Source organism: Triticum aestivum, chromosome 6D (genome assembly GCF_018294505.1).
Source record: "Triticum aestivum cultivar Chinese Spring chromosome 6D, IWGSC CS RefSeq v2.1, whole genome shotgun sequence".
Classification (NCBI taxonomy): domain Eukaryota; kingdom Viridiplantae; phylum Streptophyta; class Magnoliopsida; order Poales; family Poaceae; genus Triticum; species Triticum aestivum.
Window position 1 is genome coordinate 97,469,908 of NC_057811.1, and position 144,179 is coordinate 97,614,086.

At 47.0% G+C, this 144,179-nt stretch overlaps 5 protein-coding genes and 2 long non-coding RNA genes across 10 annotated transcripts; 6 read left to right on the plus strand and 1 right to left on the minus strand.

Moving 5' to 3' along the window:
* Positions 1–20,163: 20,163 nt before the first annotated feature.
* LOC123143817 (uncharacterized) lies at positions 20,164–25,361 on the plus strand. Its single transcript, XM_044562816.1, has 5 exons — positions 20,164–20,726; positions 21,190–21,355; positions 21,483–21,789; positions 22,665–22,726; positions 24,549–25,361. The coding sequence occupies exons 1-5, from the start codon at positions 20,617–20,619 to the stop codon at positions 25,359–25,361; spliced, it is 1,458 nt and encodes a 485-aa protein (XP_044418751.1). The 5' UTR covers positions 20,164–20,616.
* Positions 25,362–25,445: 84 nt separating this feature from the next.
* LOC123143818 (uncharacterized) lies at positions 25,446–28,254 on the plus strand. 2 transcript variants are annotated; one of them, XR_006471070.1, is made up of 4 exons: positions 25,446–26,069; positions 26,157–26,226; positions 26,358–26,413; positions 26,491–28,254. It is a non-coding gene; the product is annotated as an uncharacterized lncRNA (long non-coding RNA). The 2 variants fall into 2 exon arrangements; XR_006471071.1 differs by having other exon boundaries at positions 26,157–26,413.
* Positions 28,255–33,755: 5,501 nt separating this feature from the next.
* On the plus strand, positions 33,756–43,001 carry LOC123142482 (flavin-containing monooxygenase FMO GS-OX-like 9). Its single transcript, XM_044561380.1, has 4 exons — positions 33,756–34,591; positions 34,691–34,909; positions 35,046–35,225; positions 42,750–43,001. Exons 1-4 carry the CDS (start codon positions 33,773–33,775, stop codon positions 42,999–43,001), a joined length of 1,470 nt encoding a protein of 489 aa, XP_044417315.1. The 5' UTR covers positions 33,756–33,772.
* A 22,143-nt stretch (positions 43,002–65,144) lies between these two features.
* On the plus strand, positions 65,145–66,093 carry LOC123141208 (putative homeobox-leucine zipper protein HOX26). The gene is made up of 2 exons (XM_044560411.1): positions 65,145–65,507; positions 65,601–66,093. The coding sequence occupies exons 1-2, from the start codon at positions 65,154–65,156 to the stop codon at positions 65,874–65,876; spliced, it is 630 nt and encodes a 209-aa protein (XP_044416346.1). The 5' UTR covers positions 65,145–65,153; the 3' UTR covers positions 65,877–66,093.
* Positions 66,094–77,756: 11,663 nt separating this feature from the next.
* Positions 77,757–79,885, plus strand: LOC123141209 (flavin-containing monooxygenase FMO GS-OX-like 9). The gene is made up of 4 exons (XM_044560412.1): positions 77,757–78,608; positions 78,702–78,920; positions 79,029–79,208; positions 79,395–79,885. Exons 1-4 carry the CDS (start codon positions 77,802–77,804, stop codon positions 79,620–79,622), a joined length of 1,434 nt encoding a protein of 477 aa, XP_044416347.1. The 5' UTR covers positions 77,757–77,801; the 3' UTR covers positions 79,623–79,885.
* An 11,461-nt stretch (positions 79,886–91,346) lies between these two features.
* LOC123141210 (putative homeobox-leucine zipper protein HOX26) lies at positions 91,347–92,456 on the plus strand. The gene is made up of 2 exons (XM_044560413.1): positions 91,347–91,844; positions 91,931–92,456. The coding sequence occupies exons 1-2, from the start codon at positions 91,452–91,454 to the stop codon at positions 92,213–92,215; spliced, it is 678 nt and encodes a 225-aa protein (XP_044416348.1). The 5' UTR covers positions 91,347–91,451; the 3' UTR covers positions 92,216–92,456.
* A 43,649-nt stretch (positions 92,457–136,105) lies between these two features.
* LOC123143819 (uncharacterized) lies at positions 136,106–140,051 on the minus strand. 3 transcript variants are annotated; one of them, XR_006471074.1, is made up of 6 exons: positions 139,787–140,051; positions 138,992–139,140; positions 138,692–138,901; positions 137,424–138,502; positions 137,097–137,179; positions 136,121–136,173 (listed from the first exon to the last, which is right to left on the minus strand). It is a non-coding gene; the product is annotated as an uncharacterized lncRNA (long non-coding RNA). The 3 variants fall into 3 exon arrangements; XR_006471072.1 differs by having other exon boundaries at positions 136,106–136,173; positions 137,097–138,502; XR_006471073.1 differs by having other exon boundaries at positions 136,106–136,173; positions 137,097–138,502; positions 138,583–138,901.
* Between the last annotated feature and the right edge of the window lie 4,128 nt (positions 140,052–144,179).

Consider the following 144,179-nt stretch of genomic DNA (forward strand, 5'->3'; position numbering starts at 1 on the left):
AGGCGTAACCGCTCCGAGAAGTGCGAGTGTAAGAGCCGGAATCGAAACTGGTGCGCAGAGTAACCACTGTGTGATACTCATACACTGAGTCTGCTAGACGCTCCTGGTACACACGGTAGACTGGTTCATCTCCATGAGGGTACAGCCAACGCCACACGTTGCGGAGAAGGTGCGGTGACGTGTACAGCATCAACTGCAACTGGCACGGATCCGGCACTGGAGCCATCTACACTCACAACCATTAACAGGTTAGCATAAAAATAATAATCAAATGACTACAATGCAACAACCAGCTATAACTGCTACCGACACTCACATTTACTCGTGTCTAGCGTCCAATTAACACGTCGTAGTCTAGTGTGTCCTACAGTCAGCGCGGCTCTGATACCAACCGCTGTGGCACCCCGGCTCAGAGCGACTGGTTTACCCTGCATTGCCAGCCCAGAGATCATGTCTTCTGGCAACACACAACATATTGGTACAGAAAACAACCGCTTTATTGATGCTAGCGGAACAGAGTTCATATTACAACAGTGGTCGAGGCCAAGCGGCACACTCGGTGCGGCGGAACAATATGTACATTATTTAGTGAACATAAAGGGGCCTCGACTCGAACAACTACGTGGCAGCGGAATAACGTCGTAGCGGAAGCTCCATATCACAGGGACACTGATGTGGACACGATCTAGACTCGAACAGCGCTCCTTTCCAACGAGACTTTCCTGAAATCTGGCATGACACGCCAGGTCAGTACATTGAATGTACTTGCAAGCTCACAACAAGCATAATCATAATGACAAACAATATCATGATATTTAACCAATGATTAATAATGCAACATTATATGTCAACATCCTGTGATCAAGCCCGAACGTCCATCAGGACAGCTTACCAACTGTGATCATCTCTGGACCACAAACACACCACCATAGTGGTATTTCTCAAGAACAACTCGTGATCCTTACGGCGATCACAACCATGACCATCATTTGGTCCCAAATACCTCGATGGCCTTTCTGCCATCCATTGACAATGCAAAGTTCATAGCTTAGTGTGCAATTTTTATTAAACGTTGACTCATGGTGGGACCTAGTACGAGGTGTCCGTGACCGTGGACTCGGCTATCGATAGATTATACACTCTGCAGAGGTAGCACACTGTACCCACACCACGGAACCCATGGCCTCGCATTCCCATTCGGGTGGACCAACGGCATTCCGACAAAACCCCTCCATTGCCACAGCACTCTCCCGGCCACTCCGACCCAAATCCCCAACGGGCTGGTCCTGGGTGGCCCCGTGTCTACCAAAGACACCCCGACCACCATCGTGGTCAAAACACTCCCACTCGGGGACTCGGTACCATAATCTCATCAACGAGCACACAAGATTATGTGTGCTTACCGGGCCAGGGAAAACACGACATAATCTTCCCTAGATGGAGGCACCGACCAGAGGCCGTGTCAATGGACCGAATCAAGGCCTTCCCACAAGGCAAATGTGGTTGCACTGGAAAGAAACTCGATTCAGCGGCACCATGACCCAGTCAACGGTATATTCAAGTTGAGTTATATTCAGGATTAACTTTTAACTAAAAATGACCGGTGTCATAGCATGCCATGAAATGCAAAACAACACATGCATCACATATTGCTAAAAATGACCGACGTCATCCATATGCACACCTAGCATAAACGTCAACAACTCATATTACTCTACTTGCTCAAAATGACTCACAACTTAACCAAAATACTTTGCAACAAGTTTTATTAATTTCCTACGCAAGAAAGTAACTCCGATAAATTTTTCATATGCTTGACCAAAAGATATCATTATCAACAACTCTTAATTTCTTTATCACTAAGTTGGGTTCAAACATTCTGTAAGACAAGTAATATGATTAAACAAGTATTTAACAGAATATTTTCTAACAAATTTTTATCAATTTAAGAATGCAAACACAAAGCTTTAAATAATTACTAACATGCATAACAAAATTATTTCTAACATCACCTCAAATAAATTTTAACTTGCTTTACCCACTTAAACTAGTTTCAACTATTCTGTAAATCAAGCATAACAACTGACCAATACTTAACAGAATACAAATAATTCAATAATTATTTAAATGCATGGGTTAATCATTTCATTTAAGTGAGAAAATCACAAATATTGAAATGGCATCATAAAAATGTTGCTGTGGCTTGCCTTAGTGCAGATGAGGCTCACAAGCCTCCTGGTGATCCTCAAGACAAGCCTCACCTTCTCAAAATAATTTTAAACACAAAAAGAGAATATCAAGAACACTTCTGAAATTCACCAGAAATTCTAAACAGCTCAGAAAAATCTCATCTTTGGTGAGTTGTTAGATTTCCTTTCAAAGAACACAATGCAAAAGAATCATCTCATTTGGACTTATGGTTAAAAAGTTAAAATTGTTTGAAGCTCTCTGGAATATAAATGAATTTGAATAAAAAGAAACAGCTGGGGGGTGACGTCGAAGGCGTAAAGCCCAGGGGCGCCACCACTCGTACCACTTCGCGCGTGTACTGAGTGGCTGACTAGCGGGCCCCGCTAGTCAGGTGGGGGAAGAGGGAGAGAGAAACAGAGAGGGCCGCGGCTTCGCCGGAGCTCTCGCCGGCGACGAGGGCTCCTTGGCCCAAACGAGAGGGAGGGATTGAGAGAGGGGACGATGGCGCACCTGCCCGTACCCGTAGAGTGGCTAGGGGTGGTCGGACGGCGTCGGAAACTAGCTCGCAAGCGGAGGCAGAACATGGAGGTCGCCGGAGTTGAGGAAGACGGCGAGCAGAGGTCACTCCAGAGGCTCCAAGTGGGCGAGATGGCGTCACCGAAGAGAGGCGGAGGCCTTGGAGGGGTCGCCCAGGCCTGGGAGGGGCTGGAGCTACCGCGGCGACCAGAGGGGATTGCCGGCGAGCTCGAGCTCGGGGATGGCGGCCCGAGGCCTGCCCGGGCGGGCTACGGCTTCCTACTCGATCGTGGGGTGTGTGTGAGTGCTGGATGGTGCTCGAGGAGGCTGGGGGTGGCTCTATTTATAGGCGAGCGGCGAGGGTGCTTCGGGCTCCGCCGGTGGACACCTGTCCACGGCGCCCGGCGATGAGCGGCGTCAGTGAGAGGGGGAGAAGGCGATGGAGGTCACGCGACCACTATGGGCAAGCGGAGACGAGCACAGGATCAAGGGGATGGCGACGAGCACAGTGCGCTCCGCACTGTTGGGCTGGCCGGACCTTGCCCGTGCTCGCTGCAGCGAGCTCCGGCATCGGCGAGTGCCAGGGAGGAGTTAAGGACGTCGAGACGATGATGGTGGCGGGGTTTGGCATGGTTGGGCAGGCAGGGGAAGCGAGCACGCTCGAACAGAGCGCTCGGCGTCACCCAGAGCGCGTGCCTGGCATCGTGGACACGCGTGGTCACCACGCGAACTCTCTCCTCAGGCCAGCCTTCGTTCAAAAATCATGTCTGGCATGTTGTTCGTGGTAGTTTTGAAGTTTACCACGGTTTGGTTTGGATCCAGGTGCAGTAGAGGAGATTTTACAAGCCAGGTAAGTTTCTGGTCAGTAACTTTGTGATGTTACTGTGGTCAAATGGCTGGGAGTTTGGGGCTGTGCTTTGGAGGCTAGTTATAAGTTACTAAGGTAAAGACGCACAAGAAAGTTCAGGTCAAATGGAGCAAGTAAAATGGTAGTTGCTGTAGAAACCCCCATTTCTGTCCAGAACAGAAAAGATTTTCTGTAGCAAAAATATTCCAAAAAGTGATGAAATATTTTTGCTCAGGGAGGTGCCCTAGGGTCCCTAGAATATTTTTGAATTATCTTAGAATTTTCTGAGCCATAAAAATTAGGGTTGCCTTGAAGCAAAGAGATCTGGCTTAGGGTTTTTGAGAATAAATGAATATTTTTCATTTAAGAAAAATATTCCAAAGGTTATTTTGTGGTGGATCAGAAGTGAAGTGATGGTTTGGGAGAGAAGTGAACACTTGGGTGAAAGCCAAGGATGCCCAAGTGTTTAAGTCCAAATGAAAAGATTCAGAAACTCCAAGTTTCAAAAACTTTCAAATGAAATTTCAAGCAAATAAGTAAGGGCAAAAACCAGGCTGTCACAATGCGATGCACCTGTATCAAAGAAAACGGATGCCGGTACTGAATTTACGAGGAGTGTACCCATCACAGTAGCAGGCTGGTCTTGAGCTTCGTTCAGATCAACGTGGTTGGCATGAGCACGACCATAAGACTTGGCATTGTTGCTGCGGAGCTGGTTGCTTCCATGGCCAGTTGCTAGAAGGGCCAGTTGATTCTGGTTCTGGTTGCATTCTCTAGCACAGTGTCCTGGTTGACCACACCTGAAGCACAAACCATTATTGGGAGTGGGAGCAGGAGCTCGGGGTGGTGGTGCTGGAAGCCTTGGCTGCCTAGTTGGAGGAGTAGGCAGACGAGGTGCAGCATAGGTCTGCCTTGGGGCAGGTGCAGTTGGCTGGTACATGCTGTTGGGAATCCATATCTTACGCTTCTGCGAGGGCGGGCCCGAAGATGAGCCCGTGTCACGGTTGCGCCTGTGAAAGCTCTGGTATTCCTGCAGACCAATTTCGACATTGATGGCCTTGTTCACCAAGGTGGTGAAATCAGCAAAGTCATGCACTAGAAGTGCGAGCTTGATGTCAGCTTGAAGGCCGTCACGGAACTTCTCCTGTCTACGGGCATCAGTTGCAATGTCCTCTTTAGCATAGCGAGACAAGTCCAGAAACTCCCGCTGATAAGCTTCAATAGTCTTGTTGCCTTGGGTGAGGTTGCGGAACTCACGCTTCTTCCGGTCCATGACTCCCTGAGGAATGAAGCGGGCACGGAAAGCAGTTTGGAAGTCTGGCCAGGTGATGATTGTTCCAGCTGGCAGAGTACGCCTGTGGCTGTCCCACCATTGAGCTGCGGGTCCCTTTAGGAAGAAGGAAGCAAAGGTGACATAGCTGGCAGGGGCTACATCGGCAGACTCCATCTCATAGGTGATGTCACGGAGCCAGTCATCAGCATCCAGAGGCTGAGTTGAGCTGCGGTACACAGTTGGGTTGAGGCGCATGAAATCCTGCAGAGTTACTGGGGTTGGTTGCTGGTCCATATTGGGGCGAGGAAACTGAGCCATCATATTTTTCATGAATTGGCGGTTCAGTTCGAACTGTTGGATCATACCAGCCATGTACTCAGGTGGTGGTGGGGCATTGCCACCACTACCACGACCACCTGGTCTAACCATCCTGCTAATATATAACATGGGTAGTTCAGCATTGAGAAATTTGCAAAGACAAGAATCATTCATGATGAAACATGCATAATGAAAGGAGCACGATAGCTACTACATAGTAGTCGGCATAACTTACAAAAGGGGTCATGCATAGAGTTCAGTACACAGAGTTCAGTACATAGACTAAAACACCATAGGCGGCACACAGGCTCGCGGCGAATGCATCTAACACCAACAAGCAAGCCTACATCAGTCCCAAGAGGTACTGTGGAGGTAGATGTAGCCTGAAAGCTAGTAGTGCCGCATCGGGAACTCCACGTCAGCAACCTGGGGTCCACGAATACTCTGGTGCAGAACCTGACGCTCAGGTGGCAGAAGAGGACTAAGTGCGGGAGAGTAGCCTCCCACATCTGGCCAGCCGACACCTTGGGGCATCACAGTCCTGGCTGGGTAGATCGCAGAACGGGGCAGCTCTCTAGATCGGACAAAGGGGTGCAACAGCCTCAGAGCACGGTAAAGGTGCTGACGGGTGGTGTACAACTCGTGGCGAAGCGCTCGGTTAGCTCGATCCAGCCCATCAGCATGCAGAACCAGGTTCTGATGGTAGAAGGGCTCTCGGGTGACATTGGAGTAGGCAGCAGTATAGTATCCCTCCGCACCAACATCAGATGCGATAACAATGTGCCTGAAAGGGGAGGTGTCCAACTCCCGATACTCTCCACGAAGACGTGTCAGAGCAGCATAAGCAGCATCGTGGACAACCATATCGATGGTCACTCCAACACCATGAGCGGTGTGCAGCACAGTAGTGGAGTCATACTCCCGAGAGTAGAGGTGGACGATGGCACGATACTGCTCCTGGTTAAAGTCCTGGTACTCCTCGTAGACGGTGTACTCAGGGTGCCAGCGATAACCCAGATAGGTCATCATCTCAGCTAGCATAGCAGGTGATCCCGAGGCACCAATGGCCGTCGTGTGGCGCACGACCTGCCTCGTGGGTTCCATCTGAAAGCAAAGATGTTTCAAAGGAGTCAAATGACAGTGTGGGAATTGTTCAAAATACTATTCTAAGAAATAACTATGGCTTATCCAACTTTGGGGTGAATGCGGTCACGGGATCCTAGTGTTAGAGTTAGTAAATTCGTTTAACCCGAGTAGAAGAGAGTTCAGAGTCCCAGAGTAAAGGTCGAGGAGTAAAAGATCCTAGTACCACCCAATGGTGACGTGGGCCCGTAAGACACACAGCCATGTTAGTAAAAGTTTTGTAATGTCTAGACTCGACTTCGGCCAAGGAGTGTGGAAAGGGGGATTCCTACAGGCAGTCGGCTCTGATACCAACTTGTGATGCCCCCGATTCAATCGTACACTAATCATGCACGCAAACGTGTACGATCAAGATCAGGGACTCACGGGAAGATATCACAACACAACTCTAAAACATAAATAAGTCATACAAGCATCATAATACAAGCCAGGGGCCTCGAGGGCTCGAATACAAGTGCTCGATCATAGACGAGTCAGCGGAAGCAACAATATCTGAGTACAGACATAAGTTAAACAAGTTTGCCTTAAGAAGGCTAGCACAAACTGGGATACGGATCGAAAGAGGCGCAGGCCTCCTGCCTGGGATCCTCCTAACTACTCCTGGTCGTTGTCAGCGGGCTGCACGTAGTAGTAGGCACCTCCAGTGTAGTAGGAGTCATCGTCGACGGTGGTGTCTGGCTCCTGGACTCCAGCATCTGGTTGCGACAACCAGGTAGAAAGGAAAGGGGAAAAAGAGGGAGAAAAGCAACCGTGAGTACTCATCCAAAGTACTCGCAAGCAAGGAGCTACACTACATATGCATGGGTATATGTGTAAAGGGCCATATCGGTGGACTGAACTGCAGAATGCCAGAATAAGAGGGGGATAGCTAATCCTGTCGAAGACTACGCTTCTGGCAGCCTCCATCTTGCAGCATGTAGAAGAGAGTAGATTGAAGTCCTCCAAGTAGCATCGCATAGCATAATCCTACCCGGCGATCCCCTCCTCGTCGCCCTGTTAGAGAGCGGTCACCGAGTTGTATCTGGCACTTGGAAGGGTGTATTTTATTAAGTATCCGGTTCTAGTTGTCATAAGGTCAAGGTACAACTCCGGGTCGTCCTTTTACCGAGGGACACGGCTATTCGAATAGATAAACTTCCCTGCAGGGGTGCACCACATAACCCAACACGCTCGATCCCATTTGGCCGGACACACTTTTCTAGTCATGCCCGGCCTCGGAAGATCAACACGTCGCAGCCCCACCTAGGCACAACAGAGAGGTCAGCACGCCGGTCTAAATCCTATGGCGCAGGGGTCTGGGCCCATCGCCCATTGCACACCTGCACGTTGCGTACGCGGCCAGAAGCAGACCTAGCCTAGTAGGCGTTCCAGTCCAATCCGGCGCGCGCCGCTCAGTCGCTAACGTCACGAAGGCTTCGGCTGATACCAAGACGTCGAGTGCCCATAACTGTTCCCGCGTAGTTGGTTAGTGCGTATAGACCAAATGGCCAGACTCAGATCAAATACCAAGAACTCGTTAAGCGTGTTATTTTGAAGTAACCGCGGACGCCGTCCAGGGCCAGGCCCACCTCTCGCCTAGGTGGTCTCAACCTGCCCTGTCGCTCCGCCACAAGATCCACTCGCGGGTACTCCTACGAGCCGACCCGACTTTAGTCACCACAGGTATCATGTATAGAGTATATAAGTATATACCCGTGATCACCGCCCAAGTGATCACGGCCCGATAGTATAGCACAGCAGACGGACAAGAATGCAGGGCCACTGATGGAAAACTAGCATCCTATACTAAGCATGTAGGATTGCAGGTAAAGGTAACAACAGTAGTAGCAAGGACAGGCTATGCATCAGGATAGGATTAACGGAAAGCAGTAACATGCTACACTACTCTAATGCAAGCAGTATAGAGAAGAATAGGCGATATCTGGTGATCAAGGGGGGGCTTGCCTGGTTGCTCTGGCAAGGAGGGGTCGTCAACAACGTAGTCGATCGGGGCACTAGCAGCGGCGTCGGTCTCGTAGTCTACCGGAGAGAAGAGGGGGAAGAAACAATGAATACAATGCAAACAAATGCATAACGATGCATGGCATGACAAAGCGTGAGGCTAGGTGTGCCCAAACGCGGTACTAGGTGATACCGGCGTAGGGGGGAAATCAACCGGGAAGGTGTTCCCGGTTCCGGACCTGTGTCAGACAGATGACCGGAGGGGGAATGTTCCATGTTCAGCATGCTAAGGGCATGTGACAGATGAACGGACCGCGTATTCGGATTCATTGGATTTTTCTGAGCAACTTTCATATAGAAAACATTTTCATCCGAGCTACGGTTTATTTTCTACGAATTTTCAAAGATTAAACATTTTCTGGAATTATTTTTATTAACAGAAATCTATTAATGCGTCAGCAATGCATCAGCATGACGTCAGCAGTCAGCTGACCCGTTTGACTAGTCAAACTGACCAATGGGTCCCACCTGTCATAGACAGTGGCCTTAACAGAGTTTAATTTCAATTAATCTAACTAATTAGATAACATGGGCCCACTGTCAGTGAGTAATCAATTTAAATTTAATTAGATTAAGTAATTTAATTAGTGTTAGGGGCGAGGCCCACCAGTCAGTGGCACTGGGCTGCCCAGTCAGCACATTGACTGGGTCAACCCAGTCAACGGGGCCCGCGGGGCCCGCTGGCAGTGACGCAGGGGTGCCCCAGGTGTGCCACGTCGGTGGTGGCCGGCGGCTGAACATCGGCGACCGAAATACGGCGGAGGCGCTCGGGACCTCGCCGGAATCCACGTACAGGGGGCCATTTGGCCCGTGCGTTGGCGCGTTCGAACGAGTGAGCAACGCCGCATCCAATGCGGGTGACCACGCGAGCTGCGATGGCCGGAGCCGCCGCCGGCGACAGGGACGGCGGAGACCCTAAGCACGGCGAACTCGCGCGCGATGAAACGGAGGCCAAAACAGGCGGCGCGCTACTCCTACGGCGACTACTCGAAGCCACGAACGCGTTGGTGAGCTCGGCGGACCGGGACGAGCCCTACCGTGATGGCTACGAGCTCGACAGCGGAGCCCGGGCGCGACAATGGCGTCGCGTCGCGCACAGCTTGCTGCAGCGCGTAAACGGAGCTAGGACGGGGAGAGGAAGGGGTGGAGCTCACCGAGCGGCTACGAAAAGCCTGCGACAGCTTAGGAGCGTAGAGGTGGCCGGAGACGACGGCGGTCACCGGCGACAGACAAGATGGGGACGAGCTCGATCCCGACCGTGCGGTGCTCCTCGAGCTCGATGGCGAGGCGTAGACGAGGTAGAGGACGACGGCGCGTCTCGTGGATGTGCTGGCGAGGCGCCGGGTGGCCGGTGGCCGCGGCTATGGCGCAGCCATGGCGACGGCGGCGCTCGGTGAGGCGCGGCAGAGGTGGATCTGGAGGGGAGTGGAAGAGGCGCAGGAACCAAGGCGAGAGTGGGGGCGAGTGGGAGGCGGGATCGAGGAGGCGGGGGCGTGGCGGCCTTATCCTCCCCGGCGTCGGTGCCGGCGAGGTGGTCGGGCGGGAGCGTGCCCCTGTTCCGACCCAGGTCGGGGGAACAGGGAAAGGAGGGGGCAGGGGGAGGCGGGCCGGGGTTGGCCAGCTGGGCCGGTCTGGCCTGTGAGCTGGGCCGCCTGGTCAAGTGAGGGGGGGTTCCTTTTCTTTTCTTTTCTTTATTTTTCTTTTCTGTTTTATTTCACTTTAAAATACTTAGGCATTTTCTAAAAATGTATTTACTTCACCATAATTACCTATGCAATATTTGGCACCCACCGAACATTTTTGTTTTGACTTTTGAAAACTTTGGGTGTTTGCCACTAATTCATTTTTTGAATTTGCAATGTTTTGAACTAACACTTGATTAGCAACAGTAACAGAGATGACATGGCATCATCAGGAGAGTTTTACTGTAGCCTAACTATCCGGACGTTACAGACATGCTGCACGTTCTTTAGTTGCACGATCTTTCCCGAAGTAATTAAACTTCAGATCTACCGTGCCAACACCATGAACAGAAGCATGTGAGCCATTCCCCATCAGGACGGAACAATATCGTGCGACCTGGTAAGAAGAAAACAAAGACACATCAGCGCACACATGAATATTGGCCCCAGTGTCAACCCACCAATCGATGGACTGACAACTGAAAGTATGGTAAATAGATTACCATACCCAGATGCCGCATCATTGTTGCTCAGAGTGACATTCACAGACTTGGAGTCATGTGCTGGCTTCTTGTACTTGTTTGGGCACTTGTTTTCCCAATGTTCCTCTGAACCACAAGTAAAGCAGTCATCTCTCTTTTTGTCTTTCTTCTTACCTTTCTTCTTAAAGGTAGTATTCTGCTGGACAGAGTTCTTTCCCTTGAACTTGTGGAAATTCTTCTGCACCACATTGGCGCTAGAAGAACCCTATGCCCCTTTCACGTGTGAGTCCTTTGCTCTCGAGTTCTGCTCAACACTGAGATGGCCGATGACATCCTCGACAGAGAATTCATGTCTCAAGTGCTTGAGAGAAGTAGCAAAGTTCCTCCAACTAGGAGGGAGTTTTGCAATAATGCAACCCGCGACAAACTTGTCAGGTAACTCACACTTCAGGAGCTCCAGCTCCTTAGCAATGCATTGTATCTCATGAGCCTGGTCCAATACAGGACGGTTATCAACCATCCTATAATCATGGAACTGCTCCATGGCATACAGCTCACTGCCAGCATCGGTTGCGCCGAATTTGACTTCGAGCGCATCCCACAAGTTTTTGGAAACCCGCATATGAATATATGCGTCAACCAACTTGTCTCCAATCACACTCAGAACTGCTCCCACAAATATTATGGTTGCCTCCCTAAATGCCTTCTCCTGTTCAGGAGCAATCGTTTCTGTGGGGGGCACACCACCAACCCAGAACACGTTCATCGCTGTGAGCCACAAGGTGGTCCTAGTCTGTCAATGCTTAAAATGTGTCCCGGTAAACTTTTCCGGTTTCAGAGTTGCGGCAAAGCCTTGAATCGAAAAGTGCCTAAAATAAGGTTTTTGGATTGTTGGAAATATTAGCACTTTTCCGATTAGACTAATCCACGAGTAAACAGTAAGCATGGCAAATACGGTATGCATCTCATACCGATACCTAAGCATACTAGTACGTACAGAACATAGAAGCGAACCATCTATGAGCAGCACATATACGGCTAGCACAAGTACGAGTAAACGAGGGATGAACAGATCATACCCTCCGGTTGGCCAGGCCAACACGGCGGCGGCAGCAGCAACCTCGGCGTCTTCTGTGGCCTTCTTGGCGGCGGCGGCGTCGGCCATGGTGTCGATGCAGGGGAAGGAGTGGAAGCAGAGACGGATGGAGCTAGGGACGGATCGGGAGCAGTCGCGTCGAGACACTCCCCAAAAACCTTATTGCCGTTCTCCCGGGCAGGATCTCGAACGACAGGGTTCCGGAGGCACCTGCTCTCCCGACCAACCATGCACGCGGTCGCCGGGATGGGGTCGCCGGAGACAGCGCAGAGTGAGGAACAGTAGATGACGGCTAGGTTACGCGAGAGGGAGTGAGTGAACCAAACTAGGTCACTCCACTGGGCAGAGCCTTCTTATATAGGCCGTCGGGTAGGAACCACCTGTTAGCGACTCGTTAATTAATCCCTGATTAATTAATTTGTTACTGAGCGGCAAAAATAAGCTCGGCGGAGGAGGACGAGCGTGCGTGTATCACTCCTCTTCCCAAGCTCCCAATGACAAGTGGTAGAGCAGCTCTTATAAAGGGGTCTCGACTCTCCTCAACTAGCAAGGTGGGATTAAACTTCCCACCACCTGCCATATCATACATGGGCCTCAAGATTAACCAGGAATCATTGTTCATATGGGCCTAAAGCCCATCTACTCCCTCGGTCCCAAATTTTTGTCTTAAATTTGTCTAAATACGGATGTATCAAGTCATGTTTTAGTATTAGATACATCCGTATCTAGACTAATTTAAGACAAGAATTTTGGGACGGGGTGAGTATGATTCAACACGGAATGCATGCGTACAGAGATCCAAGGCTGAATTACAACTATGAATTCAAACAATCGTAGGATGATATGATTAAATAACTAGCTACATGATGGAGCAGGTCCTGCTGAGTGCTTATCATATTGGTACGGAATATGTACGGAATGCATGCGTACTCGCGCCACAACACCGTAGGGGAGCAGGACGTGGTGGACGTACATCGGCACCGGCCGCTCATCCGCTCATGCCGTCATGCGTCCTCCTTCACGCCGCCACATATATTTTTCTCAGGCTCCCAATGCGGCTGCCGGTGTTGTTCACGCTCCTTCCTTTCATCCGGCTTGGATCCAGTCGAGACGGAGGCAGCTGGATTTGGAATACCCAAAATGCCCCTCACGCCTGAAAATACTACCCAATTTCTGGTGTAATATTGCTGCATCTGGACCGTTGAATCATAAAATTAGACGGCTAAAAATGATTTGATGTATTGTAAAACGTCTCAAAGAACGGGGACTTTGTTATCATACTGGTAGTCTAATTGAGCCGAGTGAACCTAATACAAAATATGGGATCATCAGTGGCATAAACATGTGGAAATAAATTGTCATGAGTGTGTGAGTATAACTAGCAGGTGGTTTCTGCTACAAAAGCATTTTCTCATGGCCCCGAGAAAATCACAACATTTTAGTTTAGCTATAGGCCGTACGTACGACAAGTCAAGTCATCAACTTATAAATAGTTGGACTTGTTCGTTTGCGTTTTGCCCCTTCTCAAGTACAGATCGAGTCCAGGGATGACATGATCGAGCCGTGTACCTTGCAGAAGAAGACGTATGGGCTTTGACATAGCAGCTGACTAGCTACGCATGGGCCACGTACCCAGCCACTGGTACTTTCCGCACGTGCGAGAGAGCACGCAGGGGTTACTAGAGAGCGCTCTTACGAGAAGGTAGTTGATTATCAACCGCAAGAGAGAGAGAGAGAGAGAGAGAGAGAGAGAGAGAGAGAGAGAGAGAGAGAGAGAGAGAGAGAGAAGGTAGTTGATTATTAAGTCGCAAACGATCGACGCCACGACCAAGCAAATGATATCGGACGATGATTGTGACACGTACGTCCTGATTACTAAAGTGACATATCAATAGATCTTGACTGCTTCAGATATGCTTTCAGTTTTCAGCAGGACGAAATGACCGTCGCTGCGTGCTACCAAGTTCCAGATTACTAACAAGGACAAACAGTCAAGTACAATAATTAATTATCCTGGCTCGGCTACTGTACAAGTACGTGATTAGTTTGAGAAACGTCTGCGCGTACGTGTGCATGCATCATGGCCAAATTTGACCATCCGGTTTACGGACGTTTCGAATGTCGATCGCTGCTGACTAGGGTGCACAGCAATCATGGATCTAGTCCGTGCATGAGCTTGCAACCAGTCCTGCGTTCATACATGCACTGCCATATTTCTCCATGCAAAATGCGCACGTGTTGGCGGCCCGTGTGTCATACGTGGCCGCCAAGTAACGCTGCTTTGGATGCACATGCGAGCCATGCCACAGTGTCCTGCATGCACGACAGGTCGCGCGCGCTGGCATGCATGCGTGCATGTGTGTTGCATTGCCCTGCATGCACCATGCATTGTGAAATTGTATGATAATATTATTTTCATCTCAAAAAGCTTATTTTAGATTTGTCTAAATACAATATATCCTTCTCGATGCCACATCCTGCTACCAGAAACGCCAGTTGCATTCTTTCATCTCAAAAATAAAAAAATGTAAAAAGTGAGAGCAAGGGGAAAGAAATGCCAACAAAGTTAAACGCAGAGTTTCACAGTTTCGCAAAACTGCCATGCATGCATGTTTGTTTAGTAAAATAGCACACTCTTCAAAAATTATGCCCCTTCATAATAACCAGCATGGTAAATAAGAATCTATAATATTTTGCTTACATATATATACTTTTACAAAATTTAATTTTCAAAAGTTACATTAGAAGTTAAAATTTCAAAGTCCATCTATTTTGATCGGAAGCTAGCAGAAACTTTGTATTGATGAACTTGGTTAGAATATGAGCCAGTTTTATAGCCTTGGTTACTAATTAGTTTTGCTCAGTCAAATCCCTCGATAAAGATTTTCCCCTCAGTAGTCAAACCAAGCATCAATCACCCGTAGTAATCTTACCTAGTAAACCTAAGCATGCAGCACTAATTGTCTTGCTTAACTCGCACACGAAACCATACGTGGGATGCGACCGTGTCCAGTGTCTCGTAGCCAGGCCACCTATAAAGCCTTCAGGAACACACACCATCTGTTTGCCATCATCATCTAGCTACCCGGCGCCGGCGGCATATCTCGATATCTCTCGATCGACGGCACGAGCGAATTCACTTGATTTTGGTTCGAAGATGTCTAGCCTTACGACCATAAGCAGCGCTAGCAAGGAGTCGCTGGAGGTGGAGGAGCTTGTCGACACAAGGCTGTCGCTCGTGATCGGCACCGGTAGCCAACCGCCGCCGGTGCAGGCCCCCCTCCTACGGCCAGAGGCAAGGGAGAGAGGGGAGAAGCGGATAGGCAGCAGTGCAAGGCAGCATGGCAAGAGGGCCAGGGCTGTGCACAGCGGCAGTGACGTCGACGATGATGACAACGGAGGGGACGCAGCCGGCCGCGCGAGGAAGAAGCTCCGGCTCACCGCGGAGCAGGCGGCGCTGTTGGAGAAAAGCTTCCGCGCCCACAACGTCCTCTCGCATGTACGTCCATGTCTTCTACTCAATCTCTCCTTGAAGTGCAAAGTAAGTTGCATGCGTCCGATTCTGACCGGATTGTTTTGTATTGCAGGTTGAGAAGCGCGATCTTGCGGGGCAGCTTGGGTTGAAGCCGAGGCAGGTGGAGGTGTGGTTCCAGAACAGGAGGGCGCGCACCAAGCTCAAGCAGACGGAGCTCGACTGCGAGCTGCTGCGCCGGTGGTGCGAGCGCCTCAGCGACGACAACGCGCGGCTCCGGAGCGAGCTCGCCGAGACACGCGCGGTCCTCCTCGTCGGTGGTTCACATGACTCGAGGCTCATGGGGTGTCCGTCCTGCAACAGGCTCGCCGGCGGCCGGAGGGCGGCCTAGTTGATTTCGACTGCGAGATTGATTACCGCCGCCATGGAACTAGTCAACTAGAAGTGCGCCGTCACGTAGCATAGCCTATAGCGTAGTGAATTATCTAGGCATGACCGAAATATAGTGTGTGTGGTGAGGTTTATGTAAACTCACACTCGCATGAACCTAACGAGCTGACAAGATTGATGCATGTATTAGCTACTGTGTACTTTGGTAGTTTCGTCATATGTGTTTACTTCCTCGCTCTGGATGGTCACGATTCCTGCATGATCTCGAGCAGCAAAATTGGCCCCAAATTAACTGCGGGAATCAGTTAGTCCACTAGTCATTGCTCATATCACATCTGACAAATGAGCGAACCTTCTTTCCATGATTCTTGCATTGGAATGGACAATCTTCGCCTTCGCGGTCAGTTCAATGGAAAGGTCGCAAGGTGCTCTTGAACTCTTGTATGGTTTTGAAAACAAAACCATCTCAGGCATGCATGGTTGAGATGGGTTCATGCTAAGCTTTTTCATGAGCCGCGAGATGAGCGTATCTCAGATGGTTAGGTTTCTTGTGATGGAAAACGATCGATCAGGGCTTAAGTCTTAGACATGGCACTGATGCTCATATTTTTCTGGATTTATTTAGTTTTTCCGGCGATGCTCGTTTCGTGGGAGGAATTGGACCGCGCAGCCTTGAGAAACCACCAAAGACGTTAGTACCGAAGACACCGAGCCATCTCCGAAGGGGCCGACTCGCCGTTGAGATTGCCGCTCGCTCCAGGCCATGCAACGCCGCTTCTGCAAAGAGGTAACGATGACAAAGAACAGAGACCATGGGGGGGCACGCGTAAATTATAGGAGATCATCGGGAGTTCGGGACCATCCCACGCCAAAGTCGAGCATGCTACATGTGAGGGACAAGACATGCCCGAAGACGCTGACCCGCTACAACCGAAAGGAACTGGGCTTCACAACGATGCCTTAAGAAGGTGATGATGCCAAGCGCCACTGCCGTTGAGTCCGAGAAGACGGACTAGGGTTTTCACCCGGAGCCATGACATCACAAGTGGACCCACAACAATGCGCTCAAGAGTGAAGCAACACACGCAAGCGTCATCGTCGCCAACACCGGAGCACATAGCTTTTCTGTGCCACCAACACAAGACCTCTATACCCAAACCAAGGAGCAGACACCACTGAAGCCACGACGACAATAGGATCATCCACCAATCCTCCCCTTGCCATCCACTTAGCTAAAAAGAGACACCACCTCTACCGCAGCTGCTTGTCGATGAGCCAAACATGCAGCCTCTCCTTCCAGGGGTCATCACCCCAACATCCAAGATCCCAAGACTCTGTCGACCATCATTATTGCAGCTCACCAACCACGGTAGCAAGAACGGGAAGGCACCTCCTTCCACTGCTGGACAACAGACACCGAGTCCCAACGGATCTGGTGACGTAGTCCCCCACACCGACGTTCCCCAACCAGTCCTGTCTAGACCAGGAGAGGGCACAACCAGCGCCTGATGACGACCCGCTGTTGAGCACGCCATGGCCATGGCCCTCTTCTGGCCTTGCCAACGCGCACACGAGCAAGGCCTTATCCGCGGCCAGCGAGTTGAGACCTCTGGCGACGGGACTGCCTGAATCAGAACCAGACCGAAGCAAACCGTTCCACACGCGCCGACATGGAAGGACCTCCGAGCTGCCACGGATTCACACACATCGCCGTCCACGACGAGAAAGCACTCCAAGGGGGAGAGCACCGCTGCCGTCGGCCGCACGGGGGGAGAAGAGAGAAAGAGGCGGTGGCACTATGTAAGGTTCGGTCGCCCCATGTCGCCTCGGACGAGAACGACACAGGGGCGAAAGCCTGTTTCAAGAGCAACACAGGGGGTATTTTGCAAATTTATCTGCTCAATTATACTCCGTTGAACAGTCACTGAGTGTCACTTTCTCCTTGATCTCGTTTACCCTTGCACCCTGACGGAAGCAACAGATTTCCTTAAATTATTTGTCCACGGTTTCACAACAGACATACTAATGATTATCTGGTTAACTCGCAGCATTTGATCACGGGTCCGACCAAGAAACCGAGTTCTGTCTCCGGGTCTCAATTAGCCCTCGATAACCATACAAGTTCCGTACGGCGAAGGATGGTCTTGGCCTAGCAGGATCCGGGCGTTTCCAATTTCAACCTTGGTTGCCCTTTTCAACAACCGCGGCGCGACCACCCGATGATTTGTCGCTAGCACGGGCGTCAAAAATCTCGATCACAGGGTTCGCATGCAGTGTACGAGTATGAGTCGAGCTTGAGAGATCTCGTCCACTTCTGGAAAGAAATGTTTGCGTTTCGGGATGCCTTGAACGAATGGGGCCTTTCCCTAGCTGGTTTCAGCAAGCGCGGCGCATCCATGAAATTTTGGGGCATCTTGAAGGCCGACTCGCGAACCGTTCGCATCCGTTTGAATCGCGCTGTCCGGACCACGGAAGCTATTTAACACGGTTCTGTATCGGTCCACGGCATGATCCAAACGTGATTTGTCACGCAAACCGGAGACAAACATAGGGGAGGTTTATGGGAGTTCGGACCGATCCCAAGCCCGCTTTTGACCGCCATGTCCCACCAAAAACCTCACCACCCTCCCGTGAGCACTTCCAGCCCGGCGCCACCTGCCTGCATGCATCATGTTGCTATAGAGCGCGCCGCTCCATATTAAAGACAGCTCAGGGCGGACACGACTTCTCACTACCTCCACCGCTGAAGCGATGCGACGGCCGAGGGCGTCGTCCGCTATACGTCCGGATAAACACGCCTCCTCGCCGCATTCAAACGCCTCCATTAAACTGCTTAGAAGCCCAGAAACCTACTCCGACCACACGTTCGCTCATGAGCAGGCCGGCATTAAACACAACGCCGGCCGAGCTCCTCCGGCCCGCCCTCTATTTAAACGAGGCCAGACGTCGGGCAAGAATCGCACCCCTCCGCCGCTCTCCAGTCTCCTCCTCCACCATTTTCTCCACTCTTCCGATGGCTTCCGAATAGCAGTTCTGCGGCATACAAGCCGGCTGGGTGGCCCGCCGAGTCAGCCGGATACGAGCAAGGCAGCTTGCTGCTCCACCTCACTCGCCTAGCCCGACGGAGCCAGTTGCCGCGGCCCCAAGCCGGCGCATGATTCAGCAACTGGTCGCTCTACACCAGTTCGAGGAGGAGTGACGAGTTGCTACACGCCGACACAACGGGGAGCACGGCGGCACGGGCATCAACGCTGCCGCCGACAATGCCGCGTCGTCCCGCGCCTCCCGTGTCTGCGACCGCACTTCCTGCGCCATGCAGGTGGAGACATGAGGCGGGTGCACGGAAGTTGACGAGTCGGTGGCCATCGCTTCCGCGTCCGCGTCCGTCGCCATCATTGAGGAGAAATAGAACATGGGATGTCGCCGCCGCTTGGGTCCCATGAAGGCCACCGTCAAGGCACCGCCAGCTTACACAGCCGGTGTCTTGCCTTCTCACAGGCTACCATCGTCCCCTTACCCAAAACCAACCATGGTCCCTATAGCGTAGGGACCCTTCCCCTCCGACTGAAGCATCAAGCGGTGGTTCCACTCAGATGAGCGGTTGGCGAGAGAGTTGCCCTTCGTGCTGAAGTATATACCTCCGGCTCACTGTTGCCGGTCATGAAGACAACGTTGGAGACCGGCCGCGCTTCAGTTCTCTTGGTTCATGGTCGGACACAGGGAACAGGCACCGACGACTATTTAGACCTAGCCGGACGAGCTCCGCTTAGTTGATGTAAATGTTATGAAATCCGTCATGTATAGATGAAATCCATCAAGTTTAAATGAAATCCGTCATGTTTATATAAAATCCGGTCGTGATTATATGAAATCCGGTCGTGTTTGATCGAATTTTGTCCGATTAGTTTGAGTTGTTGTCAAAATGTATGCGGCTAAGGTTGTATGGCGGCCTCCCGCATCCGTGTCAACGGAATGGTCCCCCTTTCCATGGATGGATGCGGGACGAATTTGCGAGTTGCCGTTGAAGATGCCCTTATGTCGAACAACAATTTTATATACGGTTCTAATACTGATCACAAATTTATTGAGAGGCCACTGGTCGAAAATGTAACCACAAGTGAAGAAACGTCAGGGCTACCTCAGTTGATAATTTTGGCAAAGTTCAGAGCCTTATGAATAACCCTTTTCCACCGTCTACGCTATGTGCCGAGTAGGTTCGATCATTCGCAAAAGAAAAATAGTAGGTTTGATCAATCACATGGGGATCTTTGGATTGGTGCCCCAATTTACCCATAGGAAAGCATAGTATAAAAAACTGGGCCGAACCGGCAGTTGGACCGAAAAAACCCAGAACCGGCGCCCTTATTGGTTTTTTAAGCTAAAAAGACCGACCTGCATTTGGACCGGAAAGAACCATGTAAAGCGGGTGGTTTTGCATGAACCGGTGTATAAAACCGGCATTGAACCAGTGTCACATATATACAAAAATAGAAAAATAACCTATGTCGAAGGGAATCGGATAACGCTAGAGTACCCGCCGTTCTGGGGCATCTGCGTCCGCCGATCCATGCGGTGCGCTCGACCTACCAGCGCATGTACTTTTTACAGCTGTGTCAAAGACTCAACCGTCCAGTCTTCTTTACATCTTATTTTTACTTATGTGTGCCTAATGGGTGGGCCTCGTTTGCCTGAGGACCCAGCATTGCAGTGCGTTTTGCTAGCGTTCTGTGTGAGAGAGGAGGGGTCGCAGCGAACGCCCGGTAAAAACCTAAATTCCACTCCCTCCCTCCTCCTTTTCCTCCTCTCTCTCTCCCTTGCTGCGCCGCCGCCACCTCTCCTCCTTTTCCTCCCCTCTCTCCCTTGCTGCGCCGCTGGCTCTCCTCCTCTCTCTCCCTTGCTGCGCCGCTGGCTCTCCTCCTCTCTCTCCCGTGCCGCCCCACTCCTCCTTCTCCCCATGCTAGCCCCTCCACCTGCCATCTGCAGCGCCATAGGCGGTCAGATCGTTGGGGTGAGCAGGCGGCCATCTCTGGTGTGTCCTATGGAGGAGCGGAGGTGGGTGAGGATGATGGTGATGGCGACCAGAGGCCCATGGCAGTGGGATGGAGGAAAGATGCAGAAGGCCGGCAATAGGCGAGCCATGAGCCAAGGGACGGCGTTCCTTCTCTGCTGAGGATTTGGGGATTGCTCAGGTTTGGAGCAGCAAACCATGAAGATATGGGGTTGCACGGGAAGCCACCATGATTCGCAGTTTGAATTGTCCCTGCAGCGGATTGGGGTGGATATGCTCGGCACCGGCGCACCACCCAGCATCCGTAGGTATAGCAGCCTTGAGCAACATCTCTTCCTAGCCTCGCCCCCGATCTACAACATTTTTTTTGTCCCATATTGAGAGGTTGTAGATGTGCACAATAGTTGTTTGTGTAAATATCTGAGGGGAAAGACTACTCAGGGAAGATTTTGATATTTATGCCTCTTCTTTTGTTTGAAGAGGTGAGCTTTTATTATGGATATTTACAATAGTGTGTTACTTCAAGTGCATCTCTGTTGTTCATGATATTTGGGCAATTTTGTTGTTGAACATATTTACAGTAATATCAGAACATTAAAGAAATCTTTACTATTTAGTTGTGTGCTATTACTTTTAGGATTGTAAGATTTGAAGTCCTCAAAATATCTGAGAAACACCAAGGTCGACTGTTTCTTCCAGTCTTAGTATGCATTTAAGTCATATCTAAACTGATGGATACTGGTATCTTTGGTGTTCTTGTTTATTGCACAGGCAACAAAAGGATGATGGGGAGACCAAGCGAAGTATTCATGATGCTCTGTGTGTTGCAAGGAATCTGATCATCAACAACTCAATTGTGTATGGTGGTGGCTCAGCAGAAATATCTTGCTCAATTGTTGTTGAAGCTGCAGCGGATCGGCATCCTGAAGTTGAGCAGGTAATTGTGGTCTTGGAACTGGTACTACAAAAGAAAGCCATATATGCTTTAGAAGTGATTGTTCTTCTTTGTACTTTCAGTACGCAATCAGGGTGTTTCCTGATGCTTTGGATGCTATTTCCACTAGCTTTACCTGAAAACAGTGGTGGCGCTGGTCGGTCGTCGCCTCTCCACCGGCTATTGTTTGGCGGCGTCAAGCAGAACGCCGAGGATGCGCCGCTCTGTCTCAGGGCTCAACGCCCACTTGGACGCAGAGGTTGGCAGGTTCTCGCTCTTCACCGGGGCTCCGACGGTCGTGCTTGGTGTGGCAGCGCTGGACAGCGGCAAGAAGGAAGAGCATGCGCGGCCCGCGATGCCAGGCCCCTGGCCCTCCTCCCTCAAGCTCAAGGCGGCGATGAGATGGTTGGAATGGTGCTGCTGCTCCGTAGGTACTAGCTTCTGCAGTGTCTCTTGCTCCCTCAATTTCCTTGCCTCCTCTTGAATTCAATGGACGCAGAACATGTTTTGACAAATTGGGCTGTGTGCACCCTATTTGTGTGACGGCAAGAAGGGAGAAGCAAGAGATATATTTTTTTTGCTTCGGTTAGTAAAGGAATAATGAAGTGGTATTTATTCGGTTATCACCCGTTCAATATTTTGAATTGTGCTTATGCTTATTGCAGCCAGGTGATTAGGGTGAATTGATTGCTCTTGGCTCCCAAATACTTCTATCAATGGCTCATGTTCAAAATACAAATAGGATATGTCACTGCATCTTATTCCCAAAGAAGTGTTGTGCTCTCCTTTGTTGTGAGCTCGTCACCTGTTGCGCTCGCGTCTATGCCGTTCTTGCGCCGGTGCTTACCATCTCTTTAAGGTGTATTATGAATGAGTTGCAGTAATACTCTTATGATTATAATGCATGAAAATCTGTGTCAACATAAGTGTACTGGTGACTTGACTTCGGACTGTAATTTAGTCTCTGTTATTGTTACTTGTGCCCAAGTAGCCACATTTCTGCTGACCGAGCATTCTGTCTGTAGTACCGAAAAATGCCCAGAACATTATGACTGGGTAAACATTATTTATTTGTATGTGAAAATTTGGGTAAAGCTTGTGGCTCCTGAATGGAAAGGAAGTATGGGTCAAGAAAACCTAGGCTGGTTGAGAAAATACACGAGTAGACGGTCATGGATTACATGGCCTAATTTGCTAAATGAACAATGGTCGAAGAAACGGTTGACATGCGCATCCTTTTTTTTTTGTAAACTGCAGGCCTTGATGGATGTGTCAGTTCAGTTTTCTTCATTTTAGTTTTTTGTTTCTGCAGGGAATCAGGTTTTATGCTCGGTGGGGATGTTGTTTGTCTACTTTTATCTTATGCAAAATAAGGTTGGGATTATATTATGGGGCAATTTGTTTTTGTAGGTTCAGCAATCAGTTTTTGGGATAATCAGTTTTTTTGTGGCATAACTAATTGTGAACTGTACCAGTGTAGATTTAGTTTTTCCTGAGTTTTGTGTAGCCTGTCATCTTTGCTTTTCTGTGTTTTCTCCATTTTATTTTCAGTTTTTCTGCCAGATAGGCAATGAGTCAGTAGATCATGTTTTCACCTTGTTTTATTCAGGCATATTTTAGTTTTAAATATTCCCCAGTGATATTCATTCGTTCAGATCAAACTTTTTAGACTCTTAACGCAAATGTACAGGGGTATAGTTGGGGGAGGGGTTACAGACAAATCTCCAGACTGAAACTTCTTTTGTCCAGCGTAATGAGGCTTTTTTAGCGCTCCTTGGTCCGTAATGCTTCAACTTTTTTCTGTCTACTTGCAGTTTCCAATCGCTGCATCTTTTCACCTCCTACTTCATGATGTGTGTGGTGTATTACTCAGCATGCGGATATACTCAGGGGCAGGCAGGGATGCGTTCAGTGTGTACTGTTATGGCCGGTTTAGCTAGGCCCACCGGGCAATCTTAGTCCACAAGTTATCTTAGGTTAATTCTTATGCAAGTTATCTTAGGTTAATTCTTATGCAAGTTATCTAGGTTATAAATATAGGCTGTAAGACTCTTTTTGGAATTAAGCAATAAGAATATTATTATCCCTATTGCCCGGCTCCCAGAGGAGCCGGAACCCTAGCCGCCGCCGCCATCTCCCTCCGACGCGACGGCGCCCAGCCGCCGGCGCGCCCGGTCAACGCCCCGTCCCACTCCATCCTTCCCCTACAACCTCCGGAACAGGTCCGGTAGGACCCCTGGTTCTACCAATTTGGTATCAGGTACCCGGGTTTCGACCATGTCTTCACCGCCACCACCACCGCTGCTGCCCCTTACCACCACCACCGCCGCCGCGTCATCTGCGATCGCCACGGGGCAGCTGGCCCTTCCGTCGGCGCTGCTGGATCTCATCTCCGGCGCGCCCACCGGCCTGCTGCCACCCCCCGTCACCACTACGCCGCCAGCTCCATCGACTCTCCCGGCCCAATACTCCCCGGAGGCCATGGCCGGTGTCCTGAACGACCTGGTCGTCGCGGTCCAGGGCATCCGGCTTTACCTGGCCAGCCCGTACGGGCCGTCACCGCCGCTCCCGCCGCCCGTGCCCTCCGGACCGCCGGCTCTTCCGTGGTACTCGTGCCCGCGGCCCTCGCCGGAGGATACCCGGCGCTACCGCCGCCGTCCGCTCCAGAGCCGGCCTGGCCGCAGTGGGCCGCGCCAGCGCCTGCGGTGCCACCCGCGGCTGCCCCGCCCGCCCCAGCCCCGTGGCTGGTCTGGCCCGCGCCGGTTCCATCCACGCCGGCTGCGCCGGCTCCACCGAGCGGGCCACCGGCGGCCGCGGCGCCCCTCTGGCACTTGGCGCCGGCGCCCTCAGCGGCTCCGTGGCCGCTACAGCAGACGCCGCAGGCGGGGGCCACCGGCCCTCTGCAGCCGCCGTTCTCCGCGCCGGCCTGCACCGGGCTGCCGCTGCTGCCGTTCCCGATGGGCCACCCCGGCGGGTCCACTCCGGCCGCGGGCCCTCTGTGGTATTTACAGCCGCCGTCCCCCGCGGCCACCGACGCGCCGGCCCACCCTCCGCCACCGACGCTGCAACCACCGGCGCCGCCCCTGCCCAGCTCGAGGGCACCCTCGCCTACGACGGCCTCCCCACCATTGACCGGGCGCCGTCATCATCACTGCTCCGCCCCACCGAGCCGGTCGGCCATGGCGCGCCGACCCAGACGTCGCCACGGTTCGCCAAGATCGATTTCGCCACTTATGACGGCACAGAGGACCCGCTTAAGTGGCTCAACCAGTGTGAGCAGTTTTTCCGTGGCCAGCGCACGCTCGCGTCGGAGCGCACTTGGCTGGCATCCTACCACCTGGCATCCTACCACCTCCGCGGTGCAGCCCAGACCTGGTACTACGCCCTCGAGCAGGACGAGGGCAGCATGCCTCCTTGGGAGCGCTTCCGCGAGCTCTGCCTCCTTTGCTTTGGGCCTCCGGTTCGCGGGAGCCGCCTGGCAGAGCTCGGCCGCCTTCCCTTCACCTCCACGGTGCAGGATTACGCCGACCATTTCCAGGCCCTGGCATGCCATGCGTCGGGTGTGACGGCGCAGCAGCGGGTCGACCTCTTTGTCGGTGGACTTCCGGATCACATCCGCGTGGACGTGGAGCTTCGGGGACCCCAGGATCTCCAGTCGGCCATGTACTGCGCCCGCGCGTTCGAGCGCCGCGCGGTGGCCATCCAGCAGGAATCACCGTCCCGGACCGCTGGGTCGCTTCCCGGGCCGGATTCCGTGCAAGGTCGGCCTACGCAGGCTTCTGCGGCACCCCTCGCCGCGACCGCGGCGCGCCCGTTCCGCCGGCTCACCTCAGCTGAGCTACTCGAGCGTCGCCGCCAAGGGTTGTGCTTCAACTGCGACGAGCCCTACACGCCCGGCCATGCCTGCCCTCGACTCTTCTACCTGGAGGTTGCAGACTACATTCCGGAGGACACCGTCGCCGCCGACCTGGCCGCCCCAGCTGTCGAGAAGGTGTTTGACGCTGGTTGATCGCCTCGAGGAGTTCCGCAAGCGCTTCCCCACCTTACAGCTCGAGGACGAGCTGTTTGTGCAGGCGGGGAGAAGTGTTATGGCCGGTTTAGCTAGGCCCACCGGGCAATCTTAGCCCACAAGTTATCTTAGGTTAATTCTTATGCAAGTTATCTAGGTTATAAATATAGGCTGTAAGACTCTTTTTGGAATTAAGCAATAAGAATATTATTATCCCTATTGCCCGGCTCCCAGAGGAGCCGGAACCCTAGCCGCCTCTAACCCTAGCCGCCGCCGCCATCTCCCTCCGACGCGACGGCGCCCAGCCGCCGGTGCGCCCGATCAACGCCCCGTCCCACTCCATCCTTCCCCTACAACCTCCGGAGCAGGTCTGGTAGGACCCCTGGTTCTACCATGTACTCCCTCTTATTTTCTTTCTTTGTATCGGAGTATTTCATTTGTATCAGTTTATCTTATTTTCTTTTTTTATTGGATTATTCGTTGTTCTTCTAAGGGTTGTCAATGGCATAAAATGGGTTCTGTAAACTTCATTTTTTTATAATCATTTAATTATTTATCAAGCAGTTGCCACTGTAAAATATTATCATCAGGCCATTGTTACCCTCAACATTAACTTTTTGCCTGAAGAGCTATGTGATACAGAAAAGAGCCTTTCCTTTCAGGCACTGCAAAGGAGAGTATGATACCAGGATCAACTAGCTAGGCAAGGTATGGAGGTGTATAATTCACTTGCTCTGTACTCTCAAGCATATGGGATCTAATGTTCCTGATGAAGATATTTCCCTCCTCCCACAGGCTTTTTGCTAAGGTTAAATAAGAAGAGATTGCACTTTTAAGAAGACCTCTTGTTGACTATCCAGTGAAGGTACTATGCATACTGCATACAAAATATTACATTACCTTTTTTACCCCCTTCCACGTGCTCTGTTTTCACTTTCGGTATGCATCCACAAAATCTAACTGGACTCTCTTGGTCTGATGTCTTGTATTTCGAAGCCACAATACTTAATGAGAAACATATTATGGAAAAGCGCATTGCATATATGCGAATGGTAAGTATCTTTATCTTACCAGGTTAAAATACTATCTTGGAGTACACCAGACTAATTGTATAACACATTGTTTTCAGGCATTTGATCAGCAGCAACAAGATTTGGTTGATGTTGCATCAAAATCTTTAGCCTATAGACAAGACATAATCCCAACATGTCAAGGTATTGTGTTCTCTCTATTGATTTTGACATCACTTCATAATATCGGTTTTCAGCCTGTTCTTCTCACATTAAAACATCATCGTTCAGTTATATGTACTAATTAGTCGCATGTGCTTTTGTTGGGCTTGTCAGTATCCTATTTGCCTGGAGAAATACATGTTGTGGTAAGCCGTAATTGTTAGTCTTGCTCATATGCATCCACAAAGGGTATCTGCCATTTTCCTTGTGGTACTCTTGAATCAGAGTTATTTTTTATGCCGCTCTTGTTCTCCATTCATATTGATTTAGTAGCAAGTTGTAGGTTAAATTTTGACATCGGATAAAATTCTTTGCAACTAGAGGGTCAATGTCAAATAGTCATATTTATCCAGCGGTCCTTCCTGTAGAAAGCAAGAACTTTTTTGATGCCGCTCTTGTTTTCCATTCATATTGATTTACTAGCAAGTTGTAGGTTAAATTTTGACATCGGATAAAATTCTTTGCAACCAGAGGGTCAATGTCAAAGAGTCAGATTTATCTAGCGGTCCTTCTGGTCGAAAGCAAGATTTTTTTATGCTGCTCTTGTTCTCCATTCATATTGATTTACTAGCAAGTTGTAGGTTAAATTTTGACATCGGATAAAATTCTTTGCAACCAGAGGGTCAATGTCAAAGAGTCATATTTATCCAGCGGTCCGTTCTGTCGAAAGCAAGAAAATGTTCTGAAAGGTTTGTTGACAGTTATACAAGGTTCATCGACTTATCTTTTTCTTTGTCATTACTTTGAATTTGTAGACTTGATGATATGTTGTCATGTTCTCTTATTTCACCACTGTCATGAGGGCTTATAGTTCTGCCATTTTACACATGTACGGTTTCTCCATTCGCTCAACCCAGAATATGGAATTGCTGGAATTTTTGAAATGTTGGCAAGTTCCCTTCCTTCTTCGCCTCCCTCCATTACATCCCCAAGGATTCATAACTTTCTCATTTTAGTTGTCTTTTCAAGAGTTTTGTTAAATTCTTGATGAACTGCACATACGCAGCACAAGGCTTATCAGACATGGTTTTATTTTGAGAACCTTTTAGGTAAATATGAGTATGATTTTATTATTTTCGTGGATGTAATTTTAAAAGTTCACATTTCTCTTTTTTTTATAAAATGGACTTGCCCAATATCGATATTGTCTCGAGTAAGAAATTAATCTTTTGTTTGCCTAAAATTTTGATTCATGTAAATTTTATAGTTGGTTTATTTCACAGGTTTGGTTTCTTTATCAGAGGTTGCTTGATCTGATGGTGGATGAAACTTGGTTTGGTTGGGACTGAGTCATTTTGGCTCTTCTTGGTGGCAACTAATTACGTATTTATACCGAGAATCAATAAACATGAGGCAGGCTGACCAGCTTCAAATACGTAATTAGTTGCCACATAGCGGTTGTCACTGGAGACTTGACCAGCCTGGACTTTACGTACTTCCTGTGTTATTTCTTCTTTGATTTAGGGAAAATCAATTGCATGAGATAAGTGTCAAAATTAGTACTCGCCGACACTTACTTTGGGACACTTGTAAATAGGTGTCAGTTCTAATTTATCTCAGTCTCGGTTTTCACATCTGATTCGGGGTCTTGAGCCCTCCTCATTCATTTGAACATGTGATTTATTTTTATTTCTACTATAAATTGAGCTAATTAGAAATTCTATAAATGTGTTTTTCTTGATAAATTAAAGCTTCTGATGATGTGTACTGGATTTTCATGTCTTTTCTTTCATCATAGATCAGTTAGGTATTATCCAGGCCCATGTACCCGTCCTTGATGATGGCTTCCATGAGCTAAGGTTGCAAGGGTAAACTAAGTTGGGATTTTGCAGCGGTGAGGGTCACAACTATCGGTGGAGATGAAGCTAAAGAGCTCACAAAAATTCTACAGATTCATCAAACACCGAAGGAGGTTAGTGTGTACCTGAGCAGCAACAGCGCCCGTTATGGTATTGTTGGAGCCTCCCATGCTGTGGAAAGTCACCAGCTTCAGGGAGCGACAGTGGCAACTACAAGGATTTGGCTCGTTGATACGAGCAACGGCGACCCCATTTGTCGATTCCGCAGCTCCGAGCTGCAGTGGGAGCTGCCGGGCCGCTGAGATGCAGATGGAGCTGTTGCGCCTCCGAGCTGCCGGGCCGCCGAGATGCAGATGGAGCTAGTGGGAGCCGCTCTGGCGCCAAGCTGCAGCGTGAGCCGCCCACGAAGATGGAGCCCAAGGTGCCCTCGTCCACCTCCTCCTGGTGCTTTCTCACTTCACTTCAACATGAGTAAGGGGGAGGGGAACCGGATGAAGAACTGGTCGATGGAACCAAGGATGCCAGACACGTTGTTGGCGTTCTGGGTCCTGGTGGCAGTCCGTGAAGCAACTATTGGCGTGTGTTTTTGTCCCTCGGCACACGTATCTTAAGGGCATGACTGTAATTTTCTTTATCTTTGAGGTTTGTCATGTTACTCAAATTGTAATCCTGGTGGAGCCTTTTGGTTCTGGTTTTAATGAAAGCAGGGAGCCCCCCTCCTTGGGAGGGCAGGGCTCGGAGTTTGCCAAAAAAAGGACTAGCAGTCAACCACGGAGCAGAAGATTTGAACAGAATTGCAAATTTGCCAAGGGGCAGTAGAGCCGTTTTGCATGGTGCTGTGCAAATCGGTAGTATTTTTCACTTATGCATGTGTTATCATGAAGAACTTCGTTGCCGCACAAACCGTGAAAAAGAAATGTCTTCGGATCAAAGAGAGATTGTAGGTTGTACTTCGTTACAAATCACAAATCAGTCACATATGCATGGTTTGAATATTTAGCTCGCTGTCGCTTTTTGCCTGATACAGTACATACACAGCCATCTTATGTCCAGTCCTGATACACTAGCAATTTCATACTAATGGCCTGTGAAATTAGGTCCAATAAAACCAGTCTCACTATATTAAGACACATGAATCACTGTTAAACATGCCAACTGAAATCACAGCGAGATAAATCAGCTTAATTATTCCACTACTTTCAAGATGACAGCAGTTAAACAAGAGGAGGTAGACACAGCCAGTGATTACTTATAATTGTTTGTACATCGGAAAGAATATTGCTTCTTCTTCACTAATGCGTGCTATTTGATCAGTCTCTTTTTTAATTAACACATATGCATGCAAGTTGATCAACAATCTAATAAAACAAACTTATTCCAGGGACCAATAGGTGTTCTGTTTGCTATTCATTAATGCTCTGGTTTATTTGTTGTTACATGTACACGCAATGCTTACTGCTTCTCACTGATTATACACGATAAATAGCCTTTTCTATTTTTCACTGATACACACAATCTAATTTACCATCCAATTAAATGAAATGTGTTTTCGGATTCAATAGGTCTTCTGTTTCTTTATGTTGTCCTCTGTTTGTGTTCCAAACTCTTATCATGATCACCTTATCTATTCGTCACATCCGAACCGATGTGTCGCAAGCACAACAAGCCATTCGAGTACATTCATCGCCCACGCAAAGGAAACTCAATCCAAAAGTTCAAAGGCAACAAAATCAATCTAAAGCCTGGAAAGTCCATTCTACGTGGTAAGAGCCACATTACTCTTCTCATTCCAACAACTCTTGCAACAACTGCTAAATGGTATAACTTTGTACAATTTAACATAGGTGAGCCTAGCATCCACCACCTAGATGAGTTTAGTCGCCACGTTGTGTAGGGCAACACAGTTGAGCTCTACAGACATAATGTTCGTAGACCGCGAAAGATCATCCGCAGCACCACCACACCTGATCGCTACTATATGTGCCACACGACGGAAACGTTTGCTACAGTGGGCAAAAGGATGGTAATCCTTTGCAGTTGCTCTGTCCTATTTCATACCATGGCATCGAATAAAATGATATACTAACTAGCCTTTAATGTCATTTACAATACTTTGGGGTTCACTTTTCTATGGGCTCTCTTTTTCCACACATGGATGCTGACCATGGTAAACTGCCAATCACTACTGGAGACGGGATTACCGCTGTCACAACCCGCTTTATCAAGGGTGTTGACAAAAGGGTCACCATCACTAGAGGCCGGAGCGACTTCTTCCGTCAGGCGCACATGAAGAAAGGTCAAGCATATGCTTTCGCCTTCAAATGCACTTTCAAGGGACTGCGCCTGATCGTCTACTCAATATAAACAAGTTGCAAGATCACCTTGTTATATAACTTAGCATTAGTATAGATGTCTACTAAGACTTCTGTGTTTATCATCCTTTTTGCATCTTATGTAATCCTAAGACCATCCTGTGCGTTATTTGCTGCTTAGTCTGCTGTGTGGTATGCTTTTGAAACATCCATATATACGCACTCTTACAATACTTGGCTTACACTCGGCCTTTGCGCCATTGGCGCAACGGGTCATCTAGTTCAAACAGAGGATGCTAGATATAGGTGCATGAGTTACACCTTTGACCCAATAGCCATCTTGGTCGGCCAACTTTCTTTTCAATTTTATGTACATTATTGATTTTACATCTATTTATTATTACACAAAATGTATTATTTATGGTATAAAAAACCGTACATCGAACCGGTGAACCGATGATTCGAACAGTAAAAACCTGAACCGGCGGGCCTCGCTGGTTCGATCAGCGGTTCTATTTTTTAAACTATGCGGGAAAGTGGTCAGTTGATATCGAATTTTTGGCGAGTCTTGGCAACCCCAGCCTTTCCGTTGACTTTCACGCCAACGGATGGGGAGATCCGGATGGGCAAAGAAGGGTGCGCCAATTTTTTGTGCGCCCATGCATTGGCAGTGTCTTTGTAGGCTAAATCCAAACAGGTCTGTGGTTCCTGCTTAGTAAGTACTACTTTTTTAGTTTATTAGGCCCATGTGCATCCCAAGGTTGATGATTTGATCAACATAATCTGAGTTATATATTACTTCCTCCAATCCATATGAATTGATGTGGGTTTAGTACAACATTGTGGGGGAAGTTAAAAAGTTATAGAATTAGAAACTTAAATGTCTATTTTCTAACGGCATAAATTTTGTGATATATAACTCATAGTATTAGACCGACCTAGAGATACGCGCAGGACCTATAAACCAGAAAGGAGGGAGTATGGGTGAACGTCAGGTACTCTTTTCGTTATAATTTACCATGAATAATAACTTCATCTTATGTAAAATTTTATGATTTATTGGCCAAGCTTTTTGAAAAAATCATTGACATCTACCATACAAATAATATCATTAAATATATTTTCACATCACATAGATTTGTTATTATAAATGTTTATTGTTCTAACTTGGTTAAATTTTGGAAAATTTGACTTAGAACAATACTAAGAGGTAATGAAAACAAAGGGAGTGCGACTTTTTGAGTCTTGGAATTCAAGTTTTGGGTCTCCCCATGTTCCCTTCCATTTTTTTTCTCTCCGTTGCATTATGAAAATGAGACATGAGTAGCTTTTTATGTAGAACCAATGTATCTTTATGAATTCGATAACTGAACTTTGTGTCCATACTTGAGAAATATACTTGTAAAGTTTTTGAAACAATGGAATAGTTGGTACTTATATAAAATATTTCTAAATTGATTGAGATATTAACAATTTGTGGGAAATCTCAATTTTTTTAAATTTGATTGAAGTATAACTGAAATAAGTAAAATTTGTGCTAGTATTTATGAAATCTATATTAGTGATATGAATGAAGTCATCAAAATTTGTGCGAAGTCTCTATGAAATGTTTCTGAACTGATTCAAATCCGATTGTAACATTTAAATTTGTTTGGTTATTCATGATTCTTAAACAATCTCAAATGACACATAAATAATCTAAAAACTGTTTATAAAAAGCGATTATTTGGAATGCACTAGAATAATAGAATTTGGTTGGAATATGAACAAATAATTGTAATGTTTTTTAATGGGCCCAAATATTTGACTGTCATTGTGGAGGCTACCAACACTAAGGGGACTAATTCTCGATCCGTCGGTGGTATATGTTTGTCATTCGAACAACAACACTACTGGCGGACCTAAATCTTGACTCATTAGTTGTGACTTATTTTTATTAAATCTGAATCGTTTCACATAACTGCTCTCGTGAAAGAGGCTTTCCATCCTGCTTTATATATAAATCAACAACATCTGAACAAAGTATGGGACCAATCGATACAAGATGATGAGGTAGCCCTCATACAGTACCGGTCCCAAGATAAACGGATCACTCAGTACGCATACGAGTAGTCTACTAAAAAAAGCACAGGGAAAACTAAGTGCAATGCCCCCGCTATGCTCTATGACACCTAAGCTTCACGACAACGCCCCCAGGTGGGATACACGCTGCAAAAAAAGGGCAAGATATGAAACCTTTTGTCTATAAAAAGAATAGCGAAAAACGATTTAGGTCGGTTTTGAAAGCATCAACGTTTATATGGGAAGCTAGCTCTTCTCGAAGAGTATGAACTTGAAGAATGGAAAAGTTGTCATTGAATTTTAGAGCGTGTGCAAGTCGGCTCATTAGCATTTTCGGGGAATAAAACCATGCATCTAAAAAACTTGGCTCAACTATGTTCAAAGTTAAACAACATTAATAATAGGATGTGACTAGGTCTCAATCGACTGAGATTTAACCAAGTCTCGGTCCGGTGACATAACATGCAAAAAAGAAAAAGAATTTTTTGTGCACGGTTCGAAAATCTCACGCATATAGCATTTACTGAGGTTAACCATGTCTCGGTCGACTAAGATTTAGTAAGACTATTAATAATATGGTGAGAAACATCAAAGTTGAGTAGTTGTATCAGCAATGATAGAAAAGGTGGCGATGAGCAAAATACAAATGGCTAAGCAGCCCCACTAGCGCTGCGTGCGCTATGCAGTTTGGGTTCCACGACCACCGCATGCCAGTTATTTTAGTTTTCAATGATGACCCGATGAGCACCTACCTAAATATTTTGGTCTCTGTCGGTCATACCAGGCTACCAGCTAATGATACAGTAGTATTTTCTGTTAAATAATAACTGGGGGACGTCTACTCATGCATCCACTGCACCACCCGTACTTTTTATTTCTACAGCTCAGTGGGTGGAGTGGTTGATCTGACCGAGCTAGAATGCGCATAAAATGAAGCAAACGATGCGACTGAGTTCTTGACAAATCAAACAATTCAATCACTCCCTCCACGGCGCGACGTCTCGAAAATGAAAATAGACATGGTCTGCGACGACGACATTAAGCCATTGCAACGGCAGAAGGTATGCGTGATCGGGGCCGGGATGGCCGGGTTGGCGTCAGCCCGCGAGCTGCGGCGGGAGGGCCACGACGTGACGGTGCTGGAGCAGAGCGGCGACGTGGGCGGGCAGTGGCGGTACGATCCGATGACTGACGGCGCAGACCCGCTCGGTGCCGCGGCGGCGCCGGTGAAGGTGCACGGCAGCATGTATGCGTCCCTCCGCCTGATCAGCGCCCGGGAGACCATGGGGTTCACCGACTTCCAGTTCGCGCCCAAGGACGGCCGCGACGTCCGCCGCTTCCCTGGTCACCGCGAGGTGTACCTCTACCTCAAGGACTTCTGCGACGCGTTCGGGCTCATGGAGCTCGTCAGGCTCAACACCGGCGTCGTGCGTGTCGCCTTGGCGCCAGGTCCGATTCCGACGCGGCAATGGATGGTGAGGTCCGTCGATCTCGGCAAGTCCGATGGTGCCGAGGAGGTGGAGGAGGAGTTCGATGCCGTCGTGGTGGCCAACGGCCACTACTCGCAGCCGAGATTGCCAAGCATCGTAGGCATGGAGGTGTGGAGGGGGAGGCAGGTGCACAGCCACTCGTACAGGGTGCCGGAGCCGTTCCGCGACGAGGTGGTGGTGGTGGTTGGGTGCGGCGCGAGCGGCAAGGACATCGCCATGGAGGTCCGCAGGGTCGCCAAGGAGGTGCACCTGGTCGCCAAGTCCATGGAGGAGGTAACCCAGGAGCTCGCCAAGGTGCTCTCCAAGTACAGCGCCAGCCTGCACCTACAACTTCACGTACGTACTAGTCTTTTCTTTTTCGTGCTCTAGTCATGTCGATCTCCAGTTCTCCACATGGATTCAAAACGAAATGATTGATCCGACAACGTTAATCAGGTGGAGCGGCTGTGCGAGGACGGGCGGGTGGTGTTCGGCGACGGCTCCAGTATCCTCGCCGACACCATCATCTACTGCACAGGGTTCAATTACTCTTTCCCGTTCCTGGATACGGAGGGAGCGGTCACCGTCGACGACAACTGCGTGGGCCCGCTTTTCGAGCATGTGTTCCCGCCGTCGCTGGCGCCGTCGCTCTCCTTCGTCGGTATACCCGTAAAGGTACGTGAACCTGTTGGTAGGCGAGGCGAGTTAGCGACGTTGCATTACATCTTGACGATACTCCTCGGGTCGGGATCGTCGATCATGACAGCGCTTGTTCTTTACGTCACGTACAAAAACATGCATTTGGTTGCAGGTATTTGCGCCTTGGTTCTTTGAGGCTCAGGCGAAATGGGTGGCGCAGGTGCTGTCCGGCAAGAGAACGCTGCCCCCGGAGGAGGAGATGGTGCGGTCCGTGGAGGAGTACTACCGCGCCAGGGAGGCCGCCGGCGCGCCCAAGAATTACACCCACGACGTCAGCTTGTTTGACACCACGGCACTGACTACTACACACAACCTGCACGACAATCGGACGATCGTACGGTGCTATATACTACTCCCCTGTTCCTAAATATACGTCTTTTTATAGATTTCTATAAGGACTATATATAAATGTATACTAGCAAAAGAGCCCGTGCGTTGCAACGGGACACAAATTTTAACTTATTAATTCCTTTAGAAAGGATGAACGGGTTAACTCTGCATCCTTTGAATAGTAATGCTTAATTTGTGTGATGCTTGAATTGGATGGTGAACAACAAAAACTCACCTCATCTCTCATTTTTCCTAATGTCTATCCTCTCCTAGCTTCATGAAGATGACCTCTTTGAATACTCTACATAGTACCTGTAGAAAGCAAATAATATGATTAGTTTTGAAGAACAATAGTTGGGTAAATAAAATATGATGCTATTCTTTTCATTACAGAGTGATGTGCCAGTGGAAAGTACCCATATGCATGTCTTCACTCTTAACAATCTCATGCCACGATTGCATTCGCAATCTAGGGAGAACTTTTCTCAGATAATGGGGAAAAGATCAAACTATCAGATAAGATTTATTTTTCTCTCTGATGAATTTTTTGTAATAACGAAAAAATATCATAAGATCTCTTTTCCTGGTCCGATCAATTTTTGTAATAATGAAGCAACTATCAACTATTGGATGAAATGAATTACCCAAAAATATAGGGAGAATTATTTGAGTGAAGTTATAAGAAATGAATAAAATCATCCAGTAAGTTAGTCCACGTGAAATCAATGAACATACTTCTCATGTCGTTGGCAGATTACCTTTGATAAACTATAAGCAAATAGTTATAGTTTTCTTGTCAAGAAAGGCAAACAAAATCCATCAGAAGACGTTAACTTACCATGGAATTGTATGTTTGTGTATCTTGTCGACAGAAGGTCTTAGCAACTGTCAAGTTTGGCAACTAAGCAGTGCCGAGTAATTTACTTCATAATTATGCACTCTGACAGGTAGCAATAGCAAGGTATTCCAGCGTTATTCCCTTTCGAATATAACGTTGTCGCCATCCCTTCCATCCGTCCTCTGATCTCCCTCTCCCTGGTGATCAACATTATTAGAATTCAGAATAGGACCAACAGTTTCTTACTTTATGGAACCCGAAAAACCATCGAGCGACCAGAGGCACAGCCACACACGCACACACGCGGATTCCATCGCCATCAATTTTCTTGAATGGATAGATAGATAGTACACTACATCATCCAATACTAAAAAGTATTAGTGGTCTTCCGCTCTTCCTTGTTGAAGCTTTGTCTGAAGTACATCTAGCCCCCATCAACTCAAAGGGAAACAAAAGAAGAATTCAAAATCGCGATTGCTGCTATCGATCACAGTCATGGCTCTTCACAAGCTTCTGCCGGCCTCCGTGCAGCCGCCCTGTAGAGCTACTCCACCGCGGCTGCGCACTTCGACGGCGGCGCGGCGAGGGCAAAGGCCAAGCCGGTTGGCTACCTCGGCTGCTGGGATGATCGGGCTATTGTTGGCGCTGGGGCTGCACACGGCGCGCCAGCAGCTCGCAAAACATCCGCCTCGACAAGCTCCAGTTGAGATCGTGGGCTCGTGGCCGAGGTAGCGGACCTTGACCTCGCCCTCCATGACACCGAGCGTTTTCATGGAAGCTCCATGTTCCAGATGGTCGCCCACGTCCGGGACGATCGCTCTCTCGCCGGATCTTGGTATGGTGGCGGCGATGGATCCGTGGAGGTTGGATTTTTCTGCGGGGTGGGAGATGAGAGAAGAACGTGCGTGTTGACCGACTTAGGAGTGGAGGACGTGTTCGGATCTGTCTTGTTTTGGGCCTGTGATTCGTCTTCTAATCGGTCTCTTCGTTCGATTTGTTTGTTGGGCCGAACACGTTGAAGCCCAATATGCTGTAGGTCGCTTGTGTTCGATCTGAGCGGACGGAATTTCGATGGTAAGAAGCAATAGTATCACCTCGGATGTAGAAAATAATATAGGTGAAAAAAACTGAAAACGTAAATTCATGGGAAGAAGCGTATTGTGACGGTGAACCCGACAAAGTCAATCCGTGCTTTATTATTAGGGAGAGATATATAACACATATGCCCGTGCGTTGCTACGGGGGAAAATTGATGTTTCCACTAAAACGCCCATGAACGCGGCATGACAACATCCCTGGAGGCCGGGAGGCGCATGCCGATATGTAGGAGAAATGCATATCATGCTTTAATCTCCATTAATTGCGGTGGATGCATGTCGTGACACATTGAATGAGTAGAAATGTTACATGGTGAGTTCTATTTAATCACTGCATGCAAGAATTGAATGTTTCACATAATGTAAACATATGAGGGAAAGAAATAAAAGTAGGACTTACAAACAAAAAATATAATGAGATAGGCTCAACAAACTGAAACAGGGGAGCGTAGTTCCTGGGAGTGCATTATATCTGAATCGTTGGTGGTAAGAAGCACTTACCTTACTTCACCCTCATCGTACATATTTAGAAAATTGATGAAGTGCATATACCATGAATTCTGGATTAAATACTTTAACATGCTATCACGCAGTTCACACTCACATTTAATTAAATGATATTCCAAAAAATGAAATTGCATAGATATTTGATCTATTTAAAATGAGGGAATTGACATGGTGGTTCTCTTTATAACCCATACAACATATCTTGCCAACATTATTAGAGAGCTCAAATAAATTATTTCATTATTTGGAAATTACCCTTAAAGACACTTGCAAATTAAATCCCTTTGTTTCTAAATATTTAATTCCATGCCAAATTCAGGGAGGCCACATGAAAACTTTCAACTCAATTATTATTGGCCTCCAAATAAATATGTTTTTCAAAAAATAGAAGAAAACCCCCTTCTATTTTTTAAATCAAGGCCAGCCCACCTTTCTTTTCCTCCTCCCAGCCCAGTCGGTCTTTTCGCCCAAGGCCCAGCCAACCTCCTTAACCCTAGTCGCCCCTGAGCTCGATCCCGATTTCTCTCTGCCTCCTCCCCGACCCCCTCCCTTGCGCCGTCACCCACCGCAGGAGGTGCAGCTGAGCCGTGCGTCCACGGCCTGCCCCACCGCCGGCAAGGATCTCACACCCACGGCATGCCTTGCCTGCCGCCTCTCGGTCACTGCGAGCACCCCGACCTGCTTGCTTAACCTCGTAGCCCTGCCCTCTTTCTTCCAACCCGCGCCTACCGCAGGAGCTCCTCGTGTGCCAGCCGCGCGTCCTTGCCTCGCCCGCCAGTGAGTCCCTCCATTGTGCCAGCCGCGCCTCCTTCCCTCGCTATTTGCCCCTCTATTTCCGAGGATTCCGGCCAATCAAGTATACCTGCCCACAAATCCATTTATTTGCATCCCAATCAGCATGGGCGTATGTTCCCTGATTTTCCTCTTGTTTCTCTGTCCGTGAGGAAGCTTGCTGATATCTCAGGCAACTCGCAAACATATTTAAGTTGATACAATTTAGTGCAAAAAATCGAGGTGGTGCTATTTAATTAGCCACCGAACCCTCCTTGTGACTTGTGATGTGATTGTTTGCTAGTTCAGTTGGCTGGACTCTTCGGTTTAGTGGCCCATAAAATAAATTCCGATCCACACTTATTTTAGCGGCCCATAACAGGAACATACCACCGGCTGGAGGCCGACGTACGAAACGGAAACTGCTCGATCCTGTGTCCCCATGAAGTGCGGGTTCATTAATAAAAACTACAGGGACTATTCCGCAAAACCATCGTGACACCGAACCCTCCTTGTGACTTGTGATGTGATTGTTTGCTAGTTCAGTTGGCTGGACTCGGTTTAGTGGCCCATAAAATAAATTCCGATCCACACTTATTTTAGTTGGCTGGACACTTATATTGAGAAGCATACAATGGTAATACAATTCACCAGATTAGCAATAGTCCTTAACCCATGCCACTTCCTTTGTTGATTAGCAAAGCCAACTCCAATATGTCTAGTAAAGCATTGTCCGTCTGCAATGTCCTATTTAAGAAGTTATGACATCAAACTACATATAAGAGACCACTCCAATTCTATTGTCAAAGTGCGGTGATGTTTTAGGTCCTCAATCAAATTAAATTTGAAAATTGTCAGAATAAATTAGATAAAATTAAACAATTAAATACTCATGTCTATATGATGACCCAAGCAAGGTGGCGATCAAAGTATGTCGGAATAGCTTTATTGAGTGCTTATATATCATGGCCCAGAATATAAGGATATATTACAAAATTCACATATTAGCATCCGTTAGGACTGACGACAGATTACCCAAACATCTATATCACACGTACCTTCAACAATCCATGTTTCACCACTTTAGCAGCCAACCCCATCTCCTGCCACACCGGCCGCTGCAGGTCAGAACCAAAGTAGCATCCTCCTTTGCCACCGTTCTGAGCAGCACCACCGCCAGAATCCTCTATGTTTGCCCCCTCCCTCGCTCCTCTATCCGTCTTCCACATCCGGTGCACGGGACGGAACAGGAGGCACCCCTCCTCCAAATCTAGATCGCGAGGGTCATCAGGTGAGGAGCGGCCGCGACTCTTGGGCGTATCGAGCGCTAGGGCTGGTGGGGCATGTCGCCGTCGCAAGCACGCGGAGGGTCGTGAGTCTGCCTAGGGCATCGAAGGATGGCTCTCCGCCACCGCCGCCGAAGGAAGATGCGATATGCCTCCACTACGAACCCGAGACAAGGGCGAGACGGGACGACCCGTGGGCCTCGTTTTTATTTGTCGGTGGGATGTTGAACCGTTTTTTCTATATCTAGCAAACGTATTTGTCAAATCTATACCCATGGCAACATTAGTACCATGGCAACATAATTAACGACATACCGACTCTGATCTAGATAAGCACGTACTACACAAACAGTAAACACATCTACATATAATGCTAATACTGCTAATGCGAAAATAAACAGGAGCGGGATAAACGTCTTATACCCTCCAGTAGGCTAGGCAGAAGCCACGGCGGCGGTGGCGGCAGCGGTGTCCTCGGCGGCCTTCTTGTCGGCCTCGAGTTTCTCAGCAGCGAGACGGTCAGTGTCGGACTGAGACATGGTGATGATGAAGACGATGCGGACGTAGAGGAAGCACCGCGGAGACGGCCGCGCACCGCCACCGCCGACCGATGGGAGCTCGGCAAGATTGAGGAGGAATGTTCGCTTGGCGAATGACGGTAGGGCCAAGGCGCCATGCAACGCTCCGCACGGTGCAGGAGGAAGCGGAGCGGCTGCTCCGCAAGCGCCAGGCGGCGGTCGGGCAAGGCTGCCGCGGTCCCGCGTCCTTCTACCGCTAGAAGGACGACGATGACGGCACAGACAAGGATGGCGATGCGGCCGGCCAGGGTGGCCACGCATGCGTGGTCGTCGTCTACTGTAAATTAGCATCCTAGAACTTTTTTAAAAAGTTTTTAGAAATATCGTCCATCTTAATTAAAATATGTTAGAGGAATATCGAGCAGATCATTGATGCTCTGAGCATGTAAATGAGAGGAATTTGTGAGCCTATCATTCATGTTGTAAATAGATTATATCACCAATGAATTTGTGAGCATGACATTCGAAGCTATTGACGAGGAAGGCCGCAAGAGAGATCCAGAATATTTGCACGTGCGCACAAGATCAAAGAGCAGATTTTCTTTTTTGAGAAACATATCAAAGAGCAGATATCACGCCGTTTCTGTGTCCTCAATCCCTTTATGGGCCGACTGTTGCGCTGTGTTCGCTCAGTTCCACGGGCCACCGTCGGATGCGTATGGGACGGTAGCAAATGATCTACGTCCCTCTGCAGTACTTTGTTTCTACGCCAGACGATCTGGTTCCGACATTGGAGGTCCTGGCTAGCGAGGCTAGCGTGCGACATATCAAATTTTATTAGTAATCATATCAATTGTACGGGCGTGGTTAATTCACGCGAATTCAGGTGGGTGAGATTAGTTAGTGTGGGCCCCATGATTGAATTAGGGAGGGGGTGGTTAGTTAGTGTGGGCCCACCCTTGAATTCAGCTTGGAGAGAAATTAATTAGGATGAGGAGAGATTTACGTGGCTTCGTCTCCAGATGCGTTGCGGAGCGTAGCAATGCTCATAGGCAAGGAAGTCTTTTTCCAATTGTACTTTAAGAAGCATGCTATAGATACAATGCTTTTGATAAAGGCCCACTAATAAGCAAATCTTAAAGGCATTATTTGTAAGTTGTCATAAAAAAAATCTCGCTAAAAGAGTTCTGTCAGCGATTTTTGTACGACAATTCTGACTCTAAAGGACCCCCTAATTTTCAAATCTTAAAGGCATTATTTGTAAATTGAAGCAATTTTAAAATCTCACCAAAAGGTCTGTTAGGCCATCTCTAGAGCTATTTGAGTTAATTGCATGCCATGTCTGGGTAATTGCTTTGTGTCATATCATACACCTTCCTTTCTTTCTTTCTTGTCAAACTCTCCTTCCTTCCTTATTTATGTATACTGATCATGCCCTCGTATATAATTCCTTTGCAACATATTATTATCTCCCTTCTTTTTTAAAGGAACTCTCCTTCCTTATTTATGCCCACGTAATAATACCTCTCTACAAGAGAGTGCTTCTCTCCTTCTTTTTTTGGGAGCTCACCTTCCTTATGGTCATTATCCTCTCCTTCATTTTTCTTTTTGTGAAACTCTCTTTCCATATTTTATTCCCGCTAATGACGCCACTCTTTTTCCTTATTTATGCCCGCTAGTCATGCCACACATCTTTGTCAGCCATCTTTGTTACCATTAATTGTCCAGGCTGCTTATTGATTTTGAATAGGAAACATATATAAATCGGTAGAACAGATTGCAAAGGAGCGAGGTGGTACTTAATTTATAAAGAAACAAACCTTTTGTTTGCATCCTGATGCCTTAGTTCTGTTGGTTGCAGTTGCAGCCTTGGGCCTTGACGTGCAACTTTGGGAGTTCGACCCACATGGAGACGCTTATTTCTGCCTAATCTCGGTTACACGTCATATTTTTTGATTGGGCCGATTTCGGGCCAAAGCCCAGTAAGGCGATTTAGCCCAGCCTGTATGGAAAGTTGTATCGAGGATGAAGCCTACGAGCAGCGTGACGGGCGAAATTGACGTAACAAACAAGGACAGCTACAAAATTTAGTACCACCTTGAATATATGCCTGTATGGAAAGTTGTATCGAGGATGAAGCCTACGAGCAGCGTGACGGGCGAAATTGACGTAACAAACAAGGACAGCCACAAAATTTAGTACCACCTTGAATATGTTTTAAATTCAAAACTGAAAGCGTAAAATCACGGGAAGAAAGCGTATTATAACGGTGAACCCGACAAAGTTAATCTGTGCTTTATTATTAGGGAAAGATAGACGTATTTTAGATTATAGATTCACTCATTTTGCTTCGTATGCAGTTCATATTGAAATGTGTAAAAAAAACTTATTTTTAGAAACGGAGGGAGTAGCTAATAAATAGGTTTACACGTCCGTGTTTTACATTCTGTGTTGCCATGTGATCTGCAGTTCATGGATGAGTTCGTGAGCAAGTACTGCGACTTCCGTAGCGTGGAGAAATGGCGTTACGAGTTGCTGGTGTCGTCGTTAGTCAACATGTTCGACAACCTCGAGACCTTCCGCGATGAGTACCAAGACAGCGACTCCATCCGCAAGGGTGTGGAGGAGTGGCACTTGTCTGCACAACGGGCCCAAGCTGCTGCTGCTGGACCTGCTACTACGAAAGAACAATCACTTGGTCTTCTCGAACAAGTAGAGTGATCGATTATGCACCATATGAGCTCCTTCCATTCCATGACAGTGCGTGTTTCAGGCTTCCACGGTTGGATCGATGTATCTATTTTATTTTTGTTTTCATAAACAGTGTCACAGACACCTTATATGTGCATTTTGTATAATATAAGACTGTTTTTGACACGATAAGTTGTATGCACATCCCACATTTTAAACACTTGGCTTTGTGATGAGACTTTTAAAATAGGGATTGCTAAAACTCAGCTAGTTGGGACGATATCGTTAGATATGTCAAACACCCCAGCGCGAAGGCTACGCATGCGGGCCCTTTTAGCTAGGCCTTCTGGCCCAACAACACAATTCCCTTTGCAATAAAATAAAATAAAATGTAAATAATAACCAAAAACAAATGATATATACAAAAAAAATGAAAAAAACAGTGTATGACATGTGTAGTGAGTATTACCATTAGTGTACAAAAGTTAATGGCCATGTTATATGCAAAACATTTGCCGACATCTATTACATTACCAAAATACATGCATAGTAAAATTTGCATGCAAAATGTAAATTGTTTGGAGGGCACCCACAGACTCGGCTAGACATGGTTTGTCTTTGTATGGTGAAGGGGGACTAAAACTTACCTTTCCGTCTGGGAAGACGTTGACAGAAAAGTACACCTCTCAAAATTAATCTCTGTTTTAAGCTTCGAGCGCTGACACATCTGCAAATCCCTGTTTCCCTCTGCGAAGAGCCTATCTATTTACTTTTATATTATTTACTTTTATTGTTGAGTCATCACCTTCTCATTTTAAGCATCAGTCCTAAGAGCTCTATTGTCATTCTTACGCATTGTGTCTAGTTAATGTTGGATGTGATCATGACTGGATCTCTTCTACCATAATTACAATGTTTAGTCGCTGCTTGAACTTCACAGGTGTTCTGCATTTATGTTTTGCGGTTTCAGAAAGGGTTAGCGAGATACCATGTTATTATGTTATACCATGATTGTTTTGACAAATTGTAGGCATTTAAGATACCTTATTATTGCTCGCTAGTTGGTTATGTTATTGTCATGAGTAAATGTGAGACCTAAGTGTTATCATTTATATGGTTAGTTCATAATCTTTGCTGAAAACTTGAACACTAGTTAAACATATATACAACAACAAGAATAAAAGAGTTTGTAAAAGTTTTTTCTTTATTACTTTCAGTTTGTCAACTGAATTGCTTGAGACAAGCAATGAGTTAAGCTTGGGGGAGTTGATACGTTCCAAACTTATCTACTTTTTCAAACACTTTTGCTTTTGTTTTGGATTCTAATTTGCATGATTGGAATGGAACTAACCCGAACTGACGATGTATTCAACAGAATTGTCATGGTGTTATTTTTGTGTAGAAATAAAAGTTCTAGGATTAAGCTGAAAATTTACGGAGAATATTTCCTGAATATATATAAAATACTGGTGAAGAGAACTACTAGAGGGGGCCACCCAGGAGCCACAAGCTCAGGGGGCGCGCCCACCCCCCAAGGCGCGCCCTGTGAGCTTGTGGGCCCCTCGAGCCTCTAGTTGCCCTAATTTCAACTCCATAAATACTGTTTAATGGAGAAAAACTCAGAGAAAAATTTTCATCACGTTTTACGATATGGAGCCGCTATCACCTCCTGTTCTTCATCGGGAGGGTTGAGCTAGAGTCCATTCGGGGCTCCGGAGAGGGGAATTCGACGTCATCGTCTTTATCAACCATCCTCCATCAACAATTCCATGGTGCTCGCCACCGGGAGTGAGTAACTCCTTCGTATACTTGCTGGGCGGTGATGGGTTGAATGGGATTTGTCATGTAATCGAGTCAATTTGTTAGGGCTTGATCCCTAGTATCCAATATATCATGAGATTGTTGTTGTTATGACTTTACTATGCTGAATGCTTGTCACTAGGGCCCAAGTGCCATGATTTCAGATTTGAACTCTTTATGTTTTCATGAATATATTTGATTTCTTAATCCTATCTTGCAAGTTGTATGCACCTATTACGTGTTATGATCTGCATACCCAAGTTGAAAATAATTGGAATTCTTTCCGGTGATTACCGTAGTATGAGGAGTTTATGTATTCATTGAGTGTTAATACTTTGTTCCGGTTCTCTATTAAAGGGAGGCCTTAATATCCCTTAGATTTTTTTATGGACACCGCTTCCATGGGAGGGTAGGACAAAAGATGTCATGCAAGTTCTTATTATAAGCACGTCTGACTATATGCAGAATACATACCTATATTACATTGGTGAAATAGAGCTATTGTGTATCGCTCTAGGTTGTGACTGTTATACGATGAATGTCATCCAACGCAAATATTCATCATTGATGCAATGCCTACACTTTTCTGATATTGGTCTTTACTAAGTTACTACTGCTGCTGCTATTACGATCATCACAAATTGCTTATGATATTGTTCATGTTACTATTGCTACTGTGCTACTAAACACTTTGTTGCGGAAATATAATTTTTTTAGGTGTGGTTGAATAGACAACTCAACTGCTAAGGCTCATAAATATTCTTTGGCTCGCCTTCTGCCAAATTAAAAAAATTGGGCGAAGTAATACCTTCGAAGACTGTCGTGGTCCCTATACATGTGGGGTTATCAAGACAGGCTGCTCTGCCTCGTCCTCCTCCAGATCCGCCACCTCAATCGGCTCCAGCAACGGTTCTCCCTCCACCTCCGGCTACTACTGCTCCTCCTTCTCCGGCTTCGGCGAGTCTGAAGGCAACCCAATAGCCATGGAGGTGGCGCGCCTTGCCTTGATCTCCTTCGTGATTACACACGTGATGGGCTACCTAGCCAAAGTAGCCAGCACTAGTAGAAAACTGGGCTTTGGTCACAGGACAATATTCACATTAGTCCCGGTTCAGTCACGAACCGGGACTAATGTGAGCATTGGTCCCGGTTCGTGCGGTCAGGGGCCTGCCGGGCCTCGTGGGGGCATTGGTCCCGGTTCGCCCGGACCCTTTGGTCCCGGTTGGTGGGACAAACCGGAACCAATGGGCCACGCTCCTGGCCCACCACCCTTTAGTCCCGGTTCCTACCACAAACCGAGACTAAACGGCTGGTCCTAGTTGCGGCCAGTGTTTAGTCCCACCTCGCCAACCGAAGGGCGCTCGCACCAGTTTATAAGCCCGTCCCTCTCTGCATTGTTGTGCTCCTCTTAAAGTGAAAATAGATGCCCTTATACAGGGAATTTGACCTAAATTCACAGTAAATTTCATAGAAATTTATTATGAATTTAGGTTAAATTTCCTCTATAAGCGCATCTATGTTCATTTTTTATATTTATAAAATAAATAAACCTTAATAAAATAAATAAACCTTAATAAAATAAAATAAAATAAACTATAGTAACTAAAATAAATAAACCTTAATAAATTAAGTAAAAATAGCAGCAGTAAAATAAATAAAAATAGCAGCAGTAAAATAAATAAAAATAAAATAATTAAAGTAAAATACATAAGTAATTAGAATTAAAATAAATAAGTTTTTTGTTGTAAGTAGAAACAAAACAAAACAAATAAAGCAAAAGAGAAAAAAACAGAGGAAAAAAAATTATGCCACCTACTGGGCCACCACGGCCTGAATACGACTAGAAACCCATCCATGGGCCAGGATTCAGGCCCGCAGAAGGCCCAGTGGGCCCCACAGGAAAAGAGAACGGTTAGGCCCGAAAGCCTGCAGTTGAGAGGAGTTCGAGAGGGTGGGCGCAGCAGCGCTTATAAACCACTCTCGAGCTCTCTCAACTAGCGAGGTGGGACTAAACTTTTGACGCGGGGCAGCACAAGGCCTTTGGTCCCGGTTGGTGCCACCAACCGGGACTAAAGGGGGCATTGGTCCCGGTTCGTGGCACCAACCGGGACCAAAGGCCTTTAGTCCCGGTTGGTGCCACGAACCGGGACCAATGAGTTCCCTATATATACCCCATCGCCACAGCAGAGCACTCCAGAGTGCTCTGTTTTTTCTGGCCGGCGAGGGGAGGGCATTTGGGTGCTCTAGCTCACCTCCTATGCACATGAGGTGTTCGATGAAATGTCTGAGCCACACTAGTTAATCTTTCTCCTCTCGAAACTCGACCTCCGAGCTCCATTTTCCCCGAGATTTGTCTAGGTTTAGCGGTCCGTCACGTCCCGTCCCCGTCTTCACCGCCGTCGATCGCCCGCGCCGATCTCGTCGCCAGCACCACCGTGGTGAGCCTCTTGTTCTTATCTTCTTTCTGAAAGGAAAAAATTCTTACTTTAGATAGTTACTTGTCTAATTTTGTTACTTTTATTATTCCTTCTTATTACATAGTGCGATGGTTTTGGTATCCGCCCCCGTCGGCCCTCGTCCTGTCTATGATTCGGATGTGGTATATATTATCTTTTTATAACTATTTGGTTCATTTATTGTTTATGACAAATATACCGACCAACGTGACATAGATTTTATTTATCTAGGAGGTGGTTGAACCGGAAATTCTAACCGACCCTATTGTCGAGAGGTTAAATTTAGTTGAAGAAGAAAACAATTACTTGAAGGAAAAAATAAAAAAATTGAGGAGGAGAAGATGATATTGGAGTTGCATGTTGCGGATGTCGTCGATGATCACAAGATCAAGATGGATGCAATGCGCTTGAAGATTAGAAAGATTAGAAAATATGCCATTCATACCGAGGCTTGGTATCATTATGCCGTTGGATCAATTGTTACCTTGGTTGCGATTATGATCGCATTTGTTTTCGCATTGAAATGTTTTACATAGTTTCAATGTATGGTTTAATTAATTAGATGCTCTGGAGAGCTATATATATGTTGTTAGATGAGAACTATGTATGTACTTTGGTTTTAATGTGATGATGAACTTCTATTAATTTGGTCACTTAATTATCTATTCATGATGTTCTGTAATGGTTTTTGACACACTTAATTATATATAATGCACGCAGATGAACCGGCAATGGATGTACGGTGACAGACACACCTCCGAGTACATTAAGGGCGTGCATGATTTTCTCGAAGTGGCTGAGGCAAACAAGCAGAATGGTTTTATGTGTTGTCCATGCCCTATATGTGGGAATACGAAGTCTTACTCTGACCGGAAAATCCTTCACACCCACCTGCTTTACAAGGGTTTCATGCCACACTATAATGTTTGGACGAGGCACGGAGAAATAGGGGTTATGATGGAAGACGGCGAAGAAGAAGAGGACGATGACAACTATGTGCCCCCTGAATACGGTGATGCTGCAACGGGGGAAGCTGCTGAAGATCAAGAGGAACCAGACGATGTGCCCAATGATGCTGCAAGGGGGGAAGCTGCTGAAGATCAAGAGGAACCAGTGCCCGATGATGATGATCTCCGCCGGGTCATAGTCGATGCAAGGACGCAATGCGAAAGTCAAAAGGAGAAGCTGAAGTTCGATCGCATGTTAGAGGATCACAAAAAAGGGTTGTACCCCAATTGCGAAGATGGCAACACAAAGCTCGGTACCGTACTGGAATTGCTGCAGTGGAAGGCAGAGAATGCTGTGCCTGACAAAGGATTTGAGAAGCTATTGAAAATATTGAAGAAGAAGCTTCCAAAGGATAACGAATTGCCCGACAGTACATACGCAGCAAAGAAGGTCGTATGCCCTCTAGGATTGGAGGTGCAGAAGATACATGCATGCCCTAATGACTGCATCCTCTACCGCGGTGCGTACAAGGATCTGAACGCATGCCCGGTATGCGGTGCATTGCGGTATAAGATCAGACGAGATGACCCTGGTGATGTTGACGGCGAGCCCCCCAGGAAGAGGGTTCCTGCGAAGGTGATGTGGTATGCTCCTATAATACCACGGTTGAAACGTCTGTTCAGAAACGAAGAGCATGCCAAGTTGATGCGATGGCACAGTGAGGACCGTAAGAAAGACGGGAAGTTGAGAGCACCCGCTGACGGGTCGCAGTGGAGAAAAATCGAGAGAAAGTACTGGGCTGAGTTTGCAGCTGACCCAAGGAACGTATGGTTTGGTTTAAGCGCGGATGGCATTAATCCTTTCGGGGAGCAGAGCAGCAATCACAGCACCTGGCCCGTGACTCTATGTATGTATAACCTTCCTCCTTGGATGTGCATGAAGCGGAAGTTCATTATGATGCCAGTTCTCATCCAAGGCCCTAAGCAACCCGGCAACGACATTGATGTGTACCTAAGGCCATTAGTTGAAGAACTTTTACAGCTGTGGAATGGAAACGGTGTACGTACGTGGGATGAGCACAAACAGGAGGAATTTAACCTGCACGCGTTGCTGTTTGTAACCATCAACGATTGGCCCGCTCTCAGTAACCTTTCAGGACAGACAAACAAGGGATACCACGCATGCACGCACTGTTTAGATGACACTGAAAGTATATACCTGGACAAAAGCAGGAAGAATGTGTACCTGGGCCATCGTCGATTTCTTCCGACCAACCATCAATGTCGAAAGAAAGGCAAGCATTTCAAAGGCGAGGCAGATCACCGGAAGAAGCCCGCCATGCGTACCGGTGATCACGTACTTGCTATGGTCAATGATTTACACGTAATCTTTGGAAAGGGTCCCGGCGGACTAGCTGTTCCGAATGACGCTGAGGGACACGCACCCATGTGGAAGAAGAAATCTATATTTTGGGACCTACCCTACTGGAAAGAGCTAGAGGTCCGCTCTTCAATCGACGTGATGCACGTGACGAAGAACCTTTGCGTGAACCTGCTAGGCTTCTTGGGCGTGTATGGGAAGACAAAAGATACACCTGAGGCACGGGAGGACCTGCAACGTTTGCACGAAAAAGACGGCATGCCTCCGAAGCAGTATGAAGGTCCTGCCAGCTACGCTCTTACGAAAGAAGAGAAAGAAATCTTCTTTGAATGCCTGCTCAGTATGAAGGTCCCGACTGGCTTCTCGTCGAATATAAAGGGAATAATAAATATGCCAGAGAAAAAGTTCCAGAACCTAAAGTCTCATGACTGCCACGTGATTATGACGCAACTGCTTCCGGTTGCATTGAGGGGGCTTCTACCGGAAAACGTCCGATTAGCCATTGTGAAGCTATGTGCATTCCTCAATGCAATCTCTCAGAAGGTGATCGATCCAGAAATCATACCAAGGCTAAGGAGTGATGTGGCGCAATGTCTTGTCAGTTTCGAGCTGGTGTTCCCACCATCCTTCTTCAATATCATGACGCACGTCCTAGTTCATCTAGTCGACGAGATTGTCATTCTGGGGCCCGTATTTCTACACAATATGTTCCCCTTTGAGAGGTTCATGGGAGTCCTAAAGAAATATGTCCGTAACCGCGCTAGGCCAGAAGGAAGCATCTCCATGGGCCATCAAACAGAGGATGTCATTGGGTTTTGTGTTGACTTCATTCCTGGCCTTAAGAAGATAGGTCTCCCTAAATCGCGGTATGAGGGGAGACTGACTGGAAAAGGCACGCTTGGAGGGGACTCAATAATATGCAGGGACGGATATTCTTGGTCTCAAGCACACTACACAGTTCTACAGAACTCTACCTTGGTGACCCCGTATGTCGATGAACACAAGAACAGTCTGCGCTCCAAACACCCGGAGCAGTGTGACGACTGGATTACATGTGAACACATCAGGACTTTCAGCAGTTGGTTGGAAACACGTCTCAGAGGTGACACCACTGTTTGTGATGAGTTGTACTCGTTGTCCAGGGGACCATCTTCGACTGTATTGACTTACAAAGGATACGAGATAAATGGGAATACATTTTACACGATCGCCCAAGATCAAAAGAGCACCAACCAAAACAGCGGTGTCCGCTTTGATGCAGCAACCGAGAGGGGAAAGGACACATATTATGGTTACATAATGGACATATGGGAACTTGACTACGGACATGATTTTAAGGTCCCTTTGTTTAAGTGCAAATGGGTCAATCTGTCAGGAGGCGGGGTACAGGTAGACCCACAGTACGGAATGACAACAGTGGATCTGAACAATCTTGGGTACACTGACGAACCGTTCGTCCTAGCCAATGATGTGGCACAGGTTATCTATGTGAAGGACATGTCTACCAGACCGAGGAAAAGAAAAGATAAGGAAGCGAATACATCATACGATGAGCCAAAGCGCCACATAGTTCTTTCAGGAAAAAGGGACATTGTGGGAGTGGAGGGCAAGACAGACATGTCTGAAGATTATGAAAAGTTTCATGAAATTCCTCCCTTCAAAGTCAAGGCTGACCCAAGCATCCTGATAAACGATGAAGATTATCCATGGTTACGGCGCAATAAGCAAATGACACAAGCGAAGAAAAAGTGAAGACTTTCTCCCGCAACTATTATGATGATACCATGCCAACTTTGTAATAGACGAGTATGATACCATTGTCCGTTTTGTACAAGAAGTGCATCTAGTTTTTGCCGTAACCCTCTCAACTTTCTTGCACATGCTATGTGGATGAAATGATGATACCATGCCAACTTTCAACCTTTTCAGAGTTCATTTGAAATGCTTTTCAATTTTAGGGTCTTATAGCTCAAAATAATTAGTAAATGCATGAAAAATAACAGGCCAAAAATTAAAAATTATGCCACCTACTGGGCCACCACGGCCTGAATACGATTAGAAACCCATCCATGGGCCAGGATTCAGGCCCGCAGAAGGCCCAGTAGGCCCACAGGCATGTACAGAGAGGTTAGGCCCGTAAGCCTGCTTTAGAGAGGAGCTCGACAGCTCAGGCGCACCGCACCTTATAAACAGGTGCGGCTCTCTCTCAGCTAGCGAGGTGGGACTAAACTCACCACCACGCCGCTGTGCAAGGCCATTGGTCCCGGTTGGTGGCACGAACCGGGACCAATTCCACCCTTTGGTCCCTGTTGGTGCCACGAACCGGTACTAATGAGGCTGTGGCCCCACGAGCACCTTTAGTACCGGTTCGTGGCACGAACCGGTACTAGAGTTTCTTACTAAGCAGTTTTTTAGTCCCACCTCGCTAGCTGAGAGGCACTAGGAGCGGTTTATAAGCCCTGAGTGCAGAGACGATGAAGAAGAGGCGCAATGCTCACGTTGCTTAGCTTCAAGCCTTGAGGAATAAGGTAGACTGCATGGAGCTATGTGCAGTGCAGTCTACACTATTCCGAAAGGCTTGAAGCAAATCAACGAGCATTGCGCCTCTTTTTTATTTTTAATAACTTATTACAACTCCGGACTTCTTGTGTTCCGACAAAATAAAATAAACTTTAATAAAATTTATGAAACTAAAATTAACAAAGTATTTTCTGTTCAAAACATTATAAGAAACCTCTATTATTATTGAAACTAAAATCATATAAAATTGATGCAACTAAAATTATCGAAGTATTTTCTGTTCAAAATCATTAAAAGCAAAAAGAATTTTCATAAGAACTTTTTTTGATAGAAACTTTAATAGCAAAAAGAATTATCATAAAGTAAAATAAATAAGTAATTAGAAACAAAATAAAATAAAATAAATAAGTTTTTTGTTGTAAGTAGAAACAAAACAAAATAAATAAAGCAAAAAAGAAAACAAAAAAACTAAATACAGCAAAAAGAATTTTCATAAAGAACTTTTTTTGATAGAAACTTTAATAGCAAAAAGAATTATCATAAAGTAAAATAAATAATTAATTAGAAACAAAATAAAATAAAATAAATAAGTTTTTTGTTGTAAGTAGAAACAAAACAAAATAAATAAAGCAAAAAAGAAAACAAAAAAACTAAATACAGCAAAAAAAATTGTTGGGGCGCTGCCCGCTGGGCCCTCCAACCCTCGGGTTTGCAAATACAGGCCCAGAAGGGCTAGAGGGCTCAACGGGCAGCGCGCCAAAGTTAGGCGCAGAAGCCTGCTATAGAGAGGAGTTCGAAACAGCAGCCGCGCCGCGGCTTTTAAACTGGTGCGGGCGCCCCTCGGCTAGCGAGGTGGGACTAAACTTTTGGCCGCGACGCGGGCAGCAAGAGGCCTTTGGTCCCGGTTGGTGGCAGCAACCGGGACTAAAGGGGTGCATTGGTACCGGTTCGTGGCACCAACCGGGACCAATGGCCCCCCTTTAGTCCCGGTTGGTGCCACCAACCGGGACCAAAGGCCGCCGCTTCCCGCCCTTTGCGCTGCTGAAAAGGGACCTTTGGTCCCGGTTGGTGGCACCAACCGGGACTAAAGGGTGGCATTGGTCCCGGTTGGTGCCACGAACCGGGACCAATGCCCTTTCTATATAACCAGGACTTGTGAAAATTTCACATCTCCCCTCCTCGCCAGTTGCCCCCGCCGCCAATCTGCCCAAATCGCTCACGCGCTCCTCGTTGCCGTCGCCACCGCCGGCCGCCATCCCCGTCTCCCCGTGCCCCTGCCCCGCGCCCGAGCCCACGCCGGCCGCCGCCCCGTGCCCCTGCCCCGTCCCCGAGCACGCACGGCCGCGCCCCTGCGCCCCGGCCCGCCCCCACCATTGTCGTCGTCGCCGGCGCCCGCCCCCACTGCCGCCCCTGCCTCGACGCCGCCCCTCCTCCCCGTTCGGTCCGGCTCCGGCGACCCCCTTTCCTCCCTGTCCCCTCGATCCTCTTCATATAATTTTTTCATATAATTTTTTTTCATATGCATATGTTGATTATATGGATGGATGGATGATGTATATGTTCATTATATGGATGGATGATGTATGCTTTTTTTCATATAATTTTTTAGGCAGATTTTTAGAATTTTTAGGCAGATTTTTAGAATTTTTTGTGTATGTATGTTATGTTTATATGTATGTATGTATGTATGTTCATATGTATGTATGTTTATATGCAAAGCATATGCAAAGAAAATGTATGAATGGTCATATGCAAAGAAAAATGTATGTATGGTCATATGCAAAGAAAATGTATGTATGTATGTTCATATGAAAGAAAAATGTATGTATGTATGTTCATATGCATATGCAAAGAAAATGTATGTTCATATGCATATGCAAAGAAAATGTATGTTCATATATATGATGATATGTTCATGTATGAGTATATGTATGTATATATGTTCTCTGTGTATATATATGTTCATGTATATATGCAAAAGATAGATTTTTAGAAAAGTTAGGATTTTTTCTGTTCATAGATTTTTTTGGTGATATTAATTATTGTAGAATATGCAAATGTTTGTATATTCATATGAACAATGCATTAGGCAAAACCTTTACTGTTTTTCGAAATTTTCTATTTGAACATTTTTTTATGAATGAGAGGAAAAAGGAAAATAAGAAGAGGAAGAAAGGAGAAGAAGAGGAGAGGAAGAAGAGGAGAAATAAATAAGAAGAGGAAAAAGAAGAAAAAGAAGAGGAGAAGAAGAAAGGAATAGAAGAGAAGAAGAAAAATAGAAAAATTCTATTTTTCTTCTTCTCTCCTCTATTCCTTTCTTCTTCTCCTCTTTTTTTTCTTCTTTTTTTTCTTCGATCTTCTCCTCTATTCCTTTTCTTCTTCTCCTCTTTTTATTTCTTCTTCGTTTTCTTATGTTTTATCGGGTCTGTCGTCGTCGATATACCCCTCTCCCGATAACTTCAACACGAGGGGGGTCGATATACCCCCTCCCCGATAATATTATTTTCCCATGTACGTATGTCGTCGTTGTCGATATAACCCCCTCCCGATAACTTCAACACGTGGGGGGGGTCGATATACCCCCTCCCCGATAACATTATTTTCCCATGTATGTATGTCGTCGTTGTCGATATATATAACTCCCTCCCAGATAACTTCGACATGATGGACGGTCGATATTTATACCCCCTCTCGACCGTGATAACTTATACCACGGGAGCACCCCCCGGCCCTCTCGCTCGACCAAAACTCTCGAGGACACCCAAACCCTAGAAAAAAACGATGTCGGTCTCCTACCCCCTCCCGCCGCGCCCCTACCCTTGAAGCGTTGCCGAGGCCACCCCAAACCCGGAATAAGCTAGGTCTACGTTTGCACTAATATATCCACCTGCTGTCATGTTTGTGTAATAATTGCCATGTTGTAATATTTGCAGAAACAATGGAGCACGGACGAGACGAGCAAGCAGAAGAGGTGTTGGGGGACATAATCTTAGCCGGAGGTGATATCTTGTCGTATCTTAACGACAATGATGGTCTGGAAGAACAGGGTGAAGAAGCAGGCTACGGTGATCGAAGAGTGGAGGAGGAAAGACATGATTATGATGGCTCCGGTGACCCAATGCTGGTGCAAGAAGGAGCCCGTGGTGACGGCTCCGGTGACCGAACAGAGTCCGGCCAGGTAAATATATTAGTTAAGCCTGTGCTGACTAGCTAATTGATGCATTCATTGTTTTGGTATGTACACATATTAATTAACACTCGTCTTTCTTCTTTTTTCTAGCCCTCCGGATCGAGCACAACTGCGGTAAAGAGACGAGGCCCGAAGAGAAAGTTGCGCTCGGATGAAAGGTTTGAGATCACAGCAATCGCGCGCGACGGCCAACCGATTGAACCCATCCGGACAAAGGATGCATTTGCTGCTCAGTGCGGGGTTCTAGTTAGGGACAAGATCCCGATCAGCATCCACCAATGGTATAAGCCTAAGAAGGAAGACCCTGAGGTGTCTTATGTCAATGATATGCAGAAAGATGATCTTTGGACTGAGCTGAAGGCAAATTTCACCCTACCGCCAGAGGAGGATCCGGAGAAGCCAGTTAAAGAGCAATTAATCAAGTCTCATGCTCTTAAGAAGATGGCAGACCTATTCAGGAGGTGGAAGAATGAGCTGAAAACGTTTGTCGACAAAGAAGAGACACCAGAATTCATCGGCCGGTATGAGAAGATCAGAGATCACTGGCCCGCATTTGTGGCCCACAAGACATCGGAAAAGAGTAAGAAGATGTCAGCGACAAACAAGAAGAATGCTGCGAAGAAGAAGCTTCACCATCGCACGGGGTCAGGTGGCTACCTCAAAGCCCGACCTAAGTGGGCCAAGGCTGAGAATGATCTGCTTGAAAAAGGGATCGAACCACAGACAATGAACTGGACAGACCGTTGCCGGACTTGGTTCTTCGGGGCTGGCGGAACCTTGGACCCTGTATCAGGGAGGTGCGTTTGGACGAACGAGCTTTTGAGAATACCAGTCAAGAAGATTCAGCAATATATCGATGCAGCGCAGGAAGGGACGTTCGTTCCAGACAGAGAGAACGACGAGCTCACAATGGCCCTCGGGAATCCTGAGCACCCTGGACGGACACGAGGCACGCCAGGCTCCGTTCCGTGGAAGGCTGGTTTTCCGGACGCGGGCGGTTACAAAAGCCAGGAGAGGAGGAAAAAAGTGGAGCAGATCCAAATTCAGAAGCTGCACGAAAGGGTTCAAGCGCTAGAGGAACGAGACGGCAATCGACATGCCGAAACTGCCCCCGAAGCTACACCGCCATCTCAGCGGAGAAGCAGCGTGGCTTCCACCGAGCTGCTTCAGCTGGAGCATGCGGCTCCTGCTAGCTACCCCGTGGATGCTATCACGGAGTCTCAACATTGCCACCTTATGGCGGAATGGCAGAACTTCAAAGTCAAGGCGGCTGTTGGCTCTGTTTTACCTCCTGAACCCGGCGCAACCTACCACTGCCGGCCGATTACAGAAGGATATGCTAGGGTGATGGTGGATGAAATAACGGAGGGATTTGAGGAGCTCCAGCTTGACCACCCTACCGGTGAAGGGGAGACTCGGCTGGGTTCTGCTCTGAAGACTCCATGCCTATGGCGGAAGGAGCTCATCAAGCTTCCGAACTGGACGGCTCCGGCGAGTAAGGGCACTCCGCCTCCTCCTCCGGCGAGTGATCAGGGCACTCAGCCTCCGTCTCCGGCGCGTGGCGGCACTCCGCCTCCTTCGCCGCCTACGCCGGCGCGCCAGAGCAGCCAGCCTCCTCCTTCTCCGCCTCGTCAGCAAGGGCGGAAGAGACCCGCCGCCGCTGCGGCTGCTCCGGCGCGTCGTAGTCCTTCTCCTCCGCCTCGTAAGCAAGGAAAGAAGACAGCCGCAGCCGCTCCGTCTGCTCTGCCGGTGTCTAGCAGTACAGCTGCCAGAGGCGGGACGCAATACAGATTCGGTCCTTCTCTGAAGACTCCAGAGAAGTTACCATACGAGAGGACCGAGGAGGAAACCAGGAAGATCGTGCGAGCCGAAGTGACAAACTTCTTTGAAGGGGTGAAAGCAAAGAAACATCCACCTCCGGAGGAGAAGGTAGATCCGGTGAAAGCAAAGCGCACTCTGGCTGCCCTGACAAAACCACCAAAGTCTCCGCCGAGAGGCAACTATGAGCGCATTCTTGCAAAGACATATGCCGAAGCGGAGCGGTCGGGAAGTACTGTCAGTGATCAAAGGTTAAAAGAACGACGAGCTGGGAAAAAAATTGCCCAGCTCGGCGAACAAGTGAACCAATCGTGCCCCCCGCTCAAGGTGTCAAAAGACATCGTCGCTAATGATCTGAGGATGGTGGCCGGTTATAGCAATCTTGGAGATTACCTGCCCGACGATGTACATTATGAAATCATGGAGGTCGACGAACACAAATACCATTACGGGAAGCCTCTCGTCAAAGATGAAAGATCTCTAACAACGATGATGCGAAGACTACATGATTGGTACATGAAAACCTGCAGAGAGTCTGATGGGATGAATACTTTGACGCTGAGAGTTAAACCGGAGCATGACCTCGTTGGAATTGATCTGCTGAATGTTCCATTTGAGGATTTCTTCCAGTTTTACAATCAAAAGGCCCTCGATAAAACAACGATCACTTGCTACTGTCTGTAAGTAGTACTACTTCTGTCATTAAGTCTCTCTATATAGGTCAGCTCTTTCATTGCATGTATTTATAATTATCCTCACTATATTATGCAGATTGAAGATCGCCGAATTGAAGAAAAGACAAATCGGTGATATTGGGTTCATTAACACAAATCTCATAGATGCATATACGGTTGAAAAACATCCCAAAGAAGCCGAGGCCAACTTGCTACAATCGTTGGTATTAAATCAAAACAAAGATATAATGCTCTTTCCTTACAACTTCAAGTGAGTGTTACTGTCTTGTGCATATTCGGTTTCCCTTATTAGTCCAGGTTATGGTAATGTAATTGATGACTTATGCATGCATGCGCAGTTTCCACTATATTCTCCTAGAGATTAAGCTTGAGCAGGGAGTAGTAACCGTCTTAGACTCGAGACGAAAAGATCCCCAGGACTATGCGAACATGACTCAAATGCTCGAGAAGTAAGTTAAATCGATCATTATCCACCATATCAGCAACTTTGTTTATTTCCTGATATCAAGTAATTGTTTTCTTTGTCTGGCAGGGTTTGGAGAAAATTCACCGCAAAAGCTACGGGACTACCGAAGAAGCTGCAATTTAAACACCCGAAAGTAAGTACTATAGTAGCATGTTCCGCGCATCTCCTGGTGATTCAAGCGCTAGTTTCATCAATACCATTTAGCATGCTTGCTTATCAGTTTGATTGACCTCTATTTCTTGTAAAGTGGTTGTGGCAGGAACCCGGGAATAATTACTGTGGATACTACGTTTGCGAGTCCATCCGCTACACGACCTGTGAGCGGGGCTACACTGAAGAACAATATGAAGTGCGTAAGCAATAATATTCACAATTTTATTTTATTACCATCATTTGTGTTGAGTTTCATTTATTCATATATATATGTATTGACCCCCTTGTTCAAATTAGATGTTTCGGAAGCAGGGTGAACTCCTAGCACCAGATTGTATGCGAGGAATTCAAGAGGAATTTGCGGCATTCTTCCTTGACCACGTGATCGCTGAAAACGGAGAATACTATGTGGACCCTGTGTTCTTACAATTTAATTAGGTGATTGTATTGTAAGAGATAATTATTGTATATATGTAGCCGGTAGTGTCGGATAGATATACGAGAACTTGTTGTTCGACCAATCTCTCGGAGAAGGAGAGGTGGTCGATATCACTTCTCTCTGTATGCATATGTTCATGACGATCTTCTGTTTCCTTCATTTGATTACTAACTAGCGTGTCTAGTCCTCTCCATACGTATATAGTACGTAGCGTCGACCAAGCACGGAGATAAGAGAGGACACTTCTCTCTATTAATTAGCTAGCTAACACAATAATAGGCCCTGCATATTGGTCCCGGTTGGTGACACCAACCGAGACAAAAGGCCCTGCCTATTAGTCCCGGTTGTTGGCACCAACCGGGACCAAATGCCCCCCTGCCTGGGCTGGCAGCAGCGGCCACGTGGAGGACCTTCTGTCCCGATTCGTGTAAGAACCGGGACTAAAGGGTTAGGGTTTTAGTAACGACCTTTAGTCCCGGTTCGAAAACCGGGACAAAAGGCCCTTACAAACCGGGGTAAAAGCTCCTTTTCCTAGTAGTGCAGTGGTACTTTCCACACGTGCGAGAGAGCACGCACGGGTTATCTGAAAGCGCTCGTGCGAGGACGTTGTTGATTAAGTGGCAAACGATCGACTCCACGCACGACCAAGCAAATGGTATCGAAGATTGTGACACGTACTCCTACATCCTGATTACTACTAAAGTGTCATATCAATAGATCTTGACCTCTTCAGATAGTATATGTCTTCCAGTTTTCAGCAGGACGAAATGACCGTCGCCGCGTGCTACGTAGTTCCATATTGGTAACAATCAGTCAAGTACAATAATTATTTACCCTAGCTTATTTTATTCTATTAAAAAAAAAATTACCCCGGCCTATGCATCTGAATGATGCATGCAGCCATTTTATTAATTATTCACAAAGACTTTACAAAGTACCGTCTTATAATATAAAAGTGTTTTTTATACTACACTAGCTTGCAACGGCGGCCGCGAGGAAGTAGGGAAGGATGGAGGTCGAGTGCGGCGGCAACTAGGGCGCTCGAGTCGCCCCCTGGAGGTGACGCCTACCCTAGCTTAATTAGCTACTGTACAAGTACGTGATTAGTTTGAGAACGTCTGCGCGTACGTACGTGAGCATCATGGCCAAATTTGACCATCCGATTTTACGGACGTTCTGAATGTCGCTCGCTGCTGACCAGAGTGCACAGCAATCATGGATCTAGTCCATGCATGAGCTTGCAATCAGTCCTGCGTTCATACACGCACCACTAAATTTCTCCATGCAAAATGCGCACGTGTTGACGGGTGGTGGCCCGTACGTGGCCGCCAAGTAACGCTGCCTTGGATGCACATGCGAGCCATCCCACAGTGTCCTGCATGCACCACACGTACGGAAAATCTCCTTATCGAGTCGCGCGCGCTCGCATGCTTGGATTGCTCTGCACCATGCATGGTCAAATTACATGATGCTCTACCATGATACGTACTCCTTCCGTTTATAAATATTTGTCAAACGGAGCTCGATGCTACACATCATACTACCAGAAAGGCCAGCTTGCATTCTTTCATGGCAAAATAAATAAATAAATATAAAGAGTGAGAGCAAGGGAGAGAATGCCAACAAAGTTAAAAACAGAGTTTGACCGTTTCGCAAAACTGCCATGCATGCATGTTTGTTTAGTAAAATACAGTACACTACCTCTCTCTAAAAATTGTGCCCCTTAAAAATAATTAGCAAGGTAATTAATCATCTATTGTCGAAAAAAAAAATGTAACATCTATAATATTTTGCTTACATACTCTTGTTCAAAAAATAATTCTTTTCTGAGGGTTTACAAAAAATAATTATTAAAAGTTACATTATAAGTTAAAAATTTAAAGGTACATCTATTTTGAACGGAAGCTAGCAGAAACTTTATGGACTTGGTTAAGAATATGAGCCAATTTTATAGCCATGGTTAATTAGTTTTGCTCAGTCAAATCCCTCAATAAAGATTTTTCCCTCAGTCAAACCAAGCATCAATCACCCATAGTAATCTTACCTAGTAAACCTAAGCATGCAGCACTAATTGTCTTACTTAACTCGCACACGAAACCATACGTGGGATGCGACCGTGTCCAGTGTCTTGTAGCCAGGCCACCTATAAAGCCATGACGAGCATGTTAGGATTAAACACGACTGTGCCCGTGTCCTTCACGTGTATGTGCACAAATATGTGTCCGTGTAGGTTTCAGTAGCAATCACCGTTTAGGATTAGTACTAGTTGGTAGGCAGACTAGTATATATATCCCTATACCCCTGTAAACAGATTGTACCGTGAGTTGAAAAGCAATAAAGAAAAACACAGGCTCGACACGAGCCTGTTGGCTATCAATTCAAGTCTTGTGTGCGTGCGTAGTTGAGCTAGCCGGCTAGTAGATCAATTCGATCGGCCGTGCTTTTGCTGTATACGTGAGCTGAAGTTCCAGCGGATTGAGCTAGCTTGGAGCAGGAACCAAGTCAACCAGCGTTGCTTCGCTTCGTCGTCGTTCGTCGTCGGTCGTATCACCGTCGCCGGAAAGTACTCGGCGTCGGGTCTGGGCTAACAATTGGTATCTAGAGCAAGGTTGATCTTCTAGTAACGGAGGATCATGGCGGACGACGAGAAGAACAAGCAGCTGGCGGAGTACTCCGGCGCGGCTAAAGTATTTGCTGCTCCGGCGAGTTCGTCGTACCCACGATTTGATCGCGAGAACTTCGGGGTCTGGAAGGCCCTCATGGAGTGTGGTCTCCGCGCCAACGAGCTATGGGACGCGGTCGACCCAGGAGGCGACGCCTTCAAGAAGGAGGGAGCCGAGCACCGGAAGGATCGGCAGGCGGCGTCGGCGATTTACTCGGTGATGCCGATGGATGTCCTCCAGCACCTAATCGCCAAAGCAACGGCGAAGGAGGTGTGGGATACGCTGAAGCTCATGTTTGAGGGACACACCCGCGTCAAGCAAGCCAATCTCCAAACTCTCCTAAGGAACTACGAGACTTTGGTCATGGGCGACGATGAGTCCGTGGATGCGTTTGCTTCACGGGTGGCTACTCTCGTCAATCGGATCCGCGCGCTTGGAGAAAACCTCACGGAGGCCTCGGTTGTCCGGCGGTTCTTGCGCGCAGCCCCTCCCCGGTACCTGCAAATTGTCACGGCGATCGAGCAGTGCGTCGATCTCGCGACTCTCTCCATCGACGATCTTGTCGGACGGTACAAGGCTCACGATGAGCGGATGCGGTACAGTCTTGGGGACGGGAGGAACGACGAGCTTGTGATGCTCACAAAGGCGCAGTGGATCGCCCTTGAAAAGCAAGGCGGATCCACGAGCAGCAGCAAGAAGGGAAAGCAGCGCTCGGTGAGAAAGAACTTCGCCGACTCGGACGACGACTCAGACGATGAGGCTGCACCACCACCGAGGAGAAAGTTTGACATCAGGAAAGTGAGGTGTTATAACTGTGGCCTCCTTGGCCACTTCAAGGCTGACTGCGAGGAAGCATCGAAGCAGAAGGCGCTCATAGCCCAGCAAGAAGATGACAGTGACATGATGTTGATGTGCGAACTCGTGGATACGAAGGATCCAGTTCTTCAAGCGTCGGCTAAAGAAACAGTCGTGCTCCATGAAGAAAAAGTTTGCTCTCAAGATTATGGTTCGGAAACTCGTGTCGACGCTACGGACATGGGTGGTGATTTCGAAGATCATGTCGAAGTTACGGGCTTAAGTGCTAACTTCGCTGGATCAGATGCAGCGATCGCTGCATGTGCACGACCATGGAGAGGTAGTCTTTGTGTGGTGCGTCCAAGAGAGGTTAGCTGCGACCGAAAGAGCAGTTCAAAAGATTGCCAGGCGAGGCGAGACGCAGGACGAACTACGCTCGGACCAGGAGAGCATTGCGCGCACATGGCGGCAGACACGGCAAGGAGCGGCGTCGTGTACACCGTGTCAGATAGCGTGGTGAGCGCAGGCATCGTGTCACACACCGCGTCACTCTCAGCAAGCACGCATGGCAGCCCAGTTGCTGGCGATGGTAGTAGCACAACAGCAACCCAAGGCAGGAACACCACGTACAAGACATGTACAACAGCTCTACCAGGAGGAAAGTCACTACTATGTGAAAGTCTAATATGTGGGCTAGAAAGTGGGCACGGTCCAGAAAGAAAAGATGGATCAAAAGTGGAGTCTTCAGATGGGAGAGAAGCGAGCCAGGGAGCTAGTCTATCTAGCAGTATTGTGGACACAGACCTATGTGACGGGTCAGAAGAGGAGCTGGACCAGGACAGAAGCCAAAACGCGGGTGGTGATGGGCAAGGCCCATTGCCTGGTGGCCTGCATGGGGTTTCGCCTGGTGGCCTGTGTGTGGGCAAGAGCTCATTTGCAGCTGCGGTGTTGCCGAACAGTCCAGCAGGGACGTCGACAGCGCATGTGGAGGAAAGGACACCACCTACACCCAAACATCTACAGCCGGTGTTACACCCATATCCGAGGAATACTCTTCGGACGATTGACCCGGTAATGATGAACAGGAGTGGGCGACGGTGTCTAGCAAGCGTCGAGGAACCGGCGGAATTTGTGGACGCAAATACGAAGGAGTGTTGGCGTCATGCTATGAAAGAAGAGTTGGGGTCGATCCATGACAATAATACATGGGAGCTTGTGGATCTTTCCAACAATGAAAAGGCGATAGAGCTCAAGTGGCAATTTAAGGTCAGGAAAGATGTTGAAGGGTGCATGAAGCACAAAGTGAGGTTTGTGGCCAAAAAGTATGTGCAAGAGGAAAGTATGGACTTCGAAGAAGTGTTCGTTCTCATTGCAAAGATGGAGTCGGTGAGATTACTCATCGCTCTCGCGGCTCAGGAATCATGGAAGATACATCACATGGATGTAAACTCCGCGTTTTTGAACGGCGAGATAGAAGGAGATGTGTATGTGAATCAACCGCCGGGTTTCATCAAAGAGGGAGAAGAGCACAAGGTACTGAAGTTACACAAAATCTTGTATGGGCTATGGTAAGGACATCGGGAGTGGAACATCAAACTTGATCGGACATTGATTTCTCTTGGATTTGAGAAAGCCCCACTAGAGCATGCAATGTACAAGAGAGGTGAAGGCAGGGATCGTCTACTAGTTGGCATCTACGTCGACGACCTATTGATTACTGGAGCAGATGAAGAGGTGATTGCAAAGTTCAAGTTACAAATGGAGATTTTCAAGAGGGATGATCTAGGTCTCTTGAGCTTCTACCCCAGGATAGAGGTACATCAAAAGACAGAGGAAATCACACTATGCCAGGAGGCATACACAAGGAAGATACTTGAAAACTGTGGCATGAAAGATTGCAATCTAATTGAAGCTTCAATGAAACCTCGTCTTGAACTGAGCAAGAAGAGTAAAGCACCCGCAGTTGATGCAATAGAGTATATTGCAGCTGCCACTGCGATGTGTCAAGGTGTGTGGCTAGGGAGGCTGCACGGTGATCTCATGGATCGAGATCCGGAACAAGTGGTGCTCAATGTTGATAGAAAGTCTACAACTTTTCTACGCGAAGAACCAGTGCGGCATGATAGGAGCAAGCACATTGATACGGTGTATCACTACATAAAGGACTGTGTAGAAGAAGGGAAGACGGAGGTCAACTACAATCGCACTGATGATCAGCTGGCGGACACCCTAACCAAGGCTTTGGATCGAGAGAAGTTCTTAGAGAGGTGAAGGATCGACGTCCGAAGTGTGACATGACAACGTCGTGTTTAGGGGGGGTGATTGTTAGGATTAAACACGACTGTGTCCGTGTCCTTCACGTGTATGTGCACAAATATGTGTCCGTGTAGGTTTCAGTAGCAATCACCGTTTAGGATTAGTACTAGTTGGTAGGCAGACTAGTATATATATCCCTATACCCCTTAAACAGATTGTACCGTGAGTTGAAAAGCAATAAAGAAAAACACGGGCTCGACACGAGCCTGTTGGCTATCAATTCAAGTCTTGTGTGCGTGCGTAGTTGAGCCAGCCGGCTAGTAGATCAATTCGATCGGCCGTGCTTTTGCTGTATACGTGAGCTGAAGTTCCAGCGGATTGAGCTAGCTTGGAGCAGGAACCAAGTCAACCAGCGTTGCTTCGCTTCGTCGTCGTTCGTCGTCGGTCGTATCACCGTCGCCGGAAAGTACTCGGCGTCGGATCTGGGCTAACAGAGCACACCCCATCTGTTGGCCATCATCACCTAGCTACCCGGCGCCGGCGGCATACCTCCATATCCCTCTATCGACGGCACGAGCGAATTCAGTTGATTTTGGTTCCAAGATGTCTAGCCTGACGACCATAAGCAGCACCAGCAAGGAGTCGCTGGAGGCGGAGGAGCTCGTCGACACAAGGTTGTCGCTCGTGATCGGTGCCGGGAGCCAACCGCCGCCGGCGCCAGTGGCAGCGGGTCATGTGGCGGGAAATACTGGAAGGAAGAAAGGGGAGAGGTGGATAGGCGGCGGTAGTACAAGGCAGCATGCCAAGAGGGCCAGGGCTGTGCACGGCGGCAGCGACGTCGACGATGGCGACGACGGAGGGGACGCAGCCGGCCGCGCGAGGAAGAAGCTCCGGCTCACCGCGGAGCAGGCGGCGCTGCTGGAGAAAAGCTTCCGCTCCCACAACGTCCTCTCCCATGTACGTCCATATCTTCCATTCAATCTCATCAATAGGTGCAAAGTATAATTTCCATGCAGGAAGATTCTGATCGGAATGTTCTTTGAACTGCAGGGTGAGAAGCAGGATCTTGCGGGGCAGCTTGGGTTGAAGCCGAGGCAGGTGGAGGTGTGGTTCCAGAACAGGAGGGCGCGCACCAAGCTCAAGCAGACGGAGCTCGACTGCGAGCTGCTGCGCCGGTGGTGCGAGCGGCTCAGCGACGACAACGCGCGGCTCCGGCGAGAGCTCGCCGAGACACACGCGGTCCTCCTCGTCGGCGGTGCACAGGGCTCGAGGCTCACGAGGTGTCCGTCCTGCAACAGGCTCGCCGGCGGCCGGAGGGCGGCCTAGATTACCGCTGCCATAGAACTTGTCAACTAGAAGTGCGCCGTCACGTAGCATAAGCTATAGCTAGCGTAGTGAATTATCTAGGCATGACGCAGTCTCACATGAGCCTAACGAGCTGACAATATTGATGCATGTATTAGCTACGGTGTACTTTGGTAGTTTCGTTATATGTGTCTTCCTCGCTCTGGATGATCACGATTCCTGCATGATCTCAAGCAGCAAAATTGGCCCCAAATTAACTGCGGGAATCAGTTAGTCGACTAGTCATTGTTCATATCACATCTGACAAATGAGCGAACCTTCTTTCCATGAATCTTGCATTGGAATGGAGAATCCTCGCCTTCACGGTCAGTTCAACAAAAGGTCACGAGGTGCTCTTGAACTCTCATATGGTTTCCGAAAACAAAAACATTTCAGGCATGCATGGTGGAGATGGGTCCATGCTAAGCTTTTTCATGAGCGCAAGGTGAGCGTACCTTAGATGGTTTGGTTTCTTGTGATGGAAACCAATCGATCAGGGTTTAAGTTCTAGACTAGACTTGACACTAGTGCTCGTATTTTTTAGGATTTATTTTAGTTTTTTCGATGATGCTCGTTCCGTGGGAGGGACCTGACCGCGTCGCCTTGAGAAACCACCAAACATCATAGTACCGAATACATCAAGCCATTTTCGAAGGGTCCGACTCGCCGTTGAGATTGCCGCTTACTCCAGGCCATGCAGCGTTGCTTCTGCAAAGAGATAGCAACGACAAAGAACAAAGACCATGGGGGGACACACATATTTGATAGGAGATCATTGAGAGTTCGGGACCATCCCCCGCCAGAGTCAAGCATGCTACATGTGAGGGACAAGACATGCACAGAGATGCTGACCCGCTACAACCGAAAGGAACCGGGCTCCATAACGATGCCTCAAGAAGGTGATGATGCCAAGCGCCACCGCCGTTGAGTCTGAGAAGCCGGACTAGGGTTTTCGCCCGGAGCCATGACATGACAAGTGGACCCACAACAATGCGCTCAAGAGGGAAGCAACACCAGTAAGTGTCATCGTCGCCCGCGCTGGAGCGCGAAGCTTTTGGTCCAACCCTCACAAGTGCAACTGAGAAACTAAGCTTGCCAGGCCAAACTGCGAGGGCGTGGTGGGGGGGGGGGGGGGGGGGGGGGGGGGGGGCTCTTTGCTACCAGCACAGGGCCTCTAGACCCAAATCAGTGAGCCATCAACACCTAAGCCACGACGACAATAGGATCATCCGCCGACCCTCCCCTTGCTATCCACATGTCCAAAAAGAGACGCCGCCATTGCTACTACTGCTTATCGACGAGCCAAACATGCTTCCGAGGGCCGTCGTCCCAGCCTTCAAGATCCCGAGACTCCGCCGACCATCATCATTGCAGCTCACCAACGATGTTCGCAAGAACGGGAAGACACCTCCTTCCACTATTGGCTGAACATCAGATGTCAAGTCCCAATGGATCTGGTGACGTAGTCGTCCACACTGGCGTCCCCAACCAGTCTTGTCTAGACCAGAAGGGAGCACAACCATCGCCAGTTGACCACCCGCTGTCGAGCACGCCATGGCCATGGCTCTCTTTTGGCCTTGCCAACGCGCACACGAGCAAGGCCTTATCCGTGGCCAACGAGCCGAGACCTCTGACGTTAGGACTGCCTATATCAGAACCGGACCGACGCAACCGTACTATTCCGCACGCGTCGACACGGAAGGACCTCTGAGCTGCCATTGATTCACAGACATCGCTACCCACGACGAGAAAGCACTCTGAGGGGGAGAGCCCCGCAACCGCGGCCACGCGTGTGGGGGGGGGGGGGAGGGATGAGGCAGCGACACTATGTAAGGTCCGGTTGCCCCGGGCGAGAGCGCCATAGGGGTGAAAGCTTGTTTTGAGAGCAACACATGGGGTATTTTGCTAATTTGTGTGCTCAACTATACTCCGTTGAACGAGTATTTAACAAAAAACTACCACATTTCGTTAAACCGTGCCTACAAACTACCACTTTATAAATTTGTGCCTAATACTATCACTTTTTGACTAATTTTTCCCGTGACCGCTTCGGCTGAAATTAAACATAATTATGACAGGATTGGCCCACACGTAGGCGATGACATGGCTTAGTAGTCAACTCCCAGCCGGCTGTTCACCTGTAGCGCGCCGCCACCTCCTAGCCGAGCTCCGCTGGAATGACCCAGCCGCCCGCTCAACCCAGCCATGGCCATCGCCTTCGCTCCAAACACATCAAGGCCGCACCACCCACCGCTCGGGCCCACCAGCGCCACCCGCCGCTCCGCCTAGCCCACACCACTCGCCGCATTGCCCCGCCGGCCGGCGAGCCCCGCCACCTGTGCCGCCATCCCTCCTAGCCGAGCCGCCTGCTCGCCTCGGCCATGGCGGCCGCCATCGTGCCAAGGCCTCGCCACCCCCCGCTCGGCCCTGCCGACTGACGCCCCCGCCTTTGCACCTCCGCACGTCGCCATGCTCGCCGCCATTCACGCCGTAGTCGCCGGTGTCGACTATCCCCTTCGCCGGAGGGGGGGGGGGAGGGGACGGGAGAAGGAGGGCGTCGGTCGGCAAAGCCTTGCCATCGGCGGCGAGGGACACCGGCGGAGCGGTCTGGCAGGCTGCCATGGCCTCGACTGGGAGACCAGCGCCGGAGAGGTGCTTCGCCGGGGCGTCGCCATGGAGAGGAGCACGGAGTGCACATGAGGTGTTCGGGGAAATGCCAGAGAGAGAGAGGATGAAGAAGATTGATGCTGACAGATGGGCCCATCCTGTCATAAAGGCGTTTAGAAGAAGCGAATCGGGCACTTTCTCGACATGGTAGTTTTTAGTCAAAGATTAGTGAAAAAGTGGTAGTTTTCAGCATAAATTTGTAAAGTGGTAGTTTGTAGACACAATTCCACGAAATATGGTAATTTTTTGTTACATACTCCCGTTGAACGGTCACTGAGTGTCACTTTCTCCTTGATCTCGTTTACCGCGCACCATGCATATGACGGAAGCAACAGATTTCCTTAGATTATTTGTCCACGGTTTCACAACAGACATCCTAATGATTATCTGGTTAACTCGCAGCATTTGATCACGGGTCGGACCAAGAACCAGACCTTTTGTTTCCCGGCCTCAATTAGCTCTCGATAACCATCCAGGTTCCGTACAACGAAGGATGGTCTTGGCCTAGCAGGATCCCGGGCGTTTCCGATTTCGACCTTTGGTGGGCTTTTTCAACAACCGCGGCGCGACCACCCGCTGATTTGTCGGTAGCACGTACGGCGTCAAAAATCTCGATCATAGGGTTCGCATGCAGTGTACGAGTCTGACTCGAGCTTCAGAGATCTCGTCCACTTCTGGAAATCATACGTTTGCATGTCTATCTGGCTGCCTTGAACGAATGGGGGCTTTTCGCTAGCCGGTTTCAGCAACCGCGGCGCATCCACGAATTTTCGTGCCTATGTCGAAACCTCAGTTTATATACGGTTCTGATAGTGATCGCAGAAGATGTTACCACAAATGAAGAAGCGGTCAGGGAAATAAAATTCTAAAGTGTAAATTAGAAGTTCGGTTCTATATTGTCAAATCATTCTTGATCGCTCCCCGCAAAAAAAAAAAAAAATCTTATTCGCAAAAGTACATGTCTTGCCTCTCAACTACAACAGTTGATAATTTTGGACCACAATTATGTTCGCGTCTCATGCCCAGCTTTCAACCTCTGGCTTATGTACGGACATTTTCGGTGCGCGAACACACTGCTATAAGTAGAGAGTCCACCACATCCCAAAAAACTAATCAAGGTGGGACTAAAATCCATGGCAACGCCCAACGGTCAGGTTCCTGACAAATTGGAGCGGAGTGGGCTTTTCCATCAACTTTTTTTCTTTTATGAAAGAACTCCCAATCTATTTATAATCAAAATCATGTCAGTATATAGAGAATATCATAGGTAACAAAAATGACCCCCATGTATTGAGGATTTCTCACGGAAGGATTGTAGTTCTATCTTACCGGAATAAACTACTGTTGATCTCGCAAAAATATAAATTACAATTGAATCCGTTGACCACCTAGCGATGCCTATTTGTTAGGTAATAGACTTGACTATTTGCGCCACATCAGCATGACACGTTTTTGTTTTTTCTTCTTCTTCTTTTTGTGTTTCGGCAGTGTGCATCCGTAATGTCTTTAGGACATTTCGTTGTTGCAGAGAATGGGTGTAGATTGATATCTCTGCAATACTATATATTCTCTTTGTCAAAAAAATGTGGGGCCACCTCAATGGCATCAAACAGTTTCCTGCAGCCGTAGGTGACCTTGTTAAAGGAAAAATGGTGATATCTCATGTGTGCACTATGTGTTGAAAATATGAGCAATTTACCATATGATTTAATCTACATAAATAGTAGAGAAAACATGACTATTATAGCAGAGATGAAACAAGTCATGCATACTAATAAAGGGAAGAAAGAACTCCCAATCTATTTATAATCAAAATCATGTCGTATATAGAGAATATCATAGGTAACAAAAATGACCCCCATGTATTGAGGATTTCTCACGGAAGGATTGTAGTTCTATCTTACCGGAATAAACTACTGTTGATCTCGCAAAAATATAAATTACAATTGAATCCGTTGACCACCTAGCGATGCCTATTTGTTAGGTAATAGACTTGACTATTTGCGCCACATCAGCATGACACGTTTTTGTTTTTTCTTCTTCTTCTTTTTGTGTTTCGGCAGTGTGCATCCGTAATGTCTTTAGGACATTTCGTTGTTGCAGAGAATGGGTGTAGATTGATATCTCTGCAATACTATATATTCTCTTTGTCAAAAAAATGTGGGGCCACCTCAATGGCATCAAACAGTTTCCTGCAGCCGTAGGTGACCTTGTTAAAGGAAAAATGGTGATATCTCATGTGTGCACTATGTGTTGAAAATATGAGCAATTTACCATATGATTTAATCTACATAAATAGTAGAGAAAACATGACTATTATAGCAGAGATGAAACAAGTCATGCAATCTAATAAAGGGAAGAAAGAACTCCCAATCTATTTATAATCAAAATCATGTCAGTATATAGAGAATATCATAGGTAACAAAAATGACCCCCATGTATTGAGGATTTCTCACGGAAGGATTGTAGTTCTATCTTACCGGAATAAACTACTGTTGATCTCGCAAAAATATAAATTACAATTGAATCCGTTGACCACCTAGCGATGCCTATTTGTTAGGTAATAGACTTGACTATTTGCGCCACATCAGCATGACACGTTTTTGTTTTTTCTTCTTCTTCTTTTTGTGTTTCGGCAGTGTGCATCCGTAATGTCTTTAGGACATTTCGTTGTTGCAGAGAATGGGTGTAGATTGATATCTCTGCAATACTATATATTCTCTTTGTCAAAAAAATGTGGGGCCACCTCAATGGCATCAAACAGTTTCCTGCAGCCGTAGGTGACCTTGTTAAAGGAAAAATGGTGATATCTCATGTGTGCACTATGTGTTGAAAATATGAGCAATTTACCATATGATTTAATCTACATAAATAGTAGAGAAAACATGACTATTATAGCAGAGATGAAACAAGTCATGCATACTAATAAAGGGAAGAAAGAACTCCCAATCTATTTATAATCAAAATCATGTCGTATATAGAGAATATCATAGGTAACAAAAATGACCCCCATGTATTGAGGATTTCTCACGGAAGGATTGTAGTTCTATCTTACCGGAATAAACTACTGTTGATCTCGCAAAAATATAAATTACAATTGAATCCGTTGACCACCTAGCGATGCCTATTTGTTAGGTAATAGACTTGACTATTTGCGCCACATCAGCATGACACGTTTTTGTTTTTTCTTCTTCTTCTTTTTGTGTTTCGGCAGTGTGCATCCGTAATGTCTTTAGGACATTTCGTTGTTGCAGAGAATGGGTGTAGATTGATATCTCTGCAATACTATATATTCTCTTTGTCAAAAAAATGTGGGGCCACCTCAATGGCATCAAACAGTTTCCTGCAGCCGTAGGTGACCTTGTTAAAGGAAAAATGGTGATATCTCATGTGTGCACTATGTGTTGAAAATATGAGCAATTTACCATATGATTTAATCTACATAAATAGTAGAGAAAACATGACTATTATAGCAGAGATGAAACAAGTCATGCATACTAATAAAGGGAAGAAAGAACTCCCAATCTATTTATAATCAAAATCATGTCGTATATAGAGAATATCATAGGTAACAAAAATGACCCCCATGTATTGAGGATTTCTCACGGAAGGATTGTAGTTCTATCTTACCGGAATAAACTACTGTTGATCTCGCAAAAATATAAATTACAATTGAATCCGTTGACCACCTAGCGATGCCTATTTGTTAGGTAATAGACTTGACTATTTGCGCCACATCAGCATGACACGTTTTTGTTTTTTCTTCTTCTTCTTTTTGTGTTTCGGCAGTGTGCATCCGTAATGTCTTTAGGACATTTCGTTGTTGCAGAGAATGGGTGTAGATTGATATCTCTGCAATACTATATATTCTCTTTGTCAAAAAAATGTGGGGCCACCTCAATGGCATCAAACAGTTTCCTGCAGCCGTAGGTGACCTTGTTAAAGGAAAAATGGTGATATCTCATGTGTGCACTATGTGTTGAAAATATGAGCAATTTACCATATGATTTAATCTACATAAATAGTAGAGAAAACATGACTATTATAGCAGAGATGAAACAAGTCATGCAATCTAATAAAGGGAAGAAAGAACTCCCAATCTATTTATAATCAAAATCATGTCAGTATATAGAGAATATCATAGGTAACAAAAATGACCCCCATGTATTGAGGATTTCTCACGGAAGGATTGTAGTTCTATCTTACCGGAATAAACTACTGTTGATCTCGCAAAAATATAAATTACAATTGAATCCGTTGACCACCTAGCGATGCCTATTTGTTAGGTAATAGACTTGACTATTTGCGCCACATCAGCATGACACGTTTTTGTTTTTTCTTCTTCTTCTTTTTGTGTTTCGGCAGTGTGCATCCGTAATGTCTTTAGGACATTTCGTTGTTGCAGAGAATGGGTGTAGATTGATATCTCTGCAATACTATATATTCTCTTTGTCAAAAAAATGTGGGGCCACCTCAATGGCATCAAACAGTTTCCTGCAGCCGTAGGTGACCTTGTTAAAGGAAAAATGGTGATATCTCATGTGTGCACTATGTGTTGAAAATATGAGCAATTTACCATATGATTTAATCTACATAAATAGTAGAGAAAACATGACTATTATAGCAGAGATGAAACAAGTCATGCATACTAATAAAGGGAAGAAAGAACTCCCAATCTATTTATAATCAAAATCATGTCGTATATAGAGAATATCATAGGTAACAAAAATGACCCCCATGTATTGAGGATTTCTCACGGAAGGATTGTAGTTCTATCTTACCGGAATAAACTACTGTTGATCTCGCAAAAATATAAATTACAATTGAATCCGTTGACCACCTAGCGATGCCTATTTGTTAGGTAATAGACTTGACTATTTGCGCCACATCAGCATGACACGTTTTTGTTTTTTCTTCTTCTTCTTTTTGTGTTTCGGCAGTGTGCATCCGTAATGTCTTTAGGACATTTCGTTGTTGCAGAGAATGGGTGTAGATTGATATCTCTGCAATACTATATATTCTCTTTGTCAAAAAATGTGGGGCCACCTCAATGGCATCAAACAGTTTCCTGCAGCCGTAGGTGACCTTGTTAAAGGAAAAATGGTGATATCTCATGTGTGCACTATGTGTTGAAAATATGAGCAATTTACCATATGATTTAATCTACATAAATAGTAGAGAAAACATGACTATTATAGCAGAGATGAAACAAGTCATGCATACTAATAAAGGGAAGAAAGAACTCCCAATCTATTTATAATCAAAATCATGTCGTATATAGAGAATATCATAGGTAACAAAAATGACCCCCATGTATTGAGGATTTCTCACGGAAGGATTGTAGTTCTATCTTACCGGAATAAACTACTGTTGATCTCGCAAAAATATAAATTACAATTGAATCCGTTGACCACCTAGCGATGCCTATTTGTTAGGTAATAGACTTGACTATTTGCGCCACATCAGCATGACACGTTTTTGTTTTTTCTTCTTCTTCTTTTTGTGTTTCGGCAGTGTGCATCCGTAATGTCTTTAGGACATTTCGTTGTTGCAGAGAATGGGTGTAGATTGATATCTCTGCAATACTATATATTCTCTTTGTCAAAAAAATGTGGGGCCACCTCAATGGCATCAAACAGTTTCCTGCAGCCGTAGGTGACCTTGTTAAAGGAAAAATGGTGATATCTCATGTGTGCACTATGTGTTGAAAATATGAGCAATTTACCATATGATTTAATCTACATAAATAGTAGAGAAAACATGACTATTATAGCAGAGATGAAACAAGTCATGCAATCTAATAAAGGGAAGAAAGAACTCCCAATCTATTTATAATCAAAATCATGTCAGTATATAGAGAATATCATAGGTAACAAAAATGACCCCCATGTATTGAGGATTTCTCACGGAAGGATTGTAGTTCTATCTTACCGGAATAAACTACTGTTGATCTCGCAAAAATATAAATTACAATTGAATCCGTTGACCACCTAGCGATGCCTATTTGTTAGGTAATAGACTTGACTATTTGCGCCACATCAGCATGACACGTTTTTGTTTTTTCTTCTTCTTCTTTTTGTGTTTCGGCAGTGTGCATCCGTAATGTCTTTAGGACATTTCGTTGTTGCAGAGAATGGGTGTAGATTGATATCTCTGCAATACTATATATTCTCTTTGTCAAAAAAATGTGGGGCCACCTCAATGGCATCAAACAGTTTCCTGCAGCCGTAGGTGACCTTGTTAAAGGAAAAATGGTGATATCTCATGTGTGCACTATGTGTTGAAAATATGAGCAATTTACCATATGATTTAATCTACATAAATAGTAGAGAAAACATGACTATTATAGCAGAGATGAAACAAGTCATGCATACTAATAAAGGGAAGAAAGAACTCCCAATCTATTTATAATCAAAATCATGTCGTATATAGAGAATATCATAGGTAACAAAAATGACCCCCATGTATTGAGGATTTCTCACGGAAGGATTGTAGTTCTATCTTACCGGAATAAACTACTGTTGATCTCGCAAAAATATAAATTACAATTGAATCCGTTGACCACCTAGCGATGCCTATTTGTTAGGTAATAGACTTGACTATTTGCGCCACATCAGCATGACACGTTTTTGTTTTTTCTTCTTCTTCTTTTTGTGTTTCGGCAGTGTGCATCCGTAATGTCTTTAGGACATTTCGTTGTTGCAGAGAATGGGTGTAGATTGATATCTCTGCAATACTATATATTCTCTTTGTCAAAAAAATGTGGGGCCACCTCAATGGCATCAAACAGTTTCCTGCAGCCGTAGGTGACCTTGTTAAAGGAAAAATGGTGATATCTCATGTGTGCACTATGTGTTGAAAATATGAGCAATTTACCATATGATTTAATCTACATAAATAGTAGAGAAAACATGACTATTATAGCAGAGATGAAACAAGTCATGCAATCTAATAAAGGGAAGAAAGAACTCCCAATCTATTTATAATCAAAATCATGTCAGTATATAGAGAATATCATAGGTAACAAAAATGACCCCCATGTATTGAGGATTTCTCACGGAAGGATTGTAGTTCTATCTTACCGGAATAAACTACTGTTGATCTCGCAAAAATATAAATTACAATTGAATCCGTTGACCACCTAGCGATGCCTATTTGTTAGGTAATAGACTTGACTATTTGCGCCACATCAGCATGACACGTTTTTGTTTTTTCTTCTTCTTCTTTTTGTGTTTCGGCAGTGTGCATCCGTAATGTCTTTAGGACATTTCGTTGTTGCAGAGAATGGGTGTAGATTGATATCTCTGCAATACTATATATTCTCTTTGTCAAAAAAATGTGGGGCCACCTCAATGGCATCAAACAGTTTCCTGCAGCCGTAGGTGACCTTGTTAAAGGAAAAATGGTGATATCTCATGTGTGCACTATGTGTTGAAAATATGAGCAATTTACCATATGATTTAATCTACATAAATAGTAGAGAAAACATGACTATTATAGCAGAGATGAAACAAGTCATGCAATCTAATAAAGGGAAGGCAAATAATATCTGCACCTGTGAACTAGAACAGAACATATCTAGAACAAATACTAGAAGAAGAAAGTGAAGCATAATCTCGAACAAAAGGCACATGAACATGTACTGAGCTACAGCAGTAGCCGTAGCGTTGGCGTTAACGTTGTCACCCATGACGTCGGAGAGTTCGTCGATGTCGGGGAAGGCGTCCATGATGAACAGGTCAGTAGTCGCGCAAAGCGCTGACCAAAAATCTTATCACCCTTCTCCCATACAAGACTCAAAGAGGTGGGGTTTCAGAGGCCTATACTCTCTAGTGCGTCTTTAGACAACGGCTCGGCTCATTCCCACATCCCACGGCGGGCGGCAGAGGAGGAGCACGCGTGAATTTCTCTCTTGTTCTAATGCTCATACATGTGGAGAAACAACCTCTCTTATAAGAAGGTCCAACTCCTACTAGGTGAGCAGTATGGGACTAAACTTTAGTCCCACCTTCTTGCTTGCATGAATGGGCTAAATGGGCCTTTAGAATTTATTAGGAATTTTGAAACTAGTTATTGGGCTCGCCTAAAATAGACCAGATTTCAGCACTATGAAGCCGGATGTGCATGTCCCAGATACCACGACCACTACTGATCGATGGGTACCACCCCTTGAAGCCGCAGTAAAGCTGAACGTCGGTGTGTCGTACATGGACACCAATGGGGATGCGGGAGCCGGCATGGTGCTTTGGAATAGCGCCGGCGACATCACCTTCGTTGCTTGCCGGTCTCTCTTGCGCTGCCCAGGTGCTCTGCACGCAGAGTTGGCGGCGTGCTTGGAAGGGCCTAAATCTCGCTTTACAATGGTCTGCACAGCCGGTGGATATTGAGATGGATTGCATGGATGCTGTGAAGTTAATCTTGTTGCTCGAACTGGACAGATCACTACATGTGATGATGGTAGCGAAATTAAGAGTCTTTTTGGAGATAGGGATGTTACTATTGCTCATATTAGTAGGAACCAGAATGTTGTTAGTCACTATTTAGGTGCCTTTGGCTGTGTGGAGGATCACACAACTGTGGCTGCGATCTAGGCCCGCGGATGTTCCTATGTTGTGTAGGAACGATCTTGTAATTCCTTAAGCAATGAAATCCCTTACACCCCACACGCACACACAAAAAAAAAGAACGGTTGAACTGGTAACTAATGCAAAGTGGTACTCCGCGGTTATTTGGGACGGATTAGCACAAAAGTGGTAGCTTCTTGTTAGGTCTCCGAATTGTGGTATTTTTTTGGAATTTATGCCAGAAAAGTGGTGGGTTTTATGCTATTTGCTCTAATATGGTGAGGAACAACAAAGTTGAGTAGTTGTATCAGCAATGATAGAAAAGGTGGCGATGATCAAAATACAAATTGTCAAGCAGCTGCACTAGCTACGTGCGCTATGCAGTTTTGGTTCCACGAGCACTGCATGTCAGTTATTTTATTTTGCAATGATGACCTGATGAGCATCTACACCAAATATTTTGATGTGTTCTCTCTGCTTAAATAACTGGGTGACATGACATCCACTCATGCATCCACTACACCAGCGAAACTTTCTATAGCACAGTGGGTGGAGTGGCTGATCCGACTGAGAATGCGCACAAATAAAGGAAGCGAACGATGCCATTAGGGTTCTTGACAAGATCAAATAATTCAATCACCTCCTCCGCAGCGCGACGTCTCGATCAAAAATCGACATGGTCTCCGACGACATCAAGATCAAGCCATTGCAACGGCAGAAGGTATGCGTGATCGGAGCCGGGATGGCCGGGCTGGCGTCGGCCCGCGAGCTGCGGCGGGAGGGCCACGACGTGACGGTTCTGGAGCAGAGCGGCGACGTGGGCGGGCAGTGGCGGTACGACCCGAGGACCGACGGCGACGACCCGCTCGGCGGCGCGGCGGCGCCGGTGAAGGTGCACAGCAGCATGTACGCGTCCCTCCGCCTCATCAGCGCGCGGGAGAACATGGGGTTCACCGACTTCCAGTTCGCGCCCAAGGACGGCCGCGACGGCCGCCGCTTCCCGGGCCACCGCGAAGTGTACCTCTACCTCAAGGACTTCTGCGCCGCGTTCGGGCTCATGGCGTCCGTCAGGCTCAACACCAGCGTCGTGCGTGTCGCTCTGGCGCCGGGCCCGACGCGGCGATGGACGGTGAGGTCCGTCGATCTCGGCAAGTGCCATGGTGCCGATGAGGAGGAGGAGGAGGTGTTCGACGCCGTGGTGGTGGCCAACGGCCACTACTCGCAGCCGAGGTTGCCAAGCATCGAAGGCATGGAGGCGTGGAGGGGGAGGCAGGTGCGCAGCCACTCGTACAGGGTGGCGGAGCCGTTCCGCGGCGAGGTGGTGGTGGTGGTCGGGTGCGGCGAGAGCGGCAAGGACATCGCCATGGAGGTCCGCAGGGTGGCTAAGGAGGTGCACCTCGTCGCCAAGTCCATGGAGGAGGTGACCCAAGGGCTCGCCAAGGTGCTCTCCAAGTACAGCGCCAGCGTGCATCTACAACTGCACGTACGTACTAGCGGGTTTTTTCCGTGCTCCAACCATGTCGATCCATGCATGCATGCAAAACGAAATGATTGATCCGTCCGGCAACGACGTTAGGTGGAGCGGCTGTGCGAGGATGGCCGGGTGGTGTTCGGCGACGGCTCCAGTGTCTTTGCCGACACCATCATCTACTGCACGGGGTACAACTACACTTTCCCGTTCCTGGATACAGAGGGAGCGGTTACTGTCGACGACAACCGCGTCGGCCCGCTGTTCGAGCACGTGTTCCCGCCGTCACTGGCCCCGTCGCTCTCCTTCATCGGTATACCCATAAAGGTGCCGTACGTTAACCTTTAGGCCAGTGCCAGTTAGCGACGTTGAATTACATCTTGATGATATTCTTTCCGGCACGTACAAAAACAATCAAAATGCATTTGGTCGCAGGTGTTTGCGCCTTGGTTCTTCGAGGCTCAGGCGAAATGGGTGGCGCAGGTGCTGTCCGGCAAGAGGACGCTGCCGTCGGAGGAGGAGATGATGCGGTCCGTGGAGGAGTATTACCACGCCAGGGAGATGGCTGGCGCGCCCAAGAAGTACACCCACGACGTCAGCTTGTTTGACACCACGGTACTAACAACTACTCCCGTCGTCCCATAATGTAAGACATTTTTGTGACACTATATTATTGTTAAAAAAACGTTTTACATTATAGGACGGAGGGAGTATATACAACGTGCACGTGCACGACTATCGGACGCTTGTACGGACTAAATAGATTTACACTGACATTGTTTGTTGCCTTGTGATCTGCAGTATATCGATGAGTTCGGGAGCAAGTACTGCGACTTCCCTGGCGTGGAGAAATGGCGTTACGAGCTGCTGTTGTCGTCGTTCGTCAACATGTTGGACAACCTCGAGACCTTTCGCGATGAGTACAAAGATAGCGACTCCATCCGCAACAGTGTGGAGGAGTGGCACTTGTCTGCACAACAGGCCCAAGCTACTGCCGCACCTGCTGCTACGAAAAAACAATCACAGTGATCGTTCTAGTCCGCCAAAAAAAGAAGAAGAAGAAGAAGAAGAACCAGCACAGTGATCGATCATGCACCAGACGCGCTTTCCATTCCATGAGGACATGTCGTGTTCCAGGCTGGCTTCCACGTACGGTTGTCATCGATATATCTATTTCGTTTTCATAGACGGTGTCACAGACTGCTTATATAAGTGCATTTGTGTGATTTTGTAGTAAATTAAGTTGTATGCGCATCCCACGTTTTCAAATGAACAAATCCGCAACTGTTAAACACTTGGCTTTGTGATGAGACTTTTAAAAAAGGATTGTTAAAACGAGCTTTGCTTCACCTACGAAAGGGTAGCTATGAATTTTACATAAATGATGAAGTGGCCTTATTTTATTGGATGGCACGCGGCGCCATCCTGAAAATCAGGTGGGGGATTAGTAGGGCTTAGGAAAAAAAGTTGATTTACGCAAGTCTGGTACGTAAAGTATGTAGGTGTAGCAATATTTTTTTGTGGGTGGTAGCATTTTTGTTGTTAAAACTTAGCTAGCTGGGACGATTTCGTTCGATGCCTCAAACACCCCAGCACGAAGACCACGCATGCGGGCCCTTTTAGCTAGGCCTTCTGGTCCAATAAAACAATTCCCTTTGCGCAAAAAATAAACAAAATGTTAAATTGTGCAAAAAGAAATTATATATACAGATAAACTGAAAAAAATAGTGTAGACATATGCAGTGAATATTACCATGTAGTGTACAAAAGTTAATTGCCATGCTACAGCAAAACATTTGCCGACGTCTATTACATTAGTTAGCAAAAGAAACATGCATAGTAAAATTTGCATGCAAAATGTAGAGATAAAACTTGTCGAAAAATTGCCATGATGTAGATTAATGCGATAGTTTTTCTACAAACATAATTTACCATGATTTGTTCAAACAAAATAGTTGCATAGTAACGTGGATGAAATTCAAAAAAATTACCATGGCATACAAACATAATTTACCATGATTTGTTCAAACAAAAAAGTTGCCATTTGAAAAAAAATCCAAAAAAATTTACGTTGGTGTATAAAAGGTAATAAAATTCCTTGAGATTTTGATAACAAATTTAGCACGGTGCATAGGAAAACAAAATTAACATGGTCCAAATAGTAAATTTGCCATGGTCCAAACTAATTAATTTTACATGCTCTAAAGAGGAATAGAATTGACATGGTCCAAAGAAAAATATCAAATTTGGCATGATATTTTTTTTGGTCATGGTAGAAAAGAGAATATATTTACCACGACGAGAAAACTAAAACATACATATCATGGGTTGTTTCAGTAGATTTTGCAAATCCCACAAGAGGATAACCAAATTTCAGATAATGAATGAAAAAGAACAACAACTTGAGTAACCATGGCAACAATATTGGAATGGATATCGAAGACGCTACAAAAAGTTGCCATCATGGCAACATATCCTTTTAGTTTTCCATGGCAAAATTTTCCATGGGGTTTTGATTAAAATTGCTAGGGTTTTGCCATGGGTTTTAAATTTAAATTGCCATGGTACGAAATTAAAATTGCCATGGTTTGTATTGACATGTAAAATGTAATGAACTGTACAAACACAAAATTACAAACATAAAAATTTCCTTGGAAGATCTATATTAAATTTTTACATGGTATTTCAATTAAAATTTCCATTTTTGTATGAGAAAATTGCCGCCTATGTAAATTAACACAAAAAATGTAAACAAAATTGCCATGGCAAATACATATGAAAATTTGCCAGGTATTTTAATTGAAATTGCCATCCTTTGTATGGAAATAGAATGAAAATTGCAAAAGGCAAATTATGAACAAAATTGCCGTGGCATAGTCATATTAAAAATTGCCATGGTATTTCCCACTACAAAACAATTTGCTATGGCAAAGAAAATGTGTCTTGACTTACCATTTGGCTATGTTATGGGTTGTAAAAAATTCATGTCTTAGTCCAATTAAAATAAAAGAATGAATGCATTTGCCATGATTAAAATGCCATGGTAAAGAGAACTCGCCATGGTATCTACAATAGAAATTAAATGCCATGGTTAAAAACAATTATTTTGCCATGGTCCGATTCAAAAACGAATGTATGCATTTGCCATGTGAACATGGAAACACACGATGGTATGGACACCACATCTATACAAATGTTGCCATGTCAACTACGAAAGCGTATTGCCATGGTTACTTGAGAAAATAAGCATAAAAAATGCAAACTTTTCACACTAATTTGACATGGTACCAAACAAAAGCTACATGATGCCTTGACAAAAACTTGAAAAAGCCTGCTCCCAAGTATATTAAGAATGTCACCACTGTGGCATTTTTCAACATTGTTTTGCCAAGGCAACTACTGTTGCATGGCTTGCCCTATTTTAAATGAGTTTTTCCATAATGTCAACATGAATTGTAAAGGATAACAAAACATACTTTCAATTGGCTATGGAAAAAATACAACAAGCTATTGTCGAACGTCAAATTGGCTCTGTTGATGACACATACACAATTGTGGCAACGACACTGTGTTCGTCTTTGGGATGAGGATGTGGCCCGTGAGGATCCACCGGAGGCCAGCACACGGCCGTGGGATCTGGTGCATGAAGTAGAAGAGATGAGCTGCAGAGGAGCCAAGCCCACCGCCTCCATGTGTGTCGTCTCAGCGCCCGCATGCAATCTGCATCGCTCCGGCCACCTAACCTCCGCCCGACGAGTCCGCTGATAAAGGATGGCAACGGTGCTTCCACACCGCAGTACATTAGTCATGGCAAAAAATTTCGTGTTTACATTTTCTAAGTTTATGTATCATGGAATTTTTTAATTTTGGGACCATGGCAAGTTTTGTTTTATACATCATGGCAAATTTAGCGTATGAACCATGACGATTTTTCTGACCATGGCAATTTATATTATTTTGGAATAAATTCATTAATTTAAGCCATGAAAAAATTATTATTTTGGAGCATGGCAATTTTAGTTTTTGTAGCATCGCATTTTTAGTTTTTTTTTTTTGGTAGACCAAGGTATTTATACGTTTGAGAGCATGGAGATTTTATTAATTGGATCATGGCGATTTTTAATTTTGCCACCACTTCTTTGTCTTTTGTATAATAGATACCTCCCCGTGCGATGCAACGGGAGTATAAACATTCTAGTAGATTAGCCCGTGATTGCAGTCTGTTATTACATTGGTGCACTAAAATCTTAGCCAGTTTTTGTATGCAATTGCCATGATTTATCTGCCATCTTATTGTTAAGCACTTTTTTGGTAAGAATTTACTTACTTGCGAATGAAAATATTATTCAGGAGAAAGATCAGAGATTGGAGAAAAATGGCATCTTATTGTTAAGCACTTGTTTGGTAAGAATTTAATAACTGACCAAAGAATTTTATTATTTAGGAGAAAAATCGGAGATGGCAGGAAAAAATCAAACGGGAGAAGGGGAAGGAGGGATCATATATAGAGAGAGGTTGGACGAAGGAGAGGGTGAAACAGGAACCTTACGTTCTTCTTAAGTAAAGTAGAGATTTTCATCGTACTAATTTGCAATTCCGTTATAACTTTTGCCATGGAAATTTAACAACAATTGTTGTTGTACTTTCAAATGTTTTTGCCATTTAAACTTTGTATACGTGTTGCATTGACTTTTCATAGTTTTCTTAATATACCATGGTAAATTTATAAATTAAAGCTTGTCATTTTTAATGTGTATTTTTCTACGCATTTTCTGTATAATTTCTTTTTCGTTCATGGTATTTTTTTCTCAAAAAAAAGTTACCTTTGTGGTGCCTTAGCCCACCCCAGGTGACCCCTGCGGTGCCTCCTCCTTCGTTAGTTACACCGAGGTCCCCAGATTGAACGTAGTGAATATCGGGGTCCTAATTTTATTTATGGCAGAGCCGAAACTATGTTTTCCCAAGGCACTAGGTCTTATTAATTCGGTGAAACTCATATACTTAGTGAAGTCTAAAATATAATACTCCCTCCATAACAAATTGTAAGACATTTTTTATGCCCTATATGCAAACCAAAAAAAGATTATATCATGGGTGTGAAGATAACATTTTTTGGGTGTGAATATAATTAGGTGGTTTCTGCTCGGTTAAAGTGGTACCAACTAGCTTAGCTAGGCAGTACGACAAGTCAAACCCTATATATCTCGTTGGACTAGTTCCTTTGGGCTTTTCGTTCTCAAGTCAAGTACAAAATCAGAGATGACATGAGCCGTGTACCTTGGCGAAGAAGATATAGGGTTTGACTGGCTGGCTCGGGTACGTGCCTCTTGCGTTATGCCCCTACTACACAACATGGTCGAATACAAGTCAATATAATCATACGGTACGTGTACGTAGCAACACATGACCTTCTAGCATGCTTGCATGCATCTACAGGACACGGCAGCTAAGCCTAGCCCAGTCATGGGAATTCATGGATACTCCTCATACCTCACCCCCGGACTTATCTAAAAGAGAAGAGTCGCACACGCATGTGCGTACGTCTGCGTATGATTCGGCACCAAGAACCAAAGACCAAGCACATGACTGTGACACGTGCTGAGTGTCACATCATCCTATGAGTATCTTTTGACTGCCTCAGATATATTCTTATCATCATATGCATATCTTTGACTGCTTCAGATATATTCTTTTTTTTTCAGCAGGACAATACGACCGCCACTTGATGGTAAGCTAGTTCCAGGAAATCGACAGAGAATTGACACCGGCTACAGCAGATTGTGGCTGGAGCGGCACGACCAATCAACCGTGTATGAACTAAGGAATGGCGTCTAGGTACACTACCTGTAGTCTGTAGATGGTCCTGCTACTGTGCACTACACTGCGCCTAGCTTGTGGTGAGTTTGAGAAACGTCTGTGCGTACGTATGCATATATATAGGCAAAAGTTGACCATCCTTTGCACGTAATACAACCGAATGTGGCTGCTGCATGCCTACAAAACAATTGTCCGGTCCATGCATGCATGCACGAGCTGGCTCGCAGTCCTGCGTTCAGTTCATACATGCATATGCCCAATTTTCCATGCATTTCCTATGTGGCGGTCCGTGCATGGCGCTCGTGCGGCCAGCAACACAGTGTGCTGCATGGGCGAGTATCCTGTGATACGGGAGCTTAGGTGCTCCCATGATAGGGGCTTTTGGGCCATCGGATCTCAGATCCAACGACGTATGAGAAGCTGCTGTAGCTGCTGTACTTGTGCGTATTTTTCAGATTCTATGAGGGCTTTTGTGCAAAAAAATTCATCATCTCACAGAAACTGTTGGATTTGAGATCCAACGGCTGAGGGCGCACGGGAGCATCAGATATTTTCCCTGTGCTGCATGTCGACAGGCGGATGCCGTACACGTATATTAGAAGAAAAATGGGGTCCTTGTTAAGTCCAGTCCATGGATGATGCAGGGGTCTCTATCTTGTTTTTATTCTTTATTTAAGAAGAAAAAAGATTAGCTAATTCTCTTTATATGAAAATTAATAAAATCTAATCTACCCATCACAAAAAGTCTAAATTAATTTTTACACTATTTGATTGTATGGAGAGACTTATGCGGTTTTTCTTTCACTTTTTTTCTGTTTGATGACTTACCGGTTCTTCCATGCGTCACACAATTATACTTGCACGTCCGCACTGTTAGAAGGGAGAGAGAGATTTGATGGAATAGTTTGTTCATTGTATTGCTTGAGCCTCGTGGGCATATATATAGGAGTACAATCATCTACTTGGAGTACAAGACAAGCCAGAACAAATCCTAGTCTATCTCGTCTTTCCTAATAAACATTATACTCAACATCCCCCCGCAGTCACAACGGTAGCGACGCAGACGGTGAGACTGGAGAAGAACCGAAGGCAAGCCGACGGACACCCCCCCACAGTCGTAACGGTCGACGCATCGCGGAGTCGTGGCTGGAGTGGAAACCGCCGAGGTTGCTCAAGCAGGCGGTAGCCCTTTGTGCCGTTTGTCGATGTAGCCGAGAGCGTGGGTGGTGGAGCCGTGGTCGAGGTAGCCGTGCGAAGAATGCCGTGGTCGATGTCGAGTCGGGGTAGTGGGTGTCGAGGAAGTCGCCGTGGAGCCGCGGGCGCAAGGGGGCGCCGAGTTAGCATGGGCGCAGTGGTGTCGAAGTAGGGGTGCGCCGGGAAGAAAATGTTGTTGACGACGCGTCGCAGCGGGTTTGCCAAGCCCGGGGACACATCATGGACGAAGGCACGCACCGGTGTTGCCAGCACCGGGCATGCGTAGACGGACGAAGACAAAGTTGACGAAGCGCCAACCAGGCTTGCCAGGCCCGGGGACATGTCGTGGATGAAGGCATGCATCGGTGTTGCCTGCACCGGGCATGCGTAGACGAGGGACCTGCACGAGCTGTACGCCATGTCGGAGAAGTCGGAGGGGCCAGCAGAGAAGAACTCGACGATGATTGCGGCGTCCATCGGCGCGGGGCCGATGTCACCAACGGTGGTCGGAGTAGACGAAGTGGTCGGGGTAGATGACGGCGACGCTGGCGACGGGCTGGTGCTGGACGAAGACGAAGGGGGTGGACGGGCGGCGGCGGCCAAAGAAGAGCGGCAGCGGCGGCCTGATGGCGGCGACGGCGGCTAGGTTAGGAGTGCGGCGGCGGTGCTCGAAGTAGGCGAAGAACCCTGACACCGTGACGAAGACCGGAGCGGACGGTGGCGTTCCCGCGCCAAGGAAGACGGCGCGGCGCATACTACGGGAGGTCGACGCACGGTGACGGCGGAGCGGACGGCCTCGAGGCCCGAAGGGGCGACGCAGCGGCGGCAGGCTGGTCGGGGCGACGACGGGAAGACCTCTGGGCGGCGGCGGGGACCACGGGTCGCGACGCTGCGGCCCGAAGGGGCGACACAATGGCGGTTCGCGAGTCGGTGCAACCGCGGGGACGGCCTCGGGGCGGCGGCAGGGACCGCATATCGCGACACTACGGCCCGAAGGGGCGACACAGCGGCGACGCACGAGTCGATGCAGCCGCGAGGAGAACCACGGGGCGGCGGCGCTGCGGCCCAACGGGGCGACACAGCAGCAGCCCGATGCTCGATCGGTGGAGAGGCGCGCTGAATCGGGGACGGTCTTCACGGGACCTGCGGAGGCGCGCGTAACCGACGGGCCAGGTCGGTCGCGCGGCGTAGATGAGGCGGATCACCGCGGCGAGCGGGTGATCAAGCCGATCGCGTGCGAGGTCGGGGACGCCGCTCGATGGAGGCGTGGTGGCGGCGGAGTCCGAGATGAAGCCGGCGACGATGGACGGCGTGGGACGTCGTGCGGACGAGCTTGTCAGCACCGGCACCCGGGCTGCCAAAGCAACGACGGCGCCCAGGCAGCGAGGCCTGAGCGACCAACGGAGCAGCGACGCCCAGGCAACGAGGCCCGAGCGATCAACGGAGCAGCGGCGCCCGAGTTGAGGCCGCCGACGAGCCTGACGCAGCAGTCCCGACGGAGCCGAGGACGAGGCCGACGAGGTAGACCGCCGGGCCGCCATGCAGACGCGGCGAAGGCGGGTGATGTGGATCGCTGGGCGGGTCGGCGCGCAAGAGACGACTATGATTGGCCGTCGCATGGTGCGAGGCCGCCGGGTCGGGGCGATGCAGGTGTCCCGGTCGGAGCAGGGCGGTGACGGCCGGCGCAGGGTGACGAGTGGACCGACGCGCGGACGGCGGCCGGCCCTGACGGGCCGCCTCGGCGCGCGTGGCCGCCGGGTCGGAGGAGAGGCCGGCTGGTCGCGCCGTGGTCGGAGTAGAGGCGCTCGGAGTCGACGGCGGCGGTGGGCGACGCAAACCGATCAAGAATAGATCAAAAACCAAAAAGAAATTGCGCGATCAAGATGACCGGCGGGAGAGAGAAAACCCCGGAGCAAGGCTCGGGGAAAAGACTCTCTAGGGCAGCTGGTCACACGACCGGCGGACGAACCCTAGGTACGGGCGACGCGGCCCCCAGCGGCGGTCATGGAGGCCGACCGCCCCAGGGGCGGCGCGCGGGTGCGGAAGCGGCGGCGGCTAGGGTTTAGGATCGACTTGCTCTGATACCATGTTAGAAGGGACAGAGAGATTTGGTGGAATAGTTTGTTCATTGTATTGCTTGAGCCTTGTGGGCATATATATATGAGTACAATCATCTACTTGGAGTACAAGACAAGCCAGAACAAATCCTAGTCTATCTCGTCTTTCCTAATAAACATTATACTCAACATCCCCCCGTAGTCACAACGGTAGCGACGCAGACGGTGAGACTGGAGAAGAACCGAAGGCAAGCCGACGGACCCCCCCCCCCACAGTCGTAACGGTCGACGCATCGCGGAGTCATGGCTGGAGTGTAAACCGACGAGGTTGCTCAAGCAGGCGGTAGCCCTTTGTGCTGTTTGTCGATGTAGCCGAGAGCGTGCGTGGTGGAGCCGTGGTCGAGGTAGCCGTGCGAAGAATGCCGTGGTCGATGTCGAGTCGGGGTAGCCGGTGTCGAGGAAGTCGCCGTGGAGCCGCGGGCGCAAGGGGCGCCGAGTTAGCATGGGCGCAGTGGTGTCGAAGTAGGGGTGCGCCGGGAAGAAAGTGTTGTTGACGACGCGTCGCAGCGGGTTTGCCAAGCCCGGGGACAGATCATGGACGAAGGCACGCACCGGTGTTGCCAGCACCGGGCATGCGTAGACGGACGAAGATGAAGTTGACGAAGCGCCGACCAGGCTTGCCAGGCCCGGGGACATGTGGTGGATGAAGGCATGCATCGGTGTTGCCAGCACCGGGCATGTGTAGACGAGGGACCTGCACGAGCTGTACGCCATGTCGGAGAAGTCGGAGGGGCCAGCAGAGAAGAACTCGACGACGATTGCGGCGTCCATCGGCGCGGGGCCGATGTCACCAACGGTGGTCGGAGTAGACGAAGTGGTCGGGGTAGATGACGGCGACGCTGGCGACGGGCTGGTGCTGGACGAAGACGAAGGGGGTGGACGGGCGGCGGCGGCGGCTATGAAGGTAGCGGCGGCGGCGGCCAAAGAAGAGCGACGGCGGCGGCCTGACGGCGGCTAGGTTAGGAGTGCGGCGGCGGTGCTCGAAGTAGGCGAAGAACCTGACAGCATGACGAAGACCGGCGCGGACGGTGGCGTTCCCGCGCCAAGGAAGACGGCGCGGCGCATACCACGGGAGGTCGACGCGCGGTGACGGCGGAGCGGACCATGGGCCGCAGCACTATGGCCCGAAGGGGCGACGCAGCGGCGGCAGGCTGGTCGGGGCGACGACGGGAAGACCTCTGGGCGGCGGCGGGGACCACGGGCCGCGACGCTGCGACCCGAAGGGGCGACACAATGGCGGTTCGCGAGTCAGTGCAACCGCGGGGACGGCCTCGGGGCGGCGGCAGGGACCGCATATCGCGACACTACGGCCCGAAGGGGCGACACAGCGGCGACGCACGAGTCGATGTAGCCGCGAGGAGAACCACGGGGCGGCGGCGCTGCGGCCCGACGGGGCGACACAGCGGCAGCCCGATGCTCGATCGGTGGAGAGGCGCGCTGAATCGGGGACGATCTTCACGGGACCTGCGGAGGAGCGCGTAACCGACGGGCCAGGTCGGTCGCGCGGCATAGATGAGGTGGGTCACGGCGGCGAGCGGGTGATCAAGCCGATCGCGCGCGAGGTCGGGGACGCTGCTCGATGGAGGCGTGGTGGCGGCGGAGTCCGAGATGAAGCCGGCGACGATGGACGGCGTGGGACGTCGTGCGGACGAGCTTGTCAGCACCGGCACCCGGCTGCCAAAGCAACGCCGGCGCCCAGGCAGCGAGGCCCGAGCGACCAACGGAGCAGCGGCGCCCGAGTTGAGGCCGCCGACGAGCCTGACGCAGCAGTCCCGACGCAGCCGAGGACGAGGCCGACGAGGTAGACCGCCGGGCCGCCGTGCAGACGCGGCGAAGGCAGGTGATGTGGATCGATGGGCAGGCCGGCGCGCAAGCGACGGCTATGATTGGCCGTCGCATGGCGCGAGGCCGCCGGGTCGGGGCGATGCAGGTGTCCCGGTCGGAGCAGGGCGGTGACGACCGGCGCAGGGCGACGAGTGGACCGACGCGCGGACAGCGGCTGGCCCTGACTGGCCGCCTCGGCGCGCGTGGCCGCCGGGTCGGAGGAGAGGCCAGCTGGTCGTGCCGTGGTCGGAGTAGAGGCGCTCGGAGTGGACGGCGGCGGTGGGCGACGCAAACCGATCAAAAATAGATCGAAAAACCAAAAAAAAATTGCGCGATCAAGATGACCGGCGGGAGAGAGAAAACCCCGGAGCAAGGCTCGGGGAAAAGACTGTCTAGGGCAGCTGGTCACACGACCGGCGGACGAACCCTAGGTACGGGCAACGCGGCCTCCGGTGGCGGTCATGGAGGCCGACCGCCCCAGGGGCGGCGCGCGGGTGCGGAAGCGGCGGCGGCTAGGGTTTAGGATCGACTTGCTCTGATACCATGTTAGAAGAAAGAGAGGGATTTGATGGAATAGTTTGTTCATTGTATTGCTTGAGCCTTGTGGGCATATATATATGAGTACAATCATCTACTTGGAGTACAAGACAAGGCAGAACAAATCCTAGTCTATCTCGTCTTTCCTAATAAACATTATACTCAACACGCACGGTTGAGCACAACTGCAGTTGCACAATCGAGTATTAGTGCGTAAATATATACTCATTCCGTCCAAAAATAAGTGTCTGAATAATATATCCAATAATTTACTATTTTGTTTTATTTTTGCCTTTTCTACACTGCGCATAGCTGCACTTACATGCCCGTTCGACTGCACTCAACTGCGATTGTAGGCTTCCGTTCCTTCAATTGTGTGTCCAGGTATCAGGCACAACTATAGTTGTAGGTCCTCCGGCTCTGCGCACCTACATGTGAGCCGGCCGCGTGCAACCGTAGTTGTAGTTGCATGTTCGCCAGGTGTACTCAACTGCATGCCCACCGGTCATTAGAATTGCAATTCCACACTTGCGCACCTATGCACAACTGCGTACCCATCAGCCCGCACACTATCAAATTTACGTATTTTGTGTAAAGGAAAATATAGTAAAACAATCAAAAAACAAAAACTAAAGGGAAAATATAATAAATATGAATGTCCTAATATTGTTGTTCAGTGGGATGGTGTTTAGTTAATTCTCGTCTAGATTGTAGATAGTCATACCTCAAATCAGAAGAAGAAAATTGCCCTAATATATACACACAAAATCTTAATTGATTTATATTAGTTATTCGCAAAAAAAGTTAATTTATTCCTGCCCGATACAATTAGTTCACTACTTCCTACATGCAGGTCAATGCTGTACACATCATGGACCGACAAGGTACCCGAAACGCCAACGCTGTTGAATTTCTTCCACGTATTATTACAAAAGTAAAAGCAGTTTTTGACCGTCTTGATATTTTTGATCGAGCCTGACAAGCAGAGGATAGTCTACCAGTGAAGTAATTACAACAAAAACTGTCATGCTAAATACTGTAATAATTCATTTTATTGCCCGTAGCGTTTGTTCACGACTAATTATGAATACGAACTGACTAGTTCCCCTCAGTCCAACCAAAACATTAATCACCCGAAGTAAACCTACGCAGTACTAATTGTCTCGTTTAACCCGCGCACGAAACCGCTCGTGCGGTACGGGTACGACCGTGTCCAGTGTCTGTAGTAGGTAAGCCGCCTATAAAAGCCTTGGCCAACAAACCCCTACCATCCTAGGAAGTTGGCAGGCAACCTTCGATCTCTCTCGATCGAGTCTCGATCAACACAAGAACCGGCAAATTAGCTTCGGGTTCTTCGTATACTGTCATCATGTCTAGCCTTACGACCATTAGCAGCGGCGCCATGGAGGAGTCGCAGGAAGTAGAGGAGCTCGTCGACACAAGGCTGTCCCTCGTGATCGGCGCCGCGAGCCGTCCGCCGCCGACGGTCCTGGCCCTGCTGCCGGCGACATCACCGGAGAACGAAGCGGCGGCACGTAGGAAGAGGAAGGGACAAGAGAACGGTGCGGGCGGCGTCGCTGCTACTTCGAGGCAGCATAGCAAGAGGGCCAAGACGGTGCACGACAGCAGCGACGTCGACGACGACGACGACGACGGAGGGGACGCGGCCCGCAGCGACGGGACGAGGAAGAAGCTCAGGCTCACGGTGGAGCAGGCCGCGCTCTTGGAGGAAAGCTTCCGCGCCCACAACGTCCTCTCTCACGTACGTCCATACTGTACCTTCTAATTTCTGTCCTTAATTAGCATCTTCATGCAAGAAGATTCTGACCGGATTGTTTTGAATTGCAGGGTGAGAAGCACGATCTTGCGAGGCAGCTTGGGTTGAAGCCGAGGCAGGTGGAGGTGTGGTTCCAGAACAGGAGGGCGCGGACCAAGCTCAAGCAGACGGAGCTCGACTGCGAGCTGCTGCGCCGGTGGTGCGAGCGCCTCAGCGACGACAACGCGCGGCTCCGGCGAGAGCTCGCCGAGACGCTCTCCTCGTCGCCGGCCTTCTTGTCCAGGCTCACGATGGCCAACGACAAGGCTGTGTGTTCGTCCTGCAACAAGCTGACCAGCGCCCGGATGCCGGCATAAGGGACAGCGAGATTATTACTGCCGCCCTGAAATGCATGCGTCGATCATTTGTTGAAAAAAACAGTGCACTATAGTCAGTTAGCTTTATGTTTGTTACCTGCATGAGCTTCAGGAAACAAGAGGTTTATAATACTAGTATGTACTAGTGTCTATAGATTTTTTCTTGGAAGACAAATTTTGAAAATTTTGATAATGTTTATAGAATACCAAGGACGGAGATAACTATCTGACGATCGCTCAGGAGGCCCCCTAGCGAATGTTCCAGCCAGGATCGTTTGCCCAGGACGTACCTCGCGCGAGGCTCCCCTCAGCCAGGGAGCAGACCGAATAAGTAATTTTACCGGTGTCGGGATATACCGGTGGGCAATCCACCCTCCATCGTTTCATCAAGATCCATGCAGGTTTTATACTCTATTTTTAGATATCAGACTACACATAGCAATACATGTACTAGTGTAAGATATTGTCAGCTTTTACAGAAAAGAGAGAGTTAGAGTAGAGACAACGGTGCATGCATGCATGCATTCACTCACGGGATACATATGACATGCATTTTATTTTCATCCTCATATTTTTAATGACTTATATCTTTTGAACCAAATGTCCATTATTGAAACTTTTTGTATATTTAAATTCGTGGTGACAAGATCTACATAACAAGATCAACTTTGGATATGTTTGAAATATATTTTATTTTATATGTTTCAATTATTTATGAAATCACTTTCATAAAACACTAAATTGTTTCACTATTTCATAAAAGTTTTTTCTATTGTTTCGCTCATTTTCACAAACTGGAATATGAAACTCACAAAGACACAGATATATTTGATATAGTAGTAAAATAGAAGTTTAATATATTCAATTTAGACGTGTTTGACTGCAACTTAGACGTGTTTGAAATAGTCAATTTCACATATTTCAAATAAACCTATTTCACTAATTTCTTATTTTTATATTTTAATTATCTTTTAATATCACTTTCATAAAACATAAGATTGATCCTCTATTTCATAAAAGTGTTTTTGACTGTTTCGCTAATAGAAGTTAAAAAATCATTTCACTCGTTTCAAAAATAGATTTCTCACATTTCAGAAAACATATTACTCTCATTTGCAATACTAATTTCACTGCAAATTTAAGAAATATATTGAAATATATTCTGCTCATAAAAAATATCAGTTTCAAACACTTAAAAATTAGTTTCACAAAAAAAATTGGTTTTATTTCACTTTTATTCAAATAACTTATTTCACTCATTTCAGAAAACACACTGCACTCGTTTACAAAATATAGATTTCACCCATTTCACTAGTTTCAGAAAACTGATTTCACTCATTACAAAATATATATGAGAAACTAATTTCACTTCGTATTTATGAAAAAAATATTGAAACATATTTCACTCAGCAGAAATATCAGTATCACACAATGAAAAAGTCTTTTCACACCAAAAAGATATATTTCACTTTTTTCAAATAACTCATTTCACTCATTCAGAAAACACACTACAGTCGCTCAATTGAAAAAATATATTTCACTTGTTTCAGAAAACTGATTACACTTATTACAAAAGATAAATTTCACTAGTTTCAGTAAAACACATCACAGTTACTCCATTGAAGAAACAGTTTCACAAGCTAGAATATGAAACTCACAAAGAAAACTATATTCGGAAAAGTGTTTCAATCATTTCAATAACTGATTTCAATCATTTCAAAAATTGTAATTTGAAATGAGTGAAATTAATATTTTGATATGATTGAAATAGTAAAAATTAAACTAGTTTAAATATATTCAAGATTGGTATCATTATAAAGATCTTATGTTCAAGAATTTGAATATATGAAAATTTTAAATAATAGAACAAAGCTGTAAAAAAATATTGGTCATCTAAAAATATAACCAAAAATAAAATGCATGGATTTGTTTGAGAGATAGGAGAGATGCTGCATGCATGCGTACATTCCACTGCAAAAAGTACTGCCTCTCCCTGACATGGACCCTACTAGTCTGACATTGATTTGACTATATACAAAAGGTCACCTGTCTCAATACGTGATTATACATATGGATGGGCCCTACTTATGCACAGATCATAAAGCATGTGGAGGGTGGATGCGGCTCCGGTACATCCCGCCTCCGGTAAAAAGGAGTTTGCGGGGAGCAGACCGACACGGGCCAGGTCCAAATTACACTTCCTGATTCGGGCACAAATATGCCATATCATATATTGCAAATTTGCTATACCGTACAAGATGAGTTTTTTGCATATAAAAAACAAAAATGCACACAAAAAGTTGCCATGCTGTAGAGCATAACGAAATTTCCGTGACAAAGTATAAATTTGTCATCCTGTAGAGCAAAACAAAGTTCGCGTATAACAAAGAAAAAATAGAGCAAAACTAACATACAAAATTGTTATGATATAGAGCATAAAAATGCTGCTTGTTTGGATAGAAAATCAAACGTAAAGCAACTAAAAAATAAAAAGATGTTGAAAAAATAGTGTCATGAAAATGTTGATAATTTTATTCTCTGAAAATATGGAATTTTTTGTTCTTACTGATCACATGGAAAAATGACATAATTATTATTTCCTAAAAAATCAACCTCAAAGATAGATTTTTTTTCCATAAAAGTAGTGGCATGGTGAAATTTAGGGGGGGGGGGGTGTTCTCCAGAAACATAGCAAGTTTGAAATGGATCTAATGATCAAATGAAAGTTTTGAAAAGAAAAACCCTAAAAATCATGGAATTAAAAAAAATTGATAGCCACATGTCAAATTAAGGGGGACTTGTTTCTCTAGAGCATGAGAAAATCTTGAAATGTATGTAGTCATGACAAAAGCAGATTCTCAAAAAATATTGTGAAATAGTCACATAATTTGCCATGGTATGTTCAATAAATTTTCCATGGTATTTACAAGAAAATTACCACGGTTCAAAAATAGAAAATGTATATGCAGTATGAAATGCCATGCTACTATATGGTGATACATGCATACATAAAATTGTTGTGGTCCATGTAACCTTGGTTTGAAAGAAGAATGTTTCTATGGATCATGGCAAACTTGGAATAGTTTGTGCTTGTGAGAGGACAAAAATTAGAAAATATTTTTGTAAAAAATGTTGACATGGCAAAAGTAGGATTTTTCGTCTTGCAAAATAACATGACAAATGTTTTGTAAAAATAAATGTAAAATGTTTACATGGAAAATTTAGGAAAAATGCATTTTGTAAAATAAATAATATCATTGCCAATTAGCTATGTAAACCATGGCAAATGTGGAGTAAAAAAAATACTTGGACCATGACAATTATACATATCATGGCAAAATTTAAGTTGTCATGGTAATATATTTTAAATTGTGAGGGCAACTAATTTTAAGTTTTCTCTAATCATCATGAAAATAATGCCACCTCGTCGTGCTTTTGAAAAGTAACCATCTAAAAAACATGGGAAGTTTATAAATTTTTGTATTGCTCACATGGCAAAAAGTAGGAATTTTGGTAGTCTAAAATCACTAGAAATTTTCAGGGAAAATGTAAATGGTTGCATAGAAAATTTAGAAATTTTCTCCTGAATCATGGAAGGAAAAAGAAAATGTTGTAACTGTGAGATGGCAAAGGTATGAATTATTTTGTCTAAAAAAACAAGAATGGTCCGATGGCAACTTTAACAGAAAATGTAAAATGTTATCGAGATCATGGCACAACAAATGGCAAATTTTGGGAGAACCCTACATGGGTCATGGTCCACTACAAAGAAAACAATACCTACAGAAAATTGCCACGGTCGAGTAAAAATAAACCCTAACCGGCCGCCTCCTACCCGAAAAAAGAGATTAGAGTTTCTCTACCTCCCGTCGGCGCCGCTGCCGGTCCGTCTCGGCTCCGGTAGCGTTAGGGCTATGGAGGCGCGGTGGATCTCGGCCCTCGCCGGCGGGAGGGCTTCGTCTTTAGATGTTTCTTCAAGTTTTGTTAGGGTTTGTATCCTTCTCAGTAAGACGAGACGACGACGGCTCCCTGAAGATGGAATAAAGTTCTCCCCGCCTAGCCCCCGTCCTGGTGGTGCGTCTAGCATCGTCAGTGGGCATGTGGAGATGTGTCTTTGGTGGATCTGTCTTTGGTGGATCTTCTTGGACCTGGCCGTCGTTCGCCTATATTCATATCACAAATCTGAAGACATACAAATATAGACATGAAAAAGGTTCAAATACTTTTACACACCTTTTTTGACTTTCTGACAATTGTTTTATGTTTGTGAGTGTTGTTCAGTGTATTATACTAGTAAGTGTGCACGAGCAATGCACGTCAAACCATGCGAAAAAAAACTTAGTGGGATTTTTAGTGATGAGTTCATAGTTCAACAATGAGCAAGGGTTATGTGGGTGTTAGGTTTGGCAAAATAGTGTTTAAAAATTGGTTTGGCAAAGCAGGGAGTGATATATCCTAGTCTGTTATAACCGTCAGGAAAAATAAGAAATCAATGAAAAAAGAATGTCGTATTAATAGGTATTTCATTATTGAGAATATACATAATATAGATTACATCAACCATAGAGTTATGAATTCAGATTTCATATTATACATTTCCATAGAATTTACATATATACATGAACCAAAGGTTGAAAAAAAACAGAGGTACAGCATGTCAAAAGCACAAGTGCTCGTCATCGTTGCCATGCGCTGCAACAAATAATAGTAAAAAAACACCATTCCGATATTTGATATTGAAACAGTGGGCATAGGTACCTCTTCATTCAGAAGAATATGATACAACTTATTGCTTTGAATGATCACCTCAATTTCTTATTTCAACCTCCCTGTTATAGTGATGATTTTCCTTGTACTTGCCATGTGACTGCTCAATGCTTCTAAAATCCCAACACAATAAGAGAATGAAACCAAAAGCTATGGACAAAAAGACGTAGAGAACAAATATGTGCGGTACTTCTTAATAAGACAACAAAATTTATGAGGCCAGGTTTTAGAAAACATTTTGAGATAGAATATCATTTCGGCAACCTTGCTCATATGTTTTAATCAGTACAGAGTATGTACCTGAAACAGATTGCCTTTCACCACACCTTTTTTCTCCATCGATGTGCTTCTCTGTAAATGAAAGCCTCTGGACAAAACAGTACCCAGATTTGAGAAACATGGAGGGTACTTTCTGTGGAAATCACAAAGGGGCAATCTTATTATCACGGTTTCTGTTTGGAGTATCGTGATCAGTTAAAGTAACCAATAGCAAAACCTTCGCAGCGTACTACAGTAAGAAAAAACTTGGTGGCAACGCCACGAGCTGGGAGATGACATTTGCCGGAGGCAATGGAAATCTCCAAGATGACCGCTTGCAGGAGGGCTGAATCACAACACTAAAACACTCCTTAGATGAATTACACATTAGAAGCATTTTTAGATAACAAAAGAACTCCTGTGGTTCTCTAGGAACTTGGAAAAGCAACCTACTAATACCAATTCGGCAACTACAATCAGTTTATTCTCTTGAAATATCTTCCTTTGTGGTTGGCGCATACTGCCCAGCCCTATTTTTAGAAAATGGTGTTAAGTTCTGAAATTAGGTACCACATCTGGAAATGACATCTTATGGACTCTTGGAGTACAATCCAATTTCAAATTTACCAACAACAGCTTAGGCATTGAGTGACCAATAACAATTCGTGCAAGTTTTTTTTATTTCAACATAACAATGGCAATGGAAAAGGTTCAGTTAAACAACTCTAGAGATTTATTTTTCTGCAAGGAAACAACTCACCTCTCCAAGAAGCAACCATGTCTTCCTTTCCTCCTTGAAGTCCTCGAACTGCAGCCTCCACTTTGCCCATAGAAGGAGCAGCAGCAGCAGCAATCGCCGTCTCGAAGGCTTTTATTCGAAACTCGTCTCTAGCATAATCTACAGTTTCACTCCTGCCCACACATAGACTGACATGCTCAACACGCGTTAGTCCTGCTAATCTACAGTTTCTGGCAAACGTGCGTTGAATCAGTTTTCCGGACACTCCAAGAAAGCACTGAAATTTCCATGACTGAATCACTATCATCTAAGCAGCAGGTACATAAGTAAACCGATGCAATTTACAAAAATCATAATTAATCTTGGCTTGGCGCATCCTTTGCAAACTCAGTGTTAGCGGATAAGCTTGATAGCTGTAAGTTAGTTAGTATCTAGCAGGTTGTTAGCTAACTTGTACCATACGCACATATCTCTAAAACTGATCGTATCTTTCTGTTGCAAACGATCGGTGATGTAACCTGCATATAAATAGCAATCAGCGCCATCGTTTTGGGTGTGCGATCCAATCTACCTCGTGTTTTCACATGGTAACAAGAGCCTAGCTTCGACGCACGTCGAGAAACCCATCTCTCGCTGCGACTCTCCTCGCCGCGATGACCACCTCTCCCAACACCTCCGCGTCCACCGCATCGGCAACCATGAGCTCCCAGCTTTCCGGCATTGCCGGTGCTCTCACCAATTCCTCACTTCCAGTTGGGTCGATGATGACCGGGCAGGTCGCCGTGCCCAACCTCGTCCAGCTGGTGACGGTGAGACTCTCAAGGGAAAATCACCTCCTCTGGAAGGCCCAGATTGTCCCCATCCTGCGGGGGCATCAGCTTCTCGGCTTCGTCAACGGCGAGAGCAACCCCCCGGCGCGCCTCATTCCCGCCTCCACCGCTGAAGGGGCGGAGATGGTGATCAACCCAGCCCATACGGTCTGGCACGCCCAGGACCAGCTGCTCCTTGCTGGGATCCTCTCCACGCTCTCGCCCGACATCATCGCGCGCACGCTGAACTTCACGACCTCGGCGTAGATATGGGCGGCACTCGAGCGCATGTATGCCTCGCAGTCTCGCTCCAGGATCATGCAACTTAAGAGGCAGCTCACGCACGCCCAGAAAAAGGACATGAACATGGCTGATTATTTTGGCCATGTCAAGGGTCTCGCTGACCAGCTTGCTGCGGCCGGCAGCCTCGTCTCCGAGATTGATGTGATCGACTACATGTTCACAGGACTTGATAACTCGTACGACGCCCTCGTCACATCGATCAATCTGCTGCTGGCCAACGGCGGCATCTCTCTCGATGAAGTGTACTCGCACATGCTGGATTACGAGGCGCGTCAGGACAATGCCAACACCGGCTATCAGTTGTCGGCCAATCTTGCGGGACGAGGCAACGGAGCTCGAGGCGGCGGCAACGGTGGAGGTGGCTCCTCTGGCGGCAGCGGCGGCCGCAATCGCAACAATGATGGCCGCAACCAGCAGGGAGGCAACCGTCGTAACGGTGGCGGCGGCGGCGGTAACTCTGCTGCAGGCAACGGCTCCAATGGTCAACCAGCCAGCGGTCACCAAGGCGGCTACAACAGGAGGAACTCCAACTCCGATCGTCCGCGGGTGCCATGCCAAATCTGCAACAAGCTCGGCCACTCGGCAAGGACCTGTTATGATCGCTACAACCACAACTCCCAGCAAGACGATGCACGTTTCGCCAACAACATCTCTACCGGCTCTCCGGCACTTGACCCAGCGTGGTACATGGACTCCGGCGCCACCGACCACATCACCGGCGACTTAGACAAGCTGCACATGCGTGAGCAGTACACCGGCAAGGACCAAGTGCATACAGCAAATGGAACTGGTATGGCTATTACTCATGTTGGAAAAGCCCTTCTTCGTACACCGCATGCACCTCTTGTCCTTAACAATGTTCTTCATGTTCCGCATACCACAAAAAATCTTTTATCTACTGATCGACTCACCTCTGATAACAATGTTTGCGTTGAAATTCATCCTCTTTATTTTCTTGTCAAGGATCGAGCTTCGAAGAGGGTTCTTCTTCACGGACCTAGCGAAGGTGGTCTCTATCCAGTTCGTCCCATGCAACCAAGTAGGAATAAAACGGCGTTCTCTGCCGTTACCAAGCCCTGATCGGTGGCACTGTCGACTCGGTCACCCCTCCTCACGGATAGTAGATCATGTCTTCGGTCATTTTAATCTTCAGTTCAGTCGTGAGTCAAATAAAGCACATGTATGTGATGCATGTTAGCAAGGGAAGAGTCACCAACTTCCTTATGCTAGTTCTTCCAGGGTCACTTCATTTCCTCTTGAGCTTATTTTCTCTGACATTTGGGGGCCTGCGTGCACCTCGTCAGGAGGTTTTAGCTACTATGTAAGTTTCATAGACGATTTTAGCAAATTCACTTGGTTGTTCTGTCTTAAGCATAAATCCGATGTTTTCAATATCTTTCATCGCTTTCAATCTCATGTCGAACGCTCTCCTTAATCGGAAAATCTTGCAGATTCAGACCGACTGGGGAGGGGAGTACCGTAAGCTTAATACTTTCTTCCAAAACATCGGCATTGAACACCACTTATCATGCCCACACACACACCAACAAAACGGGTCAGCGGAAAGAAAACACCGTCATGTCGTCGAAATTGGCCTCACCTTGCTCGCCCAAGCTTCCATGCCATTATGATTTTGGGATGAGGCGTTTCATGCCGCATGTTTTTTGATCAATCGTCTTCCTACCCGTACTATTAATATGAATACCCCCTGCAACGCTTATTCGGCAGCGCTCCAGACTATACTTTCCTTCGTACTTTCGGCTGCGCCTGTTGGCCGTGCCTTCGCCCCTACAACAATCATAAACTCCAGTTTAGGTCCAAGCGTTGCGTCTTTCTCGGGTACAATAGCACACACAAGGGTTACAAATGCCTTCATGTTTTGTCTGGCAGGGTGTATATCTCGCGGGATGTTGTATTTGATGAGCAGTCTTTTCCCTATGCTGATCCGTCCCAATCAGACTCACTACCCCCGTCATATGACGAGCTCCGTCTACTTGCTCCACCTAAAGCTTTTGATCCTGCCATATCAACCGCTGCGGTGGAAGAAGAACCTTCTCCTATGGGTGATACTGTACCTATTTCATCTAATGTAACGCATGAGGATCCTTGTTTGGTTTCTCTTTCTCCTGTGCAGGCGCCTACATCAACAGTGCCATGCAGCCGATGTGATCCCGTCATGCAGGAACCAGCCAGGGCGTCATCCCGCCCAACTGACTCGGGTTCGGCTTCCCCCGTCCGGACGACTACGCCTGGACCAGTCTCGTCCGCTCGGCAGGCCTCTGCTGAGCCGGCTGCCTCCTTCACCACCGGGGTCCGACTCTGACTCCTTCGAGCTCCTTCAGCAGCCGGTTTCGCAGCTTGAAGTGCGCGCACCCGCCCCAACCGATGCGTCTCGACGGTATGCCACTCGCCTTTGCGACGGCACTCGCCGTGAGAAGGTGCGCACCGACGGCACCATACCATATGGTCCACAACGACGACGGCGGCAAGCTTCGTTGGCCATGGTTGAACCCGCCAATCATCTTGATGCTCTTGCGGACCCTCATTGGCGGTCCGCCATGGACGTGGAATACCAGGCGTTGCTCAAGAAACAGACCTGGCACCTTGTTCCTCGGCCTCCTCGCTGCAACCTCATCGACTGCAAATGGGTTTTCAAACTCAAGTATCGTGCCGATGGCTCCATTGATCGTCATAAGGCTCGTCTCGTCGCCAAAGGGTTCAAGCAACGCCACGGCATCGACTATACAGAGACATTCAGTCCAGTAATTAAGCACACCACTATTCGCATGGTTATTTCTCTTGCAGTTTCACGTGGTTGGGTGCTTCGCCAATTGGACGTGCAGAATGCGTTCCTCCACGGCATTCTCGAAGAAGATGTATACATGAAACAACCACCAGGATATGTTGATCCACAGCTTCCGCAGCACGTGTGCAAATTGGACAAATCACTATATGGTCTTAAACAATCCCCCCGGGCCTGGTTCTCTGGGCTGAGTGCAAAGCTTCAGGAGCTTGGTTTCCATCCCTCTCTTGCTGATACGTCCCTGTTTATCTGTCATCAAGGGGGCGTATGTATGTACATGCTGATCTACGTCGATGATATCATCATTACCGGTTCATCGCCAAAAGCACTCACATCACTTGTCCGTAGTCTGCATGAAGCTTTCGCCCTGAAGGACCTAGGCGACCTGCACTATTTTCTGGGAATTGAGGTGCAGCGCCGGGGGGGTTCTATACTTCTGAAACAGGCCAAATATACAGCTGATCTTTTGAGAAAAGCAGGTATGACAGATTGCAAGCCAGTTACTTCACCAATGTCCACTTCTGAAACTTTGTCTCGTGAAGGAGGACAACTTCTGTCACCGGAAGCAGCCACGAGATATCGGAGTATTGTAGGGGCACTACAATATCTGACTTTGACACGTCCGGACATTAGTTACGCCGTGAACAAAGTATGCCAATATCTCCACTCGCCGGCAGAAGCACACTGGACGGCAGCAAAACGCATCCTGCGATACCTGAGACACACATCAGGCATAGGACTGAAAATCAGCAAGTCTACATCCACTTTGCTCAGTGTGTTTTCAGACGCTGACTGGGCTGGATCGACTGACGACAGGCGCTCTACCAGTGGCTTCGTATTATTTTTCGTCTCTAATCTGGTGTCTTGGAGCGCGAGAAAACAGGCTACGGTATCTCGGTCAAGTACAGAGGCCGAATACAAGGCGCTGGCAAATGCAACAGCAGAGCTGATTTGGCTTCAAATTCTACTCGGCGAGCTCGGCATACGGCAATGGAGACCGCCGGTGTTGTGGTGCGACAACATAGGAGCGACGTACTTGTCTGCCAATCCGGTATTCCATGCACGCACCAAACATATCGAGGTTGATTTCCACTTTGTTCGGGAGCGAGTAGCTCGAAAGGCATTGGACATACGATTCGTGTCGTCCCAAGATCAGCTTGCTGATGGCCTGACCAAACCGATTGGCGCAGCACAGCTCCGACTTCTGCGACACAATCTCAATCTCTCGGGAGCTGAGATTGAGGGGGAGTGTTAGCGGATAAGCTTGATAGCTGTAAGTTAGTTAGTATCTAGCAGGTTGTTAGCTAACTTGTACCATACGCACATATCTCTAAAACTGATCGTATCTTTCTGTTGCAAACGATCGGTGATGTAACCTGCATATAAATAGCAATCAGCGCCATCGTTTTGGGTGTGCGATCCAATCTACCTCGTGTTTTCACACTCAGTAGGACTGAAAATATCGTCCCCAGTCGATAATCAGAATAGTTGACTGCTAAAACCTGTACTGGACACATGACATGGTCTGATGAGCATTGCAAATTTAAAGAGGTTCTAGAATAATTGTGGCAGTGTCGACAAATGCCTAGTGCTCATGAATAGAACCCCAAACATGAAGTATAAATATCAATATTTTAGCAGATAAATTTAAGACTTAGATGCTCTGAATTTCTTCATTTGTGAGAAAAATGATATTGCAAGGTAGATCATTTTATTGTGCAGTAAGCTCTCAGAAAGCATCTAAATTTCAATGTACAATCCGAATTGCTAAGAATACCTATAAAATATTGGCATGGAAATTCTTAGTGCAAAGATTAAAACAACAGAATTGCATAAACTTACAAGTTTTGCAGATTTTTTCTGAAATTGATTATTTTCTATCAGATTATTTGCTAGAACTAATGTAGAGTTGCGATAGTTTACACTGATGATCGGTAGTACTCCCTCCGTCCCGAAAAACATGTCGCAGGCGCAGTTCAAAGTTGATTTTGCAAAAAAGCCCTTGTAGTTTTAAAATCATCTGAAACAAGCCCCTCCGCCCGTTGTCTTCTTCCTCCGCCGTCGATAGGGGCCGGCGCCGCCCAGCTGCGCGACTCGCCGCCCATCAGGAAGTGCTCCGCCGCTGTCGCCACCTACCTGCTCCGCCGCCGCCGTCGCCAAGTACCTGCTCCGCCGCCTCCCCCGCTCAGACCTGCGTCGCCGCGATCCCCTCCCGCCTCGATTACCTGCGGGCATCGTCGGGACCTCCGGCCACGTCCTCCTCGAGCTCGCGGGCGTCCACCTCGAACTCCCGCGCATCCTCCTCAAGCTCCAGCGCATCCTCCTCAAGCTCCAGTGCATCGTCCTCGAGCTCCCGCGCGTGCGCCGCCGCAATTCATCCCGGCCGCAATCCCCTACGGGCGTTGCCGGAAATTGCCTCCACGATCCAGTGGACCAGGAGCTCGCGCGCGTCCTCCTTCTCCCCTGCCCGCGCGCCCTCCTCAATCTTCCGCGCGAGCCCGTGCGGCTGCTTCTCCCCTGCCCACGCGCCCGTGCGGCTGCTTCTCCCCTACCGCCGGTGCTGCTGCTGCTCGTCTGCCCGTGCTGCCACCAGAGCTCCAGCTCATCAAGAGGAAGAAGGTACCGTAAGGAGTTGCTCCTCTGCTCCCTGTGCTGAATATGATCAGTGTACGGGAGTTGCTGCTCTGCTCCTGTTCGTCAGGAAGAACTGCTCTGCTCCTGTTAACTGAATATGATTAGTGTTAATTGAATAAAAATCAGTAGATATCCGGGGGGGGGTGGAGGGAGCAAGCTAGAAATAATTGGTTTGGAAATAATTGGTTTTGAACTGTCCATGATTTAGATGAATCCAGCTTTTCAATTTAATCTGTATGCTGTTAGCAGAAACCTTGGAACTTGAATACCCAAATCTGGTTCAGTTGAGTAAACAGCAAGAAACACATATTTGGTCTTGAACTTGTTTTGCATGTTGGTGGATGGCCATGCTTGTGCTGCAAGTACAAGTTAAATGAAAATAATGTTCAGATTTCTTCAGAGAAACACTGAATAAAACCTTGATACAGAAATTATTGGTTACATAAGGCACATATTCACACTAAATCAGTTTCGACAGTGTCAAAGCATACAGTAGTAGTGACAGTAATTTTGATAATTCAAGCAAATTAATTGAACCTATCTATGCTTGACATGGCACAGAAAAAATCAGTAGATGCAGAAAAAATCAGTATAATTCAGAATGCTGGAATGGAAATAACCGGTGTATATTGCGACAGTCGGGTAGTTGTTGATACTAGGGCCATTATAGAAGAAATGGAAATTGCAATAGGAAAAGAAAATGAAAGGAAAGAATTAGCTAGAGAAGGGAAAAGAAAGAAAAGTAAAGGGAAGGGAATGGAAGAAGTGGCCAGAGAAAGAATGTAGTCAGCACATGATGTTGGGTGAACATCAGGCATGCTACGGTGAGGTAATTCTGTACTGTAGTGGGTTAGAGAGATTCAGTTAAACTGTAGGTACAGATCTTATTGTATATCAACTCCTTGTTGGAATTTATTGGAATTTGGGTTATTTGGATTAATTGAATTATCTGGGTTATTTAGATTAACTGGATTAATTTGGGTTATTTGGATTTATTTGAATTATTTGAATTGATTTGGATTAATTTTAGTTATTTGAATTAATTTAAAATATTTGGATTTATTTCAATGAGGCATGCTAATGTCACAATCAGTATACTTTTAAGGTTAGTGGCAAGCAAGGCCTTTGCTAATCTGTATGCTTGGCAAGCAAGGCCTTTGCTAATCTCATATCATCAGTACATGATCTTCTAATCACTACTGAACCAAAAAGAGACCCTTGTATGGAGTTAATTGAACCAAATTTTGAGTATGAAAAGGAGACCCTTGTATGGAGTTAACTGAACCAAATTTCAAGCTGAGACTAGTTCACTGAAACCTGGGCACACCATTTAAAATGATTTGTCAATTAAACAATTAAGAAACAATTAAACAACTAGTGCTTTGGTTTACAACCAATTAGGAGGCCCACACTACTATCCTGGAAGATGCAGCTATTCCTCATTTCACAATAGGTTGACAATATGCAAATGAACAGTTCTGTGTTATCTTTCAGGCAATAAACAGTTGTCCTCAGAAACAACTGCACAGAGTATTTTGTCAGGTTGTTGTCCTCAGAAACAAATGAACAGTTCTTGTTGGACAATTTTTGTTCTTATTTTGGTTGTTTTGTTCTTGCATCTGAAAGGTTTGCAAATGATCTTGGGACACTGGGTGGCCGGTACTTGTTTGTGATCAGAAATGATCCCCCGAGAAGAAGTTAAAGCAAGATCATTAATAATTTAATCTAGCACTTCCTTGATTTAGTTCAGATATGATGACACTGCAGAATCCTTTAGGAGAAAAACAGAGCACTTGATCTGCTTTTGCTTAACTTCACAAGGAAGATATAGCTGCATCACAACAACCAGTACCTAGGATATTTTCCTAGTACCAATAGGAAATAAAGCCTCTATTTAAACTGGGATTCAACTCTCCGAACCAAATTTAGACCAGAACTATTACTGGTGATAGGAGATGACCACAGAGGTTTTATGTCAAATATCTCAATTCAAAAAGGGAAAACCATGACTTGTTGCACTATTAGGGCCTGATGTGCAGATGCCCCGACATAGCTAGTTCAGATCAAAACATCTCAAACATCTTTCAGAGTATTTTGTCAGGTTGTTGTAACATAGCTAGTTCAGATCAAAACATCTCACATTCACTAAATTTCAGTAGACAAAGAATAAGTGTTCAGACAATACACACATTCAGTAAATTCAGTAAAGATGAAGTAGAGAAGAGAGGTTCATACCCAGGTTGTAGGCGTTGGTGACCCAGGCTGTACCCAGGAGAAGAGTTGTAGCCGCCGCCGCCGCTGCTGCCAAGTGACAGCCTCCACCGCTGCCGCGGTGTCGCAGGCGCGGGTCTTCCACCAGAGAAACAACGAAGAAGAAGCCGCTGCCGGGCCCGGTCCCGCAACAGGCATTTTACCTCGCCCATGTCTGCGAGCAGGAGGTCTCCCTCGGTCTCCCGCTCCAGAGCAACATCTGCAAGGGGAAAACAAAACTGAAGCCCTCAAACAGAAACCTAAGTGACACACCAACAAGTCTGTAAGAGCAACAAACAAAGGTGAGTTCCTCACCAAGCATGGACTGTGAGATATCACAGCCGATCCAATGATGCCCGTGCTCCGTCAGCGTCTCGCCGCTAAGCCCGGAACTGCACCCTGCGAATCACAGCACACAGGACCATGATTGTAGACACCAGCAATTCACCAAGACGCATGGTTTCTTTGTCAAAGCAACAGAGAATCGAGTAGTTCTATGGTACTGTGGGTGAGCGTAGAGAGGAAGCTTACCGATGTCGAGCAGCATCTTGGGGACGCCGTCGTCGGGGAGCGCGAGCAGCTCCAGCGCCCTCTCGGAGATCCTCACCTGCGAAGAAGGAAGAGGAGATAACCCGGGTCAGCCTCACCAGGAACCACCTGAGCTCCCCACACAACACGCGACGAGAGGGGGGCTTGGGTTGCTTGCCTGGATTTCGATGATGCGGGAGGAGGTGGTGTACTTGCGCGCCTCCGACTCGTTGTAGAATGCGCGCCGCCGGCGATGCACCCCTCCCCTCCCCGCCGCTGCCGGGCCCGGTCCGGCCCGGCGCTACTGGACTGGCTTGGGGCGGAGGAGATCTGCCCCGACCTCTGGTGGCGCGTGGGTCGTCGAGCTTAAGCTGGGGAAATCGAAGCTTTTTATGAGGAAGGGGGGAGCTTGGGGAGGGAGGCGAGCGGCAGCTGCGGCGCCGGAGCAGGAGGCAGCTGCAGAGAGGGAGCGGGGGAGCAGGGGAGCCGCGGCGGCGGGGAGCAGCGCAGCTGCGGCGGGGGAGCGGGGAAGCGACGGCGGCGGGGAGCAGCGCAGCTGGGGATTCTGTCGGAGGAGGACGACGAGGAGTGCGGGTTTGGTCGGGAGAAACTGAAGGTTTTTTTTGTAAAATTACCCTCGCGACATGTTTTTCGGGACGGAGGGAGTAGTACTTAGTATCTATCAATATTGTTAGTCAAACTGAGACTGCTTACAACCATTTGCTATAGAACGTACAGGTGTACTGAAGGATATTCTCCAAGAGCAGCTAAATCATTTCATATATGAAGCAAAAATCAAGAATTACTGGCATTAAGGTAATCAGTGAAAGCACATACCGAACAAAATTTGAAGCAACAAATTTGATTATGTATACGTTGGTCTGATGATGCCTCCGGTGAGAACTTATAAAGAGTATAGATACATCAAGTATAACTGGAACTGAAGATCAGTCACACACTTGTTGAAATGTAGCAAGGTGTGATGACTTAGATTGATCAGATTCAGAAAATGAATGACACACGCATACATGCGGCAACCATGAGGTTGGCGGCATGGGTCTATGGCAACGTGGGATCGAAGCTGTGACCATGCAACAACTTCAAACTGGAGCCCCAGGTCTTCTGGGATTTGGAGTACGTGGGCAAGCGACATGCAAGAGGCAGAGGTCTTTGGTGGTGGTGGAAGAGGTGGCAGGGTTCTAGCGAAGGCGAAGGCGTAGTTGCGGTGGCAGACCTTGGATTGGTCGAGGATGATCTCAGCAACTCGCGAGGAAGCCACATGAAAGCGGAAGATGAGAGGGGAGCACATGGCAACGAAAAAGTCCGCAGCACTGCCGCCAAGAACAGCTTGGAGCAGAGCAGCAACGACAATGGTGTCGAGGTGGCGGTTGGAGAAGTCGAAGGCGATGTAGAGGGGTGAAGCGAGGTGGAGCTCTGGGGTGGTGATGTCGAGATGAAGATAGTAGCTGCAGTCGTCCTCGAATTCGAGCCCCATGGCGTTGCCGCAGCCCAGGAAGCATCTAAGAACTACTTGGCCAGCTTTGACGTATGGCAGGTCGAAGAAGGGTGATGGCGGCGGCGCAACAGTGGGGATGATCTCGTCATCAGGGTGAGTGGTGAGGGTGAGGTCGGGAGGGGGAGCAGCCGGGGTGTTGGGGATGGCCGGAGCATGGCCAGAGGCCGGAGGTGGTGGAGGAGGTGGCGGGAGAGGTGAGGAGAGAGCCATCTTGAAGTATAGCTTAGGCATTGAGTCATCAGCGTCAACATCTCTGGATTTGCCTAAGGTGAGACGAAAAAGGCCTAGTATTAGCTTTTTTTTACCGTATGCTTAATGCTAATTGCTTTATCCAGCGCCCACCTCACGTGCACTACACTTATCACTCTCATCCCTTCTGGATTACCTTCATGCTAATTCATGTTAGGCTGCCCTAAAACACTATTTCTCGGTAAAACAAGATTTCCACGCAATCAAGGTTAATGATCTCATTTTGAAGTCTGGCATCTCCTCCCACTCAGTCAAATTTCAAATTCTCAAACATGGGCCCCTTGACTTTGAAGGGTTTCATCTTTTTCTTTTTGACCAGCTAGAATCAGTTGTTGCCCATTGTAGTCGTTTCCTCCAAACTTATAATACTTTTGCTTTCTCCCCACTGTCTCCACGACCCGAGTCCATCCTTGGCCCATTTGCCCACCATCACCTGCCTGTCCATGCATCGCAACAACCACCTCTCGCGACCACGAGATCGCAGCGTGGCCGGTCAGCCCTACATGCATGCATCGCAGGCCCACCGCATGCACAATGATGATCGTGCGGCGGCCCCCGACAGACCAAATCCCCCAAAAGATCCGTACGTGCAGGCTGATGCTGCGCATGCGCACGGGGCCAACGCAGGAACCCAGGATCCCTCCCCGGTCTCTCTGTCCGTGTCAAATCTGCACCCCCCCCCCCCGGCGTCTAATCCGGGCACCACGGTGCCGCACGGGAATCTTGCATCGGGAACCGACGACTCTGAGTGGTCACGCGCGCGGTCATGCGCTCGTTTGCCTCTGCCGCACCCCCTCCTACTTCTGACCAGCATCTAGCTATCATCATCGCCCCTAAAACCTCTCTGCAGCCTAATCCGGCCACTCGATCACCACGCCTCACCTCCCCGTCTCCTCAAGCACTGCCACATGCAACAGATCACGCCGCTCTGACGGCGGATACGCTGCCCATGCGGTCCAACAGCATCGCGACGTGCACATACCGAGACGCACTCCTCTCCTCTCCCCACGGCCACCGTCACTCGCTGCCCCGCCCTCCTTATATACCCCGACGACATCACCTCCCGCCTCATCTTCACTCTCTCCCACCTCCATCCACCAAAAAGAGACGATGTTGTTTCCGCTGCCTAGCCCTAGATCACTGCGTTGAGACATGCCGCGACCCCGTCCGCTGCGCTCGTTGCTAGCGGAACGGCCACCGCAGCCATGACTGCAGGTACCAGCGGCTCTGGCCTTTCTCCCCCCTTCCTGATACATTTTCGTTGGGTCCTAACCCAGCTTTCTGCCCTCGCAGAATGGACTCCGGCAGCTCATCGTCGGCAGCTGCAACCGACCCGCGCACCCTCATGATCGGCCAAATCCCTATCATCCTCTCCAAGCCCTTCACAGCCGTCTGCGTTCCACCCATTCATCCTCCATGGCATCCCCGTCGGCGCCAATGGCGTCCCCCTTCCCCCTCCCTCACCACCCCGCACCTCAGCTCCTCCACCCACACCCACCACTCCACCTCACATCACCATGCATACACACACTTCCCCCTTCGACACCCAGGAACTGCGAGCTCGTCTGTCCGACGTGTTCCTCGCCTCACAGTACTCCAGAGCCACGTCACATGTGTCTGAAACAGACTCCGACGACGAGCTGCCTCGCCCAGTCCATGAGGCTGGGCTACTGCCTCCCTATGGAGACATGCCGCTCGTCGCGGCCCCGCCTAGTTCACTGCCCACGCCGCTTCGCCTTCGCTCACCTCCAAACACCCGACCCCAACCCCACTCCTCTCATCCGCCGCGCCATCCAGCACAGCGACAACCCTGCCTTCATCATGGGTGGCTCATGGCGCGGGGTGGCATGCCTCACCTTCCACACTCCTGCTGCCCGCAATGACGTCATTCGCCACAGCCCCATAGATTTTGAGGGAAACACTATCACCATCGAGCCGGTCGAGCACGTTGACCGCTCCATTTCCATTTACACTGACCTAGTAGAGATCGAGGTCTCTGAATTTCCGCACGAACTCTGACACAACGACGGCATCCGCTTCGCCCTGGCCTTCATGGCATAGACTACACTTCTATCCGTGCACTGGTTCTGCTGCAGTCAGGCAAACCAGCCCCCTGGCATCGTCATTCAGCTCCCTCCCATCAATGAAATCAAGATAGCAAAAGTGGTAGAGGTCTCACGCTGGCACCATGGCGATGGAGCCAATCCCTTCGGTGGTGACTCTTCCGACGGCGACTTTGCACCTCTCTCCCAGCGTGACTCTCCACGCCCCATCTCTCCAGACCACATTGCCCCAGTCGTCTCCGCCGTTCATGCTGGCTGGCGCGCTGACCCCACGTACGGTGGCACACGTCTGGTCCCTCACCATTCCAGCAGTGGCACACGTGCGCCTACTGTCTCTTCTGGCCATGCCACGAGCGGGTCTGCCCTCTCCTTGCCTTTCCCTCCACCTGGCTCCGTGCACCAGCCCCTCATCATCTCTGATGATGACTCGGCTGGCTCTGAGGACATGCACGCCCCGCTTCTGCATGGCGTCCTGACAGGGTCGTTGGACGCGGTGCATGCACCCACGGGCGGTACGCATGACCCATCTGCTGTCATCCGCCCGACCCCTCAAGTCGGACCCGTGCTCCCACCTGCCCCGCCCGCAGGCCCGATGGACGCTGCCCTGCCTGTCAGCTCGCTGGCACCATCTGACGCTTCTGCCTTTGCTGCGTTCGTGCCGACGGCTGTTGCCACTGCGGACCCCCCCCACCTTCACCTTCTCGGCTGGTGAATCGTCACGTGCATCTGGTAAAACCCCAATCTCTCCTTCTCTTAATCAATCAATTCCTCTAGACTCTGCCACCACTGTACTGACCCATGCCAACTCGGATGCAACACTCCCTCTCCATGATCTGGACACCCACGAGTGCATCATATGCAAGGAGCGCCGTAAGACGGCCCGTCATCACTCCTACTCCAAGGACAAGCTGCGTCGTAGCGCGCGGATTGCTGGCAAGGAGGCCAAGTACTCCCCCATGCTCGCCAAGGCTGTCAAGGCCAAGGCCGCCCGCCTCTCTGCTGCGGACGTGGGCACAACCATCGATCGAGCCATCCACGAAGCCCGGCTCGACGTCACTGATGCCCCTCCTGCCTCCGTTGAAGATCTGGCCGCCATTGCACTGCTTTGCGGTGCGAACGACGGCCATGTTGATGCTATCCTCGAAGCTGAGAACTCGGCCTCCGGTGATGACGACGCACCATGATCAGCACGCCATGTCTGCTCTGCCCGCCGGGGTGTAGTACGATGCCCCCGCCCGTTGCCTTTACCTCCTTTGCTCTAAGTGTACCGTTGTACTTTTGGTCCTTGTACCTCGGTTGCTCGATCCAGTACTATCTTAGCGCTTCGTTGCATCTTTTGCTACCGTTAAACCGCTGTACTACTGTCTTAAATCTCCGGTGTATGAACCATTCTCATGAGTAATGCTACTTTTTCTATCTGCTCGTGGAATGTACATGGTCTAGGCGACGATGCCAAGCGATCTGACGTTCTCTCTGAACTGATCTCGATCAATCCTCACATTGCCTTATTACAAGAGTCAAAACTCGATGCGTTCACTGACCCAAAGCTAAGATCATTCCTGCCTCGGCAACTAGACCAAGTTTTCTCCTTACCAGCCGTGGGTACGGCGGGTGGCACCATTTCTGCCGTCAACACTGCCTCTTTCCAAGTGGCCTCCTTCAACCACCTCACCTTCTCTTCAACCTTGATCTTGCGATCAACGGCAGCCGACTGCAACATAGCCATCACCAATATTTATGCCCCCTCCTCCCGCGCACTCAAGCAATCCTTCCTCAGTGAGTTACTAGCTATCGCCCAACCAGATGACTCACCCTGGCTACTTGTGGGAGATTTCAACCTCCTACATTTCCCCTCTGACAAAAATAATGACGCGTTTAGACAGTCTGAGGCCAATGCTTTTAACCAAACTCTAGATGAACTAGCCCTCATCTAACTACCGCTTCTAGATCGCCAATTCACATGGTCCAACAGTAGAGAGACACCCACCTTAGAACGGATAGACCGCGCCTTTTTTAACTTGGCCTGGGCTGACGCCTTCCCCAACTCATCCCTCTCTTCCCTCACGCGTTTCACGTCCGATCACGTACCCTCCTCATACACGTCACCACAACAATCCCGCGGTCCAACTTTTTCAAATTTGAACCTGGTTGAGCCAATTTCCGGCCCTGCAGAGACATTATCAGCTCCGTCTGGGCTCTCCCACGGCCCACCACGTCGACCAACTCTGCCGCCACCCTCGCCTCCTCGCTCAAACAATCTCGGGCCATTCTCAAAAAATGGGCACGATCGCGTATTCCCGCCCCCCTTCGTGAATCTCGTTGCAAAGCTGCTATCGTTGCCCTCGATCATGTTGAAGAATCCAGGTCTCTCTCCCTGCCAGAACTCCTCACTCGCAAGATCATCGTCTCCCTCCTTAAATGCACAATCCAAGAAACAATGACTTACTGGAAATGGTGTGCTAAAGTTTCTCGAGCAATACACGGCGGTGAGAACTCAAAGTTCTTCCACATGTCTACCTCACAGCGGCTTAGAAAGAACAAAATCTTCTCTCTCACATGCGACGGCACGGACTTCACCTCTCATCACCACAAAGCAGAAATCCTAAGGTACTTCTTTGTCTCACTCATCGGCTCTCCTGCCACGACGACCTGGGCATTTTACCTCAACACGATATATCCTCACCCCGTGGCAGGCCTCCACGCCCTTGATGAGCAGTTTTCCGAAGAGGAAATCAAGCTGGCCTTCTTCCAAATGAACCCCCAAGCTAGTCCTGGGCCAGATGGGTTCGGCCCCTCATTCTATAGATCCTTCTGGCCCACAATCAAGCATGCAATTCTACCCTTCTTCGCGCAATTTCACCAAGGTGTGGCAGATACTGAGTGCTTAAATCGTGCCCACATCATCCTTCTCCCAAAGAATGCCACTCCAACTTCACCCGACGCCTTCAGACCAATATCCCTACAGAACTTCCCAGTTAAAGCTATTGCTAAAGTCCTCACATCGCGGCTCAAACCTCTCATTCCTAGTTTAGTTCATGGTAATCAGATAGGGTTTCATCACCAGCAGGAATATTGCCGAAAACCACGTCTATGCAGCCGACCTCATCAGCTCTTGCCACACTCGAAAACGACCAACCATGGTTTTCAAACTTGACTTCAGGAAGGCCTTTGATTCTGTTGCCTGGCCCGCCCTAGACAAAATCTTGGCTATCCGCGGCTTCTCCCAAACTTTTCGTGGCTGGATCCAACATATCCTCCACACGGGCAAACTGCCATCCTCCTAAATGGCATACCAGGCCACTGGATACAATGGAAGAATGGCATGCGGCAGGGCGACCCGGCCTCCCCTACCTCTTCCTCATCGTTGCCGATCTGCTTCAACAGCTCATCATCCAAAACACCGAGCCTGCTCTTCACCACCCCATCTTTTCCCACCTGTCCCCACCGTTCTCCAATACACCGACGATACGCTTATCATCGCAGCCGCCTCTCCCATCGCCGCCGCAACCCTCAAAGCAATCTTAAATAACTTTGCACAAGCTACCGGCCTCACCATCAACTTCTCCAAAACCACCCTAGCTACCCTACACACAGATTAAACCTTAGTTGCTGCCCCTGCTCTCGCCATGGATTGCACACGCGCCCCTTTCCCTCAAACTTACCTTGGCCTCCCCCTTGCCCCAACCAAGCCCCCCTCCAATGCCTTCGCTCCGTTGATACAACGATCTCGCAAATTACTAACTGGCTGGCGTGCCAAACTTTTGGACAGATGCGATCGGCTCATTCTCATCTCCGCGGTCCTAGACTCCCTCATCGCCTACTTTATGTCTGTTTTCCGTATCCCAAAGAAACCCATCAAAATCATTGACTCACTGAGGAGGTCCTTTTTCTGGGCCGGGGAAGATGCTTGCTCGGGTGCTCAATGCCTGATTGCGTGGAAAAACATTTGTTCACCAAAAAACGGTGGTTTAGGGCTCAAAAACCTGCATGTGCAAAATAATTGCCTCCTAATGAAGTTTGCTGCCAAAGCCCTCTCCTCCGCACAGGCACCTTGGCTAGATTGGCTAGATCTCCAACACCCCAACGCCCTAGTCTCCTCGGCCCCCAAACCTCTTTCTTGTGCCGCACGATTTCTCAACAAATCCCAACCCTCCAGACAATTTCCTTTGTGCTAACAAACAGTGGAACACACACATATTTCTGGTTGGATACCTGGATCACCCCAAAACCCCTAGCTACTACCTTCCCGCACCTCTTCTCACACTCCAACCTACAGCTGGTAAAAGTGGCTAACATTTTGCGTTTCGGTATCGAAGCTAACCTCCGTAGTCGTCTCTCTCTTATAGCAGAACAAGAGCTTGTCTCGCTTTTGGCTATTTTGTAGGACTTCGTGCCTTCGGCTAAGGAAGATCAAAGGTTCCTACTCAGAGGTCATGACTTCTCCACCAAGCAAGCATACGACACCCTCATGACCAGGCCAGACATCGATCTCACTACCCCCCTCATTTGGGGCACCAAGGCTGCTCGCAAAATAAAGATTTTTGCTTGGCTTCTCTTCAAAGACCGCCTCAAAACTAGAGTGAATCTTGCCCACAAGCATATAATCTCATCTGATTTATGCCCCCGCTGTGCTACGTTACCTGAAGACTCCATTCATCTCTTCATCACATGTCCTCTTGCCAACAGAATATGGCAACGTGTAGGGTTCCTGCCCTCGACCGACGATATCAATGAGCTCTGGGACACTCCGCTGCCTCAACACCTACCCAAGAATGCATGGTCCTTCGTCCTTCTCGCACTACTATGGAAGATTTGGGCAGCACGTAATGACATGTTGTTTAGGAATATTGATCAATGTTCTGTAATAACCCTTAGGAACCTTATCTCTGACCTAGACCTTTGGTCACACCGTCTTCTCGAAACATGTGACAAGGAGGACATCTTCTTGTGGCGTTCCTACCTCTCTGCACGTTGCACCGTGCCTCTGTAATTCTATATCTGCTGCTTTTGCATCCCGTTTGAGTAATATATTCAGGCCTCATTTGGTCGCAAGGGCAAAGTATCCCAGGGTAGTAATCCCACGGTGGGGATTTAACTGGTCATAGGAGATCCTCTCCCACCACGGGGAAACCCGCCACGTGAATTTGGAGATAAGCGGGAGGGGAGGGGATCCTGTTCAGAAAAATGTCAGGTAAGTGCCAAAATTCGTAGAAAAACTGTAACTCTGTTTCTTTGTACACAAACATCATATCAGTTCAAAAGTAATTAATTTTTTAGCATTTTGATTGCAAAATTCATAGACAACAATGGAGAATAATTCAGAAATTTTAAGGGAAAATAGAAAATATGGAACAAGCATATCAGCAAAACATACTTCAATCCATATCACACACGCTGAGCATCAGTTATATATACATGTTGTTGTTGGGTAACGTAGCAGAAATTCAAAATTTTCTACGCATCACCAAGATCAATCTATGGAGTAATCTAGCAACGAGAGGAAGGGGAGTGCATCTACATACCATTGTAGATCGCTAAGTGGAAGCGTTGCAAGAACGCGGATGAAGGAGTCGTACTCGTAGCGATTCAGATCGTGGTTGGTTCCGATCTAAGCGCCGAACCACGGCGCCTCCGCGTTCAACACACGTGCAGCCCGGTGACGTCTCCCACGCCTTGATCCAGCAAGGAGAGAGGGAGAGGTTGGGGAAGACTCCGTCCAGCAGCAGCACAACGGCATGGTGGTGATGGAGGAGCGTGGCACTCCAGCAGGGCTTCGCCAAGCACTGCGAGAGACGAGGAGGGAGAGGGGCAGGGCTGCGCCAAAGAGAGAGGAAGTCTCATGTCCATGGCAGCCCCAAAAACCCCACTATATATAGGGGAGGGGGAGGGGCTGCGCCCCCATCTAGGGTTCCCCCCCAAGGGGTGCGGCCAGCCCTAGATGGGACTTGGAGGGGCGGCCAAGGGGGGAGAGAGGGGAGCGCACCACTAGGTGGGCCTTAGGCCCATCTGAGCCTAGGGTTTCCCCCTTCCCCCCTTCCCTGCGCCTTGGGCCCCTTTGTGGGAGGCGCACCAGCTCACCTAGGGGCTGGTCCCTTCCCACACTTGGCCCACGCAGCCCTCTGGGGCCGGTGGCCCCACCTGGTGGACCCCCGGGACCCTCCCGGTGGTCCCGGTACGTTACCGATAGCACCCGAAACTTTTCCGGTGACCAAAACAGGACTTCCCATATATAAATCTTTACCTCCGGACCATTCCGAAACTCCTCATGACGTCCGGGATCTCATCTGGGACTCCGAACAACATTCGGTAACCACGTATATCTATTCCCTATAACCCTAGCGTCATCGAACCTTAAGTGTGTAGACCCTACGAGTTCAGGAACCATGCAGACATGACCGAGACGTTCTCCGGTCAATAACCAACAGCGGGATCTGGATACCCATGTTGGCTCCCACATGTTCCACGATGATCTCATCGGATGAACCACGATGTCGGGGATTCAATCAATCCCGTATACAATTCCCTTTGTCTACCGGTATAGTACTTGCCCGAGATTCGATCGTCGGTATCCCGATACCTTGTTCAATCTCGTTACCGGCAAGTCTCTTTACTCATTCCGTAACACATCATCCCATGATCAACTCCTTGGTCACATTGTGCACATTATGATGATGTCCTACCGAGTGGGCCCAGAGATACCTCTCCGTTTACACGGAGTGACAAATCCCAGTCTCGATTCGTGCCAACCCAACAGACACTTTCGGAGATACCTATAGTGCACCTTTATAGCCACCCAGTTACGTTGTGACGTTTGGTACACCCAAAGCATTCCTACGGTATCCGGGAGTTGCACAATCTCATGGTCTAAGGAAATTATACTTGACATTAGAAAAGCTCTTAGCAAACGAACTACACGATCTTGTGCTAGGCTTAGGATTGGGTCTTGTCCATCACATCATTCTCCTAATGATGTGATCCCGTTATCAACGACATCCAATGTACATGGTCAGGAAACCGTAACCATCTATTGATCAACGAGCTAGTCAACTAGAGGCTTACTAGGGACATGGTGTTGTCTATGTATCCACACATGTATCTGAGTTTCCTATCAATACAATTTTAGCATGGATAATAAACGATTATCATGAACAAGGAAATATAATAATAACCAATTTATTATTGCCTCTAGGGCATATTTCTAACAGTCTCCCACTTGCACTAGAGTCAATAATCTAGTTCACATCGCCATGTGATTAATACCCAAGAGTTTACTAGAGTCAATAATCTAGTTCACATCACCATGTGATTGTAATGAATCCAACACCCATGGGGTTTGTTCATATCTCGCTTGTGAGAGAGGTTATTAGTCAACGGGTCTGAACCTTTCAGATCTATGTGTGCTTTACGAATATCTATGTCATCTTGTAGATGCAGCTACCACGCTTTACTTGGAGCCATACCAAATAACTGCTCTACTATACGAGTCCGGTTTACTACTCAGAGTCATCCGGATTAGTGTCAAAGCTTGCATCGACGTAACCCTTTACGACGAACTCCTTGTCCGCCTCCATAATCGAGAAAATTCCTTAGTCCACTAGATACTAAGGATAAGTTCGACTGCTGTTATGTGATCCATTCCCGGATCACTATTGTACCCCTTGACTAACTCATGGCAAGGCACACTTCATGTGCAGTACACAGCATAGCATACTGTAGAGCCTACGTCTAAAGCATAGGGGACGACCTTCGTCCTTTCTCTCTCTTCTGCTGTGGTCAGGTCTTGAGTATTACTCAATACTCACACCTTGTAACACAGCCAAGAACTCCTTCTTTGCTGATCTATTTTTGAACTCCTTCAAAAACTTGTCACGGTATGTATTCATTTGAAAGTACTATTAAGCGTTTTCGATCTATCCTTATAGATCTTGATGCTCAATGTTCAAGTAGCTTAATCCAGGTTTTGCATTGAAAAACACTTTTCAAATAACCCTGTATGTTTTTCCATAAATTCTACATCATTTCTGATCAACAACATATACTCATCAGAAATTCTATAGTGCTCCCGCTCACTTCTTTGGAAATACAAGTTTCTCATAAACTCTGTATAAACCCAAAATCTTTGATCATCTCATCAAAGCGTACATTCCAACTCCGAGATGCTTAGTCCAATCCATGGAAGGATCGCTGGAGCTAGCATACCTTTTAGCATCCTTAGGATCGACAAAACCTTTCTGATTGTATAGCATACAACCTTTCCTTACGAAAACTGGTAAGGAAACTTGTTTTGACATCCATCTGCCAGATTTCATAAATGCAGCTAATGCTAACATGATTCCGACAGACTTAAGCATCGCTACGGATGAGAAAATCTCATCGTAGTCAACTCCTTGAACTTGTGAAAATACTCTTTGCCACAAGTCGAGCTTCATAGACGGTAACATTACCGTCCACGTCCGTCTTCTTCTTAAAGATCCATTTATCTCAATGGCTTGCCGATCATCGGGCAAGTTCACCAAAGTCCATGCTTTGTTCTGATACATGGATCCTATCTCGAATTTCATGGCTTCTAACCATTTGTCGGAATATGGGCCCACCATCGCTTCTCCATAGCTCGTAGGTTCATTGTTGTCTAGCAACATGACATTCAAGACAGGATCACGTACTACTCTGAAGTAGTACGCATCCTCGTCGTCCTACGAGGTTTGGTAGTGACTTGATCCGAAGTTTCATGATCACTATCATAAGCTTCCACTTCAATTGGTGTAGGTGCCACAGGAACAACTTCCTGTGCCCTGCTACACATTAGTTGAAGTCATGGTTCAATAACCTCATCAAGTCTCCACCATCCTCCCACTCAATTCTTTCGAGAGAAACTTTTCCTCGAGAAAGGACCCGTTTCTAGAAGCAATTACTTTTGCTTCCAGATCTGAAATAAGAGGTATACCCAACTGTTTTGGGTATTCTATGAAGATGCATTTATCCGCTTTGGGTTCGAGCTTATCAGCCTGAAACTTTTTCACATAAGCATCGCACCCCCAAACTTTTAAGAAACGACAACTTAGGTTTCTCTAAACGGTGTCGTCTCAACGGATGTAACATCCCAAATTTTCAATTTGGTATGTTATACATAGATCATCATTGCATATCATAATTTTATTGCATTTTACCAAATCCTCGATAAATCCTAAGCAACTCAAGGACCCTCGGAGAGAGTTGGGGATTTTCTCGAATTTTTCATATTTGATTTTCATCAAATAATAAAACGAGGATTTTTCGTTTTAATTATTTTCTCTCCGGAAAAAGTATTTCATTAAAAATTTAATGAGAGGAGAAAATATGACTTCTCCAAAACAATTGAAATATTGGAGGAAAAATATTAAAATCATTTATTGGATTTTATGCGGATTTTATTTGCAATTTTAATTGCATTAAAAATATTGCACGTTTTCAAAACTGCATTTTTATGTCAAAAAATGTTCACCCTGTTCTAAATATTCTAACTAGACGGGGAAAATTTGTTTTATCTTTTTTGGATTTTTATTTATTTTTCTATGAATTTTTCTCGGCGGAATGTTTTAAAAAAATAAAAAATTAGCGCCGCGCCCGACCGGGCCGAGGACCAGCCGAGCCGCCGGCCCATCCCCGCGTCTCCTCCGCGCGCACGCCGGACGCCGCCGCCGTGACCGCCTCGGACACCGCCGCCGCGCCTTGCCCCCTCCTCCAAGCAGGCCCCCCCTCCTTATAAACCCCGCCGCCGCCCCCTCCCTCTCACCCCGCCGCCGCCCCGCACCCGCCGCCGCCCGCTGCAGCGCCGCGCCGCCGCCGCCTCGCTCGCGCCCGCCGCCGCGCAGCCGCGCCCGAGCCGCCCCCGAGCCCCGCCGCACCCCGCCGCCCACGCCGGAGCCCAGCCGAGCCCCGCCGGAGCCCCGCCCCGACGAGGTATCACCTCGCCGTCGTTTGCCGGTTTATTTAAAAAAACCGTTCGTTTTAAAAAAAACCTAGATCGGTTTATTTCTTCGGTTTGTTATTTTGTGAACGTTCACCGACCCGTTCGTTTTAACGAACGCGTTCGATGGATTTTCTCTGTTAACGAACGTCCGTTCTTTAACCGTTCGTCAGTTTTTCTTTTTCATCGGATTTTTCCGCGATTATCTCAGATCTCGATTTCTGATCGGATCTTCGTTTCTGTTTAACTTTTCGCTCGTTTATCGGAATCAGGCGATTCAAGCGCCTAGAGTTTCGTCTCAAAATTCTCTTTCCGTTTAACCTACTCAAACAAGTTTTTGCTACTGTAAAATTTGGATCTTTCATTCGAGTTTTACTTGTGCATTAGATAAGTACTTATTGTTTGCTTGTTTGTTTGCGATAGAGTACCCGGAGTGTGCCGCTTGTTACTTCGAATCGCTAGGTTTCACGGATCATCAACAAGGCAAGTAACACTTTGATCATACCCTTCCATACCCAGTTTTTATTGCATTAGATCTATTCCTCAAACATTGCATGATTAGGATCTAATTAAATTGTGGGTATTGGGAAGTAGTTGAGGTAGTACCTATTACCTGTTTCAATTATCAAACCCTTGGGAGTTACTTCTACGTTTGCTATTATATTGCCATGCTATGCTCGTAGACGTGGATTGGGTTTGAGAGACATTCATGACAGATGTGAGATTGTTAATAATGGTTTACTTAAGGTGGCAACTAAAACTCACATCTGGGTGGATTGAGGCACCTAGAGAACCCAGTGTTGTCTGTTTGTATAAGGACCGCCACCCAGGCTCAAAGGGATCATAAGATTATTCATGCTAGAAACTTCCGTGTGCAGCCACAAGCTATTATGGGCTCTAGCATAGTTGAGTAGGTTACATGATCTCTTGAAGAGGTGGGCTAGCAGATGTAGGGGAAAGTAGGTGTAACTGTCCATCTGGAGTAAAGAGTGATTGTTTCTGAAAGACTGTGTCTCGGTCATCCGTTTCTCAAACATCATGTAGTGCGAGAATCAAGCGGAGGCGATCGAGTCTTGTGGGGAAAAGTGCGCAAACCTCTGCAGAGTGTACAAACTAATCATGATTAGTCGTGTCCCCGGTTATGGACAATTTGAGTATCTAGTACCTGCATTATCATTTGAATCTCATCACCATGTTACTTTCAATTAATTTTGTTGGGTTAATGATGACTTTTAATTGGGATTGAGATGCTGTCAACCATCTCAATGTTTCACAACCACCATGATAGTTAAATAAAAATTATTCCTTTGCAGTAGGGAAAAATTGGCTTTTCGCAAAACTGTAACCATAGAGCTTTCCACCAGCCATATATGCATGTAGTATAGCATTATTGTGTTCATTATTCTCCATGTGTTATTTTGCCAGCATATTCCATGTGCTGACCCGTTTTCGGGCTGCAACGTTTCATGTTGCAGACTTTTCAGACGACGAGTAAGGTGCCTTAGGTCGTGGTCTTATACTCAGTGATGCCGTTGGAGTTGATGGACTCACTTATCTTCCAAGTCTTCCGCTGTTATCGTTTTTAGATGGCCTTAACCATATTTATCATACTTATTCTCTTTGGAGATATTCGATGTAATAAGTGTGTGATTGCTACTCTGTTATAAATCCTCCATTTGTACTGTGTGTGTCAGCATTACTGATCCAGGGATGACACTGGTGCACAGCAGCACAGACTATTTGAGGTCTGGTCGCTACAAAGGTGGTATCAGAGCACACGCTGACTGTAGGACACGACCACTAAGCTTAAGCCCTAGAACACTTCTCTCTTCTCATTTCTGACCCCTCTCCACTTTCTACTCTTTTAGGAATGGCGGATGCAAGGAGCAAGTTCATGCAACCAGATGAAGACACGCCTTTTGGACGACACTTGAAGGAAGTCACTAAGTACTTGAACATAGGAATACCAAGCATCACCGGAACCTATAACGTCACATTACCCGAAGAGGAGAGCTGGAAGATTCAAGTTCACATTCCAGGAAGGACGTTTGTGCCAGTTACTGAACCCATAAGATTGGTTTTCGAAGCACCAACCTGGAGTTTAGGGAAGAGCATGGCGGCCCACATCGCTATGGGACGCATTGGAGAAGTCTACCACCAGGAGCTTAAGGATACAATTTATCAGATTTGTGGACGCCGAGACGCGCAATGGGAGATGATCAGAACCAAGAAGGATGGATCAATTGCAGCTTTCATCCAGGAGCAAAACCAACACATTCGACGCCAGGAGAACTAGATGTGCTCGGACAAGGAAGAACTGAAGAAGGCATTAATGAAGATCAAGGAGCTGGAGGAAGAACTCAAGGCTACACGCGAGGATTATATGGAGGAAATCGTCGCATTAGTAGGGAAGAATGACGACCTGGAGAAGAAGATTGGAGTATTCATGGGAAATCCAGTGCAAAAAGCAAAAGATGACGAATGCACTTGTCCGGATAACTACATCATCATCGACGACACCGACTCGGAACCAAGTGAAGATGACTATGTTGATGAAGCTGGAGCAGACATCATGGAGTCTTCAACTGATCAGAATTTCTAGTAGACCACCATATCAGTAGTAGTTTTCCCCCATTTAATAGTATAGCTCAAGCACTTTGTAACGCTAGTTAGATCGATTGTTATGCCTTGTTTGAATTGATTGAGTGATATTGATTGTATTTGTCTCATGAGCATATGGGTAGTGTTTTCCCTCTAGACCTCATTCTATTCTTAACTCTCATCTTTTCTAACCCATCAGATGCCTCCGAGACGCGACACCGGATTTGTTTTCCCACCCGAGATCACCCAGTTGATTCGGCAACAGAATGCCCTGATGCAAGTGTTAGTGCAGAACCAAGGCAACAACAACAACAACAACCCACCACCACCACCACCTGTTGATCACTTAGCCCGTTTCTTAAGGCTAAACCCGCCGGTGTTTTCCAGTAGCACCGAGCCGATTGTTGCAGATGATTGGCTCCGCAAAGTTGGAAGGGAGTTGACCACTGCAGGATGCACAGATGCGGAAAGAGTGCGTTTTGCCGCACATCAGCTTGATGGACCCGCAGCATCATGGTGGGAGAATTATACAGCCACACACCCTATTGACACTGTCACATGGGACCAGTTTCAGCAAGCTTTCCGTACAGCTCATGTTTCAGCAGGAGCTATGGCTATGAAGAAGCGTGAGTTTCGCAACCTACGCCAAGGAGGACGCACCGTAGGCCAGTATGTGGAGGATTTCAGTAAGTTAGCACGTTATGCACCAGATGACGTTGCTACAGATGCAGCCAAGCAGGAGAAATTTTTGGAAGGACTGAATGATGAACTGAGTATGCAGTTGATGGTAGCAACCTTCAACAACTACCAGGAGTTGGTAGATAGAGCTCTCATGATTGAAGGGAAGCAACAGCAGATTGAAAACCGTAAGAGGAAGTATGGACAAGGGAAGTATAACTCTGGAGCTCAGCAGAAGCCACGATTTGCCCCGAAACCGGGAGGACAGTTTCAGCATACCCATGGAGGAGGTAGTTCGCACAATCATAATAGCTCCAAGAATGGTAATGGGAATGGAGGAACCAACGGACAGAACCGCACCAACCCATCTACCCCAGCCAAGAGGGATCTAAGTCACGTTACCTGTTTCAAGTGCGAGAAGACTGGACATTATGCAACTGATTGTCCTGAAGCTCAAAATGGAAATGGTAATGGAAGCTCTGGGAAGAAGCCGAACCCATTCAACAAAGGACATGTGAACCATGTGAGCGTGGAGGAGGTTGAAGCACAGCCTGATGCAGTAATAGGTAAGTTTTTGGTTAAGTCATTTACTGCAACCGTTCTTTTCGATACTGGTGCATCGCATTCATACATATCAAGGGGATTTGTGAATAAGTTTAAGCTGCCCACCAAAGTTCTCAGAACCCCTATGTTAGTAACCTCGCCAGGAGCAGAGTATATGGCAAACCAAGGATGTTTTCAGATGCCATTGGCCATTGGTAGGCATGTTTTCCCCTCAGACCTAATAGTTTTGGAGTCGCAAGGTTTGGATGTGATTTTGGGAATGGATTGGCTATCGTTGTATGGAGGAAACATCGATTGCGCCAGCAAGTCGATTTTGCTTACCACCCCAGAAGGAAAAAGGATTAAGTATGTATCCCGGCATATGCCGAAGAGGACTCAAGTGAATTCCTTATCAGGAGTTGTACAGGAGGAAGTACCAGTGGTGAAGGATTATCCGGATGTATTTCCAGAAGAGTTGCCAGGCATGCCACCGGATAGAGACATTGAGTTCTTGATTGAACTTTTGCCAGGCACAGGGCCAATATCTAAGAGACCGTACAGGATGCCCGCAAAAGATTTGGAGGAAATTAAGAAGCAGATCAAGGAGTTACTGGATAAAGGCTATATTCGCCCAAGTTCGTCACCTTGGGGATCACCAGTACTTCTAGTGGAGAAGAAAGATGGATCGCTGAGGATGGTTGTTGATTACCGTGGATTGAATGAAGTGACCATCAAAAACAAGTACCCACTGCCGATGATCAATGATTTGTTTGACCGCCTACAAGGAGCTAAAGTATTTTCCAAGATCGATCTACGATCAGGATACCATCAGTTAAAGATTCGAGAGCAGGATATACCTAAGACGGCTTTTACCACCAGATATGGACTGTATGAGTATACCGTTATGTCATTTGGTCTGACTAACGCACCTGCCTATTTCATGAACCTGATGAACAAAGTGTTTATGGAGTTTTTGGATAAGTTCGTCGTGGTGTTCATTGATGATATTTTAGTCTTTTCCAAGAATGAGGAAGAGCATGAGGAGCATTTGCGATTGGTACTTGAGAAGCTCAGAGAACATCAGTTATATGCCAAGTTCAGCAAATGTGAATTTTGGCTGAAGGAAGTTGGATTCCTTGGACATGTTATTTCTGGAGAAGGAATAGCAGTAGACCCTGCCAAGGTTGACACAGTGACAAGTTGGGAATCACCCACGTCAGTTGGAGAAATCCGGAGTTTTCTTGGACTTGCAGGATACTACCGGAGGTTCATCGAGAATTTCTCGAAGATTGCTAAGCCCATGACTGAGCTATTGAAGAAGGACACCAAATTCAATTGGACTGAGGATTGTGAAGCTAGTTTCCAAGAGTTGAAGAAACGATTGGTTACATCACCAGTGTTGATTCTGCCAGATCAACGCAAGGATTATGAAGTTTATTGCGACGCTTCTCGTCGAGGACTTGGAGCAGTGCTTATGCAGGAAGGAAGAGTTGTGTCATATGCTTCACGACAACTTAAACCCCATGAGAAGAATTATGCTACGCATGATTTGGAGTTAGCAGCCGTGGTGCATGCATTGAAGACATGGAGACATTTTCTCATCGGAAACCATTGTGAGGTGTACACGGATCACAAGAGTTTGAAGTATATTTTCACGCAGAAGGAGTTAAATCTCAGACAGAGGAGATGGTTGGAGCTCATTAAGGATTATGATATGAGATTGCATTATCACCCAGGAAAGGCTAACGTAGTAGCAGACGCGTTGAGCCGCAAGAGTCATGTCAACACCCTCATGACAGGAGAGTTACCTCAGGAGTTAGCCGAGGACCTTCGCGAGCTATGTTTGGAGATAGTCCCAAGAGGCTATTTAGCGACATTGGAGATTCAGTCTACCTTGATGGAAAGGATCAGAGAAGCTCAGAAGACAGACAAGGAGATTGACGAGATAAAGGAGAAGATGAGCAAAGGAAAAGCCAAGGGATTTCGTGAGGATGAGCACGATACCTTATGGTTTGAGGACCGCGTATATGTGCCAAATGATCCGGAGATCAGGAAGTTGATTTTGCAAGAAGCCCATGATTCACCGTACTCGATTCACCCAGGGAATACCAAGATGTATTTGGATCTGAAGAATACTTTCTGGTGGACCGGAATGAAGAAGGATATTGCAGAGTATGTAGCAGTTTGTGATGTGTGTCAGAGAGTGAAGGCAGAGCATCAGAAGCCAGCAGGATTGCTACAACCATTGCCGATACCCGAATGGAAGTGGGATAAAATAGGCATGGATTTTATCACAGGATTGCCCAGGACTCGTTCAGGCTATGACTCAATATGGGTTGTAGTCGACCGTTTGACGAAAGTGGCTCATTTCATTCCAGTGAAGACCACTTACACCAGTGCTAAGTTGGCAAAGATATACATGACCAGGATCGTATGTTTGCATGGAGTTCCGAGGACCATTGTATCAGACAGAGGAACCCAGTTTACCTCGAAGTTTTGGAAGCAGTTACATGAAACATTGGGAACCAGGCTAGAATTTAGTACAGCCTTTCACCCACAGACAGATGGACAGACCGAGAGAGTCAATCAGATTTTGGAGGACATGTTGAGAGCTTGTGCACTAGATTATGGATCTAGTTGGGACGACAATTTGCCATATGCGGAGTTTTCTTACAACAACAGTTATCAAACCAGTTTGAAGATGGCCCCTTTCGAAGCTTTGTACGGAAGGAGGTGTAGAACACCGTTGTTATGGGACGAAGTTGGAGACCGTCAGTTGTTTGGACCAGATTTGATTAAGGAGTCTGAACAGAAAGTGAGGTTGATTCGCGATAGGCTCAAGGTAGCCCAGTCCAGGCAGAAGAGTTATGCTGATTCTAAACGAAAGGAGACAGTTCACGAAGTCGGAGACAGAGTTTATCTTCGAGTATCACCACTTCGAGGAGTGAAGCGCTTTGGAGTTAAGGGAAAGTTAGCGCCCCGTTTTATCGGACCATACAGAGTTTTGGAACGTATGGGAGAGGTTGCCTACAAGCTGGAATTGCCCGAAGGATTGTCTGGAGTTCATGATGTATTTCACGTTTCCCAGTTGAAGAAGTGCCACGCAGAGATGGCTGAGATACCACTGAGAGATACTGTGCCACTGGAAGCGATTCAGCTGGAAAGTGATTTGACCTATGAGGAGAAACCAGTTAAGATTCTTGAGTATGCCAGCCGAGTTACCCGCAGTAAGGTTATCAAGTTTTGCAAAGTCCAGTGGAGTCACCACACGGAAGATGAAGCCACCTGGGAGCGAGAGGAAGATCTACGGAAGGACCACTCCCACCTGTTTTCTAGCCAACCCGAATCTCGAGGGCGAGATTCATCTTAAGGGGGGTAGGTTTGTAACATCCCAAATTTTTAATTTGGTATGTTATACATAGATCATCATTGCATATCATAATTTTATTGCATTTTGACAAATCCTCGATAAATCCTAAGCAACTCAAGGACCCTCGGAGAGAGTTGGGGATTTTCTCGAATTTTCATATTTGATTTTCATCAAATAATAAAACGAGGATTTTGGTTTTAATTATTTTCTCTCCGGAAAAATATTTCATTAAAAATTAATGAGAGGAGAAAATATGACTTCTCCAAAACAATTGAAATATTGGAGGAAAAATATTAAAATCATTTATTGGATTTTATGCGGATTTTATTTGCAATTTTAATTGCATTAAAAATATTGCACGTTTTCAAAACTGCATTTTTATGTCAAAAAATGTTCACCCTGTTCTAAATATTCTAACTAGACGGGGAAATTTTGTTTTATCTTTTTTGGATTTTTATTTATTTTTCTACGAATTTTTCTCGGCGGAATGTTTTAAAAAAATAAAAAAATTAGCGCCGCGCCCGACCGGGCCGAGGCCCAGCCGAGCCGCCGGCCCATCCCCGCGTCTCCTCCGCGCGCACGCCGGACGCCGCCGCCGTGACCGCCTCGGACACCGCCGCCGCGCCTTGCCCCCTCCTCCAAGCAGGCCCCCTCCTTATAAACCCCGGCGCCGCCCCGCACCCGCAGCCGCACCCGGCGCCGCCGCCGCCTCGCTCGCGCCCGAGCCGCCCCCGAGCCCCGCCGCACCCCGCCGCCCTCGCCGGAGCCCAGCCGAGCCCCGCCGGAGCCCCGCCCCGACGAGGTATCACCTCGCCGTCCTTTGCCGGTTTATGTAAAAAAACCATTCGTTTTTTTTAAACCCTAGATCGGTTTATTTCTTCGGTTTGTTATTTTGTGAACGTTCACCGACCCGTTCGTTTTAACGAACGCGTTCGTCGGATTTTCTCTGTTAACGAACGTCCGTTCTTTAACCGTTCGTCAGTTTTTCTTTTTCGTCGGATTTTTCCGCGATTATCTCAGATCTCGATTTCTGATCGGATCTTCGTTTCTGTTTAACTTTTCGCTCGTTTATCGGAATCAGGCGATTCAAGCGCCTAGAGTTTCGTCTCAAAATTCTCTTTCCGTTTAACCTACTCAAACAAGTTTTTGCTACTGTAAAATTTGACCTAGATCCAGATTAGTAAACGAAGCTTGTTTCTTTCGCCGTTTGACTTTCGTTGCTTCGTTCGAGTTGATTCTTTTTGCAAACCGGAGTTCTTAAGTTGAACTTTCTGGTTGGATCTTTCATTCGAGTTTTACCTGTGCATTAGATGAGTACTTATTGTTTGCTTGTTTGTTTGCGATAGAGTACCCGGAGTGTGCCGCTTGTTACTTCGAATCGCTAGGTTTCGCGGATCATCAGCAAGGCAAGTAACACTTTGATCATACTTTTCCATACCCAGTTTTTATTGCATTAGATCTATTCCTCAAACATTGCATGATTAGGATCTAATTAAATTGTGGGTATTGGGAAGTAGTTGAGGTAGTACCTATTACCTGTTTCTTTATCAAACCCTTGGGAGTTACTTCTACGTTGCTATTATATTGCCATGCTATGCTCGTAGACGTGGATTGGGTTTGAGAGATATTCATGACAGATGTGAGATTGTTAATAATGGTTTACTTAAGGTGGCAACTAAAACTCACATCTGGGTGGATTGAGGCACCTGGAGAACCCAGTGTTGTCTGTATGTATAAGGACCGCCACCCAGGCTCAAAGGGATCATAAGATTATTCATGCTAGAAACTTCAGTGTGCAGCCACAAGCTATTATGGGCTCTAGCATAGTTGAGTAGGTTACATGATCTCTTGAAGAGGTGGGCTAGCAGATGTAGGGGAAAGTAGGTGTAACTGTCCACCCGGAGTAAAGAGTGATTGTTCCTGAAAGGCTGTGTCTCGGTCATCCGTTTCTCAAACATCATGTAGTGCGAGAATCAAGCGGAGGCGATCGAGTCTTGTGGGGAAAAGTGCGCAAACCTCTGCAGAGTGTACAAACTAATCATGGTTAGCCGTGTCCCCGGTTATGGACAACTTGAGTATCTAGTACCTGGATTATCATTTGAATCTCATCACCATGTTACTTTAATTAATTTTGTTGGGTTAATGATGACTTTTAATTGGGATTGAGATGCTGTCAACCATCTCAATGTTTCACAACCACCATGATAGTTAAATAAAATTTATTCCTTTGCAGTAGGGAAAAATTGGCTTTTCGCAAAACTGTAACCATAGAGCTTTCCACCAGCCATATATGCATGTAGTATAGCATTATTATGTTCATTATTCTCTATGTGTTATTTTGCCAGCATATTCCATGTGCTGACCCGTTTTCGGGCTGCAACGTTTCATGTTGCAGACTTTTCAGACGACGAGTAAGGTGCCTTAGGTCGTGGTCTTATACTCAGTGATGCCGTTGGAGTTGATGGACTCACTTATCTTCCAAGTCTTTCGCTGTTATAGTTTTTAGATGGCCTTAAGCCATATTTATCATACTTATTCTCTTTGGAGATATTCGATGTAATAAGTGTGTGATTGCTACTCTGTTATAAATCCTCCATTTGTACTGTGCGTGTCAGCATTACTGATCCAGGGATGACACTGGTGCACAGCAGCACAGACTATTTGAGGTCTGGTCGCTACAACGGAATTGCGTGGTGCCCTATTTAAAGTGAACGCGGTTGTCTCTAATGCCTAACCCATAAACGATAGTGGTAAAGAGACATCATGGTATGCACCATATCCAATAGGGTGCAATTATGATGTTCGGACACACCATCACACTGTGGTGTTCCAGGCGGTATTGATTGTGAAACACTTTCCACAATGTCTTAATTGTGTGCCAAACTCGTAACTCAGATATCTCTATGATCATATCATAGACATTTTATCCTCTTGTCACGACGATCTTCAACTTCACTCTGAAATTACTTGAACCTTTCAATAATTCAGACTTGTGTTTCATCAATTAAATATTCTCAGCATCTACTCAAATCATCTGTGAAGTAAGAACATATCGATATCCACTGCGTGCCTCAGCACTCACTGCACACATCAAATGTATTACTTCCAACAAGTTGCTCTCTTGTTCCATCTTACTGAAAACAAGGCCTTTCAGTCATCTTGCCCATGTGGTATGATTTGCATGTCTCAAGTGATTCAAAATCAAGTGAGTCCAAACGATCCATCTGCATGGAGTTTCTTCATGCATATATACCAATAGACATGGTTCGCATGTCTCAATCTTTTCAAAAAACGAGTGAGTCCAAAGATCCATCTACATGGAGCTTCTTCATGCGTTCTATACCAATATGACTCAAATGGCAGTGCCACAAGTATGTGGTACTATCATTGCTATTTTATATCTTTTGGCACGAACATGTGTATCACTACGAGATTCATTTTAGGTGCAAGACCATTGAAGGTATTATTTAAAATAAACAGAGTAACCATTATCTCCTTAAATGAATAACCGTATTGCGATAAACATAATCCAATCATGTTTATGCTCAACACAAACACCAAATAACATTATTTAGGTTTAACACCAATCTCGATGGTAGAGGAGCATGCGATGCTTGATCACATCAACCTTGGAAAACACTTCCAACACATATCGTCATCTCACCTTTAGCTAGTCTCGTTTATTCCGCAGCTTTTATTTCGAGTTACTAACACTTAGCAACCGAACGGTATCTAATACCCTGGTGCTGCTAGGAGTACTAGTAAAGTACACATTCATAAAATGTATAATCCATATACTTCTGTCGACCTTGCCTGCCTTCTCATCTACCAAGTATCTAGGGTAGTTCTGCTTCAGTGACCGTTTCCCCTCATTACAGAAGCCACTAGTCTCGGGTTTGGGTTCAACTTTGGGATTCTCTACTAGAGCAGCAAATGATTTGTTGTTTCATGAAGTATCCCTTTTGCCCTTGCCCTTCTAGAAACTAGTGGTTTTACTAACCATCAAAAATTGATGCTCCTTCTTGATTTCTACTTTCACGGTGTCAAACATCGCGATTTGCTCAAGGATCATCATATCTATCCCTGACATGTTATAGTTCATCACGAAGATCTAATAGCTTGGTGGCAGTGACTATGGAGAACCATCACTATCTCATCTGGAAGATTAACTCCCACTCGATTCAAGCGATTGTGGTACTCAGACAATCTGAGCACATGCTCAACGATTGAGCTTTTCTCCCTTAGTTTGCAGGCTTAAGAAACTTGTCAGAGGTCTCATACCTCTTGACGTGGGCACTAGTCTGAAATCCCAATTTCAGTCTTCGGAACATCTCATATGTTCTGCGACGTTTCAAACCCGTCTTTGGTGCCACAATTCTAAACCGTTAGCATTACGCACTGGACTATCAAGTAGTCATCAAAACGTGTATGTCAGATGTTCCGCAACATCTACAGACGACGCTGAGGTTCAGCACACTGAGCGGTGCATTAAGGACATAAGCCTTCTGTGCAGCAATGAGTACAATCCTTAGTTTACGGACCCAGTCCGCATAATTGCTACTATCAACTTTCAACTAAATTTTCTCTAGGAACATATCTTAAACAGTAGAACTAAAGCGTAAGCTATGACATAATTTGCAAAGACCTTTTAACTATGTTCATGATAATTAAGTTCATCTGATTATTCAATGAACTCCCACTCAGATAGACATCCCTCTAGTCATCTAAGTGATACATGATCCGAGTCAAACTAGGCCGTGTCCGATCATCACGTGAGACAGACTAGTCATCATCGGTGAACATCTCCATGTTGATCGCATCTACTATACGACTCATGTTCGACCTTTCAATCTCTTGTGTTCCGAGGCCATGTCTGTACATGCTAGGCTCGTCAAGTCAACCTAAGTGTTTCGCATGTGTTCCGAGGCCATGTCTATACATGCTAGGCTCGTCAACACCCGTTGTATTCGAATGTTAGAATCTATTACATCCGATCATCACATGGTGCTTCGAAACAACGAACCTTCGCAACGGTGCACAGTTAGGGGGAACAAGTCTCTTCAAATTTTAGTGAGGGATCATCTTATTTATGCTACCGTCGTTCTAAGCAAATAAGATGTAAACATGACAAACATCACATGCAAATCATAAAGTGACGTGATATGGCCAATATCATCTTGCGCCTTTGATCTCCATCTTCGAGGCGCGGCATGATCACCTTCGTCACCGGCATGACACCATGATCTCCATCATCATGATCTCCATCATCGTGTCTTCATGAAGTTGTCTCGCCAACTATTACTTCTACTACTATGGCTAACGGTTAGCAATAAAGTAAAGTAATTACATGGCGTTTTCATTGACACGCAGGTCATACAATAAATTAAGACAACTCCTATGGCTCCTGCCGGTTGTCATACTCATCGACATGCAAGTCGTGATTCCTATTACAAGAACATGATCAATCTCATACATCACATATATCATTCATCACATCCTTTTGGCCATATCACATCACATAGCATACCCTGCAAAAACAAGTTAGACGTCCTCTAATTGTTGTTGCATGTTTTACGTGGCTGCTATGGGTTTCTAGCAAGAACGTTTCTTACCTACGCAAAAGCCACAACGTGATATGCCAATTTCTATTTACCCTTCATAAGGACCCTTTTCATCGAATCCGATCCGACTAAAGTGGGAGAGACAGACACCCGCTAGCCACCTTATGCAACTAGTGCATGTCAGTCGGTGGAACCTGTCTCACGTAAGTGTACGTGTAAGGTCGGTCCGGGCCGCTTCATCCCACGATGCCGCCGAATCAAGATAAGACTAGTAACGGCAAGTAAATTGACAAATCGACGCCCACAACTACTTTGTGTTCTACTCGTGCATAGAAACTACGCATAGACCTGGCTCATGATGCCACTGTTGGGGATCGTAGCAGAATTTTAAAATTTTCCTACGCATCACCAAGATCCATCTATGGAGTATACTAGCAACGAGGGGAAAGGAGTGCATCTACATACCCTTGTAGATCGCGAGCGGAAGCGTTCCAATGAACGGGGTTGATGGAGTCGTACTCGCCGTGATCCAAATCACCGATGACGCGAGTGCCGAACGGACGGCACCTCCGCGTTCAACACACATACGGAAGCAGCGATGTCTCCTCCTTCTTGATCCAGCAAGGGGGAGGAGAGGTTGATGGAGATCCAGCAGCACGACGGCGTGGTGGTGCGAAGTAGCGGGGTCTCGCAGGGGGCTTCGCCAAGCTTTCTGCGAGAGGGAGAGGTGTTGCAGGGGGAGAGGGAGGTGCCAGGGGCCTGTCATGCTGCTGCCCTCCCTCCCCCTACTATATATAGGGCCCCTGGGGAGGGGGGGCCACCATCTAGGGTTCCCCCCAAGGGGTGCGGCCAGCCCTAGATGGGACTTGGAGGGGCGGCCAAGGGGGAGAGAGGGGAGCGCACCACTAGGTGGGCCTTAGGCCCATCTGAGCCTAGGGTTTCCCCCTTCCCCCCTTCCCTGCGCCTTGGGCCCCTTTATGGGAGGCGCACCAGCCCACCTAGGGGCTGGTCCCTTCCTACACTTGGCCCACGCAACCCTCTGGGGCCGGTGGCCCCACCTGGTGGACCCCGGGACCTTCCCGGTGGTCCCGGTACGTTACCGATAGCACCCGAAACTTTTCCGGTGACCAAAACAGGACTTCCCATATATAAATCTTTACCTCCGGACCATTCCGGAACTCCTCATGATGTCCGGGATCTCATCCGGGACTCCGAACAACATTCGGTAACCACGTATATCTATTCCCTATAACCCTAGCGTCATCGAACCTTAAGTGTATAGACCCTACGGGTTCGGAACCATGCAGACATGACCGAGACGTTCTCCGGTCAATAACCAACAGCGGGATCTGGATACCCATGTTGGCTCCCACATGTTCCACGATGATCTCATCGGAATGAACCACGATGTCGGGGATTCAATCAATCCCGTATACAATTCCCTTTGTCAACCGGTATAGTACTTGCCCGAGATTCGATCGTCGGTATCCCGATACCTTGTTCAATCTCGTTACCGGCAAGTCTCTTTACTCGTACCGTAACACATCATCCCGTGATCAACTCCTTGGTCACATTGTGCACATTATGATGATGCATTACCGAGTGGGCCCAGAGATACCTCTCCGTTACACGGAGTGACAAATCCCAATCTCGATTCATGCCAACCCAACAGACACTTTCGGAGATACCTATAGTGCACCTTTATAGCCACCTAGTTACGTTGTGACGTTTGGTACACCCAAAGCATTCCTACGGTATCCGGGAGTTGCACAATTTCATGATCTAAGGAAATTATACTTGACATTAGAAAAGCTCTTAGCAAACGAACTACACGATCTTGTGCTAGGCTTAGGATTGGGTCTTGTCCATCACATCATTCTCCTAATGATGTGATCGCGTTATCAACGACATCCAATGTCCATGGTTAGGAAACCGTAACCATCTATTGATCAACGAGCTAGTCAACTAGAGACTTAATAGGGACATGGTGTTGTCTATGTATCCACACATGTATCTGAGTTTCCTATCAATACAATTTTAGCATGGATAATAAACGATTATCATGAACAAGAAAATATAATAATAACCAATTTATTATTGCCTCTAGGGCATATTTCTAACAGTTGTGTCACACAAACACCGAGGATAAATTAAGTCTGCTAATCATGGTTTAACCTTGGAAATGCTAACTGCGGTAGAATTCAGCAAGAATAGGCGTTTAGTTCCATTAATATATATATATATATATATATATATATATATATATATATATATATATATATATATATATATATATATATAAACTTCTTTCAACATTTTCATTGGCTAGTGTTAGGGAACCTGCAAAGCAAGAAAGAACAATGTAGTTACTATACAATACCAAATTTTAAACTATATATATAAGCACATATTTTAATAATATCCATCCATGTTTCCCAATAAAATAGATGCAAACATAATAAGCTGTTCTCATAAACGATCGAGCAACAGACAGACCATGCCAATTAAATCAACGGACAACGTTCTCGTTGTGCGAAACAAAATTAGCATACCAAGGCTTATGAGTTTGTGTTCATGGTCTCCCCAAAGAAAGAAAATAGGTGGCAATAAAGCTGTAGAGCATACATTCACAAGAAAACACAAGATAATCCTCCAACAAAAAACTGCCACGAGCATGAACTCATTTGTATATGCCCTCTGTTTTCCCCACAAGATAGTCCTCAAGTGTCGGTTCACCTTGAGGGTTTGGAGCATGATCAAGGCTTGGCTCAACCTCATGCACATTGACACTTCTCTCTGGACTGATGAGCGTTCCACCAAGGATTGGTGGATCAAAATGTCCGAGAAGAATACAGGCAACCGGAAGGCAATGACGTCCCTCACCATGCTAACTTGTTGGTTGATTTGGTGTGAACGGAATGCTAGAGTTTTTAGGCACAAGTCCACGCTCCCGTCCATTATCCTATCCAACATCAAGAGCGAGGCTACACTTTGGGTCACCGCCGGCGCGAAGCACTTGGGAAAAATCATGCCGCAAGAGTAGTGGCTTTGTAATAATCTTATTGCTTTTGTTTGTAAAAGCAACTCTTAACTTCTTCCTAATTAATGGATGAGGCAAATCTTTTGCCTCCGTTTCGAAAAAAACAAGATAATCCTCTCGTTATGACTTAGCATGTGCAGATTCATGAACAAATAGTAAAACGCGCAATGGAAGCATATACAAAATTGCAGTTCTAAATAATCTGGTACACCAAAATTCATACCTTATGTTTTCTCCATGGCAGTAATTTACTCCTTCAATCAGTAAAGGCAAAGAGTTGAGTTCTTTGTGTTGATGAATATTTCTCTGCCAAAACATGAGAAAAGGAAGACCTTAATCACATGCTAACTCATTTGAAGGGGTTGGTTTCTGTAGCTTCCCCAAGAAAGAAAATTTCCAACAGTAAATTAGTAATTGATGATTTAACAGCACTGCATCGATAAGATTATCAATTGGCTTTGCTGCAATCACATCAAAATGAACCAAAATCTTTTTCTCATAGGAAGAAAAGAAGCACTCCAATCAAGAGCAAGGTTGTGCGACCTGTTACCTTCTCTTCCCAGCTTCAGCTACTCTTCAGTCCTCACTAAATTTATTCAGTTGCATTGTCCATTCTAGCATTAGTAATATTCAACTCAGTTCTTACCGTATAATTCAAGTAGCCAAATAGGCATAAGGCTCTGTAATCGAAATTCTGTAAACCGAAGCACTACTAGGGAGCGATCGGTCGAGACTCGAGAGTATAACTGGTACTTAACAGAATTTTACTATCTTGCATGCTTGTCAGTCATATATTTGAGAAACAAGATTTCAGATAAGTAATAATGGCAGAGTGGTAGTCATTAATATATAGGTCGAGACAATATCACCTGGAAACCACATATTCAGTGGAATCCTGGAAACCTGAGGACAGACTGTTGGATGCTATTTGTATGGGCCAGATTGACTCGTAACTGCTCAGTGCTATTTGCAAAACAACGCCCGCAACCAGAGAGTACATTTGACATGGAACCCCTCAGGCCTACAAGTAACACAGCTAGCCTCTTGCCACTTATTTCCAGTTTTTTGTCAGCAAGTAGGATCTGTAAGCCATGCGCTGTGCCTATGATTCACCACGCATGCCAGAGATGCATACACATCGATTTAAAATGGAAAAGTAGCTGCAATGGATACCAGAACTGACATAAGCTGATTCTAAATAGTCTCCTAATAGCAGAGTACCAGCAAAATCGCATTTAGGAAACTAAAACAACTAACATGCAATGCCACAGACGAGACAACAGAAAATTGAAGGAAGCTAATTTTAGTAGCCCAGTATTCACTTGTAGTACTGCATACTTCAACAACATGTACAGTAGTTAAGGCATGATAGCTACATTATGCTAGGGAGTTTTGTTACAACATAGGCACGTACAGTAGTTAACCGCATTATGCTAGGGTGTTTTGTTAGAACATAGACACATCACTAACTCATTAGCCATTAACAGTCATAGTAAATCTCACGTTTATATATCGGACATAACTCGAGTACAAGCTGAAGAACGTATCAGTGCACCACTGCAACTCCAAACATCCTGCAGTAGTCTTTGTTTATGAAACCTTCACATGTCTTTACTGCCACCAGCAAACCTGAAACAAAAGAGTTGAATTTTTATACTTATATTTTAAAACGAACTTAACAACAATCTATGAAAAGAGGCACAACGTACGTATTCTCAATCTTACGTTTTACCGCAAGTTTAGCCTCACACCCACATCTAGTGATTTTCCTCTCATATTTCCTCTTACTGCCAGTGCCATGTACTAAGTTTTCCTTACCTTTCCGCTCTTCGTGGAAACCTTCACGATCAAAGTAGAAACGATTGTGAGTAATGACACCGTTGCCAGTCTTGTGTTGTCCCACACGTACTGAGAAACCAACATGATGTGCATAAGCTTCATAGAAATCCTTGGCTGCCTTCAAATCCATAAAAGTCATCCCTATGGCTGGCCTGATGTCATCATCACACTCCGGAGTATAAGATGAGCCTTGAAATTTGGATGAAAAGAACAACAGGTTTAACATGCTGGAATACAAGAAACTATAAGCATGTACGTATTAGTTAGACAAGTACTTACACAGAAAGGTGCACTATACAATTTTTGCGGTGTGATAAATACAATTTCGGCACTTGGTCTAGTGTGGACGGCACATTCTGCATCAGACTGGGCGTCACAAATAGCCAAAGGTGGAGCCTTGCTCACCTCGCTCTGGCATTTCATAGTTACTGCAGGAAGAGAAGATATCCCGTTTGTAAGTGGAAAGCACATTCTCATAGGAGCCGGTCAATATGTGCCTTCCGGAATAGCATAGAATAAAATCAGCACCTAATCTCAGCTCACTTCACCAATCAATTGCAATATAAATTAAAACTGACAGCTGAAATCATTTCTACAATTAATCTATGCTCAAATAGTTTCAACTCCTTTCTTATTCCCATTGTACTAAACACAAGTCTGCAACCAGTAATGGTTTTCTTAATTTCTTGTTCCGATTATGGTGTACAGTATTGTCAAATTAGCATGATAGGATCTCCCTGTTGCTGCATTAATATAAAACTAGCTTACCAAATAAATTAGACTTTACTAACTTCATGAAGACCAAAATCTGGACAGTAGACTTAGGGGCAATCAGCAGTTGCAGCCAAGATACTACTACCTCGTTCCTCCCCCTACTCTATTTGCTTTGGTTTGCAAACCTAGCCCAACTAGAAGTGCTAAACTTGGAGGAGACAACCAGAATCCACGCCCATGTCATCTCTATTTGCTTTGCAAACCTAGCCCAACTAGAAGAGAAGGAACTACTAGATGAGCCACGAAAAGAAGACAATGGCAAAGTATAGAAGATGAACAATGTAATAGAAATCTTCATACCTTGAGACTTATTAGATCCAGTACCAATCCGATGGGGAATGCTCAGAGGATGATTGGCGTGTTGGGCCAGCCGCCGGAGATGAGGGAAGGCCGGAGAAGAATTAGCCACGATCGCCGGCCGCCTGAGATGAGAGAAGGAATTAGACGCGGTCGCCGGCCACGGCCCTGCGCGGAACAAGGGCGTCGTGCTGGGCGAAGCGACCATCTCCTAACCCTAGTTGATGGGGAAAAATTGAATCGGGATAGCTCCATAGGAAAAGGGACGGATGGCTCATCTTCCATCAAGGATTTGTACTAAGGTACAGGAAGGTTATGGGGTCCTTTTTTGCATTTCGTCCATCTTTTCATCTCACATCGCACAATCCTTATCCAACGGCACAGAATCAAGTTTCCGTGCTTCCACTGAATACATGGTTTCCATCAGATATGTACTCATATAGGTCTGCGAACTATTTTAGGTGATAACCTTCAAAAATAATTCATGGATGAAGGTCCAAGAACACAACGTGATGGACCTTAGTGTACAAAATAAAATACTAGTAGAAACATTCCTTGGAAGATCCAGAATATAGCATCACAACATCTGGGGGAGAGGAGGAAGAAGAGGAGGTGGAGGGGACCAACCTTGGCTGAAGGAGAAGGAAGACAAACGCCGGGTCGTCCTAGTCGCCGGACGGGACAGATATTTGGGGAGAGTGGATCTTGGTGGAAGCAGATGTACGGCCGCTAGGTCGTCGTCGTCGTTGTCGCCGGGAAGCAGAGGAACTTGCAGGTGTGTAGCGTTTGGCGAGTCATCACCGGAGGGAGGCGGAGGCGCTGTTCCAGGTCGCCGGAGGGAGAAGCTTGAGCGGCGTCGCCACCTCTCGGTCGCAAGAGCGAGCCGAGGTTTTCCTTCCCAACCATTTCGTCGTGGAATTCTCACCCAGGGAAGGCCGTGGAAAGGGCCGAGGTGCCTCCCGCACGTGGGCGTCCAAATGTCACGCTCGGTTCCCCGGGGTCCATCCCACCCGTGGTTTCTCCACCCGGGGAATAAGCGGGGATCCCCCCGGGATACCCTGCAACCAAATGAGGCCTCAGGTGGGGGAGCTCCCCCTGATTCTAAAAAAAAATATGAGTGAGAAACCAGGATCCTATGGGGAGAGTGTGGTGTGGCCTGTCTCGGCAGTTGGGCAACCGCAGCTGGTCATTGAACTCGGGAGTCCTGGCGATCAAATCCTTGACAATCTCCTCAGCCTTGTACCTCACATGATACCATCTAAGGGAGGCCCTGTATTACAGCAAGAGGTGTTCAGAAATCAGATCTTGAAAATAATACTACACTGGATGCAGAATCATGTTAACTGATATAGAGGTAGATATGAATCAATCGCCGAAGCTATTTGCTGCGGAGCATGGCCACAAACATCTTGTTCAGTTTCACGGTGTCGATGTGAGAGTTGGGGTACTTCTTGAGGCTGCGCATAAATACAGATATGGATAGAGAACATACTTTTATTGTTGATGATTGCAACGCCGGAGCCGCTCCATGACGCCACTTCGCAGGCTCGCTTGCGAGTTAATTGCACGGAAGTACCACAATTGAGGCATTACATACAGATTGGTACCACTTTTGGTAATTTTTTACATGTCAGTACCAAGTTTGAGACTAGCCATTACAAAAAGGTCTAAACCGCGTATAAACGTGTATTGACAGTTGAAAGAACATGCGGTGCCCCCATGTTTGATTTTGGTAATTGATGACAATCTCTATGGACTAATTGTTGCCTTGAGTTATATTTGAAGGATTTGTCCATAGGCATTTCTTGAAGTCCATGTGTTGGTTTCAAGGAGTTTATGTGGTGACCAAGGTGTTATTAAGGAATTATCCAAAGATTGGTCATGTGAGAGTTGAGCTTATTGCAAGCATGTCTTGAAGAAGAAGATTGTGTGATCATTCATGTTTACCTTCAAGACATCATCCAAATGAAGAGAGTTGGAAAGAGTCAAGGTTGATCAAGACTAAGTCAAGAGTGAATCAACTTGATCAACTCACAAAGCGTAGAAGATGTACCGGGAGGGATCAAGCGATCCCATGGTGTGGTAAGCATTGTCAATTACGCTTTGTGTACTAACCCATGATCTTCGTGAGAGTTCTTTGTGGGTTAGGTTGCGGTGTGCAAGTTCAAGTGAAGCATCATGAAGAGATCAAATGCTTGAAGCTTGTCGTCCATTGTGGTGACAATGGACTTGTGAAGATGTTGCGGTGTGCAAGTTCAAGTGAAGCATCATGAAGAGATCAAATGCTTGAAGCTTGCCGTCCATTGTGGTGACAATGGACTTGTGAAGATGTGCGGAAGAGTGGCTCACCCATAGTGGAGTATGGGGGAGCAATCAATTAGTCTTCATCGAGCCAACGCAACCAAGAAATGTGGTCCAACTTGAGGGAGTCAAGATCGTCATCATCTAGCTCAAGTGGACCATGTGCAAGGCAAAGGTTTGCCCTTGATAGGTTTTCTATTTTACCGGTCTCATGATGATAGTTGGGAGACCGGGTTATAGGATCGAGGGCCGTACTATCAAGGAGGGCTCTCGATGAGTACCTTGATCGTATCGTTCATAGAGAGCTCAAACCATTGCATCCTTGCATCATCTTTATTGGTTCTTGTTTGGTTCTTCTCTTTGTGAGTTTTGGAGCTTATGGTCATCTTGATGACAAGCTCGAGTTTATCGAAAACGGAGTTCACTCACATCTTCTATGATGTTTTCGATGTTGGAGGTTATGTCGGTTCTTCTCGGTTGGAGGTTTCACTCCTCTATTTGTTGGCATACCTCCCCTGCCTCTTTTTACTATAACCAGACGCTGTTTTGATGCTACTCGTCTTCCTCTATCCAACAAGCTTGAGTTTGCTCAATTCGGAGCTCATATGAAGAAGTTTTTGGCAGTTCTGTTTTTCTCCCTGCGATAGTACCGCGGTGGCAGCGGTAGTACCGCTTGTAGCGTCAAGCGGTAGTACCGCGGTGGCAGCGGTAGTACCGCTTGTAGCGTCAAGCGGTAGTACCGTTCCAGTACCGCTCTACTACCGCCTCGATTTTGGGTCTGCTCTTTTCGTGTCGGGTTCAGCGGTAGTCGCGCGGCAGTAAGGCACGGTAGTTCCGCCTATAAGCGGTAGTACCGCTCCGGCCGAGCGGTAGTACCGCTGGGGTGAGCGGTAGTACCGCTTATAAGCGGTACTACCGCCCCAAGGTTCATGTTTTGTTGCTCCGTTTCCCTGCTTCTTCCGCCCGAGCGGTAGTACCGCTCGTGTACGGGCTGAGCACATAACGGTTGGATTTTCCCCCTCCTATAAAAGGGGGTCTTCTTCCCAAATGAACCTTATCTCTTGAGCTAGTGTTCTTTCCCCATTGTTGACCTTCTTCGAGCTTGCTAACTCTCAATCCCTCCATGGATTCTTGCTAGTTTTTGAGAAAAAAGAGAGAGGAGATCTAGATCCACATTTCCACCAATCACTTTCTCCTCTATGTGAGGGGAACCCCTTGGATCTAGATCTTGGAGTTCTTGGTGTTCTCCTTCTTGTTCTTCCTCTCCTTTTCCTCCCTAGCATTAGTTGTTTCGGTGGAATTTGAGAGAGGACTTGGGCACTCCGTGTGCCCTTGCCATTGCATTTGGTGCATCGGTTTGAGTTCTCCACGGTGATACGTGAAAGTTACAAGTTGAGAAGCTTATTACTCTTGGGTGCTTAGTACCCTTGAGCTTGTTCCTCTTGGGTGCTTGGGCGCCCTAGACGGTTGGTGGTGTTCGGAGCTCAATCATTGTGGTGTAAAGCTCCGGGCAAGCATCGGGATCTCCAATTAGGTTGTGGAGATCGCCCCGAGCAATTTGACGGGTACCGGTGACCGCCCCCAAGGGTTGCCAAAGTGTACGGGTTCGGTGACCGCCCCCAAGGGTTGCCGTTTGTACGGGTTCGGTGACCGCCCTCAAGGGTCGCTTAGTGGAATCACGGCATCTTGCATTATGCGAGCGCGTGAGGAGATTACGGTGGCCCTAGTGGCTTCTTGGGGAGCATTGTGCCTCCACACCGCTCCAAACGGAGATTAGCATCCGCAAGGGTGTGAACTTCGGGATACAGCGTCGTCTCCGCGTGTCTCGGTTATCTCTTACCCGAGCCCTTACTTATGCACTTTACTTTGTGATAGCCATATTGTTTCTTGTCATATATCTTGCTATCACCTAAGTAGGTTTTCTTGCTTAGCATAAGTTGTTGGTGCACATAGGTGAGCCTAATTGTTGTAGGTTTTGTGCTTGACAAATTAACCGCTAGGTTTATTCCGCATTTGTTCAAGCCTAAACCGTAATTATTTAAAGCGCCTATTCACCCCTCCTCTAGGAGGCATCCACGATCTTTCAACAGAGTAT

Excerpts from the sequence above, each read along its gene's own strand:
- LOC123141210 (XM_044560413.1), top strand. The coding sequence starts at position 91,452 with ATGTCTAGCCTTACGACCATTAGCAGCGGCGCCATGGAGGAGTCGCAG. Across the intron at positions 91,845-91,930 it reads CCCACAACGTCCTCTCTCAC|GGTGAGAAGCACGATCTTGC; the intron begins GTACGTCCATAC and ends TTTGAATTGCAG.
- LOC123143817 (XM_044562816.1), top strand. The coding sequence starts at position 20,617 with ATGAAGATATGGGGTTGCACGGGAAGCCACCATGATTCGCAGTTTGAA. Across the intron at positions 20,727-21,189 it reads GCACCACCCAGCATCCGTAG|GCAACAAAAGGATGATGGGG; the intron begins GTATAGCAGCCT and ends TTTATTGCACAG. Across the intron at positions 22,727-24,548 it reads TTTATCTTATGCAAAATAAG|ACGTCGCCACGGTTCGCCAA; the intron begins GTTGGGATTATA and ends GCGCCGACCCAG.
- LOC123142482 (XM_044561380.1), top strand. The coding sequence starts at position 33,773 with ATGAAAATAGACATGGTCTGCGACGACGACATTAAGCCATTGCAACGG. Across the intron at positions 34,592-34,690 it reads GCCTGCACCTACAACTTCAC|GTGGAGCGGCTGTGCGAGGA; the intron begins GTACGTACTAGT and ends AACGTTAATCAG. Across the intron at positions 35,226-42,749 it reads TCAGCTTGTTTGACACCACG|TTCATGGATGAGTTCGTGAG; the intron begins GCACTGACTACT and ends TGTGATCTGCAG.
- LOC123141209 (XM_044560412.1), top strand. The coding sequence starts at position 77,802 with ATGGTCTCCGACGACATCAAGATCAAGCCATTGCAACGGCAGAAGGTA. Across the intron at positions 78,609-78,701 it reads GCGTGCATCTACAACTGCAC|GTGGAGCGGCTGTGCGAGGA; the intron begins GTACGTACTAGC and ends CAACGACGTTAG. Across the intron at positions 79,209-79,394 it reads TCAGCTTGTTTGACACCACG|TATATCGATGAGTTCGGGAG; the intron begins GTACTAACAACT and ends TGTGATCTGCAG.
- LOC123141208 (XM_044560411.1), top strand. The coding sequence starts at position 65,154 with ATGTCTAGCCTGACGACCATAAGCAGCACCAGCAAGGAGTCGCTGGAG. Across the intron at positions 65,508-65,600 it reads CCCACAACGTCCTCTCCCAT|GGTGAGAAGCAGGATCTTGC; the intron begins GTACGTCCATAT and ends TTTGAACTGCAG.